The following is a 114,862-nucleotide window of genomic DNA, read 5'->3' as shown; positions in this document are numbered from 1 at the left end:
GGGCAGGAGTCCATGATGAAAGCAAGAAGCAGTGCTCCGAAGGGATACAAGGAGAACCCTCTTGTGGTTCTCTTCCAGCACAACAGCCATCAGAGAGATCTGTGAGAAGCTTGGTGGGCAGCCCAATTCACATCCCTACTAACACTGGCCTTCATTAACTTTTTGTAACTCTGCTCTTATATTTTAACCCAAAATTACATCTTTCCCTCAGGCAGTTTAAAAATAGATTGACTGCCTCACACCAGGACACATTGGAAAGGTGGTTCCAGTGGAATGTTGGCAGCAGAAGAATGATGCTCAGCCCGTTGACGTGGAGTATAAACACCTCATTCTGTCTGCCCGACCTACAAGTCTGCTTTCTGTGCGACACTGTTGTGCTGTAGCCTGATATTCCATTGCAACAGAGGCCATTCAGGTTCAGACAGGGGGGAAAAACACAACATGACAAAGTAGGCACTGAAATAAGCTGTCATAGGAAACTGCAAAGTCTGAACCCAGATCCATCTGGCATGGCAGGGCTTAAGTCAGGCTGGACCAGGCTTTGGAAAAGCTCACTCCAGCTCCATTTCCTGGAGTGAGGAGATGTTGGATGTGCCAAATGTTGTGCTAGAAAGTAGAACTTGTTGGAGGTTAGGGATCTGAGAGAGAATTACAAGAGCAAGGTGAGGCATTCTTACAGCACTTCCATCTATTTCAGCTCATAAAATAAAAAGAATCCTTGTAGTCGCCCAACTGAATTATCTCAATAATGTGGAAGGACAGAGATGCCAGACCCTTTCATTCAAACCATATCCTGACACCTGGCAAGTTTCTCCAATGAACCCTTCGTTCAATTCAGTTACTGTCACTTCTACCTTAAGCTTCCTGCATTCCACAAATTGGAAGCACAAGAGGACTTGTGACATACGCTGCAAATATGTTTGCTAAAAGCTTTGCAAAGGCGTTACAGGCACCATTGAGAGGCCACATCTCTTGAAAAACAAAGCTTGTACTGGCAGCACCAGCCCTGTAACACTAAAACGCATGTGTGTCCCAGCTGCTTTTATGGGCTGCCCCACAATCGGAAGTGATGAAAGCAGCAGATACTGGCACACAACTCTTTCCAAGCTAATAAACCATGCAAACAACCAGAAAGTTAAGTATGTGGCATTATCCCATAATCTGCATGTTTTAAAGTGGTTGTGCTTTTGCTTTATTCGGGTTATTTCCTTTGATATCCTGACTAATTACAAGTTTTTCAGTTTATTTTTGCACTCTTCTGTTTAAGTTTGCAGTAAATGACAGCAGGAAAGTTGCTACACACAATACAGGTACAAAAGCAACAAACAGTTTTTTTAAAAGAGTTAGGCCAGATTGTTCTAGTTTCTTTGCCTGTTATTGATTCCAAGGAGTACTTGAAATTAGATGGGGCAGATTCTTCCATCATCTGAAGAATATAAGATAAATAATACTGCTTTGCTAAAAAAAAAGCCCCACGAAAACATACTGTAATTCAGCAGCATCATGGAATGAATGGGATTTCCTGAGACTGTGTGACGCAGTGGGGCAGATGAGATAGGCAGGAGAACACTTGCAAACTTCAAAACCAATATACTTACATTCTAGTCCTGGAGACTGAGCCAGAGGTAAGGTAGTGTAGCAAGCTTCATTCTCATAACATATCTACAAACTCTTCCCCAAATTGTCAGATTTTTTCCTTTAGGGTTGTTCACAGCTCTCTCTGATGTGCCATGTAGAAGTCGCTACGATTATCAGTCCAGTTCCTACGTGGAGTCCTAACAGAATGCTTCCTATCTAGGAAAACCCATATTCAGGCCTGTTTCTTCAAGAAGAAAAGATCAAGAAGGAAGCTGTCTTGACAAACAAATAAAATTTAATTGTATTTCAGAGGATGGGACATTTACAATTACTTTGTAATGCTGCTGATAATATAAACAGCGATTAAAACTTGAGAACTTCAATTGACTATCTGTATTTGAAAACACATAGAAAAATAAGACTCAAATACTGTCATGGAGGCATGGTTGTCCTGTGACAAGGACACGGTGCCTATCACACCTGTCTACTCATAAAATGGTAATTCAGGCTGCTTGGGAGGGCTCCTGTATTTTAAATGTTCCGTTTGTTCCATGTAGAAAAAACCTCATGCTTCTCCAACAGGCTGCATTGCAGCTCCAAAATGGTTGGATTCAACTTTGCTCCTTTCTCCATACTCCTTGGTTTAGAAAGCAGTCTTGGTTTCTGGGAACATGAAATGTTCCTTTTCACATCCTCCTCCTTGTTCCTCATTAATACAACATCTCTTGATCCCTCCACCTCCCGAGTGTTTCACTGCAATGAGGTTCGCAGATGGTGCATATGAAGAATAGGGACGTGAGAGGACACAGGAGAGAAGATAGTCACGTGGCTTAATCCAAGAACAGAAAGCACACGGCTATCAAAGGCACAGTATAAGAACTCGAGGAGAAAAGTCCATGATCTGAATCATTTTCCAAGTATATCAATACACTCACCAAATTTTAAGTACAGGCCCCATCTATTTGACTTTTCAATAGCAGAGAATACTAGAAATTATTAGAATCAACAACAAAGAGACAACCAGATCACTTCTGTAAGTTCTTTCCATATTCATTGCCACCTTGAATGGGAAAAAGATGTCAAATGGGAGCTTCTGGTGCATTTGGGGCTGGCCTCGGGGAGGTTCTGGCCATTCCGTCATGTCAGTGAAGGTAACAACAGTTGTCAAGGGTACCGCGCTCATGCTTTGGAACTGTAACAAGAAGGAGAGCACAGTGTTTAGCAAGCTTAATACAAAAGATACACCGCTCCTCAGTTTGCTGATGGAGACCCACTGGAAAGGGCTGGCAAGCAGGATGTTTTTATGACAGCAGGAGTTGTGTTCCAGATATACTTATGAGGAGTTACTCCACTCTTTCCCAAAATTGATACTTAGCAGGTAAAGCATGGGCATAGATCTCAGGAAAGATCATCAGCTATTGTGCATCATGTGTTACAGATTTCCAGAATGGAATACATATTACCAACTAGATGATAAGAAGAAAAGCAAGGGTAGCTTTATATTTTATAAAATCACATATTTTATATAAGATGCCTATGCCCTTTGAACAGGTGATTGCTGTCAGAAACGGACAAGACTGCCACAAGATTTGATCCTTTCAATAAAGTATCAATAAAATAACTCAGGGACCTAATACAAGAACAAATTTCTTTCTCACATTTTAAAATATTGTTTCAGAAAGGAGACAGATCAGTAGGTCAGTTGATAAAGATGGAGCAGGGGACTGAACTTCTAAGGTCAGTGCCACCTCAGGGCAACAACTGTTTTAACAGGGTGAACATTTTCCTATCGTGTTCTTTTCATGCATTTTGCAAGAAAGGAGGACAAAGAGCCACCATGAGACACATCCAAACAAGCAAAGTAAAATCTCATTTAGTCTGAGTCTGAAGTTCAAAGAGAAGTAACAGGTCAGACACCTGCCATGTCACACCTCACTGCCACGAGAATGCCATGGGAAGGAGTCAGCTGCTCCCCCTAAAGCCCTTGCAGAAAAGCACAAGCCTTGAAACACATATACTGCCCCAAAAAACTATGCAATGCTGAGAATCCAGCCTTGAATCAAAATGGGATCCACTGAAACATGCTTGAAAAAGACTACTCATTCTCCTTTGCAGACCTGTTAGCTTCCACCTTCCTCCTGACATCACAGAACGGCTTGGGCTGGAAGGGACCTTTATAGGCCATCCCATCCAACTCCCTTGCAGTGAGCAGGGACACCTTCAACTCTATCAAATTGCTCAGAGATCTGTCCAACCTGGCCTTGAATGTTTCCATCATGTCATCTTCTCTCAGAAACTTGCTTTCTGGTTTACACTCCCCCCACGCCCAATTCTTCAAGTCTGCTGCCATCAGCACTAGCCTCTTCCTCAGCCACCTGCTGGTGATTTCAGAACCCCTAGAGGAACATAAATATCTTCTTGCACAGACTATCAGCACAATGCAGAGTCCGTGAAATATAAATCAACTCAAATTCCATACCAATGCTTTAAGAGACAACTAGATGAACACAGTTATCGCAAATTTGTGACTACGACTTTATACTGAGCATAATTATAAGTTTAAAGATTGAGTCCTTAGTCTGGGGTTGGAAAGAAGGTAACTTTTCCAGTGGTACAACTGGTTGAGACTGTAGTGATAAGACCATAAACCCACCATCCTCTACAAAGCTACTAAATACAAACTCTTGCCATCGCAGCCAGACTACTGCTAGAGTTCAGTAAATCTCAACTCAGTAATATTAAGACCATTCGATTCCTTGGTTCTTAAATAATCTGTGAATTCCGTTTAATTACTTCTGTGTGTGAGGGAGGAGGTTTAAATTACGTACCTTCAGGGGGTGACAGCGATAAAGGTACCGTGCACCCAGTATTTGAGCTTGTGGGATGGACAAGAGGCCCACCCTAGCCCACAATATCTGTATCTCCAGGGTCACAGGAACCATGCAATAGGGAGTGGAATTCACAGCCTGAAAATAAAATATACCCAAAGATCTTAATATAGTATTTTAAAGGTCAAAAAAGACCATTACAGTCAAAATCTAATATTTTGGATAGCACAGGTCACAGAGTCTGAATCAGTCACTTCAGCACAAATCCCATAATTTCTTGTCTGGCCATTCACCCATTTTAGAGCAGCAGCCATCTCATCATCATCTCATTCCCAAAGAGAATGTGTCTCAGACCCATCCCTGGATTTTGCATTCTATTAGGGCATCTCCTGACAGATTAATAATTATTAAATCAGAATTTTCCTCCTCCATAAAAGTAGGAGGATTGCAAAGTTTACTTTTATTAGGCAATATGTAAATATACCTAGAAACTGGAAAATCGGAAAGGATGGTAACACCACCACCACCAAATTAACAGAAAATAAGTAGTATTAGTTCAAGAAGGCTGTAATACAACACTGGATCCAGTATTAAACTCTTTTTGCCTATTTAAATAGCAGGAACAGGATTCCAAGATTCAGTAAATCTGTCAGGGTTTGCCTTTTTTTTTTTAAAGTAAGTATCCTAACAACATAAAGGTATTCTTGCAGGTATTAAGACCCCTGACAGTCAGTGAATCGCCACACAAAGAAACTAAGCCCAGATGAAGACGCTGGTTCTTTTTTCCTCCATTCTCAAACTTCCCCAAGGCAATACAAAGATAGGAAGGGAAAAACATTCACAGCTGGTCTTTCTGCATTCGTATTACCTGCACACTGCAGTTCTGAATCAAAATGCTTGTCCAGTCTTCTGCCTGGTTTGATTGAGCACTGCCAGTCATAGCAAGGTCCTCTGCTCTGTGCATTCTCTGAAGAGCATCGTATAACTTCTGCTGGACATAACTACAGTTACTGTCTTCCGGTATTGGGGATAGACTGGAAATGAGAAAATAACAGCTTTGACAAAGTGATTCCCAGGACAGAAAAACCAACTATCAACATCCACCCTTCAGAATGAGTTATTTCTTCTGCTCTTGTAATGACTCAAGAGAATCATTATGGAAGTATGGGTATTAAATGGACGTGGTTTCAATGCTTTCTGCAATGAGAAGGGACAAGAAGAACATGGTATGGTAACAAAAACTGGCAGCTGTTTAGTCATCTTATCACATCCGTGGTTGCAAAACTGCCCCGTCACCAACAAAAGAATAATCCGACTCATTAATTGCTTTTTAAAATTCTATTATAATTCACTCCTCAAATACCAACTCTACTCTTGCCCAAGACATGCTGCCAGACTACAGCCTCAAAATGTCCCAGGAAACCTTTGCAAAGTTCAGACAGTTCTAGAGGTCCACCGTCTCTCCAATATTCACATCCTCTCAGGAGTATATGAAAGATCTATAGAGACCCACTGGTGACTTTGGGGAAGGACCTAGGCTCCACAGCAGTCTGTGAGAGACTATGGAAATATGTGCTATGTGAGTGCACACCTTCCAAATGCATCAGGAAGGGTGACTGCAGATGGTGTTGTTACCTGAGCTTGCAGCCTCTCCTCATATTTCTTCCGAATTGTACTGTGTGTCTGAGGAATTGTGAGCAACTTCCATCACCTTCGCTCCGTAAAATGCTCATCTGATAAACTGCACATCAAGAAGCCAAACAAAAGCATAAACAGACATTATATGAGACCCACCTCGTCTTTAACAATCCTCACCCCACATTCCTCCTTATCCTATCAGAGGACTGTAATTCAGTCACGACCACAAGGCCTGCTGATGGCTGCAGTGTAATGGAGAGGTGTGCCCTCACAGGTAAAGTCCAGACAGTTGAGTTCCAGAAGTCAATAAATGCAGTGGTAAATAAAACTTGAGAGTAGAAAAAGGATACGTGTTGCACAACACCATTGTTTGCAATCAACAGTGGTGCTCCGGTGATATAGCCAGGGTTTCCACTTCTAGGCAACATATGAGAAAGAGTCCTGGTCTACAAAGAGGCAAAGGGAAGAAAGGAGGGAAGAGGAAAACACTGGCATCAATGAGATTCATTTATCTTGGAAGATCAAATTCACATTCTCAAAAATATAATATAACCCATTTTTTGAATGACTGAATATTATGCACTACTAAAACCACAAATCATCCTATGATTCTATGATCAATAAATTCAGTAACTGAGTTCACACTGAACACCTCAGATGCAGCGCCAGCTCCAACCCTTTCCTTCACAAGACCATGTTGGTGAACCACATCTCATCTTTTCCTTCTCCTCCCACCGAAAAAACCTTCCAAACCAAATGAAAACAACAGCAAAAGATAGTCAGATAAAAATAAACAGCCCCTTTGAATTTGTGCAGTGCAAGACTGCATGCTTGCACTGAGCCTGACTTTTCCTACTAACATGGCTTACTTGAACCAGAGCAGCATCCCTTCCTTTCTTCAACCCCGAGTTCTGGTACTACCACACCACAGCAACACCGCTCTGATCTTTTCACATCTCATCCATACGTCACTGGGTCACAACCTGCACACTACAAACTCGGTGAGAGCCCAGGGAGGATGGGGGAACTGACCCAGAAGTGCAAAGTGAAGTGCTGCTGCAGGGAGGATCCTGAATTCCCAGAGATGTTGCTCACTCTGAACCGGACAGAAACATTCCGAATCCCATGTGTACCGCTGAATTCAATCCTGTAGATCACCTGGAAGACCAATTTAAAAAAGAATCTGAGGTGGAATCAGGGAGCAGGCCAGTGACTTTAAGCTAGCGTTGAGCTGCCCAAAGGAGAGATTTCAATACCTCAGAAACAACATTGTGACATGTATTGTCTTTCATGTAGGGAGCTCCAGGCGGTGCGACTGCAGTGACGTTTACCTGGAGACAGTAACCATGTTAACAATTAGCAACTGTATAAAACACTGTTCTTCCACCCAAGTCAGATTTACCTTTCTGATGTAGCTGTGATATGTGGACACATCACCCCACTGCAAGCCCATTTTTTAATAAGAAAACAAGCCACCTCCCTGACTCCAGCTCTACCTATGCCCACTCATTTAAGACTAAATCTTCCCTTATATTCCCTTTTTTTTCTCCTATGATGTCACACTTCTGTCCAAGAAATCCTGTCTCAGAACACAGAATACTCCCATTCTCCCAAGTTCCCAACCCATGGACATTACTGTGAATGCCCAAGATACCACATAAAATTTATTTTTGAAGCAGAAATTATTTTCATTTACAATAGAAACTGACCTTCATGGACGGCACAATGGTGTCATTAACAGGGACCTGGAGAAAACAAACCAACATATAAACCTAAAACACTAAGTCAATTTCTGGGTTTGCAAGTGCCTAAAGTCATGAAACCATCACTAAATAATAAAGCCTACATACTTTATTGACAAATATTACTTTGTTTATTCCAGATGTGTAAAAACTTGTCATCAGTTTGGGATCTAGAAATCACAGACATACGCAGAGAGCATTTTTAGAACTTCAGAAGACAAATTCTGTTCTTGGCCCTGGCAATTACTTGTGTAATGTGGATAATTTAAAAATCAGCATCTTTGATCCGTTCCTGGAGCTCCCCGCTCTGGAATCAAGCAATTACTTCAGCTTCCATTTATGGAAAACTTAAATTTTGTCCACAGTGACAATGCAAAGTCTGAAAACAGCAGTTAAATTTGATCAATAGAAGACTCTCCATTACAGTTATGTAGATTTAGATTTACAATGTAAGGGTAAGTTGAGTCATTAGCCTTAATAAAGTGTGAATATTCACACTGCTGTTTTATCTTGGAACAGCAGAGAAATTCTAGAAAGTGAGAGATGTTCTCATGTTAACATTCAGTAAGATCAGCATGATGAACCCAGAACAATAGATTGGTTATTTTGAAATTATTGTCAGGAGAAATAACGGAGAAAGTGATATGGAATTCAATCTATGAATGTAAATAAAGCTAATATTGATAACTGGACTTCAGTATGATTTTAAAGGTAGCATATTGTAAGAAATAAATCCTCGTTCTCTACTAAGAACATGCACTGCTTGGTTGATCAAGTTGATGGAACAGATAGAAACACTTTGATAAACAGTCTGCTTAAAATGCGAGAGCGTTCTAATTAAACCATTAGAACTATCAATGCAATTAGAACTATCAAGTATCAATGCAGTACCTGTTAAATGCACTTAGAACTTGCTAATAACTGACATTTATTGGAAAGTACTTGGAACTGAGGGATTATGACCAATCCTGACATTTTTGACAGGACTTCCAGCAGAAAGGCTGTAATATTTGGGAGATCAGGGCTGACATAGGAGACGACCTTTAGTTTTCCAGTTAGCTGAAGTTGCAATGGAAGGCAAAGCAATATCAAGCAAATAAGAAGTTGAGCAAAAGGTAGAAATATGACATGCACCTTTAGCACAGTGAAGTCACGGTAGTAGGAGGCAGCATCCAGGGCAGGGTCAGAAAGGCAGCTCTTGCTCAAGTTGGTAAAAATCCGAGTACAACTTGTGCTTTTACTGTCCAGGAAGCCTGAGTTAAGACACAACAACAGATAAAACAGAGGCAAACTACCCTAAGAAAGTCGTCCCCCCTTACTAACCAGCAGGATTTTCATCAACACAAAGTCCACTGGCTCCCATTTTTACTGGCTGTCTAAGTGTGCTCAGCATAGATGATGAATCAAAGTAGATTAGGATTGGATCGCCAGCCTGAAAAAGACATTTTTGAGAAATCACAGACCGAGTGACTGGGGAATACTAAGGCCAAGCACTAGGTGATCACATCATCAGGGCACAGAGGCAAGTTTACACTTTTTTCTGTCCCCCCAGATTTCTCTAAACAGTTGTCCATACTTTTAAACACAAGAAAACTAATCAGAAACTTTTTCCATGATAAGGAATGAAAAGAACTGAGAGATAATATGGGTTATAGACAGGAGAAATAAGACTCTTTCATGAAAATCTGTTCTCATTACATTTCATTACAGACTACTTTAGTAAAACATATCTGAAAAATGATTGCTATTTTCTTTCAACTCACCCTGTAAAAGGCAGATACTGATGACTGGGTTTGTGACGGTGCTGAGAAAGAGTATCTGCCATACTTCTCTAAGAACTTCAAAAAATCAGATTCTTTTATATCCTGTGGCTGTTGGTAATAGTTCAGCTTTGCTAAGGATTGAAAACAGAAAAAAAAATCCACTAATATCAAATGACTAGAAGAGATAGATTTAAGAAAAAGTACACATTGTGCCAACATTTTTTAAAAGAAATAGCTTCAGTAATTATAAGACAGATGGTGCCTCGTATTAATTAATCCATAGTAACATTGCTAACAGGCTAATATGAACTGTGAACAGAATGACAGAACAAGTGTCTGTACTGTTTCAACAAAAACAAGCATTAATATATAAATATGACTTTCCAAAAAGAACAATAACTGCTTAAGACAACTATCTTAATTTGTGCTCCAATTTCTCCAAGATGCCCAAGTGAGACACACATGACATTGTAATGAGAAAACACTACAAGCAACATTAAATGGATCCAAATTAAAGTTGGTACAACTCAAAGTAAGTATGAACAGGGAATAGGCATCATAAAAAAACCCCAGACATTCTATTGCCCTCTTGACCCAGTGGTATTCAGTATGGCTATAATAACTTATTAAATTATTACTGCCAGAACACTGTCATAAACCAGCAAATTATTTAGGACATACTATGTAAATCAATCCTAATGAACTTGTTCAAACAAACTTTTTAATATATCAAAAAAACCCACCCCATCCTAGAAGGTTTGCAGACTACAGATCATACCTACAACAGCAGCGGGTGGTAATATCCTTGATTACAGCAGTACCAAAAAGAATTTAGGTAGTCTAACAGGTTTGGGGGAGAAAACAAAAAGGATGAAAAGGACGTGATTCTTGATGCAATTCTGTAGTGGGAGTGTAGAGCACATCCTCAGAGCAGCAAGCAGAAATAAAAGGGTTTTTTTTAAATCCCCGCATTAGCCAAGCAGTCAACTAAATCTTTTAAGGAGATAAAGACTGAAGGAATATTAAGATCCTACAAGGTTCACAAAACTAGGTATGAACAGAGCAGTTTTCTCATTATTCACTTGTGAGTATAGTCACTAGACTGAAAAAGAACACATTGGTAGTTGCGCTACACCAGATTAACAGTATAACATAGAATCACAGAATCATAGAATCATTAGGTTGGAAAAGACCTTTTAGATCATCGGGTCCAACCATTACTATCAACCACTAAACCATGACCCTCAGCACCCACCTTTTAAACACCTCCAGGGATGGTGACTTAACCACCTCCCTGGGCAGCCTCTGCCAGTGCCCAATGACCCTTCCTGTGAAAAATTTTTTTCCAACGTCCAGCCTGAACCTCCCTGGCGCAGCTTGAGGCCATTCACTCTTGTCCTGTCCCCTGTCACTTCGGAGAAAAGGCCAGCTCCCTCCTCTCCACAACCTCCTTTCAGGTAGTTCTAGAGAGCAGGAGTGTCTCCCCTCAGCCTCCTCTTCTCAAGGCTAAACAACCCCAGCTCCCTCAGCCACTCCTCGGAAGACTTGTTCTTCAGCCCCCTCACCAGCTTCGTCGCTCTTCCCTGGACTCGCTCCAGAGCCTCAACATCCTTCTTGTGGTGAGGGGCCCAGAACTGAACACAGGATTCCAGGTGCGGTCTCACCAGTGCCGAGTACAGGGGGAGAATAACCTCCCTGGACCTGCTGGTCACACTGTTTCTGATACAATCCAAGACGCCACTGGCCTTCTTGGCCTCCTGGGCCACTGCTGGCTCACGTTCAGTTGCTGTCAACCAGCACCCCCAGGTCCTTCTCCTCCAGGCAGCTTTCCAGCCAGACTTCTCCTAGTCTGTAGCTGCACAGGGTTGTTGTGCCCCACGTGCAGGACCCGGCATTTGGCCTTGTTAAACCCCAGCCCAATGGTCTCAGCCCAACAGTCCAGCCTGCTCAGATCCCTTTGAACAGCCTCCCTACCCTGCAGCAGATCAACACTTTCACCTAGCCTAGTGTCTTCTGCAAACCTGCTAAGGGTGCGTTCGATCCCCTCCTCCAGGTCATTGATGAAGACATGGAACAGGGCTGGACCCTGCACTCAGCCCTGGGGGACACCACTTGTCACTGGCCTCCAGCTGGAGTTAACTCCATTTCCCACCACTCTCTGGGCCCGGCCAGCCAACCAGTTTTCCACCCAGGAGAGCGTGCGCCTGTCCAGTCCACAGGCTGAGAGTTTCCTAAGCAGAATGCTACGAGAAACTGTGTCAAAATCTTTACTGAAGTCCAAGAAGACCACATCCACAGCCTTTCCCTCATCCAGTAGGCAAGTCACTTTGTCATAAAAGGCTATCAGGTTAGTTTGGCAAGACCTGCCTTCACAAGCCCATGTAGACCACCTGGTTCTCCTCCATGTGCTTTATGATAGCACTCAAGATCACCTGGGCCATGACTTCCCCTGGCACTGAGGTTAGAAAATATATACTGCAAAATATACCTGAAAACTGGAAGAGAGGGCCTTCTTAGAGCAAAACTTAAGATATTCATACCACTTAAGTCTTCAGAGCAAAAAAAACCCTTGCTCATAGTGCAGTTTGCTCAAGAAGGCATGCTAGCTACTAAAGGCTATTTAATCTTTTAGAAAAAGGCAAAACAATTTCAGACAATTTAATTTTTCTGAAACCAGACAATCTTGAAAGACAAAAAAAACAGAAGACAGGCATGATTCTTACAACTGCAAAAATTATTAGTTCTGCAACTGATTTAGGAGCAGAAATAGCAGCAATGTTCTCCTAACAGCTGTAAAGACTAAAGACAAATTATCTCTTAATGAATTAATTGCCAGTTGCATCAGCAGGACAGAGTTGCAAACAGCTGTCTGAGGGAGAACGGTGTGAAAAAGTAGAAAAATAAAGCACTAGAAGGATGGCAATAGTCAGAAAAAGATGACTAAGTAAAGCAAAGGATATTTTACACTTTAGGAAAGACAGCTGAGACACTGTAATCAAGAAAGAATAAGGACAGTCAGGGAAAGAGCTGTTAGTGCCAAACAAAGGAAGAAAACACCACCTGCATCTTTTAGAGGTATCATAAAGAAGTCTTACTAAGACTTTAACACTACTTTGCTATCAGCTAGCAATGGTTTCAATGAGGTGAAGTCAACTTGTGCATCACAGTCTGTTACCAGCCACAATAATTCAGTACATGCAGAGTCCATTCCCCCTTGCCCTTTTCCAGGAGGCCCTCTGCAACAGGCTTGATTATATTTCTGGCAGTGGTAGCTCACATCACCATTCATCCTGGAAATGCTTCTTCCAAAACCAGTTGATGAGAACATATGTGTTTCTATGTTTCTTTGAAGAACACTGTTCCTACCAGAAAAATTCCTGGTCTTTCAGGTGATCCCAAATAAAGTCTTTCTCAGATGTTCCTCCAACAACAAGCACAGGAAAGGCCACATAAGCAGGGAATTCTGTTGTTCTCAGGTGTGCTGCACCTAATATACACATGCAATCCAATGCCTAGGGCACGTTCAGTGGGCCTAATCGCATGCTAGACACGGGACCCAAACTAATATTAAACGGCCAGAACAATCTAGTGCCATCAGTCTGGATGCATATGATCATTCCTTTAGATGGGATTGCAAATTCGGAATCCTTCTAATCCCAATTTTATGGTACTATGGTGGTGTGGCAAAAGGATAAAATTTAGCTACTTCCAAGTTACAGGCTGGAATACCCAGGAGCCTGATGGCACTCTCAGCTGTGGTTATACGCTCATCAAAATTCATCCTTGCTCTGAGACCTACTGAGAAGTAGAGCAAGTAAAGTTCTAGCACTATTACCTATCATTCTATATGCTATGAGGATCTCATTGTTTCTTTGCTCTTCCCTGTACGCAAAACATTCAGGCAACACCTATGAAGAGCTGAAAGAAGAAGTAGATAATAGGAAGCTAACTCCATTTTGAGTAATTATCAGACGAGTTAACCTCCTGAGACCCTCCCAACCTCAAATGCTCTGTGATTTAGGTCAGGAGTAGATGGAATTGTGGGTTAAAATTCCCAAGCAGAAGACTCCAAAGAGAAAACAGTTAAGTGTTCAAATGTGAGACCTCAGTGAATTGCAGTGAACACTAGGGACCTGGATATCAAATCATTCAAATGAAGTACAATGTGGAAAGCAGAAAGACAAAAAAAAGCGTTAAGAGTACACCTTACAAGGTTATACGATTGCCAGAGAAAAAGAAATAATTGCCAGAAGAGCAGAAAGTATGAAAAAAAACCCCATGATAGGATAAGAAGCTAGTTTCTGAAAAGAATATTAGTGGTTTATTTCAAGTAAAACCCCTTATTTGCTGCTCTAAGGGTAGCAAACTAAGTAAGTGACCTCAGATACAGAGACAATCGATAAAGGCTGGTCTGTGCTTAGCCAGAGACCCTACCCTTAAACTGAACGCAACAATCTTCTTTTATTTTGTTTCTGGCAATGGAACTGTGGTCTCTCTGGAACTACACCAAGTTCAAATGAATAGTAACAACTGCAAGATGTAGATTAACAAAAACACGCCGTAAGTAGCTGCAATCTATGAATTAAATGTGTGGAAAGAAAGGTCACTTACGGTCATCTGGCTGCACGCAGAACAGTTCGCGTCCACCAGGCTCAGTGATGGTTTTGGTAGGGTACGGGGTGTTACTTCGGAACACGAGTGATTTTTCCACGCACACCTGGCTCACAGACCTGCAAAGACAACCCACGCGCTGTTAAAGAGGCTGTTCTTGCATTATTTCATGTTTTCTCACTGCTTGCCAGCAGGCAGACACGGTATCACTTCTCACACGAGTTGGTTATCAGTGCAGGTCGTACAACAACCCTGGAGTCGCTGCAGTAACCGTGCGGATGCTCTACTTATCAATCACAGAATTGCTAGGTTGGAAAAGACTTCTGAGATCATCAAGCCTATCTTGTCTACTACTAAATCATATCCTTAACCACTTGACCTCCCTGTTTTTTAACTACCTCCAGGAACAGAGACTCGGCCACCTCCCTGGGCGGCTGTTCTAGCACTCGACAACCCTTTGGGTGAAGAATTTTTTCCTGATGTCCAACCTGAACCTCCCTGGAGCAGCTCGAGGCCGTTCCCTCTTGCCCTGTGTCCTGTTCCTTGGGAGAAGAGAGCAACACCCGCCTTTCTACGACCTCTTTCAGGGGGCTGTAGGGAGTGACGAGGTCTCCCCTCCTCGTCTCTAGGCTAAGAAGCACCGCAACCCCCTGGAGCAGAGCGGCAAAGGGCTGCCGCTCCGGAGCGGGTCCCTGCCCACCTGCGGCCTCCAGGGCTGCAGACGAGCACCAGCAGGACCAGTAGCTGCCCCGCCGACCCCTTCATAGCGTCTCCCCATCGCCAGGAGGAGCCAAAAGGGGAGGCGGAGCCGCTCCCGTCCCCGCCCCGCCGAAGCGCCTGCTGGGAAGCCGGGGCGGTCCCTGCTCCGAGCATCATTCAGGATGGGAAGGCGGCTCCTCCTCCATCTCCTCCTCCTTAAGGGAAAACCGGGCACGGTGCTTGTAAGCCGCGTTCGGTGGGGTATCGCTCCTTGTCTCAATAATAGGGATCGCCTTCTTGCTTGTGGAAAACGCATAGTTTTGAAAGTGGTGTCCCCAGGGCTCAGTGCTGGGTCCAGCCCTGTTCCATGTCTTTATCAATGACCTGGATGAAGGCATCGAGTGCATCCTTAGCAAGTTTGTGATGAAACTAAGCTAGGTGGAAGCGTGGATCTGCTGGAGGGTAGGAAGGCTCCAAAGGGATCTGAACAGGCTGGACCGCTGGGCTGAGACCAGTGGGATGAGGTTTAACGAGGCCAAGTGCCGGGTCCTGCACTTGGGGCACAACAACCCTGTGCAGCTACCGACTAGGAGAAGTCTGGCTAGAAAGCTGCCTGGAGGAGAAGGACCTGGGGGTGCTGGATGACAGCGACTGAACATTAGCCAGCAGCGGCTCAGGTGGCCAAGAAGGCCAATGGCATCTTGGCTTGGATCAGAAATGGCATGGCCAGCAGGTCCAGGGAGGTTATTCTCCCCCTGTACTCGGCACTGGTGAGGCCGCTCCTGGAATCCTGTGTTCAGTTCTGGGCCCCTCGCCACAAGAAGGATGTTGAGGCTCTGGAGCGAGTCCAGGGAAGAGCAACAAAGCTGGTGAGGGGGCTGAAGAACAAGTCTTCCAAGGAGTGGCTGAGGGAGCTGGGGTTGTTTAGCCTGGAGAAGAGGAGGCTGAGGGGAGACCTCATTGCTCTCTACAACTACCTGAAAGGAGGTTGTGGAGAGGAGGGTGCTGGCCTCTTCTCCCAAGTGACAGGGGACAGGACAAGAGGGAATGGCCTCAAGCTCTGCCTGGTGAGGTTCAGGCTCGACATTAGGAAAAAAAAATTCATGGAAAGGGTCATTGGGCAGTGGCAGAGGCTGCCCAGGGAGGTGGTTGAGTCACCTTCCATGGAGGGGTTTAAGGGACGGGTGGACGAGGTGCTGAGGGACGTGGGTTAGTGATTGATGGGAATGGTTGGACTCAATGATCAGGTGGGCCTTTTCCAACCTGGTGATTCTATGTTTCTATGATTCTATGAAAAGGATCATATTTATAGAACAGAAGGATAAAAATGATGTTGCTGTCACTTTGCCTTGCTTGTTATCCTTTGGGAAAAAAGGGTGGTGTGGACCTTTAGATGAGAATCAAGGGTCCAAAAGGAAAAGGAAGGATTTGGTACAAGCAGTAGCTACCGTTAATGGTGCCGTGAAAAAGGCCGAACTCAATAATCAATACCAATTTCATTATTAAGCAGGTATTGCTTTAATACATAATACTGGGGGTGGCTTAGCCTGGAGAAGAGGAGGCTGAGGGGAGACCTCATTGCTCTCTCCAACTCCCTGAAAGGAGGTTGTGGAGAGGAGGGAGCTGGGCTCTTCTCCCAAGTGACAGGGGACAGGACAAGAGGGAATGGCCTCAAGCTCTGCCAGGGGAGGTTCAGGCTGGACATAAGGAGGAATTTCTTCACCATGAGAGTGGTGAGACACTGGCCCAGGTTGCCCAGGGAAGCTGTGGCTGCCCCATCCCTGGAGGTGTTCAAGGCCAGGTTGGATGTTCCTTGGGCAGCCTGGGCTGGTGGGAGGTGTCCCTGCCTGTGGCAGGAGGCTGGAGCTGGACGATCTTTAAGGTCCCGTTAGGAGCCCTCAGGGCGAAGCTCCCCGGGCCCTCTCAGCTCGGCTTTAACGGGGGGGGTGGGGGGGGGTCGCGGCTCCCGGGGCTCATTCTTCTCCGGCCCCGAGCGGGGACGGGGCTGTTGTGGCCGCGCTGCTTGGAAACGGGAGGCGGATCCCAGCGGGATCCCCGGGCGGCGGCGAATCGGGATCCGAGAGAAGCCGGGGGGAGCTCCGGTGGGAAAACAGCCCGGCCGGGGGGCTCCCGCGATGGAAGCGGCGGTGCGGGAGCGCCTGGCGGCGGCCGGGAGCCGCCGAGGTGAGGAGGGGACTGCGGGGCTTCCACCCCGAGAGAAAACCGCACCCCGAGCGGGGGGTGTGCGCGGGGATCGCAGGGTCCCGAGGCTGGAAAAGACATCAGAGGGATGTGGAGCTGTTGGAACGGGTCCACAGGAGGCTACAAGGATGATCCGAGGGTTGGAGCACCTCCCGTACGAGGACAGGCTGAGAGAGTTGGGGTTGTTCAGCCTGGAGAAGAGAAGGCTTCAGGGAGACCTTAGAGCGACCTTTCAGCACCTGAAGGGGCTACAAGAAAGCTGGGGAGGGACTTTTAAAAAGGGCATGTAGTGATAGGACAGGGGGGAATGGAGAGGGGCAGATTTAGACTAGATGTAAGGAGGAATTTCTTCACCATGAGGCTGGGGAGGCCCTGGCGCAGGTTGCCCAGGGAAGCTGTGGCTGCCCCATCCCTGGAGGGGTTCAAGGCCAAGTTGGATGTTCCTTGGGCAGCCTGATCCTCTGTTCTGCTCTTGTGAGACCTCACCTGGAGTGTTGGGTCCGGTTCTGGAATCCTCAACATAGGAAGGAGATGGAGCTGTTGGAACGGGTCCAGAGGAGGCTACGAGGATGATCCGAGGGCTGGAGCACCTCCCATACGAGGACAAGCTGAGAGAGTTGGGGTTGTTCAGCCTGGAGAAGAGAAGGCTCTGAGGAGACCTTATAGACACTTTCCAGTACCTGAAGGGGCTACAGGAAAGCTGGAGAGGGGCTGTTCACAAATGCTTGTGGTGATAAGAGGAGGAGCAATGGCTATAAAATGGAGAGGGGCAGATTTAGACTAGACATAAGGAGGAATTTCTTCACCATGAGGGTGCTGAGGCCCTGGCCCAGGTTGCCCAGGGAAGCTGTGGCTGCCCCATCCCTGGAGGTGTTCAAGGCCAGGTTGGATGTTCCTTGGGCAGCCTGATCCAGTGGGAGGTGTCCCTGCCCATGGCAGGGGGTTGGAACTAGATGTAGAGGGGGAAAGCCTTTTAATTCTTCCCCCAGCTCTATGGCAAGGAGGTGCAGTCATAGCCTGACATACAGTTTGCTTCTGAGGACTGGAAGGGAGTAGCGTGCAGGGTGCAACAAAGGACAGAATGTTTTTGGAGAGCTTGTTTCAAAGTGTTTCTAAGGTCTCTTAACATAGAATCATAGAATAGTTAGGGTTGGAAGAGACCTTAAAGATCATCTAGTTCCAATCCCCCTGCTGTATGTTTGATTCCAGTACCTAAAGGAACAAGGAAATGAGCACAAAGGTTTGGTTTTATTGATTGTATATTTACTGCTTTTAACTTATTCAACATATAAATGAATGCCAAACTTTCCAAAACAAATCCATACGATGAAGTTTGTTATGATTTCCCAATTGAGCATAACTGCTTGTTACGATTTCACTGAATGGTGTTTCTCTTGGGGCATCTGATGGTTGGTTAACTAGTGTGCTATATATATTGATAAACAAAAAAGAATAAATTCTCTCTTCTTCTGCAGCTTAATTTGATGCATGTGAATTGGAAAAAAAACCCCAAAACTGAACAACCAAAATCGATGTCAAACCACAGAATCGATTGTGGAACGTGTTCCTGCCCGTGGCGGGGCGGTTGGAACTGGATGATCTTTAAGGTCCTTTCCAACCTGAACTAGTCTGTGATTCTATGATTATGTGATCATCAAGCTCAACCGTACCGGTCCACCACTAAATCACATCCATAACCAAACATAAAACGTGCTATTTCTCTGAATGCCTCAAACGTCCTTAGCTGCGGGAAGAAGGCTGGTGAGGCTGCACCTTGAATCCTGTGTTCAATTTAGGGCTCCTCGCTACAAGAAAGATATTGAAGGGCTGGGGAGCATCCAGAGAAGGGAAACGAAGCTGGTGAAGAGGCCAGAGGACAAGTGGAATGAGGAGCGGCTGAGGGAACTGATTAGCCTGGAGGAGGTTGAGAGGACACCTCACTCTCTACATCTCCCTGAAAGGAGGTTGTAGCGAGGTGGATGCCTGTCTCTTCTCCCAGGTAACAAGGGGTAGGATGAGAGGGAATGGCCTCAAGTTGTGAGAGAAGGAGGTTTAGACTGGATGTTAGGAAAAATTTCTTTACCGGAAGAGTGGTCACGTGTGGGAACAGGCTGCCCAGGGAAGTGGTGGAGTCACCATCCCTGGAGGTATTGAAAAGACGTGTGGATGTGACACGTTGGGACGTGGTTTAATAGGCATGAGGATGGATGGTGGGCTGATGACTGGACTTGATAATTTTAGAGGTCTTTTCCAACCTCAATGACTCTGTGATTCTATGATTCTAAGTGAGTGCTGTGGTCATCCTAACTTAATCTAGTTTTCTTCCAGGTTGGATGGGGCTTTGAACAACCTGATCTAGTTGAAGATGTCCCTGCTGACTTCAGGGGGGACTTGGACTAGATGACCTTCATGGTCCCTTCCAACCCAAGCCATTCTATGACTTCATGAACATAAACAATTTGTTTCTGTAAAGGTGAACAGTTGATTTGAAATAATGTCATCATGCCTGTCAGTCCACCTTGTGGCATACATGATCTGTATGTATCCTTTATCAATTTCTTATTCCAGATATTCAGGCTTTGAAGAATGCTTATGAGTTGATCAAATCAGCTAGTCAAGGAAAATCTGCGTTTGACTCATCAGATAGCTTCAGCACCGACTTGTATGTCTTATGTGCTGAACAAGCATTTCAGGTTTGTAATTCAGGCAGTTTGTATTAAATAAAAAAAAAGTACCTGTGAAAAATATTGCACTTCTGGTTTTGGAGAGCAATTGCTTAAATGTTTACATTCAGTTAAAACTCAGCCTCTAAGTTATCACATCTTTATAATCTGTCAACAGACTGTGGTTTGTGAAATTTGTAATTAGACCAAAATATGCAAGGTATACCGTAGCAATCTAAAACAGATTGCCATGCCTAGTTTTAATTCTTATGGAAAAATGATATTAACAACTTGATTACTACTGAAGAAAATGCATTTTTGAGAGGGACAAAAGAAGAAAAGGTGATGTTCTCATTTTGGGAGACTGCTATAAAATGTGGTAGAGGTTCTTAAGTTTGAAGTATATTTTAATTTTCAGTCCATGGGTGCAAGTGATTGGATTTCAAGCAGACAGTTTTTAATAAAACAATATCTATTTTCAGAGCTGCAAGCCAGTCAAATTCTGTCTGTTGTTTGAAAACTGAGATGCAGCACTGACATACAAAATCCTGTATCGAACCTATTAAAAAAAAAAAAAGCAACCTGCTAAGAATTTTGCCTTTATGTTAACAAAGAGAAACATCATTTATATACTGTAAGGGTTTGTGTGACTGAGTGACTCCGGAGCTTTGTGAAATAAAGCAGCTATTTATGCATTTGAAAGACTAGCTTTAAATTTTAATAAATCTTAATGGGTTTGTACTAGAGCTGACATGCAACTTTATGGAGTATTGTTTGTGTACTGGAATGCTGTTAAATGTTACAGTTGGAGTAGGCATGCATTTTTAACAAACTAACAATTAAATGTTAAAATGCTTTTTTTGGTCTTAGCTGGGATATCTGGAAATGAGCAGTGACTGCCTACAGATGTATTTTAAAGGAAGATACCCTGTGAACCATTTTCTTGGCAGAGCATATTTGTGCCAAGGCCAGTTGCATACTCCCCTCTCTACAGACAATTTGGTGAGAAATCATGAAGGTTGCATTAGATTAAGCCTTTTTTTAAGAATATGTCTTCCTAGGTTTTTATGTATTGCTTTCAGCGATTTAAAATATATAAGGGTAATCAGGACTGTGGGAAAAATCAAAGGAAAATATGTTAATGGGTGGTTTGGAAGTGAACAAAACTTACCCTCTGAATTAGACCAATAGTGCCAATGCTTTGGGGAGGAGAAAAAAAAAATACTTGTGAAGGTTTTTGCATGGTCAGTTGTTTTAAGATCAGCCTTTTCACTTTTTACATCAACATGATACTTTCAGACCAAATTTAGCTTAAAGTGGTAAAACAATTAGCAGTTTTATTCAGGAGCACGCTCAGCATTTCTTTGTAACCTCCTCTGGACCCGTTCCAACAGGTCTATCTCCTTCTTACGTTGAGGATACCAGAACTGGACACAATACCCCAAATAAGGTCTCACAAGAGAGGAATAGAGGGGCAGAATCACTTCCCTTGACCTGCTGGCCATGTTTCTTCCGATGCAGCCCAGGACACGGTTAGCTTCTGGGCTGCAAGTGAACACTGCCAGCTCGTGTCGAGCTTGTCGTCAACCAGCAACCCCAAGTCCTTCTCTGCAGGGCTGCTCTCAATCACATCATCCCCTATCGCCTACTGAACCCAGGGATTGCCTCGACCCAATTGTAGGACCTTGCACTTGGCCTTGTTGAATCTCATGAGGTTCTCATGGCCTCACTTCTCCAGCCTGTCCAGGTCCCTCTGGATGACATCCTGTCCTTCTGATGTGGCAACTACACCACTCAGCTTGGTGTCATCTGCAAACTTGCTGAGGGTGCACTCAGTCTCGCTGTCAATATCATTGATGAAGATATTAAACAGCACCGGTCCCAGTACAGACCCCTGAGGGACACGCTCATCATGGATCTCTATCTGGACTTTGACACATTGACAACTACTCTCTGAATATGACCCTCCAACCAATTTCTTATGCACGGTACTGTCCACCCATCAAATCCATATCTCTCCAATTTAGAGAGAAAGATGTTCTGGGGGACTCTGTCAGAGGCTTTACAGAAGTCTGGATAGATCACATGCATTGGTTTTCCCGTGTCCACTGCTGTGGTTACCCCATCCTAGAAAGCCACTAGGTTGGTCATACAGGATTTGCCCCCTGGTGAAGCCGTGCTGGCTGCCATTAATCACCTCCACATCCTCCACATGCTTTAGCATAGCTCCTAGGAGGATCTGTTCCATGATCTTCCCAGGCACAGAGGTGAGGCTGGCAGGTCAGTGGTTTGCAGGGTCGTCTTTTCTGCTGTTTTTAAAAATGGGCACAACGTTACCCTTCTTCCAGTCACCAGGGACTTCTCCTTTTCAAATATCATGTAGAGTGGTTTGGATGACCTTACTCAACCTGCTGGCCGTGCTCCTCCTGAGGCTGCCCAGGACGCTGTTGGTTGCCTTTGTGGCAAGGGCACGCTGCTGGTTTGTGTTGAGGTTGATGTCCACCAGGACCTCTGGGTCCTCCTCTAAAAAGCTGCTTCCCTGATGCTTTAATGATAAAAAGAGAAGGCCTGACACACCATTCAGCTGACAAATTCTTGTTAGAACGTCTCTGAAGAAAATAATATTTTTATTGGGACAAACCAGTACTATTTTTTGTCCTGGCTTTGTTCTTGGATGTTCCTGAGCTTCTTTGCTGAAAGGTTAAGAAGTATGCAGCTTTGCAGTTTTGTCCGATTAATGGAGAATGATCTGAAAATAAAAATTATGAAATGTGAACATATTAAAATAAGAAAATAATGTACTGATTTATAAAAGCCATATTCAAACTGCATTAACTTTTTTTTTTTTTATTCTAGGAAGAGTTTGAAAAGTTTGTGCTGTTTTTTATGAAGGCAGTAGATTTTGCCACCCATGATCAAAGGTGAGCCCTGCTGACAGGAACAGTCAGATATTAACTCCTTAATATGAGGAAATTTTGCTGAGTTAGGTTTTAGTAGTTGTTTGTCTCAAATTTTGACTAAGTAACCTGGAGTTGTGTTTGTTTTATTTTGCTTTTGTGGATTTTCCTACTGTTTTGCTACTGCACTTCTGTCACTGCTGTGCATGCTGGAACAATGTAAGAATACTGAACAGTGTTAAAAAGATGTGATGAATCAGCCTTTTTAAGGCTGGTTGGTATCCCTGAGCTTTTCTTCACCTTTTATACTTATGGAGGAGAGCAGCGTGTCAGTTTAGTTTAAGTGGTTAATTACTGGGTAGAGTGTAGTTGCAAGAGTTATTGTATGCTTCTTGCACTGTACTTCTGTTCTTAGGATTTGTTCTTATCTGAACACACAGGAAAAGTTCCAATTTTTCCTTCTTCGAAGTGTCTTAAAATACTCTGTCTGAAATTTTAAGTTTTTCTAGATCTATGAAATACTTAATTCTCGATTCTTACTTTTTAGATACTATTTTTTGACATATAATGCCTCAGTTCTTTATTGGCAACTTGTGAGGCCGTACCTTAAGCCTGGATTCCGCTATCATCTTATTCCCAGCCTTTCTCAGATTGTTAAAGCATTAAAGCAAACTGAAGAGCAAGACAATGAATGGAGAGCAGAACTCATGATGTAAGTTTAATTGTATTTTTTGTTATGGGTGCCTTGTAGTCCTCTTGTACCCTTGGCTGCCATCTGAGACAGTCTTCAATAGATTGGTAACACTGTAGATAAATTTATTGTGGAAAGCTGAATTCAAATATTTCAACTTTTTAAAGATATACTCAGCATAAAAGATGCTTCATTTTAATATTGAATTCGAGGTTAAAATTTTAGTGGCAGAGGCAGTCAGGCCTTTGGTCTGATCTGATGTATCACAGTCATTTTGGATGTAGCGTTTCAGTCATTGCTTACGTCCAGTCCTTTCAAGCGAAGAGAAAGACAAACTCCAATTTTCTTTAAGAACTAGTTTTTTTCAGGTAAAGAAAAATAACCCTTAAACATGTAATCAAAGAGCTCTTCTGTCTCTGATCTGTGAAGAGAAAGAAACAGCCCAGTAAAGTTGTAAGAACATATATAGGGTAACTTCTAATTTCCTCCTTCTTCGTTATGAAAATATTTCATATATTGGCCTAAGTTTTCTCTCTCACTATTTTTCCTCTTGATAATCCAGAACTATATGTTGAAATGAATCTTCATGACAAATCAATGAGAAAAAAAAAGTATTTGTATTGCAAATACATCAATTAAGAATACAGAGCTGAGTTATCATTCAGTGGTGGTGTGATTGCACGTCGGTCTCATGCTTTAGTGTGCAATTTGGCACTGTGTGGTTCTTATCAATATAATTAGTTAAGGGAGTATCTTAGAATACATCTCCTAGAAATGTTTTTCTCATACAGCTTTAAATAATTGATCATTTTAATTCCAGGTGTCCCGTAAAGAAAAGTTTTCACAAAAATTTCCTTTTCCAAGGTTATTTTTGTGATCTGCAGTAAATGTATGTTAACAGCTGTATGTCTCTGGAAGAAACAAAGATGTAGAAGTTAGGGGATCTCTTTCATGTTGAGGCAATGCTTTATGGCACTGACTGCTTTCACTGCATTTAGGAGTGGTACCTTGAAAATGAAGAGTCTGTTGAAAAAATAGAAATAAGAATTATTTCTAAAAGTGTTAACAACTATTTAATGCAAATATTTATTTGATCTGCAGAAATTTACTTGAGTGCTTCCTTGATGCTTCAAAACTGGAAGAAGCAAAAGAGTTTGCATCTACTGCAGCAGTCTTTATTAAGGAAAATGTTCCAGATAAATACCCTCAAATATTTTCTCTAATGGTAATGCTGTAAAATATTTTAAACTCCCAGTAAGACAGGAACTTCCCTAAATTTCACAGGATCATGGGGTTTTTTTGTTAAATATGTTGTTTCTTTCATTTAAATTTTGTGACCTACCATACGATCCAGTAGATATGCAGAGATTTTTATAATTTGTATATTTTTGGTACTGTAAGCTACAGAGCTCCCTACTGCTCCAGGGTATTTTATTACAACATAATATCATTGGCATGACTTGCTGTTTGGGAGTAATTACTAATAGCACAGAAGATGTAGAGGGGGCAACAAAACCAACCTTATGCCATTGAGGGAGGACATATTTAGCATCTGTTGGCTTTTCTTATGCTGATAAATATTTAAATGACCCAACTTGAACCCTGTAAATAGTCCTAGGAATCAAAACATAGATTGTCTTGGTGGGCTCACTGCCTTTACAGTGCATGAAAAATCCTACAGTCAACGTACCTGCTTTATTTTAGCCCCTTTGAGTGTTTGTCCTTTGTTTGTTTAGTCTATTAATCATTAAATTTTTACTTTATAGGTGTATCACAAACTAATGAATACTTCCCAGATAGAGATGGAAATAAAAGATTCCACCCATTTTTCAGTTATTTATAAAATGCAGATGTTAAAATTGTAAGTATTAAGATGTATCCTCTACATGTACTTTGATGCTGGTCGTTAGAAAAAGTTATTGCAAAGTTTAGTTTCTGGAAAGGAAAACTATAATGATGGTTTAGATAGTGACTGTCAGGCCTGTCTAGAGCACAGCCTTAGCTGAAAAATAAGGTAGTTCTTTGGGAATGTAAGGAATTGTGTGTTGTACAAATATCCTCAGTTGAAAGAATGAAGAGACTGCAAGACAGTTTTGTATCCAGCAGATTGTGGTTTGGTGTACAAGTCGTGTATGAGAGAGTAAAGAAGAAGTGGGGGAATCACACCTAAAATACAACGCATGAATCACAAGGGTGGGAAGCATGATACTTCTTAAACTTTTGAAATTTTAAAGGCATAATACAGTTTTGAAAATTAGATTTCATAACAAAATCTCATTTAATCTTTTCTTCTTTCAATGTCTCAACTCTTCCCCTTCCTTTAAAAGTATTTCTTTTCTTGGTAACAGTAGATTGGTTGATGTTGGCATATATGAAAGGAGTTTTGCACACCGTTTTTCTTTCCTTCTGGAATAAAATTTACTTTGCCATCTGAAATATTAATACTTATGCTGAAATGTTCTTTGTGTTTTGTATCTGGCTTTCTCTGAGTAACTTGGCAGACTGAAGTAGGTTTTGTTCACCTGATGTTTTAATTTTTTTCTTTGATATGTCAAAACCCAGGTATCCCACTGATACATTGGACTAAAAGCCATGCATTCTAAAGTTCGGAGAGTTACTTCAAATTTTTAATTCAATAATATTTATTATGAAAAATTATGATCCATTCCTAATATATTGCAGGCAATGGGACACAAATGAATTTCCAGGTGATGCCACCACAGATCTGAATTCTGTATATCTACTTTTGAAACAATATGATGTACCTCCAGCATCCATTCTCAGTGTGAAGTGAGTTTTACTTGTCACAGCCCTGTGAAAGTTGACGCTGAAGCCTATCCTGCTTCCATTGAAATCTGTCATAATTCCTGTTGAGCTTGAAGAGAGTGAACTCGTGCCTAGTTACAGTAGTTTGTGTTGCATTAATGCTTAGGTCATCTTAAAAAAGACAAAGGTCCCATTAAGCTTTACTAAAGAACCAGGATTAAATACCTTCTTCCATGTAGCATTTGTATAACATGATTAAATCTTTCCATAACCTGTTCTTGTTGATAGATGAGATTTTTAAAAGGCGTTAGAGTTGGTAAGTGCTTTTCAGACTTTGAGTCATTTTTAGCCTTTCTTGGGGCCCTTCCCAGTTTAAGCATAATTTTGAAATGCAGACTAACCTGCACTCTGTGCCAGTAGTTGTATCACAGCTATTCTGTGTTGAAGCAATACCACATTTTTACTCGTTAAAATTAATCTTTGGTAATACTCAGGTATATTACTTCTCCTGTCTCTGACAGTACACTGTGTTTGTTCTTTTTTTTTTACGGAGATCCAGACATTTGGAACAGCTTCCTACTGTGTGTTCTGTGTTTTTAGTTTCTAAATAACTGACCAATGGATTTGACTCTTCTAAGCTGTGTGATGCTTGGCTGCATTTTGTTTACAGAATTACCTTCAATCTTCAGTTGCCATTTCACTGTCTTTGTGCTGCGTGTGTTTCATTACGTATTTTGTTATGTTCTTCTTTGTGCAAGATTACAGTAAAATATACTACTTATTTTCCATAAACAGATGAACCTTTGTATTTTTTATGTAGCCAACTCAGTCTTTTTCCTTTTTCCTTGTTAACTATGATATGAGTATCATCAAATGTCCTCTAATGTTTAGATTACTTCAAGCTTTTAAGATGCATTGCATAAAATTAACTTCCAAACAGTATTTTTCTTATTCTATAAAAGAGAAGAATCAGATTCCCTGAAGGTATGTTTTTCTGTTTTTGAAGGATTCCTTTGATTCTGGAATTGGCTCGTTTTTCTGTGAAAGTAAACTGCATTGATCTTGCATATCATTGTATACTTGATCTGAAGAGAGCTGGGATTACTGTAAGTATTAATATTAATTATGATTGAGTTATTTTGTTTTCACTTTTAAAATAATATTGATAGTCGTGGGGTCTTCTGTCTGTCTCTGTATTGTTCATATATTCATTACTATAAATAAATACTTGGATAAGTGATCTGTTTCTAAACTAGAGACAAGATATAAGGTCAGAAGTTAGGGTGTAGGTAGAGTAGGGTAATTAGCAGTGCAGTTAGATTTGGCAAATAAATGTTAATGTAAATTTTTGCCTATGTTTTTAAGCATTATCTGTGGAACGATTTGATTGGAATTTAAATGCTGCCTGCAGGTTTGGAGACCTAACCTGTTTACTCATTGAGTTTGTAACTGGTCACCAAGACGTAAGCTCTAAAAGCAGTTAATGTTACCTGTATTCACTTTAGTCTTCATGAGTACAATATCAGCATTGCAGAACAGCATGTGAAAGTTTGATGAGGAGAAAACAGAACGTTTTTCTGGAGCATGTTTAGGGGACTGCGGGAAGGAGAGGCTCAAAAAAACTTACCAAAAAAAAAGCCCCAAAGTTGTTACGTTTTCTGGAAAGCAGGACTTAAGCAGGATGGTTCTGTCATTGGAGTGAGAAATCCAGAGATGTTGTACCACACACCACACTCCCTAATCCTTTCCTTTGTGTGGATCTTCTATGGTAGTGTTTGTTCTTATATATTTCCCAGTTTCCTTTTGTCAGAATGATTAGTTTTCCAGCAAACTATTATTTGATTTGTTATTTACTAACATTTAATAATTTTTACTTTTCTGTAGTATTTTTTTAATGTTACTGTAGGGGTATTCTTAGATTAAAATTCTGTGTGATTTCCGTACTAACTGATTTTTTGATGTATATGCCCTTTTTGATTCTTATGTCCAGCTGGACCTGAGATTTGTCTTTTCTGCTCCTCCCCCACTGTTGTGGTTTAACCCCAGCCAGCAACTAAGCAGCATATAGCTGCTCACTCACTCCCCCATCAGTGGGATGGGGCAGAGAATCAGAAGGGTAAAAGTAAGGAAAACTCATGGGTTGAGATAAAAACAGTTTAATAATAAAAAAGGCATAATTATCATAACAACACCACCAATAATAATAAAATTGTAAGGAAAAGAGGAGAAATGAGTAACAGAGAAAAGCAACCCCTAAGAAACAATAAATGATGAAAATGAAAACAATTCCTCACCGCCAAGTGACTGATGCCCAGCCAGTCCCTGAGCAGCTCATCCCCTGCTAGCCTTCCCCCCAGCTTTATATGCTGAACATGACATCGTATGGTCTGGAATATCCCTTTGTCTTTTGGAACTAGCTGTCCTGGCTGTGTCCCCTCCCAACTTCTTATGCCCCTCAGCACTCACTGGTGGAGTGAGGATCAGAAAAAGCCTTGATGTTGTGCAAGCCCCGCTCAGCAGTGACTAAAACATCCCTGTCTCACCGCGCTGTTTCCAGCACAGATCCAAAACACAGCCCCATACAAGCTACTGTGAAGAAAACTATCGCATCCCAAATCAGCACAGCTGTTGAGAAACAGAACTGTTTGTCCCTGTATTCAGAAATTCAGTCTGTTTTTCAGGTACAAAAACGTATGAAAAAGTGCCTGATTGCGTTGGGATTCCCATGAGTAGTTTTTGGTTATCTGAAATGTGCATGTAAGGAAATAAAAGTGGCAAATACTACCAAACAAGTTTCAAAATGTGTTTCTGAAGGAGTGACACCAAGTGTATGAAAGATTAGTTGGGACTAAGATAAAGCGTGAAGCTGGTACCAAGCATATTAGAATAAACATTATTAAAAAGACCAGGTGTTCTGAACTAGACATGCAGGATAACAAATCCTGAACGTGTGAGAAGGCCAGGCTGAAAAAACCACCTGGGAATAAGTGAATTGGAGATATGACTGAAAACAGTCTTGAGAGTGTAGAATAGACAAAACCAAAAGCACCCTGTTTGTCTGAAGTTTGAAAACCGAAGAGCTGTATAAAGATCTGCCTGAATGAGAGAAGCCAGTAGTACTTTCTTAATGTGACTCCTATATGCTGTGCTGATTAAAAGAATATACTTAGAGAAGATTATGAGGTCTGTCTCTTTCATCACTGCACATTTCGAAATTTCTGTTATAATGATCGTACTTTAAGTGGCTTGTCATGTAAATTTTACTTATCTTTACTGTTGCTTCTTTTTGTTCCAGTCGTCTGCTTCAGGCCCAGTTTTTCTCAAATTTCCTACAAGTCTAAAATCATACATGATTCCATAGCATTCCATGGGAAGAAGTGTTTAAATCCCCTAGATCAAAGATTCACAAAGATTTAGTTTGAGTAGTTGTATAGACATCAGTGTTCCTCCTGTGGTTTACAGTAGAGAAGATTTGCTTCTGTTTCAGCCTTCTCTTCTCCCTGAGAGCGAGTGGGTGTTTAAGTGACCATCTTCAGATTGCTCAGCGTTAATTTTGACAGTGACCACTCTGTGGTAGAGTGAGGAAAATCTGTATCAAGTTCCAGTTCCGTGGCTTTTACGAAATACTGACAGGTTTCTCATCTGTAACATGAATTTCATCTCTCTGTGTATTTGTCATTACATAATAATGGCAGTGCTACATCTATCTACGTTTTTCAAGATCTCATCTGTTTTCCTGTCGTGGGGATGTTAAATTAACAAAGGTCATGCTGACTGATTTGATAATAATTCATAATGAATGATGAATGGAGATGCTCTCTGGCTTTCCCTACTGCACCACAAGAAACCAAATACGAAGTATCCTAGCTGATCCATACCTACAACTGGTATGATTTAATAACCAAATCTTTCTTGAGGTGTTAAAAATCTGACCTCTTTTTTTCCACGTAAAGGTTGCTCTACCCATCAAGATGAATTCTTTCTGTCTTGACTAGCTCTCGTTTATTCCAAGCGTGTACCTTTATAATAACATTAGTGAGCAAGAATCTGTGAGAATTGAAATAAAATTACAGTATAGGAAAAATCAAGTCTATGCTGATTTTCCTGTTGCGAAGTCTGGCAGTCAACAACCTGAAAAAGTTATTTTGCAGCATCAGCTTTGTAAGAAGTGACTGGTGTTCAAACAACAAATTCTACTCCCTTTTGATTGTTTCAGTTAGTTAGCCAGTATAGTGGGATTTTCAGTAAGAAAGCATAGTGTTGTATTAGTGTAATTGCATGGGTTTGATCCTAATTGTGTTCCTTTTTAATTATTAAAATCAGCATTTTGTATATTACTGCTTCACAGGAGCAAAGGAAACTTATTGAAATAGAATGCCTGGAATGTGAATATAAATCTAAAAAAATTGGCCCTAAAATGATGACTTATACCAAAGGAATCATTGAGGTATGTTCCTTAACATTTACTTTGAGAGAAAAGTGAAAGTTTTAATTTGTTGAACTTGGAAAACTGCTTTGGACTAGTGTGTCTTAATTACATTTTACTAATCAGAAATTATTTTAAACTTTATATGCTCTCTAATTTAGCTACCAAGAAAAAAAACCACAACAGCAAATCAGTTGTATGTTCCTTGCTTAAGTCTTCTGACTTACTATAAAGATTCATAATTTATTACTTTCTGAGGGTAAAGGCAGTAGCATTGAGGCATGCAAAGGCAATGCTCTCTTGGTTTTGTATTTTAAATTTATGGGAGGTGTTTTCAGAGAAAATCTCTAGTTGGAAGGAATCCATAAGGATCATGGAGTCCAATTCAACCAATATTACATGTTATGGGCCGTCTCAGATAAATTCTTATGTCAGAGAAATGCAGAGATTCCTGATAATTTGTCACACTGGGCAGGATTTTCTTATATTTCTATAGTCAGCTGACTCAGTTAGCATTCAGACCATCGAAAGCAAACCCCTAAATTGTTAATATTATCAATAGTGCCTACAATGAGCAATTTAGAGAAGCTATTAGAGACACTTAAAGTTGCTAAAATGAGACATGTGAATATGCTTCATGGTAATTGATAAGGTTAGTGCTGTGACTCTTCTCATTTTAGAGCTCAGAAATGCCTTTCAGTTTTTTTAAAAAAAAAAAAAAATTCTTGAAAATTTCTCATAATATGAAACACCACTAATACTGCTTGAATAATAAAAAAAGGATATTTAGATATTTCTAAATAGTCCTATCACAGTAAATGCAGTTGGAGAGTTTTTTGTTTGATCTCTTTTTCCATTTTTTATTGCGTAGCCTCTAAGAAGAACTTCTTAATTAATGAACGTCTGTTATTGTAGGTGAGGATTTGCTTTTAGGTTTAAAAGGAACACAGTTCAATAGGCAATGTGGCAAATCCCATTCATAGTGTTTTGTTTTTTCCTCTACTACATTGCATTGATAGCTTCGTATAAAGAAAAGAAAAGCAGATAAGCTGTCTGAATTCACAGACATTTCACAATTACCAGTTTCTGTTTATTATAGGACAGAAGAATAGCTGGCAGCCTTCTGTCTGAGATATATAGTAGCAGCATGGAGTGCCTAAAAGAAATACCTACTAAAATCAATGCCTACTAAAAAAGGTTTTTATTAAAGAAAACTTTTAAAATAAGAAGGAAAAAATGAGTTTCTGAAATCTGCTGGCTGAGGCACTGCTTTCTGTTGGAAACAATAGCCCTAAGATTAAAATTTGGAGGAATATGTAAGAAGTTGTGTTTGTTAAATGCAATAACTGCTAATTAATTTTTTCATTTGTGTAGGCTCAGCTGGAATTGATAAAAAATCTTGAATTAAGCTTAAAACGTGCGGTTCAGTTGGAAGATCCTGATGTGATTCAGGTTGTTTGTACAACCCTGTGGAATCTGTGCTTACCACTACTACAACACAGTTTGCTCCACCATGTGCGAAAGCCGTTGATCGCAGTTGCTGATGTTCTTGAAGAGATTGACAGGTAACTTTCTATGCTGTGTACTTTTTTGTTTGTTACTTTGAAAGGTCTAAAGACTGAGCACCAAACTAATTTAAAAGCTCAAGCTCTATGATGTTAAATATCTTTGAATTTTGTCCACTAGCTTGTAATACGTTAATGTCTGCATATTGTGTACATTTCCTCATTAATCACTTAAATATAGGTTCCTTTCAGGCAAAAATCTCACACTGTTTAATGGCCTTCAGCAAATACTGAAATTTGTTAAGAACTGAAAAATACCATAGTTAATCAAAATTACGTGAGAAAATTCCAAAGCTGCACTACGAGTAAATGTGTTGGAATGTGGTTTAGATCCTTGGATTAACATCACTTTTGTTGGATAAAAGCATACGGTTAAAAAATTACTGTTAATAACCGTCTCAGCTTCTGTATTATGAACCAAATAAGATTCTTCTTGCAAGATATTGGTTTTACATCATCAGTGAGACTTCTTTTTAATTGAAAATCCTAGTGTATTAATAAAACAGATAATTATTTTACGTGTATAAATAGATAATTATTTTAGATGTATTCTTCTGTTTGCAGTTATGTTTAACCGTAAGCACCTAAATAGCTTCACCTTTTTTATTAATTTGAATGGAACAAGTAAACCTTAGTATGCGGTACGTATGTTAAGTTTGGACCTATACAGGGTGACCACAAAGAAGAAAGATCATAACTTTTGCAGTAGAGCTGGTTATGATTGCCATAATCTGTCATTTGAAGAGAACAGTCAATGGTTTCTGATAAAAGTATTATGGAGGAGGGTGAGGAATATGCTTTCAGTGTTTTTAAAATGTAATTTTTTAGTTGCATAAAGAGGAAACAGAAGCCTGAAGAAGCAGATACACACACATTTGAAAATACTGTATTGTGTTACTATACTGTTATTCAGGCATTTCTTATGCTTTCCATATAAAGACCAGCTTTGTGACTTTGATATTTATACTGAATGTCAGTAATGACAATTTTAAAGCTTGGAGGTTAGGTTTTTGAGGGGTTGAAGTTTTGGCTTTTGTTATCGATATATTCCTAACAATCAAGTAGGCTCGACTTCTGCTCTGAGGTGGTACTGTCGTGAGAGATTAAATTAAGTCACTTGTCCCTGTTAATTTGCCTGTCTTCATTGTTGTTTTGATTGTAGCTACTTTGGTGAGAAGTAAAAGGGTGATGCTTGCTAAGCAAGGTTGGCTCTAATGTGGACTTAGACTAGTTCTTTGCCATGACAACGAGCGTGCATGCCTGTGGTGAGCCAGGTCTTTAAAAGTGGCCATCACAGGGCTAGATTTTTTAGAACTATTAGCTTCTACTTAAAATTACAAACAGAGAGTGAACATTGATCAAAAGTGGCCATTATCCAGTATATCATGCTCTATCTGGGAGTTAATAAACAATTCTGAAAATCTATTGACTTGATTTACATGCCTAAGCGGTTACTTTGCTGAGGTACTGAAAAAGGGTTCTCCTGATACACGAAGAACAGTTAGTCTACAAGATTTGTTGCTTCCTTATGGCTGAGTTTTTTCATGCAGGCTTAGTGGAAGTACAATGTGGTTAAATTTTCTAAGTAATTTAATTAAAAAAGCATGTCAATGAAAATGGAAGAGACAAGTGAGTATCTGTTTTCATACTGGAGTTACTTTTAATCATTGAGTTTCACTTTTGGGTAATTCTTAGGTCTAAGAATTTTAGTTTGCCTCGTTTTAAGAGTTTCTATTTGAATTTGCATTCCTTAGTTTGTTGATTTTGTTGCGTTGCCAAGTCCATATGGAAATAGCTCGTATTGAGGAAAGTGATGACAGAATAGAGGCTGCCATGGAACATCTGCAAAAAGCTATACATCTAGACAGCAGTGGGCAGTATCAAGAGCATCTAAAATTAACTTTGAACCGTCTTCGGTTGTGCACTATGCTGTACAAGTCACCTGAGCGTCCAGAAGATTGGGCAGTAATGATCATTGAGCAGGTAATCTTGAAGAGTAAGGTCAGTAGCTGAAATAGCTTCACTTATTAAATTCTGGAAGCAGAAAGCCAGCTGTTCAGTAGAACTGTGAATTAGCAGAGCCAGCATCAGCCGGCTTTCAGCAAACTTATGTTAGGTGATTGCTGAGAAAAGCTCTCTGAGTTCTCTCTGTGGTGGTCCTGTTGCTTCACAATCTGAAGATGGTGATAGAGGATTTTTTCCAATTATGTTCAAAGCTTGTTTCCTGGGGGCAGGAAAGTTATTCTTCTGCAAAAATATCAGCAAAAAAACAAGCCTATTCATAATTGTCAACAATTAATATTTCATTGCATGGCACAGTGGTTTAATTAATGAGGGGAGCAGCGGCCAAATATCTAGACATCCGAGCTGGCTTTAAGATAAATCAATATTATGTCAGAATTAAAAAAGGTTGGTGAATAATATCATCTAAAGTTGCAGTGTAGATGTTGTTAAGAGTTATTGCTGCTGATTCAGTTGTGGTGCCTCAGCACCTGAATGAAAATCATATTGGCAGCTGCTTGTTAGTTGGCTAAAAGAAATTTCAGCTGTACATCATTTGGGAATATTCACAGAAACTAAGATGTGTTCACTGAACTTAAAATCAATTCTGGAAATCTGCTGGTGAGTTGATGTGTCTATTGGTAAGACAAAGAAAAATGAAGATTCTTTCTAGGTCTAGTTTTAATGCTTTTCCATGCAGGCTTACTCTGTTTAAATGTTATTTTTAAAAAAAGCACTTACACTTCCTCTGGCTTTGGCTAGTTCTGAGTGGACTAGGAACTTTTTATATTTCGTAGCAGTTCCTAGTTATTGCATAATGGAATTGTTATTGTTGGTTTCTAAATAAATACTGTTCTTTATTTAAGAAAGTATAACATAATGGCAGGTTATGTACTAGGGAATGTACTGTAAAGATGCTTGAGGAGCATGAGCAGTACTTTATAGTCAGTTATCTTTGATGTATTCATAAAATCATAGAATAGTTAGGGTTGGAAGGGTCCTTAAAGATCATCCAGTTCCAACCCCCTGCCATGGGCAGGGACACCTCCCACTGGATCAGGCTGCCCAAGGCCCATCCAACCTGGCTTTGAAAACCTCCAGGGATGGGGCAGCCACAGCTTCCCTAGGCAACCTGTGCCAGGGCCTCACTGCTCTCATAGTGAGGAAATTCTTCCTTATATCTAGCCTAAATCTGCCCCTCTCCAGTTTATACCCGCTGCCCCTAGTCATGTCAAGATCAACCAAAGTTCTACAGTCGCTTTCAAAAACAATAATACTGCAGAATGACGCGTAAGATATATGAAGTCCCACAATTCCTGTAGGTGTTTTTTTGGTGTTACCAAGCTCTATGATCTGCATTTTGTTGTGTTTAGTAAATCAGATGTATAAACAGGTATATATAAAAATGATCCTTATCACAATCTGTTCTTTTCTTTACATAGGCTAAAAGGGCACAGCAGAAGGATGATGTGAGGAAAAAGAGATCCCTTCTGGTAAATGCAGGTCTTGCACTAGCTCCTGATTCATTTCAGATAGTCCTTGACAGTGAAAATGAAGCTAAAGGTAATGTATCTATGTGTGACTAAGTTACTACACTTGACTTTGAGTACTTTGCAGAATCTTCAAGTTTGGATGTGACATCTAATGACAATATGTAAAGAGTATCACAGTACAGGTGAAGTGACAGTTCTGCTGAATTCTATGGCACAGCTTCTGTCAGTTTTGTTAGATATCTAAGGTTTATGTTGTGATGTTGGAAGAAGAAATATTAATGTTTTCCTCTCTGAATTCATCTGAACCTTATTGTTGAGCTGTAAATTGTGCTGTATTTTTACTTTTGTTTTGTGCAACTTCTGAATGTTCTTACATTTTTTAGTGGCATTTTCAGACGTTTCACCCTATAGTATTCTGTTAATTACATACGATGTCCAGTTCTGGAATCCTCAACATAAAGAAGGATATAGAGCTGTTGAAACGAGTCCAGAAGAGGCTGCAAAGATGATCCAAGGGCTGGAGCACCTCCCATACAAGGACAGGCTGAGAGAGTTTGGGTTGTTCAGCCTGGAGAAGAGAAGGCTACAAAGAGACCTTATAGACACCTTCCAGTACCTGAAGGGGCTCCAAGAATACTGGGGAGGGACTATTTATAAAGGCTTGTAGTGATAGGATGAGGGGCAATGGGTATAAACTGGAGAGGGTCAGATTTAGGCTTGATATAAGGAAGAATTTCTTCACCATGAGAGTTGTGAGGCCCTGGCACAGGTTGCCCAGGGAAGTGGTGGATGTCACAGTCTTGGAGGTGTTCAAGGGCAGGTTGGACGGGGCCTGATCTAGTGGGAAGTGTCCCTGCCCGTGGCAGGGGGGTTGGAACTGGATCATCTTTAAGGTCCCTTCCAACCCGAACTATTCTATAATTCTGTGATACTGGTTTTATATTTTAGTTGCCTTTCTAATCTAAAATCTTGCTTTTCAGAGATTCAGTTTTGCCCAGATATTTAGGCATGAGTTCATTATTTACTTTATAAAACCTGTGTAATAAATAGGCATTCTCCTTATGCCACAAACAGCTTCAGTTTGTGACTAGGCAGCCTGTTAATGAAGAAGAGTGGACAGGAACAGATTTTTCCGTATTACTTGAACTGTTTTATCTTATCTGGGCAATAAAGCAAGCATGTGACTATTTTAACTAATGTTGCAAGTATACGCAATGTACTCCCTGGGTAGAGTATGTGCTGGAGGAAAGGAATGCTACAGACGGAGTCCAGTAGCCTTTAAAGCAGCCTGATCCTGCCATGGATGGGCATGCAGTTCATTTAAGTATTTTGAGAATTCTGTGTTGGAATATTTTTTCATACATGATATAAGGTGATAAAGTGAATTGTATTTGTGCAGTGAAGAGAATGAAAGGCATGCATGTATTTCCATTGGCTCTTCAATTTAGAGTTGACAGCTGCAAAATTGTATCCAGACTTCCTCAGAATAAATCTTACTACACATTAGCCTTCCAAGATGAGTCTTCCATTAAAATAAATGAGATTATCACAATATTACAATTATTACAATACTTTGTATCTCTTTGACACAATGTTGAGTAAAATTCTGTTTCCGAAACTTTCAGTTGTTCCTGAGGCTGTCATCCAAAGAGTGAGGTTTTTGCTTTTTTTTTTGCTTTTGTTATGTCAGACTTAAATATGATTATTGAAGGAGTCAGAAAATATACGTGCAACTGTATTATTAAAATATACATAGCATAGGACATCAAATTCACAGGGTAATATTTTCTTTTAAGTTGCATGAATAACCATGCATCAATATTTCATTCGTTTTTGATGTTTACGCTGGCCTAATTTAGTGAGAGTTGTAGCTATAGATCCAAAGAAAAATGTGCTTTTTTAAATGCACAATTCCTTAAGTTACAACCTAACATCATGTTACTGTCCTTATGTGTTACATAAGCAGTTTCTATCAGTTGATGTATGTGTATAGTTGGGTAACAGCCTTATCATGTGTTAGATAATGCATTGCAAGAACAGTAAGACATTATGCCTTACTCTTTTCATTGTAAGTGAATGCAAGTAAACCTGCTTATAGATATATTTTAAAGCCAGAAACACTTCATGTGTATTTGCTGTTATTATTTGACATTTTGTTTGAGAATAAAATTAAAAATTACTCATCGGCACTGTCTTAGGGAGTATTGCTTAGATTCAAGTGAATGTACAAACTCATCACATTTTCCAGTCCCATCAAATTACTTGTGTTCTAGTGCAAAGCATCTCCTCTATGCCATTGCTCTGCAAAAAATAATCTCTTTTTGATGTATCTGTACCAATGGAGTAATTTTCTGTCTCAGGGGGCCAGCTTGTTCCTACCTTGAATCTTTTTCCTGTGTTGGTTTTTCTTTTGTTTAGTTTTTTTTTTGTTCACTATCTTGTTGACTAAGTTAAACAAAAGCCAGTATTCTCAAATTAAAAAAAACAGCAAACTTTAATAACAATCAATGTGTTTCATTAGTTAAGTGTACTTAAAATTCAGCATGGATGTGAACTTTACATATTATTTAATCTGTTTCCTCTTGACTGAGACCAATTAGAGCAATGCATGTCCTGTCAGAAGAGAGGTGTGCCTGAGATATTTGGAGGCCAATGAACCAGTTTTTATATGGGTTAACTATATCTGAAGATATAGGAAAAGCAGGATAGGTGCTGGTGAACTGTAGTCTTTTTCATGTTGGTTGACTGATTTTGAGAAAGCGTGAAGGACCGAAAAAAGGGCTGCATTTCAAAAGTTTCAGAAAGTAGTGTTGAATCAAATTGCATACCATTCATGTGGATGTTTTTGATCTCTAATACTTAAAAATCACCTTAAAGTCTTCTTTTTATTTGCTAAGTTTCTACAGGTAAAATTGGGAGCCAAGTAAGCTACGCCTGTGCAAAAGCAGAGCATCATATGAGAAGTGTGGAGAAAGTTGATGAACATTGGAAACGCTTCAGAAATGAAAATAACAGAGAGAGGTAATTACTATAGACAAGGAGCATTTCTTTTGTCTTGTGTAGAAGCCTCTAATAGGAAAGTTTCTTTTTGCAGCTGCTAAGTCACTTGATGATACCTTGTAAAAGGCTGAATACTTCAGTCAGCCCTGGCAAAGCATTTAAGCATGTATTTAACTTTACGTATGAAAAGTTCCATGAGGTTCACATGTTGTGCATAATTGTTCTTTCTCTAATTTCTAATCCACTCTCTCTCACACACACACACGTAAACTGAGCTGTTTTATTGATCTGAATGGAACACACAGAAGAATGAGTGAATTAAGGCTGGAAGATGGAATAATTTGATATAAAATTGAAAATCTGCTGAGGTGTCTTTTTAGGTCCTTATACCATATCGCATGTACAACTTTTTTTTTATAAAGAAATGAAGTAGTCCATTCTGAGAGTTGTAAAGCTTAATCCATAAGAAAATCACAGGTTTTGTTTGACTATTTGTGTGTGGTTTTATCATTCTTTATTTAAAAGGAGGCATTTCATTTTTTTGCTGGACTAAAAATTCCTGGGATGAAATTTAAATAAAGTTGTTTTCTAAAAAATTCTAAATCCAAACTTATTTTCAAGACTTACTTTGAAATTCTCAAAATTGGTTTTGAAATATTTAGTTTAGTTAATAAGACAGATAATTAGAGGTGTCACAGACATTTTGAAATTTCAGTGTAGTTACCAAAGCAAGAATTTTCCCACTCTTGATATGCTGAGGGGATTTATTTTTAATTAATGAAGTAATAGTGTTGTCTTTACTGCGGACAAGAGATTTCCATTTATTAGTTTCTACTAGATTTGAAATTTTATTTATGATGACCATTGTTATTGGCATGATTTTTTTGTGGATCCTGAAGTGTGGAAGATAATCGTACTTATAAAGTAATTTTATGTAACTTTTTCTTTGGTAGAATTATACTTTGGGGAGATTTGGCAAAAGTTGCACGTAAACAAGAAGTATGGGATGTCTGCCGCGCCGCATGCAGATTTTGTGTCTTCTGTGATGATACTTTGTTTAGGAAGGTAACAAAACCTAAAGAAGGTAAGTGAACAGATAATTTCAAATGTTATGAGAGGATTTTTTTCTTATTTATTTGAGTTAATTGAAGGAGTCAGCTAGTATTTTCCTCCCTCCCATTCCCCAAGTTCCTTGTGACCCTTCTCTGTTACTGCCTGGTGGCATACATGGAATATTCTTTCTACTTCTGAATCTAGAAATCAGTCAGTACATTTTTTTGTTGAAACCATATTTTGCCTTTGTAAGTATTTCACCAGTGCTAAAGAAAAGTACTTCTATGAAATATGTCTACCTAAGAAAATAGGTCCGTTCCCTAAAGGTCATTTAGGTTCGTAATAATATTTAGGTGTAATAAATTGTATTGATAAAAAGAAAGTGAAATGATTTTAAATCTGTACCTGCTAACTCTCTCTTGTGGATTTAATACTGGATTCTTAAAAAACATTACTCCCCCCATATGAAGACAGGCTGAGAGAGTTGGACTTGTTTAGCCTGGAGAAGGGTCCAGGGAGACCTTATCAACCTTTCTGTACTTGAATGGGACCTATAGGAAAGATGAGTAGAGGCTTTTAATCAGGGGATGTAGTGGTAGGATGAGGGGTAACGATTTTAAGCTGAAAGAGGGGAGATTTAGATTAGATATTAGGAAGAAATTTTTTACTGTGAGGTTGGTGAGGCAGTGGGACAGGTTGCTCAGAGAGACTGTGGAAACCCCATCCCTGAAGACGTTCAAGGCCAGGTTGGATGGGGCTCTGAGCAACCTGACCCAGTGGAAGGTGTCCCTGCCCATGACAGGAGGGTTGGAAATGGGTAGTCTTTAAGGTTCCTTCCAACCCAAACCGTTCTATGATTCTATGATTCTATGATACTTATTTATTTAGTTTTCGCACAGAAGAAAGCTAATACTGCTGTGATGGATGGTGATCAAGGTGACAGCTTACAAGAAGAAGCCTTACTGCCTGCTAAATCTTTCTCTTTTGAAAGAGATTTACTCAGAATATTAGCAGAAATAAGATTCATTAATGCAGAGGTAAATTACACAGCTGCCATTTGTATTTGTTTCATTTAGTTTTGGTAACGTATAATTTTATGTATAAATCTTAAAGGACTGAAAATTTGAGTTTAATTATCATCCACCTCCACGGGAACTAAAGGAGTAAGTAGTTTCATGAAGCATCTTATAAAATACTGTGTGAAAGTAACTATAACAATAGTTTCACTGCAGGTGTTGATAAACGCTTTTTTTACAAGGTATTCTACTGTAAATGTTTGACATGACATTATCTTTCTGATTAGTAAAGTTCCAGCACATACATATATGATTTTTTTCTTTTCTTTTCTCAATGAAGCTGTTTAGCAAAATTAGCTATAGGCGATTGGGAGATTAGGAAGTATTTTACATTGTATTTCATATCGTTACATATGCCTGTACAACAGCTGAAAAAGCATTTTGTGTTTTTTAATTTTTGAAGAGGAAGCCACACTAATACTAAGTCACAATCTATTTTTACAATGATAACCTGGACAGAAAGTTGATTTCTCTGTATCTTTCCAGGCAACTGTTCATTTATTAAGATTGCAGGGAACTGAACTAAATGATCCTGCCGTACCTCCAAAAGGTACAAGCCAATATCATCCAGAACATCTGTCATATCTTCCTGAAAGTGATTCAGAATGGGAAACATACAGGTGCTTTTCTTTAATATATAACAAGACCTTGGAACTCTGACAGATTGTTATTACCATACACAGATGATAATTGCAAAAGTTATTTCTTCTTAGTAAAATTGATTTTCACCATATGCTTCATATTTTGAGGTAGTCATGGTAAAGAATAATTTGTCTTTAGATTGCTTCCATTCTGGAGTGTGTGTTTTGATTTTCACTTAACATTTACTTCTCTGAAGCTAGAACCTAATATCCCAACCTTAAACTATAAATCTGTGTTATATTGCCATTTAGACCATGAAATTCTGTATTTAAAAATATATATCACCAAAATTAAAAGCTCTTTATCTTGCTTTATAGCTCCTATAACTATAATGATCTCTGAGTACACGAATACATACAATGAATTACTTTGGTTTGCAAAACCAAAACATAGCAAGTATTGTGGTTTTTTTCTGGTTTTGCAAGATTGTTTCTGGTGAAGCAGGAGAGGGAGGAGGAATTCAAAGATGATATTTAAACTTTCTTCTATTCATGTTCATGCTAATATTAGCCTTGTTGTGACCGTGGTCATGTCCTGAAAGAGCAGGATGGCAGACCTGTGTCCCTAAGTCTGGAACTTTAAAGTTTCTCACACTGTCTGGTTGAAAATGTTGAGTAAAATGGGTTAAAGTATGAACTGATCAGAACCAAGGGATTAAGAAAGTTACGATTCAGTTCCAAAATTTGCTCCTAACCTGTTTTTTCAGTTATCCCATTTTTTTCCCTTAAAAACTCAGGAAGAAAAAGCACTTAGTTCTGCTCTGTACCATTGCTGATGTAGGTAATATCCTGTGTCACTTTGTACTTTTGGTTTGGTGACTTAACCATAGCTGTTTTGTATGGTCATCCAAGTCTGGCTTTTTAATGTGGCTTTTTCTAAGTAGTGATGCATCTTGATAATTAAGGAAGTAAAAGAAAATAAATAAAGTTATTGAAATAAAGTTATTTTATAGACTATGGAAAAGCTGTTCTATTAAAATTAATTTCACATTTCAGAACATCTGGAGATATCTTTGAGTACAAGAACACTTGCAGTTGTTAAGTGAAAAAGATGCCTCCTTAACACTTGAGTGGAATGCCTTACTTGTATCTTTATTCAAGCAGAGCCCTGTCATGGATATTAGATGATTTCTAGTGCTGATGTGTGGATTCACACGTGCATTTTAAAAAACCATGTGGATGAAGCATGAACTATAGCTGCTATTTTTTAAGCTAATAGCATTTGAATGTCAGAGACTATTCATTTTGTGTTGATACTAATTCCTCTCCTGAGTCATCTCCTCATCCAAGGATAAATAGTATAAGTTAATGGAAGAAGACTTAATAAATGCAACAGAGAAGTAATTAAAATTATGTTAGTTTTGTTGTTTCAGATGTTATTCTTAATATTGAACCTTACGATATAATTCTTCGTAGTGTTGAAGTTTTGGAATAACAGCTTCTTTATATGAATTTTGTAGTTTATGGATAAACCATTTATCTCAGTATGCTATGGAAAACTTCCAACGTGCAGCCAAAATAGGAGAAGAATTGAATGAAGCCTGGATTGTTCACAATGCTGTGGTGTATGTCTTAAACTACAATAGGCATCTTATCTCTTCAGGAAGACAGAGAGAAATTATTGAGTGTCTGCAGACTCTCCTTGGGGCCACAAAGACCGTTGGGCACAATGGGTAAATTTAGATATTTGGTTATGAACATGCTCTTTATTTCTAAAACAAAAATATTTTTACAAACATTGTAAATCACTTCATGCTGTGAAAGACTCTTATTGCTGGCTTTTCTAATTAGTAAAAGCACTTTCGTATATGCTGAGTAGTTCAGAGGATAAACATTTCGTGGTATGGAAATGTCTTTTTAATCCTTTCTATTTGTTTTTATGTTAGTATTGACCATGAGCCATATTAACTTTGGACTAAGCAATATTAATTTCTCTTCACTGTGGAATAGCAGCACTTGCATGGAAATAGGATTTTGTTAAACTAGTCAGAAAGAATCGGGAAAATTTTCTTAGCCTGTGAATTTGCAGGACAGCTCAAAAGGTGTTTGTTTGCTGTCAGTTGCTCTGAATTTGAATTATGTTGTAAATATTTCTTATCAGAGTCAGGTGGTTATTACTGGTTCTGAAACACAAAAGAGAGGGAATGTGCACATAATTAGACCATGAAGATGGGAACACAGATTCCATGATGGTTTAGAGAAATCCTGTTCTGGAGTAAATGCGATAGGAGAATGATTGACTGTGACAGAGGAGATGCTCAAGTTAAAGTCTGACTGTGGGACCAAATCATAGGTGTTAGGATGTTATTGAAGGTGATCTCGGCACCAGGCAAACTGTTTGGGCCAGCAGTAAAGAGGGCTCTTTTGACAGTGTTGGAGAACAAAGTCTAAAGTGCAGTTTGTAAAATAATACCTGATTCTTATTCATATTAGTTTGTATCAGCAATAATCTCTTAGTCATAATTCAGTGGGGGTGTTTGCAAAAAACCCAAGGCAATTCCAGCTCAGCGACTGATACGCATGAAGAGCAATGCAGTGTAATAAATAAATAGTTTGATGTGAGGAGTTTAGCTTAGGTTAATTTTTTAGGAAATAGTTCTTATTTTCTTGCATAGCAGCCCACTAATAAAAAAGTGATATTTTAAATATGTTTGTCTGACATTAATATGATTTTTTTTCTGTGAAGAAATAGAAACTTCTATTTTAGAAACTACTGAAAAATAATGTGATGTAAACTATGAAAGCTGGTTGCGGTTTTTTAGTACATTCAACCATTTTAACTCTTCTGCAATGGGAAATTTTTTTGTAATACCCATAGTTTCACTTTGTAAGAAAAATCTAGATTTTCAAGTAGTGTTTATTACTTGAACATAATAAATGTTATTACTTCTTACTTTGATCTGATGCAGTCTCATTTCTGATTTTTGTTGTCTCCTACAGAAGTGCTGCGATTTTATTGTCATTATGTAATGCTTTGGCTCGAGGCTTAATTCTTTGTTGGATTCCAAAGCCAGGAGATGCTAACAAGGAAAAAATAGATGCAGCAACAAACAAAGGCAGAAAAACTGCAGCAAAGAAGGACGAAAAAGGAAATGTCATCCAATTTCTTTCAGTAGATCCTACTGGACTTCCTGATATCAAAGCTGCCTTAGAGGTACAAAGCCTTCCTCTTTTTGGTCTTTTTGGGTCTGCTGTCATATATTACAATTCATATAAATTAAATTGCAGAGATTTGTGCAAAAAATAAGCTGCTGTCTTTTACAGTTCCTGCCACCAGAGGTCTTCCCCAAACACACACTGAAGTTCCATAGTAACTGAGGCTGAGGTCTGAAATTTGTATTTGCTGTGTGGATTGACTTAATGGAGGTGTTGCTCTGCTTAGAGGTGCATGTGCAATAGTTTTAAAATAACTAGTGGATGGAACGTTCCATAAAAAGAGCTTTCAATGTGTCTCCTATGTTCCAACCTTTGTTTTCTTCTCGCTGTTCAGATTTGTGAATTTGCCCTAAATGTGACAGCTGGAACCATCCCTAATGAAACGGTACCGATTGCTGTGCAGCAGCAGATCATCGCTACGTGGGTGAAAGCAAAGCAGTTAAATCAGCAGCAGATTGGACATAAGCTTTGGGCTGAGGGGCAGGTATGATTCCTCTGAAACTCTGCATAACGTTAAAAGTTTTCTTTGAAAAATTAAATTCTTCAGGTAATAATGACTGAAGTTATCAATGTGTATTTTCTTCTGTATATTTAAACATAACGTAAAAATAACTTTTGGCTGTGGTTCCCAGAAAGCTTTACCAAATACAGCCATTTTTTCACACTGGGCGTAGCAATGAGCCTACAGTCCTTAACTCTACCTTCTGCCTTTAGCTACCAAGAGTAATTGTGCTGGTGTTTGTCATTTGATAACTATAAAAGAAAATTTGCTTTGAATTCATACGTTTCATAGAATCATAGAATAGTTTGGATTGGAAGGGACCTTAAAGATCATCTAGTTCAACCCCCCTCCAACGTCCCACGAAATCAGGCTATTAAAACAGTAAAATGTCTGCATTAAAAATGTTTTCAAAAATCAGCTATATTTATATCAACATTTAATGTGGTCTTTTAAAATATGGAATATGGACCTAGTAGGTTGGAAATTATTATTATCTTCCTATCTTCTTATTTTATTATGTCTACAAAACCAGAATCCCTTAGTAATATAGGGAATTTACATTCATTGTGATGCTGCTGCGTCTTTTAGTGTTGAAACTGTTCACAATGTTAATTATAAATACACGCATACACAAAATCCCTCATTTGAAGGATACAATAGAGGAAGACTTATTGATGCTGATGTTTTTAAACATATTCATTATTGTTTTGACATCTCAATTAATGGTCTTAGTAAAGTTTACTTGCAAAGAAATATCTGTTAATGTGATTTTTTGATTTCTACTTAGAATGATGTTGTAGCACAAAATCCTGTGGCAAGAATTCTTGTTGGTCTGGAAATGTATTCATGTAACGGCTTGGATCTCATGGATTTCACTGTTCCTAGCTTATCTCAGGTACTTAGTTTTGACTTATTTACTCTTGAGTTTTAAGAAATTGCATAGTATAAATGTGATTTCAGTTTCAATTCTGGATGTAGGCAAAATTCATTTTCAAACTTTTATTGTATCATTATTTCCTTTAAAACTTTCCAAGGCATTGAATAGGTATGACAGATAGAAGTTTTTTTGACTGAGTATTTTCATTTATCAAAAAAACAGGTAGCATTGGAATACCATTATTAGAATTGTTCCCATATTGCTCTAACAGATTTTCCATAACCATCAATGAGCATAATGGATTCTGATGAATTCTGTACAGAACATGCATCTGGCCTTTCATTGTTTTTGAGAAAACTTTATAGAATTGTTAAATCATTTAGGTCAGAAAAGACCTTTATAATCATTTGAGTCCAACCTTTTTTTTTTTTCCCCTCCTTTTTCTCTCCCCCCAGTTAGTGAAATTGGCTTTGGAATGCCGTTGGTCAGATCCTTTAGTGGAATTGCAGACGCTGACTCGACTTACATATTTTGCATATGTATCTCATGGCTACGAAACAGTGATGACTTGTTCCAAAAGGGTCTTGCAATTAGATGAGAATGTTTTCCATGGCAGAGGTACTAAGAAATACGGAATGTAAGTACATGGAATTTTGCATGATATTGTGATGTACTTGAACTAAGCTTTGAAGAAAGAGAGTAGTACAGGATAGATGCATCTGATCTCATAATCCAAAGTGAAAGAATCTTTTTTTACAAAGAAACTGAACAGTTAGAGGTGAAAGTGAAATTTTCCTGATTCTGCTCTGTCGTTACCAGCTAGTTAAATACTGCAGGTAATGCTTGAACCCTGCAGTAAAAGGCAGTGTGAGATCCTAATAGTGGCTCTGGACCCAGTTCAGAAAGGTATATGAATTTCATTATAAAGTGGGTCAACAGGTCACATATACAGATGTCTGATGTCTTCCTGGTAAGCCTTGCTTTTCTGAAATGGTCTCTGGCAATCATGGTATTTTCACACTTTTATAATGCCCAAGCTTATTCTGGTTCTTTTGCTGGTAGAAACTGCTTCCAGTGCTGAGCTGGCTCTAATTCAGAAAGGGTCTCCCCAGTTCATGGAACAAAGACAGAGCTGTGAGGGATAGCAGAGGATAGCAGATATTCTCTTACAAGCTGTGGTGTCAGGTAGTCGTGGTCTGTATTATCACCTAGGGTGCGATAGGAATGCACCTCTTTTCTTCAAAAGTCCAGTCAGTGTCTTACATAACTGATCATTGCAACCTTTGATCTTAAAGAAAATTAGAGAAAAAAAGGTCTCATGTATAAACAGATCTGTTGGTTGAGCCCTTTACTATAAAAAGGTCATGTCCTTCTGTCCTTCTCTTTATTTTGTATAGTTTCCTCCAAAACCAGACTCTAGTTTGATCAAACTAGGAAGGAATTTGACTCCATTTAGTAACATTTTCTTGGAAGGTAGAAAGTTTGAAATAAACACGTGAAACACTTCAAATATAGTTTATTGTTCATTTTTCTCTCTGCAAAAAATAATTTCTCTTTCAAAAAATATTCTGCTTTTTGAAATCCAATTTTCTACATGGGGGAAAAAATGTGTAAAACCAAATATCTTATGGAACAGGCAGTTTTAGAACATTACAGAAATTGAGAAAACGCTACATATTTAGCAATCTGCAAACTAGTGAAAGTGAAAATGTTTGTTTCTTTGAAAAAGAGATGTAGAAATGTCGTCATGGAGTGTCAATGCTGTTTCCAGAGAAATGGAGGAGAAGGTTAGTCTTCCTGTGGTAAAGCGCAACTTCAGAATGACGGAAAGTTAAATGTTGATTTTTAACTTCTTGTTGTTGTTAGCTTGTCCTGTAGAACACTCGTGTCCTCTGCTGGACACAGATCATAACTGCACGATAGCTCTCATAGGGTAGGAGCCAGGCCAAGCAGAATGTCGGCATTTCTTTATGTGGTTGCACATTGTAAATAAGACATTAAAAAAATTTTTTTTGCAAATTATATTAATTCCTCTCTTACAAAATCACTATTAACCCAAGATATCAGATGTGTTTATATATTTTAACTGATTAGCTGCTAGGACTGAAATCTAAGTTCTTTTCTTTTAAGTGTAGTGGAATATGATCCAAATAAATTTCTCCAGAGCCCTGTGCATGCTGTGTGGCATTTAGGTGAGACCAATTCCGAAAAAGAAGTATCAAAAGCTGTCTAATTTTCCCAATTTCTGTTTTCACTTGCTTACCATGTAAGTTTGACCTTGAACTAATATTTTGTTTGATGAACATTAGTGAGCAATGGAGAGAAAACCCCACACCTATTTTCTTCTCTTGCCAATTATAAATAATAATTCTAAAAAATTTGATTTCACAGTTATTTTCATTAAAGCTGTGGAAAAGTTATTTTATTTCAGATATCTTTTCACAAAATATTCAGTTTTTCTGATTTCAAAAGGAAAGTCAGTAGAGCATTTGTAGCTTCCAAAGCTTAAGGAAATCTCTTTAGTAACAACTTGAAAGCGTCAATAATAGGAGATGTGTGCTCTTATACTGTAAGACTAGCACTTCTTGAATTATTTGCCTTTATTCAGGCCTGGCAACAGAGTGAGACAAGAAATGTTAAGCATTGCTGCCTGTATACGAGGAAAGAGTGTAATGGAAAATTTGGCTGGAAGAAGACATTTGCGTGTAGAAGCATCAAAAGCCTTTGTTCAGAGTGCCAGGTAGGTTTAATCTTGAGAGAAGACTAATATAAAACAGACTTAAAATTTGATTTACAGATTTGAGGATCAACATATTGTCTGCCAAGACTGATAAAAATCAAAGTAGTTGTAAGTTGAAACACTTTACAAAGATTTGACAGATTTCTACAGTTTAGTAGGTTTATCGAGTACCGCATCTTCCACGTAGCTGATTGTGTGATGTCATAGGATCATAGAAAAGTCTGCTTGGAAAGGATGTTGGAAGAGTTCTAGTCCAAACTCCTGCTCAAAGTAGGACCAGCCCAGGGCTTTATCCAGTCTGGTTTTGAAAGCCTCTGGGAATGGAGACTGCACAATCTCTGTGAGTCACCTGCTCCACTGCTTGACACTACTTATGGAGGAAAAGTTTCTGCTTATATCTACTCTGAAATTTCCTTATTTTAACTTTTGCAACTTATACTTGTTCTTGCTTGCCCTGCCATCCACTATGAAGAGCCTGGCTGCTGCTTCTCAATAACTTTGTTAGGTGATTAAGAAACTGCTTGTTAGGTCCTCCAAAACCAACTCTTCTCCACACTGAACTAGGCCTGTACCATCAGCCTCTCCTCTCAAGGCAAGTGCTTCAGTCCGTAGGTCATCCTGGTGATCTTCTCGTTGTACTTCATCCATGTCTGGTGTGTGTTGCGTGGCCTAGAAGTGGATGCAGTAGTCCAGATGTGGTCTGAAGAGTGCCGACTAGAGGATGATAATCACTTCGCTCAGCCTATTGTCTGTTGCTGTTAATATAGCCCAGGATGTTGTCAGCTGTTGTCAGAGCACACTGCTGGCTGGTTTTCAGCTTGATGTCCACCAAGACCTCCATGTCCTTTCCGCCGAGCAGTCCTCAGCCAGTCCCCAGTCTCTGTTGTTGCAGAGTATCATATTAAAATTTTGACCTGTATGTCATGAACCCAAAGTGGAAAGATTGCTTTAAATAATGCATAGGCAGAAGAAGGTGATACGTGGATGATGTGTGACTTTGGTATGAATTCCTCGCTGTTTGGAAGAAGTAAATTAACGAGTGAATTAGTACTCTTAGAAGACAAGTGATGGCTGATGTGAGGCTGTTAGCATTGTAATTCTTTTTTCCTTCCATGGATCATTAAAAAGAGAGTGATGAATGAAGTTAGACTAGTGGATGTAACAGAACTCTAAGGTGATGTCATGTCAGACGTGAATCTGTGTTTTGAAAATTGTCATGTTTAGACAAGCACTTTTTCAGGAAGAACTGAGCACATACATAGTGTATATAGCTCAACACCTTCCAAGAGGAACACAAAAGATGGTGAGCAAAGACTAGGCCTTAATAAGTCTAGTGTTAAGGCATAAGATATGTGATCACATGGGCTCCACAAATTTTGAAGCTGTGGGAGAAAACAGCAAAGATCACTAGATTCAAACCCCATTTTTTTGAAAATAGTAAAACTATTCAATGGGTTGTTCAATACAAATCCATAATTTTTAGCTAAATTCTGAATCTTTTTGTCAATCTTGTGAGTGGTGGTGTATTGCAATCTGGAGAACTATTCAATTTTATGAATTGAAAATAACATTTACATGGAATATGCTCAAAACAATTTGAATGCAGCTAGAGGCATTCAGGGATATTCTTGTGTTACACTGGTATGGTACTATGCAAAGTCCATGGAATTTTATTAGTTGGTTTGTTATATTTTTAATGTCTTTCGAATGAGAAATTAACATAATAGGAAGCCAAAAGATTAGGTTATTCCAATGAGAACATCTTGAGTAGGCTTCTACTATTATTTTAAATGAAGGCTCTAGAGCTAAGATGACACAGGAATACAGTAAAACCTTCAATATGGTACTTGATTATTACTACTTCTGCTGAATATGTGAAGGTATTTTGTATATGAAAATGGAAAATAACTTTGGTATAAAACTCATATGCGGCCCCTTATTGCTGAGATTATATACAATGGTGCTTAAATCAGGTAAACCCAGATGTTTGTAGAAGTAAAAGCCTTTATTTTGACTAGAATGTGTTAGTTTACCTTCATTAAGCTGTACTTCATTTTCTTCAGATACGCAGGTGAAGCCAGAAATTATTCCCTTGTAATGTTTGCAGCTCGGCACTTCTGGAATACGTGTTTGCCCTTGATAGGTTCTCCACGTGACAGGCAGCAGCTAAAAGAACCTACTGAAATAATTCTTAAGAGTATTGTTAAAGCAGAATCTAAAAATGAACAGGTAAGAATTTCTAATAGGTGTTGTTAGTTGTGCTTACGTTTGGTGATTGGTACTGATGGTAAAGAGAAAGCTTTAGTTTGCTCTGATGCTCTGGGGGCACAATTCAAGGTACCTTTCCTAAGAGAGGAAAGTGACTTGTTTGTCTTGAACCCATCTGTGGTTTCTTACCTGCATTCACATAGCACACATTCACACATATAAGGATTCACATACTCACATACTCTTTTTTTGCCTGGAAATGTTAGTAATTCTTGTGAGTTAGACTGTATAGTAAGTTGTGATATTAATTTGAAATAATGCTTCCTGTAAACAGAGCATTCTATATTTGATGGTTTCCAGAGTTACTGAATTACTTTTTTTCTATATACTGTAGTAACAATTCTAAGAGGCTGGAGCTGGTCTCCAGTGATCCTTGATCAAGCTAGCTCGAGGCAATTTTTAAATGGAGTCACATCTGGAGAAACATACACCAGAAGATATGACAGACTGAGAGAGTAGGGCTTGTTCAGCCTGGAGAAGAGAAGGCTCCGAGGAGACCTTAGGGCAACCTTGCAGTACCTGAAGGGGCTACAAGAAAGCTGGGGAGGGACTTTTTAAAAGGGCTTCTAGTGACAGGGTGAGAGGCAATGGGTATAAATTGGAGAGGGGGAGATTTAGGCTAGAATTTCTAGGACCTTAATTACTATGAGGGAGATGAGGCACTGGCCCAAGTTGCTCAGGGAAGCTGTGGCTGCCCCATCCCTGGAGGTGTTCAAGGCCAGGTTAGATGGTGCCTTGGGCAGCCTGGGCTGGTGGGAGGTGTTGGAGGTGAATGATATTTAAGGTCCCTTCCAACCCAAAATGTTCTATGATTCTACGAAGATAACTTCTTTTTTAGTTCAGCAAGTGAATGGTTCACCTGAGATACATACCAGCCTGAAAACTAAAAAAGAAAAAATAAAAAGGTAAAAGCAATACTACAAAAGCCTTACAGCTGCTATTACAAGCTTTCTTAAAACAACATTACCGATCAGTTTTTTTCTCTCAGTTTCCTCTGGTTAGAGTTGAAGCTGTCTTTAACTTTCATGTTACTTTCCACAAAATCTTAAAATCACAGAATAGTTAGGGTTGGAAGAGACCTTTAAATATCATCCAGTTCCATCCCCCGTGCCATGGGTTGGGTCACCTCGCACAAGATGAGGTTGCTCAAAGCCTCATCCAACCTGACTTTGAATGTTTCTAGGGATGGGTTGTCTGCAACTTCCCTGGTCAACCTGTGCCAGTGTCTCACCACCCTCATTGTTAAGAATCCCTGACTTATATCCAATCTAAATCTACCCTCTTTCAGCTTAAGACCATTGCCCCTTGTCCTGTCACTGCAGGCCTTTGCAAAAGTCTTTCTCTGTCTTTCTTTTAAGACCCCTTTCTATAGTGAAAGGCCACAGTAAGATCTCTTTGGACCTTCTACTCTCCAGGTTGAACAACCCTAACTCTCTCCGCCTGTCCTTATAGCACAGTTGCTCCAGCCATCTGATCATCTTCATCGCCCTCCTCTGGACCTGGCCCAACAAGTCCATGTCTACAAAAGTACAATAATACTTAAAGACATAAGTTAACCAAAAGATAAAGAGGTTTTTTTTTCTCCCCCCCTCCCCAATCTTTTTAGGAGAAGAAGGATACGTTGCCCTTGCATCAGTGGGTTACAAAGGATTTTCAGAATATTGGGTTATCAGTTGGATGCTCCCTCCCAGGTAAGTTCTTCCTCCATTTGATCTGGTATTGAAAGAAAACCCAGTATTTTGTGATATAATTATTCTAATTCTTCAGTATATTAATAAAGAATTTGTCTGTACTTCAAAGGTGCTGAAGAAGATCTGACATTAAGAACCTCCTTATATGGGTTGTTGTTCCACATCTATGCTGATAAAGCTGATTGGGAGACAGCACTAAAAGTCCTGGGTGAAGCTATTCAAGTTTTGCCTCAGACAAGACACAGGCTGTAAGTTGGTTGATATAGTTTTATTAAAATAAGCATAGTGATTCTTGAGAAGTATAAAACTCCGTATTTGTTTTTACTTTGCTTTGGGAAAACCTTACGATTACATTTCATCAGCCCATCAGTTCTTAAAACAGAAAACACTGTTGGGTCCTTTCAATGAAGAAGACATACATTGGCAGTGCTTCTTATTAAGCTGTTTGTAATATTTATAAATCTACTTTTTTAAATAGTATGTAAGTAGTATCTTAATTTTCCAGGAAAACAGGTGTATGAAATGTGGCCATATAACAGAAACTTTAATATTCCTAGCAGTAAACCATTTACATTAAACGGAAACGAAATCATATAGAGCACTGATTACATAATCTTACCTAAGCTCAAAGATTTATGCCTGTTTATGTCCGTTTATGAATTTTACATCTCTGTTCTGTACTGATGCAATCTAGTGTATCTATCCTACTCACAAAGTTACTTTACAGGTACAGATACAAGTAAGTTGCAAGGTTTTTTGTCTTTTTCTAGCCTGATTTTTAAACACATGGTTGCAGTGAAGGCAGGACTGGGATGCAATTTTATGATGGACATGCAGAAATTCAGAGGTGAAAGCGAAGATTATTTGTCTCGTATGTGGCGTCATTTGGTAACGGTCTCCAGAAGTACTGTTGGACAGTTAAGCTGTTTTCAAAATGCAATCACTGCTTTACAGGTTTGTCAGTTTTTACAAACGCTGATAGAATGATGTTCCTCGAGTGATTCCTGGGATTGCAAGTTCTATGAAGTGTATAATTGAACCTGTAGGAAGGCCATTGCTTTTTATAACTTTGAAATTGCTTTTCAGTTGGATAACTATGTATGGCTGAATCTTGGTATCAAGGAAAAGTTCAGTTGAGCCCTGTCAAAATAAATTGTCTCAAAGTAGACAATTGCAATAGGTTTTGATAAAGCTAAGAATTAACTGATAAGAATTTTCTGTTACATTTCATTTGGCATAACTCTGATTATGTGATGCCAGTAAAACTACTCACTGCCAAATTACTGGGTTTTGTTTCTGTTAAGGCTATATTGAAATTTTGGGTTTTTTATGATTTACGTCAGCAAATATAAACAAACTCTTCCTTTACTACTTTTATAGAAACAAGAAAATGAATGGCAGAAAATTGATTATCTGATGGAATTTGCTGAATGGTTACATTGTAACCAGTTTCCCCTCAATGATGTTATTAAACCTTTGGACTGGGTGGTAGATCTCTTGCTGCATATGAAATTTCCTATGCAATCCTCACAAGAAGAAGGTATGTGAAAGGTGTATAGCCTTTTAGCTTTCAGAAGAATTTCTCAGCAGCAAATGCAAGGGACGGTTTTAATTTACTAGTTAGTTACCACAAAGAATGGTACCACCTTGGCCCTGCTTTCTCCAGTGTTCACTGTCATTTGTTCAAGGCAAGCTTAAATATATCTGTGTATTCTGCGTTGTGCCATGGACACCTGCCCACAGTCTGAAAATGGCCAGTTGTGCAATTTCTGGAAATAAATGCTGGCCAAATACGCTTCTTGCTGGCTAGGCTGCTGGTAGTTAGGACATGGTCTTGGGTCACCATGGAACCTGGCTATGTCAGGATCAAAAGTGTTTTTTTATTTGACTGCAACACTACTAAAGTGGCTGAAATGAATAAGTTAGAGCATCTTTCATAGAATCACAGGATGGTCGGGGTTGGAAGGAACCTCTGGAGCTTATCCAGTTCAACCCCCCTGCTAATGCAGGGTCACCCACAGGGGGCTGCACAGGAATGTGTCCAGGTGGATTTTGAATATCTCCAGAGAAGGAGACTCCACTAGTGTCCCTGGGCAGCCTGCTCAGTGCTCCATCACCCTTGCATTAAAGAAGTCTTTCCTCCTATTCAGGTGGAACTTCCTGCGCTCCAGTTTGTGCCAGTTGCCCCTTGTCCTGTTAAGACAATCTGTCCTTTACCACAGATGAATTTTCAAGAACACATAGTTACAGTGTACTTGCTGTGGACTTAATTTCTATGTCAGACTTACATAATTTAATATAGATACCTGTTACACTATTCACTGAAAATGTAGTACAAGTGACATTGCATCACCGTAAGAACATCTTCAGTAGATGGATTTCTATTTTTCTGGCTTTCTTAAAATAAGTATTTTCATTTTTAATTCAAAAATTTCAAGTTTTGAATACATTTTTATGTCATTATGAGAATGTTGTTTGTATTTTAACAGAAAAAGATACTATATCAAAATTTTCTCTTACAGAAGATTTGGAGATAGACATTGGAACAAATGATACCATGCCCCAAATTAATTTGGAAAATTTGAGTAATATTAAACAATTGGAAGCTTTGTTTAGAGCACAGACATTAATGGCTATAGTATCTGGTTGTGGTTCTCCTCTTCATCAGCAGCACTGTTTGATGGCATATGCTTGTATCATCCGTATCTGGCAGGTGAGATTGTATGAGGTCATATTATATGTACTATAATGTGGTGAGAATATTTCAAGTTAGCTTGTGTAATTATGGTGCTAGCTATTCATTTGATGTTTGAACTACATCTTTATTGGTGCAGTTGGTGTATTTTTTTCAGGTTCGAGGATCAAATGAGAAAATTGTTTCTCTCCAGAAAAGAGAGGAGAGACAGTAAGGGTAAAAGCAGCTACATTGATTGTCTGTAGTATGCCCATATGGTTCTCACAAAAGTATCTAAAATGTTGTATTTTTAATTTGTTAAAGAATCTTAGTGGTGGCAGAATATGTGCTGAAGGCATTGCTGACAGTTTTGAGGAGCAGTAATTGCAGATGGATCTTCACTTAGGTTGAATCAAAGGGACTGTCATTGGACAGAAAGGAGTTGTGTGATGTAGTTAAATTCAGCTGTTGATTTATTTGTTAAGTTTTTGGAAAGAAGTATAGACAGACAGCGTCCACCAATTATTATTTTCTAATTGCTTTTTTAATTATTGCAACATTTCAAGTCAACCACATCTGTTTAATTTCTCATTGATACGAATACGTAATTAAAATGGCTATTGAGAATTGTAGCAAAAATCATAGGAAAACAATTATACATTAAATATGAGTAAATCTTTGAAGGGACTAAATCTATTCTTGACAGTAGTAATGCCACAAACCATTATAGAAACAATCTTGCTGCTGTTGGTGGGACATCAACTAGATCGGTAAGCATAATTTTCATTGTTGTGCATAATTTTATTCTATTTAGCTGTAAACCCATGCAATTTGTTACTCCTGTGGTAATTATAATCAAATTTTCATTGTGAAATCAGTTTAGACTCTTAACATTTGATGAGAGACAGGAATTTGGAAAACCAATATTGAATATTGGCAATTTTAGGTTTTACATAAGCTTAATTTTTAGTACTCTGGACTTGACTGAGTGTCTTACTAGAGAAAACAGTATCTGAAAGGAATATTACTGTTTGAATAAACTACTAAAAATTTCAGAAATTAAGAGTTATTGCAGCTGTCAGTGCCAGTTCTAGGACGATGATAGTGATTCTAAGAACTGCTGTTGACAGCTGAACAGTACTGTGAGAAAAAGAATAAACGTATCACTGAAGGAATGAAAGTACTACAGGAGAGTTTAACCTTGTTTTGGACTTCAAAGTAAAGCAGACTTGACTGCAGATGTCCATTTTTAAAGTAGGTGCTCAAGTGCTAGGCCTCCAAAAATAACTCGGTAGAAGATTTTAACAGTGTTCTCCGAAAACTTCAACAATCCAAGCCAAAACAGCTGCCTCTGACTCTTTCAAAGACACATGTTACCTTTAACTTGGCATCTTCACAAGCTGTCTAGCATCCAGCATTATTTTGTGTTCGTATTTTGTATTCTCAATCCCTCAAGTAAAATTTATTAATCTTCTCAAGTTATTGTGTTGTTTTTGTGTTTTTTTTTTTATTTTAGGCAAGATCAGAAGCTGGGCTGTTGTATGCACAGAGAAATTTTCAATAGATACTTTCATATGCTGAAATATTTAGGAATTTATATAAAATACATTAGTAACATTATAGAAGGCTAATCCAGAAGGAGGACAGAGTTGCTCTTTGTAGTCTTCCAGATTACTTTGATATGAAATTCATCCCTTGTAGAAGATTAAGCAATCTTGACTAGCCATTTTTTTTAAAAAAAGGATTGAATTTGTGACCAGATAGGTTAAAACAGTAGCAATAGTATTTATCACAGGGATGGTGTCATCTTTTGTCAATTCATCTGCTTAAGTGCATTGCCATAGTCATCCTAAATGCTTGTGCAAATAATGCAAGTTCCTGGTAGTCTTAATTTTAATTTTTTGAATATAGCTCTTATGCAGTTATAATGTGGTATAAGACAATTGTTTATAGCTGTAGATAGTGACTTAGAGTCAGTAATTGTTATAACTAGAAACAGAAAAGCTGTGATTTTTTGATTTTCTAGGTATCATTGTCAACATTAGAACCTACTATAAAAATATTATCAAAGTCTTCACAACTTGCAGCTCCTCAGAAGGTACAATCTCCTAAGAAAGAGACAGACAAAACGAAAGAGAAACCAGTAAGAACCCCTTTCCTGTCAATTTAAACCAATCTCCTTTTTCTCAGAGATGTTTTCCTGGGCTTATCAGGCACTTTCCTATAAAGACTCTTATAACAGACAGGGTGCAGGGTCATCTTGTCTAGACCGTGCTTTGGCCAAGAAAGATTGGGCCAGATGATCCTTGAGTTCCTTTCCAACCTAGTATTCTACGATTCTATGATAACATGTGAAGGATTTGTCTGTGGGTCTGTATGTCAGACCTGCACTTTTAGTCGCATGGTCTTGACAGGTTATAAATTGACAGATACTCTTCTTTTGTTTGTTCCATTGGTCAAAATACTCCTGTCTAGAGGTCAAAGCAAAAAGGCAAACTTCAAACGATATTAATCAGAAATATATATATTTTTTTATGTTAGCTGCCTTTTTAATAACAACAAGAATGCTAATTTGGCCTCACAAGTTTCCTTATTTTTTATTATAGGTTAAAGTTTCTGCTGTGAAAGCGAAGCCTAAAGAGAATGGATCAGTTGTTATACCAGCAAACATGGAAGAATGGGCTCATTATGACTGTCCCAATGATATCAGAGATGCTTTCAAACAGAAGACAAATAGTTATGGTATTAACTGGGATAATTTCCCCAAACCTGTAAGTGCACTCCTCAGAATTCTAGAGCAGTTATTAATTAGGAAAAAAATGAGTAACAAAGAGCTATACAGTGTTTTAGTTTTTCTGTCCGTGCGATAAAGAGTATGTTCAGACAGCTGTCAGAGATTTGTTCTCGTTGTAGTTTTCATTAATGCTTCAAAAAGTGTTTGTCTGTCCGCTGCATTCTGAAATGAACTTAACTGACAGAATAAGTGTACTGGCTTTCTGTGTACCTAGCTGCTTTTTTGGCTTGAAGTTTGTTGGTGTTCGGTTTTTTGGTTTTTCTTTTTTTTTGGTAGAGTTTATAAGTGAAGATATAACCATTAATTTAAAATTTATTCTCTACTACATGATGTCTATACTGACGGAATTGAAAAAATCTCTTTCCAGACTTGCACTTTGTATTTTATGGACCTTTTATCTAAAGAACTACGGAAAATTTCTAGCCCCCACTTGATTCTTCCCATCTTTCAGCTAGCTGAAGTTGTTGCTAATGAAGTGGTGGAATGTAGAAGCCTATCTGATCTCTATCACCTTCGGTTTGTATCCTTTACTTATTTTAAACAAAAGTGGAGGTGAATGGAGAGGGCCATTCCTTAATATTTCCGTCTGTTAATATTTCACTAAATGATAACAAGGCTTTTTGTGATTTACTCTTTTATATTTGTCATGTTCTTTCATTTCTTTTCATTCATTTTTAATATATTGTCACAGAGTTTTGATGAATTGGTTTGCTTGTGGAATGAAAGCCACTGAGATTATCTGTTACTAAACATGATCTCCCCGAGGAAAGGTGTACCAGATTATGAACTAAAGACACTTCGATGTGAATTGTTTTTGTAATGCCTTGTTGTCACCTAACTCAAAAAAAGCAAAGTCCAAAAAAATTTCAATAGAAGTATTATCTTTTAAGTAGCCCAAGATAGCTATTTAAGTATCCCAAGGGCCATCCAACCCGGCCTTGAACACCTCCAGGGATGGGGCAGCCACAGCTTCCCTGGGCAACCTGGGCCAGGGCCTCACCACTCTCATGGTGAAGAAATTCCTCCTTATGTCTAGTCTAAATCTGTCCGTCTCAGTTTATACCCATTCCCCCCGATCCTATCACCACAAGCCTTTGTGAACAGTCCCTCCCCAGCTTTCTTGTAGCCCCTTCAGGTATTTGAAGGTCGCTATAAGGTCTCTCTGTAGCCTTCTCTTCTCCAGGCTGAACGACCCCAACTCTCTCAGCCTTTATGGGAGGTGCTCCAGCCCTCAGATTTTTATTTTTTTTTTTTTAACACCTCAAGGTTTGTTTTTTTTATTTCATGGTATTTTATTTGTGTCTATGACCTGATTTTTAGATACAATCAGGAAGGTGTACATGAATATATTACTCTTTACAGAAAAGCTGGTTAGCATATACATGTGTATAGAGGGGTTTGCATGCTGTAGTGAGACCATACAGATATTTTTGTACTTTTACTACATCGTTTTTGCTGCTTAATTGGAGAGACATGGATTTGATGGATGGACTTGGAATACTGCTGGATGCCCCATCTGTGAAAGCATTCAAGGTCACTTAGACGAGGCTTTGAGCAAACTGATCTGGTGAAAGATGCCCATGGAAGCGGGGTTGGACTAGATGATCTTAAAAATGTGCCTTCCACCCCAAACTATTCTATGGCTGCTATCAATGGGTAATTTCAGCTACCTTGTTTTCCCTTTTTTTTAATTTAAAATTTTTATTATTGCCAATAGTAATCAAGACATAAGCAGGTAGTATTGGCAAATGTGGAATATGTGCTCTGTATCATGTGTTTATATGAAGCAAAGTGTGAAAAATTATGACTGTTTTTTCTTCTTTTTATTCTTAGAATTGCCTTGATATGTTCAGACCTAAAACTGAATCGGGCATCTTCATATCATGAGAAAGCTGCTGGAGAAACATACATTAGTGACTTAGAACAAGCAATGTATGTACTTCCCCTACAGCTGATAAATGGTGTTTGGGGGGAAAAAAATTACTAAAACACACGATCTCTTCACACAAATCTGATATTTTAACTGTGCTCTAAAATTCTGTACATGATTGTTTTGTATCTACCTACAGAGTGAATGCATGGCGAAGATACCTAACACACTGAAACTTCATTATGAAATACATTTGAAATATAATTTAGTTTATTTTTCTTTCTTGGGATTTAGGTGTAGGCAGGAGATTGCTCTGAAAAAAGAAAAAGAAGTACATACCAAGACAGAAGAAAGAAAAGCGTTTTTTGAAAGTGCTCAGGTGAATGGTGGTAGGGATGAGAATATCCACACTTCAAGTGAAAAGGTTTTAATTTCTACTCTAGTTTCTTGATAAATTACACTTCCCTTTTTGTTTTAATATACTTGCTAGTTTGTTTTTAAATAATTTTATACCTGAGAAGCACATGAATGCAAACAAATCATTAAAAATGTGTGCTACTTAAATTCTGCTGTCAGGCATCTGCTGAACGTGAGCTGGGTTTGCCTGGCATATTATTTGTATTGTGGAACAACAAGAAGAGAATCTCTATTTATACAAACTCAAAACTACTATTTTTTCTACAACTAGAGTTTAAAACTAATGCAACTAGGTGAAAAAGACTGAAAAGGAAAAAAAACCCAGACATTGTATTTGCTCTTGGTCTCAGTTTTCTCTTTTTCTGCTTTCCGTTACCATTTCCTTTGTGCTTTAAAGGCAGACAAGTATTTCAGCTCTGTCTTTTTAGTCTCTTTTTTAGGAAAATAATTGGATTACTGATATTCTTAAAGCTCACCCCCACCTTTCCATTATATCATTTTGCTCTCTTTGTATATTTTTCCATTCTCATGCATGTATATCTTTTTTCCTAATTGCTAATCCCTCTTGAGTGACATCTTTTAGCTGCTGCAAATAGTTTTTCTCCTTTATTTAGTTATTACCAGCAGCAGATCTGAAGTAGTCAATCTGTTTCAATAGTCTGTCCTTATTAGTTGAATGCCTTTTGAGGACTGTAAAATCCAAATCCCCCAGCAAACTTATTTTTCCTGTAATAGAATGTTGAGTTTAGAAATTTGAAAATAGAACTGGACTGCAAGATATATCAAGAATTTAATATGGTAGTTGATAAGAATTTGTATTCCATCTATTTTAGTTCTGAAATTTATGAAAGTGTAATGTTTTGGGTTTTTTTTCAGTTTTTTGAGTTAAATGCGGTAACAGGAAAAGGACTGAGTGCAGTTTCTTTCCCTTACTTGTGGACAGAAAAAGCTGAAGTATTAATTCAGCTAGGCTTGTATCAACCAGCAAGACTTCTACTTTCAGAGGCTCATGCTGCAACTCAGGTATATCAGAAATAAAATAGAACTAGAAAAAGTAATAAAACATGTAGGAAAAAATGTTCATTTTGATGCAGTTATTCCTCATAATAAAGTTGCAAAACCAAACCTTTCCCCCACCCTAATCCAAACCTATGTCATTTGAGTTTCAACATCTATAATGTACATTTAAATGTACAGGACTTAAATCCCACTTCCTGGGAATTGTTTTAAGATTATTTCAACTTGTGAAGTACTGTCAGCATCTCTGTCAGCTTTCCAGCAACCTCCGACAATGTGTGTGCCTCCAAACCTTGTTTGTTAAAATGGCTTAGGGACGTCTTAAGATTTTCTCATAAGAGAGAGCGAGCGTTTAGCTCCATTCTGTCATCATTTTGATCATTTAAAAGTCTAGGTATGTAACTTTGAATTTCCTTATGGTTTTATTGCTATTGCTAACCATGTTTTGATAAACAGCAACTGACACTGAAATTACAAATTAGAATTCCAGCAGATCTGAAATAAGTGTCTATATGTTCCACCAAACAAATCCACGTCATCTCATTATTTTGAAGTGTTTACGTTAAAAGTATTCTTCCTGTGTTTGCTGTTCTCCATTAAAGCTCTCTTCATGGTTGTACACGTTATTGAAACATAATTTTTGCAATAAATGTAATTCTGTTATTCCACATAATAATTTTTCTCATGTAAGTAAAATCTGTCTATGTATTTTCAGCATGAATCTCCAATACTTTGAATAATAACATATAAATATTGTGTCCATTAATAGTATATGTCTCTTATTAAAGCATGAATTTAGTATTGGACATGGAGAAAAGTTCAAAAGACATTAGGGAGGACAATAATTTTAATGATATAATTGCTTACTGGTGGCCTGTATATCTTTATGCTAGTATACTATCTATATTGTACGCTGTATTTGTCTCTTGTATATGACTAGTATGTAGTTTGAGTAGCATAGGGGTAGCATGGTGGATTTACTGGATGTCTGATGTGTCTAAATCCCAGTTCACTAAAAAACTTTTCATCACCACGTTTCCTCATCAGATACTGACAAATGACTGTGGGTATCGACATACTAAATAGCAGAAAATGGCTTATTGGATTTGTGACTTGGAAGACAGGGGAACATAAAGAAATACAAAGTATATTTGAAGAGTTGGAGTTGTTGATATGAAGACACTTTATTTTTGAAAAAAAAGAGATAATATAATGAGTAACTAAGAAAGCGTAGAGATAATTGGGGAAATACAATTCACTTCTTATTTCTGTATCTATTCATAAGCTTAATCTAACATATGAATAGAAGTAAATATGAATAGAGTAGTGGATCTGTTGTATATAGGTCACATATCTTTCTTCCTAGGAACTGGGGGCCCTGTATGATGTGTCAAGGTGCTTGTACTTATTTGCTGTATTGGCTAACCTGGAAAGAAACCATGGCCAAGCTAAAGCGCTCCTTGAGAAAGCACAGCTTCTAGGAGGAAATGAACAGTTTTGGTACAACAGTACTCTTAGTCTTATAGAAGCAATTCTGGAGGATGAGGGGGAAGGAAAACAGAGCATGGTAAGGAAGTTTTTTGGGTACGGTGGTTGGGTTTTTTTGTGGGAGTGCTGCCGCTGTTTCAGTGAAGAGAAATGGTTTCAGCTTTGCATTTCAATAAAAACAAAAATAGGTGTTAAGTGTGGTTAATATTGATTTCTCTGTTGTGCATTCAACCAACTTCAATTACAGATTGCAAACAGATGTAGGCCAGTAGAAATGATTTTAGCCACAGAAGTTTATGAAGTTTTTATAATAAGCTGTAGGTCCTTCTTTTCAAATTAGCAATTGTGATCTGTTATGAGTAAGTAAATCCCAGTGAGCTGATTCCCTTGGTTAGGATGCTTTTCTACTCAGACAATTTTGTTAACATTGATGTGTTCATTTTCTGTCTAAAGATTAGAATTTTTAGTATTATTACTGAAAGTATATTACGAGTGTGCACGTCCTTTTCAAATATTTCAAATAGTTTTACAAATATTTCCAGCTTCTGAAAGGTACTACTGTAAGTGTAATATATATATCTCTATAAAAATCTTTTTCCATTTGAGACGTAGCGCTAAAATATCCATTTACTGTTCAACCCTTAACGTTCATGAGTTCTAGCATAGGTATTAATCTTGTTCTGTCCGTGAATATCTGTACTTTTCTGATAATCTCTGTGTCTGTTTTGTATAGAGGAACTATTTTGATTTGGGCTAATTTCAGATTTACAGTCATTGAATGACAAAATACCTGCTTACCAATGAGAGTATTTATTAAAGTTTTACCAATATGGCTGTTAATGAAATGTGTGAGGTGGTTGGTTCTTTTTCCTTCACATGTCTGACCAATGTGACTGCAGCACAGAAGCAGCAAAAGTTCAACATGTTCTACACAAAATTTAAACTTTCTAAATTAATGCTTAATATTATGCACAAACATTTAAAATAGAATTATTTCTGATGTGACCTGCAGGCCTGTGAGATCCTGGAACACACTGTAAATGTGCTCAGATCTACTTTACTGAAGAGACCTAACAGACAGTCAGAGTTGGGTTTTATGATTGCATCCCTTGAAGCCAGGTAACTGTCTTTTCATTCAAATATGCCTGGCCTCTTTGATGCAGCTGCATTGTAAATATATGGTGATTTTTACTATTCATCTCTTTATTTCAGTATGGCGCATTCTGTGGATTCTCAAACATTTTTTCTCTGAGTCATTTATGTTGTTGGGATTTTTTTGGTTTGATGTTCCTTTCCAGTTTCTTTGTTCTTCTTTGTAGCCCTGGTACCTGTTAAGTTAGTAAGCTAGGTCAGAGAGCACATCCTATTGTGCATAGTTTGTGGTGTAGGTTACCCAAAGGAGCAAGATACATTTGCCTATGCAGAGATAACTCTTTGAGCACAGATATTCCCACAAAACTATTGTGATCTGCAGTACTGAGCTGCTTCTGTCCTCGCCGTGATCCAAGTCTTTTTGTGGTGGAACTAAAGAATGATTTTGGTTACATTGAAATCCAAGCACAGAGATCTTAAAATGTGTTGGTACAAGGAGAGAATATAGAACATTCACACTTCCTTCTCTTTCAAGAAATGTGAAGCTTTTCGATTAGAAAGGGGGGACTAATAGTCTTCTCAATTCACCTGTGTTTAGAAGATTGATTAGACCTAGGCAGTTTGAATAATTAGATACATGGAAAAAGTGGCACCTCAATTCTAATCTGAAAAGATAATATTTTGATATTTTCAGGACCAACTATAGTTTGTACACCACAGATCTAAAGAATAAAGAGTCTTTTCCTAATTTTATTGTAATTTAAAGGAGAGCAGAGAGGAATATGTCTGTTCTCAAACACCGCCTGCACTTTCTGACTGCTGTCTTGTACTTAATTTTTATTCATAGGAAAATACTTATTGAGGTACATTTTGCCCAAGTTTGTATGACAAGTAATGCTGATTCTCATCAGTTGCTATATATGCTACAGGAGTCATACAATAAACTAGTTCAAATTGAGAAGGACTTCTCTCGTTATGGGCATAGAAACAGCAGCGCTAAGCTACTGCTAGAATGTGCCAATATTCACAGGTAAGATTATACCTCTTATGAAAAGTTTTGTTTAAATAGTCCACAAAATGTACTATTTACATGTTTATAGTCTTATTAAAGTTAGAAAAGAGCAGATAATACTGTCAGGTTTTATATCTTGGTGTTATACATCTCTTTACATTCACGATGTGTTCTGTATGCAGAAAAATACTGTAGAATCTTACGTGATACTAGGGATTTTTGTACTATTTTTGAGGTCAAAACAAAGTATCAATGTCTCTGAGTCTTCCCATTTGTAAAGGCGTTTTGGCAGCCACACCAATTGTTCTCAAGTAATCATAGGCTTTTACAATTCTGACTGTTGAAATGATTCTCTGGAAATTGCAGTAATAGCAAAAGCACAGAACATGGTCTGCCTTGATTTCCAGTTGTTTCCAAGATGTCCCCTTAAAATGAGACGTGTTTTGTACCTGGCTGATCTGCCAGTTTGTTCCTGGCAGATACGTACTCTAGAATATTACCCGCTTTTCTTCTCTTTGCGTCTTGGCTGCGTCTTGGCATCGTCTTGCGTTGTAGCAGTACAGTTCCAGGAACAAGAACTTGAAAAAATAATATGTGAACATTCACTTTTCTGATTTGAACATTTAGGAAAAGCATGTACAAAGTTAATCTATTTTGCCTACTAGTATATATACTTAATCTATTAATCTATAATTTGTTTATATATGATCAATAGTATTGATACCATAAAAATAAAAACTTTCTTAGGTTAGTTTCTTTGGGTTTATGGTTGTTTGGTTTTTTTTCAGGATGGTGGCCAAGCGGAAAACAAATGAAGAAGAAAAACATAGTCACTATCTCAATGCTTATGACTTAGCTCAGAGGGCAGTATCCAAAACAGAGGAATTGTTTCATGATGTTTGTAGCTTCTTTGCAGTTGATGAGGTATAGAGATATATATTTTTTCTACTCATGGAAAAGAAATCTAATTCTTAGATGCCCTAGATGAGCTTATCTTCCTGTAGTGATAGGTATTGTCTGAATATAGAAGGAAACATTGCATGCTAAAAAAGTGTACAGTTTAAAAATGGAAGAAGAGAAGGAGAAATAAGAAGATTTATTTGGTCTTTGTCAATTTTATTTAATTCTAAATTTATCTAATAGCTACAAAAGTCTAAACTTGGAGATACTTTTGATTATCTAAATACCTCACAACTTAAAATTCTCCACAATAAAGATTTTATGTCTCAGAAGAAGAAAAAAAAAAGATTACACAGAACATTATGTGAGTAAAGAAAGCCTGTCTTCGAAATAGTGGATTTTGGGTAATGTAAGCCTGCAGGCTATTTTGCTAGCATGTACCATTATTATACTCTAGTATCCAGCTTGTTTTTATTTCTTTGCCTTTTTTAAGGAGCAGATATGTTTCTGCAGCTACCAAAACAATAAATACAATAATTCTGGTTTTATGTACGCATTTGTAACTCCATTGTAATCAGATATTCGTACCAAGTACAGAAAACGCGAAAAGCAAAAACCCAGCTGTTCTGATTGCTTTGTAATGTGTTTGACATTGAATAGCAATATCTCTGATCTGTTGAGGTGGTGATGTCTAAAAGTTTGCTTCGTTAATTAAAAGAAGTATAACATTCTAACTTCTTACCAGGTAAATATGCAAACATATTTAACATTAGAATTCTAGTTTCCTTTCTTTTGTATTTCAGACCACAAATGTTAGTATCCCATTAATGAGGCAACTGGCTAATAGGAAAATAAATCTTGTAGAAATTCTTTTGGACATTTTTCATCTTGTTATTACTGAGAAGAAGCTTAAAAAAATGAGAGAAACATTGTCTCATGAAATTGTGGAGGCATTCATCAGGGAATCTATTGAAGATGATGCAACAGAACAGGTAATACAGAATATTCAGTCCTATGATTTGCATATAAAAGGTCTATCAAAGTTTCCCAGAGATGTTTTCCATAGCAGAACTTTGTCCATTACTGAGGAAATGGGTCCTAAGACCGTTCACGTAGTTTTGCAGCAGAGAAAGTTTAAGTGTGTGGGGTTTGCTGTGGGAATGGTTTATTGGGGCTTTATCAGTTTTGTTTTCTTGAAAAGATTTTCTCAAATGCAGGAATTTAAAACCAGCAAGAGTAGCAGGGAAATTACTTGTGGCTTTGTAATTGGTGGGGGTCTTTTGCATTATTGTCTCTTCTTTTTAAAACAGTTGGTTTTAAGCAGAACTGCCTAACCAAGCTGATGAATAGAAGCGTGTCCCACTGGACCAGAGCAGTAATTCTGGTCCATTATTCTGTCTTAGACAATGAGAATAGGAAATGCTTCCCTGTTAAAGGGAGGCACAGTATCCCCACCATTCCCCACAGTACCCTCCCCTTGCCCCATATTTTCCTCAGCACTGATTGTTTACTTACGGATGCTACAAGGTGCTTCTTTTTTAATCAATTGTTAATGAATTTGTGTATCTCTTAAAGACAGCGTGTTTGTAGTTGAAAGTGTAATTGCATTTAACAAATGTGTTTGTATGTAAGTATATATGTTAGATTTTTGTGAAAACATTTCTCTATGTGTGGGTACATATGAGCGAATAAACATAAATATGTATTTTACCAGGAGTGGAAGCATATGGAATGCACTGTGGGTCACATTACATTGGCTCAGCTAGCAAACGTACAAAATCTTTGTAAAGGCTGTCCTGACATCAGCTCCAAATGCCTGTATCTCACTGGAAAAACTCTTCATTTACTTGCCATTAATGTGGATCCTGTACATTCAGAGATTTACTGGAAGCTAGGTGTTTTGGTATGCATTCTTTTCTGCATTTTAATTCATTTCTATGTGTAAAGTTTGTCTGCCCCAATAGTTTTTTGAATACGCTTGTGTGATATTTATTTAGACCTAGGATTTACATATTGCACGTAAGCCATAAGACAAGCGTATACTGAACCAAGTCTTTTCACAAAAATGTTTCTGCCTACGTGCCATCCTTGTGTGGATAATTTTTTGATTCATTCCTGAGATATGCTAATTACAATGTTTTCAAAACACTCCTTGGATGCCTTAAAGGGCTAGGAAGGTTTTTCTCTGAATCCATTCAGGCAAGAAGTAATGACTAGTAGATTAAAAGCTCAGATTCGTACGGTCCTTTCATGTTGTAGTACGAACACCAAGGAAGAAAAGGGAAGTTTATTGAGTCATTATAAATTTAGTGATGAATTAAAGTGTTCAGAAGAAATTAACTGAGGGCAAATATTAGAAAATCAAAATCTCAGAGATTGTATGGGGGTCCTTTTTCGTTTCTGTTTGTCATATTGTCATCATAGCCTATTAAGAAATTTTGATGTCTGATAGTATTGGTGAAGCTCTCGCCATCTAGGGATTCATGTAGTGAGATGTTTCCTTTAAGGTTAGTTCAATATTCAACTAGACTTTCACAAAATAAATTAAAGTGGCCATACTTAATGGAATGTTTAATTGTTCTTTTTTTATATTGTGATGAGTAGGAAGAAGCTAAATCAGACATTGAAAAAATTACTTCCACAGATTGCAGTGAGCAGGAAGTGACAGGCAGCAGTTTGCCAACTAATAAATATCAAAATGATAAGAATAGGAGGAAAATGCAGGAACTGAAGGTATGTTAACATATGTGCTCACATTAGAATTTAAGCGCTTCGTATTTATGGAAGAACAGCCACCTTACATCATAGGTTCTGTTTGAATTGATAATGGAAATGTTTGTAAGATAAATCAGATCATACAAAAGAAAAAAAAAACTCCAAAACAACCCCAAAACCCCAGCTTTCCATCACTTCTCTGCTGTGTATCTCCATCTTGCTCCTCCATTCATGTTCATGGGAGCTCCTGATTGAGCTTTCCGAGTCACTCCCTTCAAGTGGTTTCCCACTAATCAAGCAACCAGGACAAGATGAACAGAGAGCTTTCTCTCTGCTTCACAAATGTGCCTTTCTAAGGGAGCAAAACATTTTGCAGACTGGGAAAGAAAGGAAAAATAATTTCTATCACAAAACAGTTGTAAAATTCTTACCACATTTAAGTTGTTTTGTGCGGTGAACTGATCTCTGCTATAATAACTACTGCAGTTCGAAGCACACTAGGAACTGTACTAGACAGTGTACAGATTGTGTTCCTACTATAACCAATAAACACCTGAGATAAGAGATTTGGAGGTTTATTTGTATTAATATAGTTAACTGTCAATGGCAACTACTAAGAATTGACAGAAAATTCCTTTTTCTGAATGGCTAATATTGCCTGTAATTTACTTTTCTGCTAAGAACATGTGTTATGTTAAAGAACATTTAATTTTTAATCTTGTATAACAGATCTTGGTGTCTGCTAAATAATTAATATGGATTTGCATATTTTGATCAAAAATCAATTAAATGCCTTAAAAGGGAGAAAAAGCAATAAAATTAGCTGTGAAAAATTAATACTTATCTTTTCTAATGCATTAGTCATCTGTACATGTCTAACCAATATATAATATTGATACATATTTTAATATAAATCTTTTTATCATCTAGAAGGAACATAGATTGGCTCAGAAATATCTTTCTCAGTCCAGTGAAGTTTTTCTACAATGTATGAGTAAGGCATTCAGACATAATATTACAGACGTACTGGCTGCTGCTAGTTTTGAAATGGTTGAATGCTTCCAGCAATTGGACCCAGTTGCAACTAGTCAGTTTTTGGCACTTCATCAGGTAATGCAGCCAAAGTACTGTGCTTCTTTCCTGTAAAAAGGATGTGTTAAGCTACATAAACGAAAATGTCTATTCATATTGCCTGAAAAGTGGTCCTGCAGAATCACAGAGTAGGAGGAACAGAGGGTCAGAATCCCCTCCCTCGCCCTGCTGGCCACGCTTCTTTTGACGCAGCCCAGGATACGGTTGGCCTTCTGTGCTGTGAGCACACGTTGCCAGCTCGTGTTGCAACACGTTGCAAGCTTCTCATCAACCAGCACCCCAAGTCCTTCTCTGCAGGGCTGCTCTCAATCACATTATCCTCCATCATGTATTGAAACCGGGGATTGCCCCAACCCAGGACCTTGCACTTGGCCTTGTTGAACCTCATGAAGTTCACACAACCCCACTTCTCCAGCTCGTCCAGGTTCCTCTGAATGACATCCCACCCTTCTGGCATGGCAACTGTACCATTCAGCTTGGTGTCACCTGCAAACTTGCTGAGGGTGCACAGTGTGCAGATACATGTGAGAACTAGCAAATAATGCAAGTAATCAAATACATGATAGATTTTCTTAGTTCAAAATAGTTGATTGGTGTCTTTTTAACATTTCTAGTGACTGTTGTGTTTGGTGACATTTTCATAGACAATTGCATACTAGGGAGAAAACCCCCACTAATTCAGTTACTGTCCTGCTCAGAAAGGTTTGTTGTTATTGGGTTTTTTTAAAAAAAAGAAGAGCTTAAAATGTCACTCCATGTCAATATTAAACCTCCCTTTGGAATTTTTTATTAGGTCAACCCAAATTGCATTTTTTTAATGTGACAGCTGTTAGTAAGCATAATTTCAAATGACAGGATTGTTATGTTTGCTGAAAGAAAAGGATATGAAGTCTTACCCTTGTAGGAAGTCTGTTAAAATGTGTGGTACAGTGGTTATACAGTAAAAGACATAGAAACACAGAAATGGCTCAGCTTACTGGAAAGGCTAAATTCAGAATGCAAGCGTTTACCTTTCCATGTAGACCTTAGATGACTCAATGCAGAAACTTAGATGATAATTATAGATAAGGAAGTTATTTCTAGCTATTCATCTTTAAGAAAGCTTCATAAGTTATTGTCAGACTGTTTACATTAGATTGTAAACACACTAGCAGAGAGGCTTTTGTGAATCCATCTCACCTTTTAAGCACAAGAGTTTTTCTTTAACATATATAACACAAACATAGAGTATATATGTATTTATATTATCTTGAGGAGGGAAAATAAATAGATACAAAAATTTTGCAGAGCTGTTCAGCGTCTCTGATGATGAAGAGTATCCTTTCAACAGCTACGTCTAACACCAGCAGCTCTCAGCTAGCAGCATTACTGAATCTTCAGAATAATTTAAAGCTAAACAGAAACACAAGCGATCTTCTAAAAAATGTGGAACGGCAATTGACTGCTACTTCAATGGTAATTTTTTGAGATGCACAACCTATTAGTGGTTTATATATATGTTATATAAATACACACAGAGAGACATATATATTTACATATACATACGTATACACACATACTCGGATATATATAATTTCAGTTATTCCTGGACTTAAATAATATTTAAGCTGTTTCCTTTGAACTCTATAAACTTTTTTGTTTTCTTGATTTGAGTCATGGGTTGTCTTGGTCATGAGTTGAAATATATTTGTATTAGTACGGTGTGTACTGTCCTGTGGTTTTGTTTATGCCATTGTCTGCGTGGCTTGAGCTACATAATTTCAGTCAGAAGTGAGATTTTAAGGATGCAATGCCAGTTTGTCTTACAGTTACAATTTGGTATAGCTGGATGTCAGAGTTGTGCTGTCTGCACGCTTAAATCATTAATTTTATGTGAGTCTCTCCCAGTCCATAGTCACAGACCTTTGAAGAAGAGACTTCTGTTGCCCTCTGGACAGCATCCAGTCATCCTGTTTGAGACACTCAGGTCCCCATGCAAGTGGTACCTTATGCAAAGACCCTGATTGTTTTACTAATTATTTTTTAACAAACACCACTGTCTGTGGCCGTCTACTAAACTGGGGTGTTGCAAACTGGATATTTAAAGAAACCAACCAGGAAAATATGATTCATGTAATTTGTAGTTCTGGAGCAAATCATGGATAAACTTTCCTGGGAGATAAATACCCTGGTTATTGGTCTAAGCTGATTAAGACTTGTTTATTCTTCAAATATCTGAGTGTAAAAGTGGGTACCAAAACTAAGATTGGAAGACTTTAGGTTAGAAATGAGCAAAAGTGAAAACCATTAGCAAGTTAAATACAAAGGATTAGCTGTAACTGGCAAGGATAAGCATTTACAAAATGTGGCAAACAGAGATATGTACAGGATAAGAAAAATACATGTTTGTAGGCTACTGTTTTTTGTTTTTCTCTATATGTACTGTATTATCTTCTTTAGCAGAAGGAATAGGATAATATTCTGTTTAGAAGCCACTGTTTTTGAGTTGCTGTCATTATCTGACTGGTAATACATACGCTAGATGGAAACAGTCATGAACACCCATCACAGAATGGTTGAGGTTAGAAAAGACCTCTGATCTTGTCCAACCCCCCTGCTCAAGCACCTAAAGTCCAGGACCATGCCCAGATGGCCTCTGAGCCTCTCCAAGGATGGAGATTCCGTGACCTCCCTGGGCAACCTATGCTCCGTCACCCTCACAGTGAAAAAGCATTTTATGTCCTGGCATATCTGCTGAGTGTTTGCTTTGACTTTTTTTCCTCCTTAATATTAGCACTTTCTTTCCTAGAATTATTATCAGTTTTCTGATGAAAGAACTGAGATCAGAGTTTGTAAAATCTATGAAAATAATGCTGCTTTTGAATTGTTTTACAGGCATGGAGAAATCTCTGCATTCCCGTTGAGCACTTTAATATAATGGGTGAATTACCATCTAATTTCTACATAATTATTCTCCAGCATTCAGAAGACAGGTATGAAGTTCCATCATTTTGGTTTAGCATTCTGTTTGTTACAAATGTCATCTTTCTTTACCTGTAAATAATAACTATTTTGGTTGTTTATTGCCTTTTACTTGTAATTTTGCAGGACTTGAATTGAAGGATAGGAAACAAATTAATGTATAAATAAAACTACCTGCAGCTCAAAGCTGTACGCTTTTCTCTACTTTTGATTTCCCTAATTACTTTTGAAATCTCCAGAGGTCTCTTGAAAGGTTTCAGGCCATTCTTGGCAGTCTAAATTCTGTTAATAGTTTCCAGCTCTTACTGCTTATGCTCTTGAAAATGCCAGGAGGGGTCATATTTAGCTTGTTAAAGGCACAAACAATCTCATTACTGCAGCCTAATAAGTGATTACTCATAAATTTAGCTATGGCTGTGAGAAATTTCACCATTTGTGAATAGTCTTAAACAATTGTCCTGGAACAAATAAAATCTACCGTACTGAAAAACAGCAGGGAAAGAACTTTACCTCCCAGCTCGCAGCTTGTTGCACTTAGATCTTGAGGTTTTGTGCCCCAAGGTGACGGTAAATATTGCATCTTGTCAGTATTTTCGAGCACATTAATGAGAGGGTAATAATTACTCATCTAATAAATTTCCTTCATATAAACAAGTCTGAACTGTTACATAATTACTCAGCTGTTTTCTGCTTTCTGTAGATCAAATCTATACAGTTCCTTGATTGAGATGCCAAAAGGAAGTACTGCACAGGAGAAAGGAAAACCCACTCAGCCAGTGGGTAAGTGCCTTTCACATTTGAGAGATAAAAATCATTGCACTGGTGTTGATTGTTGGAACGAGTCCAGAGGAGGCTATGAGGATGATCTGAGGGCTGGAGCACCTCCCATATGAGGACAGGCTGAGAGAGTTGGGGTTGTTCAGCCTGAAGAAGAGAAGGCTACAAAGAGACTTGTAGACACCTTCCAGTACCTGAAGGGGCCCCAGGAAAGCTGGGGAGGGACTGTTCACAAAGGCTTGTGGTGATAAGACAAGGGGCAGTGGGTATAAACTGGAAAGGGGCAGATTTAGACTAGACATAAGGAGGAATTTCTTCACTATGAGAGTGGTGAGGCACTGGCCCAGGTTGCCCAGGGAAGCTGTGGCTGCCCCATCCCTGAAGGTGTTCAAGGCCAGGTTGGATGGGCCTTGGGCAGCCTGGGCTGGTGGAAGGTGTCCCTGCCCATGGCAGGGGGGTTGGAACTGGATGATCTTTAAGGTCACTCCCAACCCAAACTACTCTATGATTCTATGATTCTGAGAAGGCTCATCTCTTTCACTGTTGCAGCTAGTAAAATTTTAAGCCAATTTGAAAGTAATCATAACTTTTACTAATACCAAAGGAAAGCAAATGCTTAAATATGTGTTTGATTATCAGATATAATGTATCTAGTCATGATTTATGGAATTTTTGTAAATATTTGAAGACTAAAGTTGTTACAGACAAATAATTACAGACATCTTTTCATTGTACATTTCTGTATATATTTTGTGCTAAATATATATGAAGAGTTATTTCATTTTCAAAGAATACTATGGATTGAGAAAGTGATGATCTCTGTACAATCACTTCTTCAAGTACAAATATGATGTCTCAAAGAGAGTCTTAAGATGATGTTTCCTCCTTTCAATAGTGCAAGCTAAAGTCTCTCGATTTCCTGTGAATCCTGCTAAGTTTTGTCTTTTGCTGGAAAAAGTGCATCTTTACAAGCAGCAAAAGATGAAGAGCCATCTTAGACAGACTGTTGTTCAAAACTTCCAGGAGTATGTCTTCAAAACAGATGTGGTAATATGTTTGATTACCTTATGTTTAAAATAGGGTGAAAAATCTGCTAAAAACCTATCGTAAACATTCTATATGTGGAATTACCAGTTTATTCCCAGAGTAACATCCCTTGTCTTCACAGTTGCTAAATGCTGTGTGCTCTGCCTCAATATTTAATCTTAGTGTTACTCTGTTACTGTTTTCAGTGTCCTACTGCAGCTTTGAAATGTTCAGTAGTTTGTCAGAATTGGAAGTTGATGCAATTGAGATCAATTTACTTGAAAACGTGCTGTACCTCTGAGATTTGCATTTGCAAATTTACATTTGCTTTCCTATCTGTCCCAAGAAAAAAAAGTAGGATCATAGATCTCAACCTTTTAATCAAAACAAAACTATCTTAGCCAGAGGTTTATTACCCAATTCTGGCACAGAGAAGTTTCTTTCAAGGGCACCCACTCTCTTTTGCACTATAGCTGTTAAATTTGGATGCAGTTAATCCAAATCTATTAGTCACAAAATTTTGCTGCAAGGACACATCTCACTGGAATTCCAAATTTGTAGTGATGAACCCTCTTAAATTCTAGATGATGAAAGTTTTCTGTTACTGCAAGAAGGTTCAGTTCTAGAAGGACATTGTTTTTCATATTCAGCGTAACATAAAGGCACAGTGGAAAAGCCTCTGAGTTTCACCAAAGCTTTTAAGCTCTCCAGTGACAGAAAGTTTTCTTCATGTGAAACGTGCAAGTAAACATCATAGCATTCTAATTTACTTTAATTTTGGCTTCATTAGGTAAAATTTAAGGTTTTCAATGTCAATCAAAATTCACTGTTAAATATAGCATATTGGCAAAAACTGATATAGATCTATTTCTATCATTAATATAAAGCTAAATAATATAGATCATACTAAGATTTCTGTACGAGTTTTCATTGTTTTAATCACACAGCTTTGCCACATCTAGTTCTTGAATTAGAGTTCTGTTTTATTCATCATGTTAGCTTCTTTCACTTCGAAGAGTGATTATTGCAGATTGTTGAAATGCAGATCACTTCCTCTTGCCTGTGGCCAGCCTTTGTTGTAATGGCAACTTATGTAAAGATTGCTGTTGTTGCCTCAGTAAAGAAAAAGGTGAGAGGATAGTGTCAAGTAGAACAGACAGAAAACAAAAGTGCCTTAGGGTTTTAAAATGCATGTGCATTACAACTTTCAATAATTCCGCATGCAACCTGCACTGAGGCACACAAACAGCTTTGAGTGAGAAGTGCATTCATTAATACCAACACTTCAGAATTTAGTTGAGCTCATTTTTCCGGGCAGTGTTTTTGTTTCCATCTACATTGGCTTTTAGGAGCTGCAATTTTTAGTGTAATCTTCTCGTATGTGATTCTGTTCTCTACTTATCTATAGTATTTTCTTCGTTCTGTTTAGGTTTTTTCCCTAAATTGGCTTCAGTGATCTCTCTGTACGCTTTCATTTGCTTTTTCTATATAACCTTGCAGTTCCTCCTTACTTCTCAAAGTTGTCCTTTCACGATTTCTTCCCATTATTTGGAGCACAACATTATCTTTCCTTTCTGCCTGACTTCCCTGCCTTTCCCCATTGGAATTGCACCTTCTATGACAAAGTGACCCGGCTACTGGATGAGGGAAAGGCTGTGGATGTGGTCTTCCTGGACTTCAGCAAAGCCTTTGACACAGTTTCTCACAGCGTTCTGCTTGAGAAACTGTCAGCCTCTGGGCTGGACAGGCGCACACTCTCCTGGGTGGAAAACTGGTTGGATGGCCGGGCCCAGAGAGTGGTGGTAAATGGTGTGAAATCCAGCTGGAGGCCAGTGACAAGTGGGGTTCCCCAGGGCTCAGTGCTGGGTCCAGCCCTGTTCAATGTCTTCATCAATGACCTGGATGAAGGCATCGAATGCACCCTTAGCAAGTTTGCGGACGACACTAAGCTGGGTGGAAGTGTCGATCTGCTGGAGGGTCGGGAGGCTCTGCAAAGGGATCTGAACAGGCTGGACCACTGGGCAGAGTCCAATGGCATGAGGTTTAACAAGGCCAAATGCCGGGTCCTTCACTTGGGGCACAACAACCCTGTGCAGTGCTACAGACTGGGAGAAGTCTGTCTAGAAAGCTGCCTGGAGGAGAGGGACCTGGGGGTGTTGGTTGACAGCCGACTGAATATGAGCCAGCAGTGTGCCCAGGTGGCCAAGAAGGCCAATGGCATCTTGGCTTGTATCAGAAACGGTGTGACCAGCAGGTCCAGGGAGGTTATCCTCCCTCTGTACTCGGCACTGGTGAGACCGCTCCTCGAATACTGTGTTCAGTTCTGGGCCCCTCACCACAAGAAGGATGTTGAGGCTCTGGAGAGAGTCCAGAGAAGAGCAACAAAGCTGGTGAAAGGGCTGGAGAACAGGCCTTATGAGGAGCGGCTGAGAGAGCTGGGGTTGTTTAGCCTGGAGAAGAGGAGGCTGAGGGGTGACCTCATTGCTCTCTACAACTACCTGAAAGGACGTTGTAGAGAGGAGGGTGCTGGCTTCTTCTCCCAAGTGACAGGGGACAGGACAAGAGGGAATGGCCTCAAGCTCCGACAGGGGAGGTTTAGGCTAGACGTTAGGAAAAAATTCTTTACAGAAAGGGTCATTGGGCACTGGAACAGGCTGCCCAGGGAGGTGGTTGAGTCACCTTCCCTGGAGGTGTTTAAGGCACGGGGTTTAAGGCACGGGTGGACGAGGTGCTGAGGGATATGGTTTAGTGTTTGGTAGGAACGGTTGGACTCGGTGATCCGGTGGGTCTCTTCCAACCTGGTTATTCTGTGATTCTGTGATTCTGTGATTGCAGAAGTGTTTTCATCACTAAAGTAATAAATATTGACATCTTGTACTGATTCCTATGTTAGAATATTTTGGAAAATACTGAGAGGAGTGATTTTTTTGAAGTAGTTTTGGAACTGACTTTCTTCATTTAAATTTTCCTTTTTATGATGTTTCAAATTGTTTGATTTAGCCCCTGCTTTAACATAATACACCCTGCATCCTTGTTAAATAGCATTTTGTAAGTGTTCTGGTTTTTGTTGCAATGCGTGTGATAGACTCCAACAGAGAAAATAGATGACCGTGGGCATGATTTGACATCAGATTTCTCTGAAATACTAGAAATTATGGAAGAATATCTGAAACCGGTGCTGTCACAGCTTGATTTTTCTGATAGCAGGTAAGACATTTAGACTTGTTTTATCATAATTTGTTAAAACAGAATGGTGACTGAAGTCTGACAAATACAGGGATGGTTTTAGCAAGAATAGACTCTGTGGAATGAACTTTTTACTTCTTGAAAGGCAGTCTATGTAGGGTATGCAAGACTAAGAGAACTGAGCCATCTGACAAATGACAGTCTCTAACAAGCACTGTTCTCCAGCTTAAGTTATACAGTATTGAGTTCAGGATAAAACATTGTAATTTATTATAACTAGCTATGGATGGGACTTCCAAAGGGCAGGATTTCTGAAGGAAGTATGTCCTTTGTTTAATATTTTGCTGAGATTGAAGCAGTTTTGTCTGTGTTTGCTGTGAAAACTTGTACTTACATAAGTATTAGTGCTGGTAATACTTCCACTGTAATTCCTCTTCCCAGTAAACAGAGCACATCAGTTTCAGCACCTGAATCAGGAAGAAAAAAAGGGAAAGATAAGGACACCAAACACACTAGAATGCAGGGTATGAGCTCTCAAGTACAATATGTGTGCATGTGCTTGTGTGTGTGTGGGCAGATCGCAATATCCTGTCATTTTAATTTCATTTTTTTGGTAGCCAAGAAGAAAAAGTCTTTAGCGATGCTTTTGTCTGTTCATTTTCTATATAAAATCAAGTATTTTAGTAGACTTACAAAGAGATTATTTGTATGCTGAATGGAGCTATCATTCTGCATGTATTTACAGTATTCCAATCTATACAGACATTAGACATTTTACATCTAACATCAATCATTTATGTACACACTGAGAACTACCAAGTCTCCATGTTATTCTGTCACATTTCTTCAGGTACACCCATGGATTTAGGATTGTGCGTGGTATTACTAACAGATACATTACTTATGAAATTGCCTTTGGAAGCTCTGAGTGTCTTCAAAGAGGAAAGAATCAGTTCTGTATCCAGAGATTTTTCTCTCCAGATTCTCTACAATAGAATACATCTGGCTGAACCAGGTACTACTAGATTCTAGTACTATTCCAGGTACTACTAAACATTCTTTGCATTAGCATAATGATGCAGTGAACAAGATACTTACAATTTGATTAGTATGAATGGTATATTATATTTTATTGGAATACAGCCACATACAATAGGTTTCCAGTATTTTAGATGGAGTAAGTACAGCAGACTTATTTCAGTAATGTACTGATTGATTATAGTTGCAATACTAGCTAATTCAAAATAAATTCTGCCATTAAAGAAATATGTAAAACTCAGTGGGGTGTAAATTGACTTGCAAAGTTTCAGTTACACAAGTATGGTCATACATAAAAGCTGTTTTCAGCAACACTGAAAAAAATAAAATAAGACTTTAGACTTCTGATAATTCTCTTTGACATTAGTGTGAGACTTCACTCAGGGTATCAAATGTAAAAAACTTAATCATTGAGCTACTTCCTCTCTGTATAGCTAAGATTACTTTAAGGACTTGGGTCAATCCAGCAGTTCTTGTGCTATGCATGAGCAAAATCAGACCCCACAAGCTTTATGGATCCCTTTCATTACTTCAGACACTGGCACCCTATATAAACTCTTCAATGAAATGAGTTTGTTAAGTCAGGTAGTTGGATGGTTGGTAAACTTGGCCATATGGCATCTTGAAATGATGCTTAAAATGTGCTTGGGTAGTCACTGCTCAAGTCTGCCCTTAGTCTGCAACGTCATGAGGCATTTTTATGTCAAAGGGATAACCTCTTTTGTTTGTTTTCCACTTTAAGCATTATTTTTTGGTAAGGGGGTTGGGGAATGTACTTGACTTGCTCTGATGTGAAATTAATTTTTATTTTCCTGGTTTAATCTGTTATTATTATTATTACATCTCAACAAATATAAGTAGTCCTTCAAGAAAACTATTTTCTAAAACTGCCTATGTACTTTTTAAAGAATTGTTCTTTTCAATTCCACAGAGACTGAAGTCAAAACAGATGTCAAAATGTCTAAAGAAACAAAATCAAAAGCTCATCAGAAAACGAATGTTAAAACGGTGAAGTTTCCCCATTTTTTTAAGTAAACTCAGTAGGAGTAGCTCCTCTTTTTGTGTAAAAACTGTTAAAGAACTATAAGTGGTTTGCATACAAGCTCATTACATATTTTAGAATTCTGAAGTGGGATATATTTTGTATAAGCCAACAGTATAGTATATTTTATGTAGTTCATGCACTATTTTTATAAATATATATGTGTGTATGCATACGTATCTGCATGAGTGCTGTATGTAGAGGCATTGTAGGTAATGCAGAATAGCTCATGCTTTTAATTCATTGATAATAGAGTATCCTGCTGCTTTTAACCCTGCCTTCAAAATTTAGGACATCTTTTTCTTAGTTATGTGACACAAATAATGCAATACTGTTAATAACTGATTGAGACTTTTGCATGTAAGAGAGTATGCATTCTTTTTAATTGTAGACACCAGTTAATCATGATTTACCCTCTAATTGCTTGCCTGTTGATGCTCATAATTTCAAATGTATCCTTTCACAAACTAAGTGGATCGGTTAAACTTTCAGGTTTTGTTGTTTATGTTGCATTGTTTACCCTTAACTGTTTATCAGATATTGTGGACCCCTATAATGAAGGAAGCGAGACAGGTAATATAACTTAAACAATATTATTTCCACAAACTACCCTTGGTATTTAGATTTTTTTTGTAATAGAAAATGAAGTCATAACATCAAGATATTGACAAAGTGCTTAGCTTTTCGTGAGAACAACACTGCTTATCACCTGTCAAATGGTGCATCACTGAAACAAAAAAACCTTTCAGGTTTAGGAAGGAAATGATATTGTCTTATTATTTCTTTCATATCACTAAATGTTGACCTAATATTGCCAAGAAAGTACTTGATTAACCTTTCTTGATGTGTAATCCAATGAAAAACATGCTTACTTTCAGGGACTTGTTATAGCATCTTTAATTTTTCAAATATATGCCACTTATATACAACATAAGTAGTGTCCTTTGAAAGGATATGATGCTTTGTATGATCTTTGTTGTAAAAGAAATATGCTTGAAAGCCCATGAGTGGGCTTGGAACAAATGGGACTGACCACACCTGTACAGCAATTCCAAAGTTAGAAACCCTATGTAAAGAATGTGGAACACGCAAAGTAGCATGTTAAGGTACTAATGAGGAAATTCTATTGTTACAGAAGCTTTAAATCCTTCTCAAAAAATAAAAGAACTCCTAGGAAAATACCATGACCTACCTACACCACAGTGGGAAGGAGTTATTGGCGACGTACGGACTCCAAGGTTGTAATATTCTGTCTGCTTTCATGTTTTCTTCATGTTTCTTTTTTAAAGTTGTGCCTATTCCCAGAGTCAGAAAGTAGGGTCATGTTCTGCTAAGCTGGTAAATGCGGAACTAACCTTTATCTTTGTTTCAATCACATATTTAGGTTTGTAGACATAATATTTTAGGGATCTGAAATACAGTGTAACAAATTGATTTAGCCAGGCTGGTTGCATCAGATTTGCTGTATGTGTAGGTAAACCAGTTTTTACAAAATGTCTACTGGTGCAGTCTTTGATGAATATTCTAACTGTATGTGAGTATAAATGTAATTTTTGGCTTTGCTCGTAACTGTTTTTAAATCCAAGTATTAAAAATTATAACATCCCATGCATGTTGAGTCAGCTGTAAGGTTGGAGCACAGATTTCAGAAGCAGACTAGTGAAGGTACATCTCGCAGTTTAAAATTCCTTACATCTTTTGGTGAAATTAATACCATTTTATGGAGTTTATTCACAAACACACTTTGTTCTTTACGGAAGTACTTTACTTTTAAGTTCATAGAAATAAAGGCATAAAAGGGACCTCAAGAGGTCAAGCAGTGATCAATACTATGCTCCACAAGAGCACACTATACAAGAGGAAATAAGTGCAGCTAAATCTTGCCTCTCACCCAAAACTGAAAGCTGTCTGAGGGGTGGATCCACATGGCTGCACTCACAGACCCCATCAAATTCTTTGGAGCCTGCAGACAATGTTCCCTGCTGCTTAGCTCCCAAGCCCAATTCTCTCAGCCACAAACCAAGATTCACAGTCCACTAGGAAACCAACAACCTGGCCAGAGTCTGGGATAACAGGGTCCAGTTGACATTGCCAGCTGCACCCATGCACATGTGCCCTGTCTCCCTGCAGTCACATGAATTCTGTTTTCCCCAAGCTACGTGCTCCCGTACCCGAGACAACAGCCAGAACAGTTTGGGCTGTGCAGCCATGGCCGTGAGCACATGGAAGAACATAAAGAAAGGTGATTTAGATTGTCCATCCTCATTTCATCCCTATGTATTTACTGTCATCTTCCATCTCCCAGCTCGACTTGTTGTCCTGGTTTTGCCTGGGACAGAGTTAATTTTCTTCTTAGTAGTTTGAATAGTGCTGTATCTTAGTATAAGAACAATGTTCGTAACGCACTGATTATGAGTCCACACAGTTATCACTGGACCTTCTGTTAGAAGCTGTTTTAATTAGTCCTTTGAAATCTTCTGCATAGGTACCAAATCACTGTGTAGATACTCTAGTGTTTCTTCGTAACAGTTACAATTGTTACATGATATCAAATTTTATAGTTTTTGCTGCCTACTAGGTTGAGTGTACCACTTGAAATGTTTGCTGTGGATAATTTCTGGAAAATATTCTTGTAAAATAGTAACACAAAAGTTACTTCCTTTTTCTTCTTCCTTCCTCTCAGCCAAGCTGAATGGGAGCAGCTGCTGACAAACTGCAGTGCATTCCTGTTCTATGGGATGGAGAGATTCATGTCTCATATTTTACTCGACAGACTGGTTGCTATGAACATCCCAAGTAAGATAAGGAAAACAAAAAATATTTTTTAATTACATTACTTTTATTCCCAGTTGTGTTTATTTCCTACTGTATCATTATCACAGTATTGACATTAGTAATTAAGGTCTTTTTTCAAGATCAGGCTTTTAAGCAGAAAAACTTTGCATTATCTGGAATTTATTCAGTTGCACAACTTTCTTGTTATTTTTCTCAAATAAGATTAGTCCTTCTTCACTACCAAATGTTGGAATTTCTTAAGTTCAAAAAATTTGTCATCTGATGGTTTTCCCTTTCTGTGAAATTGAGTGCTTGGTAACAAGGTATTTTTTATTGTTGAGAGCAACTTCTGCAGTACCACTTCTCCAGAATTGCTCAGTTTCCATTCAGGCAAGGTCTATAAAGACTGAGTTCACACTGAATGTTTACTCTGGTATAATGGAACATTTGTAGACTCCATGAAGGTAATTTTTTCCCCCCTTGGCACAGCTAATTAGTATTTGTAGTGTTGTATCATAAGGTTTAGATTCAGGACTGGCTTTTCGGATTCACAATCTTCCTTTCTCCTCCTGTTCCCCTCGCATATCCGGAAGAAGCTAAACTTTGAAGTTGTGTTGAATTTGTCAGGGTGGATGAATTGTTGAGATGTAAAATTGAGGGCAGTACGCATCAGATTGTGAAGCCCTGCAAGTAACGGGAAGCTTCTTCAGGAAGTGTTGGTTTTCGAAGTGATTTAAACATGTATGTAAATATTACTGGGAATCAAGAAAATCTTCCTATATACATTGGTAATTCTTGAAAATGAGGTTTCAGAGGTCTGTAGGCCAGATACTTACAGGTCTGACAACTTTTGGAAAGTTCCTGAGCGCACTGTTAAGCCTTACTCTGTGTCCCCCTCTTAAAATATGCCAGGGTTAATTCTCCAGTGAGTCTTATTTCCTTTAACGGAGAATAAACTAATTTCAAATGTACTGATTTTAGTCCTCAAAGGATTGTTCTATTTTCTGACCACCTATATAACTTCTAGTTGTTAGCTGGTAAAGCTACTATTGTCTTGCAGACTGAATTTGAATCCATTGTAGAGCCAATCTTCATGTTAAAAGGACTTTTATTAGTAACTATGAACTGTCTAAGGATTCTGAGGGCTCTAACCTGGACCGAATATTATTAAGGATTGTTGTTGGTCATTTGTGTGATGAAAGATAATGTATCACTGCAGAATTTGTGTATGAGACGAGGCTGAGAAAGAGAACGTGGTGATTCAGGAGCTCCTAAGATGCAGGATAAGAATGCAAATTAACCTTAGCAGGAGATAATTCAGGAAAGGCTAGAGGGAGGTGCTATGATTAAGCAGAAATAATCTGCTTAACAATAAATGACTGCTTAAAGGGCAGAATTACAGAACAGAGTCAAGAGGTGAACCACAAATCAAATGGCATCTTGCTAGGGGAAAAATGTCCTAAGCTCTGTGTAGGGGTAACTATACAGCAGTGTCATTTACAAGGTATGTGAAATAATTTCCCACTGTACTTTTTCTGGAAGGGTCTCCACTGGAGAAGAAAATTTACCAAACAGAATAACTTACCAGTAGAGAACATTAGGAGTGGTCGAAAGGCTACATCATCAATTTATGGGCATAGTTCTTTTAATGAATGTATATATGTGTTCATACATATATATGCATATAAAACATACTTTAGGAGGAAAGATTGACATATTGAGAGGAAACATGATAAGAGTTCTCAAGTATGTCAAAAAGCTTTCCAAGCAGAAAGGTAATTTATTTGTCTTCTGCTTGAGTTAGGAGAATAAGTAACAGGGTTAAGCTGCAGCAAACCAAACAGTGGGGAAAGCTTTTTAATTTGAAGAGTACTCCAAGATATTTCACTGGGGGCGTTTAAGCAAAATAAGAATTGTTTGAGGTTGTAACTACAGAATTTAGTCATATCGATCATTAGCCCGTAATAATATGCGGGCTTCATTATTAGTTATACTGGGGAGGCATGGAAAAAAATTCCAAAACACTGTGGAAAATGTACCCAAGTTACATCAAATAATGTTAGGATTAATTTATTTGTGTTTATTATATTTAAATATAATAATTTTATTATTAAAATTATTATATTTATTGTATTTAACTTATTCTACTTAATACTTGAAAGTTTTGGCTGAAGTATATACACTTTGTATTCATTGCTTAGACTGTTAAAAAAATAGATTTCTTAAGTTAATGACATATTTATTATAATTTACTTATATTTATTATATTGGGCATTATTATTAGTACAGATCCCATTATAATGTACTTTTTTCCAGAATGCCATTTGATGATACTTCTAGATCTGGTGCGAACAAAGCAAAGTTATCAAAGAATTACAAAGTCTGATATCCACAAGAGGTAGGTTAAAGTTTATTTTCGTAAAGTCTGTAACAAGGCAGACTTTTTTTTATTTCAAGGCAAAGTTAAAACTTTCAGATATAAATATTTTCATTTACTTATGCAAGTAGAAGTATTTGCACATCAGGGATAAGTTAGCCTCTGTCTTGTAGCTTCATTCTTTACATGGGGCTAAATAGAATGAAAGCTCCCAGAAACGTCACTATATTACACACATCTCCCAATTCTGAGTTCCAGATTCTCAAAATGTTTTAATCAAATATAATATTTACTTTCAACATATAAAATGTGAAGAGACCATCTAAGGTTTCATGCACTGTCAGTTTAACTATCAGTCAGATTTTATTTAAATAAATTATTGTGGCACATTAAATAACCCATTCAGAATTTTTAATATTATTAATCAGAGCATTTTCTAGCCTTGCTTTTAAGTTGACAGGTGACAGGGTGTATATACTTTTATTGTGTGTCCATTATGAGTTCTTGACAAATACCATACAACAAATAATTTTTAAGGTATTAAAACCAAGAAAAGAATTTTTAGTGTCTTAATTTTATTCATGATTACTTAGACCCTACTTATTTTTCAGGTAGACCAATTGTATTCTCTAGGGAAAAGAGGGCTTATAGAGGAATCTGGACATATTGGAGCATTGGGCAGTCACCAATAGCATGAAATTTAACAAGAACAAATATCAGATTCCGAATCTTTGAGGCCTCACTTTAACAGACTGTTGAATTTATCAACAGGACTTACATGTTTCAGCCTAAAAGCTTCCAGAAAGATTGTAATAATATTCAGTTGAAAGTGACATTCTTACATAGACAATCAGACAGCATCTCCTGCCAAAATGACAGAAAATTTTAATTATCACTGTCTGATAAAAGTTACCGTGAAAAGCGGAAGCTGATAAAAACAAAATTCCGCTTTTGATTTACTGCAGCTGCAGCTTTACAGGGTAGTCATTCCTTTCCCATCACTGAAACCAAAGATAGTTACTTAAATATTCAGCAGTAAAAAAAAAATCTAATACCACTTTACAAGCGATTTGCTTTTAAGCCTTCAGTTTTCTGCCTTCCTTGCCTGTGAAAAAGAGAAAGCATTCAGTTCCTGCAATATTTTATGTTTCACTTCAGCAACTTAAGCAGAACTAAAAAAGTCTTTTCGCCTGATTCCTAGCATTTTGACTGTTTTGTAAATGGTATTCTGCAGTATTTTATAAAAGTTAGTGTGTTATTCCTCCTTTCACATATCTGAGATACCTAGGACAGTAATATGACAGAGAGCAATCCCTGTCCTGTATTGAAACCAGGGATTGCCCTGACCCAGGTGCAGGACCTTGCACTTGGCCTTGTTGAACTTCATGAGATTCACACAGGCCCACTTCTCCAGATTGTCCAGGTCCCTCTGGGTGGTATCATCTAAGATTTAAGGTGCTGTATGTATGTTAGAAAACACTATGATCTGCCTACAAGAAGATGCAATATGGCAGTCCCTTTCCCATTATTTTAAAAAGCATTGCATATTTAGTTATATTTTTACTATATTATGTACATTTTTACTTTATTGATCTCGTACTTTTGGTTCTACAGCTGTCTACATATTGCTCTAGAGGAACCAACAGAGACAGCAATGCTTCTCAGCCTTGCAGGTGTTCGTTCTATAATAGCCAACCAGTGGTACACGACCTTGCAAGGGAATGCAGAAAGGCTAGACATTTTGTCTGAGAGTAAGTATTTGTATTCTTCTCTGTTTCCATGTGTATTGTTTCAGACATTTGCATGTACGTCCTCACGGGGTATGTGTATCTACTTGTCTCCCATCTTTCCTCTTTCTTTGATCTGCACCATATTTTGTCTGGAGTTTATCATCCTATGGTAAGAGCAGGATTTCTGTGGTGAGGAGCAGTGCCCTAGGACTTGGCAATCTGAAGTTACATAACCTTTGGGGAAAACAAAGCCAGAGATAACGCACCTCTTCAGAGATACAAAACTAGATTTGTAAAGGTATCCTTTCTCATTACATTTTAAATGTTAAGTTACTAGGCTGTATCGTTAATCTTTTTTTTTGATTTTCATTAGAAACTCACAGACAGTAACATTTCTTTCCAGATTTGTTGAGCACTGGCAGAACAACTGGGCAGACGGTCCATATTCTTCAAAAGAGGAATACTCACAGGGAAAGGGACTCCATTACAAGTAAGAATTAAAAAGCTTAGTACAAAAGACTGGCAGTGCATGTGAACTAGAACCTGGTAGACCTATTGGTAGTTCAAGGGTGTACGCGAAATCTTTCATATGACCTATGACAAATTTTTGTGACACTTCTTCTTGGCAAAGGAAACCTGCTCCCCGCACCCAGACAACAAAACCGCAGATACCCCTGAAGAACAAATACGAAGCGCTGTAGGTGGAATCCAATCCTGAGGATGATGGCTCTCACAGCCTAGAATCTTTCCCTAGGCTGCGTCATCCTCAGAAAAACATAAAAACATCCTCCATTAATAAGAAGAGGAGAGTGATTGTCCTAGGGGATTTCCTTCTAAAAGGAACAGAGGGACCCATCTGCAGACCGGACCCGCTACACAGAGAGGTCTGCTGCTTACCAGGGGCATCAGTGAAGGAGGTAACAAGAAAACTTCCTTCCCTGGTCCAAGAGACAGACTATTATCCTCTGATAGTATTCCAAATTGGTAGTGGTGATACAGAGAACAGAAAGTCCAAAGCCATTAAGAGAGACTTCAGGGCTCTTGGGAAAACGTTGGAGGGCTCTGGGGCTCAAATAGTATTTAGCTCTATTCCAGTGCTAAATACAGATGAGCAAGAAGTCAAGAAGAAGAAATTGATTAATGCCTGGCTCCAAGCCTGGTGTGAGGAGAGGGGCTTTGGTTTCTTTGATCACAGGGTGGCCCACGCACCCCCAGGCTTTCTTAATAGGGATGGGACACGCATGTCTCCTAGGGGGCCTAAAGCCCTTGCTAAAAACCTAGCCAGGCTCGTTAACTGAGCTTTGAACTAGATGTGAAGGGGTAGGGGGATGAGACCAGGCTAGATGGGAGTGAGCCTGGAAGTGGGAAGTGTCTCAGAGATGGTGTGCTGGTGAGGACCACCAGTACATCACCACAGAACAAGTGGGGGCGATTACACCTGGTGACGGTAAGGAAGAAACTGGCACTCTGGCATTAGCTACTCCAACGATCAATTAATTGGGAATAAACTCTATTCCCTCTATGAGGGCTGAAGGCTCAGCAGCTCAGCTGAAGTGCATTTACACCAATGCATGCAGCACGGGGAATAAGAAGGAGGAGTTGGAAGCTGTTGTAGGGCAAGGAGGCTATGATGTTGTTGCCATCATGGAAATGTGGTGGGATGACTCATATAACTGGAGTGCAGCTGTGGTGGGTACAAACTCTTCAGGAGGGACAGGAAGGGTAGGAGTGGAGGCGGGGTAGCCCTCTATGTAAGGGAAGACTTGGATAACGTTGAGCTGGATTGTGGTGATGAGGAGATTGAGTGCCTGTGGGTTAAAATCAAAGGAGCCCAAATGAAGGCAGATTTTGTGATGGGCGTCTGTTACAGACCACCCAGCCAAGAAGAAGGAGCTGATGAGCTCTTCTATAAACAGCTGGGGATAGTCTCTAGATCGATGCCTCTTGTTCTCGAGGGAGACTTCAATCTTCCAGATATCTGCTGGAAGTACAATACAGCAGAAAGGAAGCAGTCCAGGAGGTTACTGGAGCGTGTGGAAGACAACTTCCTCACACAGCTGGTGAGCAAACCAACAAGGGAAGGTGCCCTCCTGGACCTGCTGTTTGTGAACAGAGAAGGCCTTGTGGGGGATGTGGTGGTAGGAGGACGCCTAGGACAAAGTGATCATGAGATGATAGGGTTTTCACCTCCAGGTGAGGTGAAGAGGGTGGTTAGCAGGTCAGTAGCACTAAATTTCCAGAGAGCAGACTTTGGACTGTTCAGAAGGCTGGTTGGCAAAGTCCCATGGGAGACAGTCCTTAAGGGCAAGGGAGCCCACAATGGCTGGGAGCTCTTCAAAAAGGAAATTCTAGCAGCTCAGGAGAAAGCCATCCCCTTGTTCTGGGTTCCCCAAGGCTCAGTGCTGGGTCCAGCCCTGTTCAATGTGTTTATCTATGACTTGGATGAAGGCATTGAGGATGAAGGCAAGTTTGCGGATGACACTAAGCTGGGTGGAAGTGTGGATCTGCTGGAGGGAAGGGAGAGTCTGCAAAGGGATCTGAACAGGCTGGACTGCTGGGCTGAGGTTTAAAAAGGCCAAATGCCGGGTCGTGCACTTGAGGGACAACAACCCTATGCAGCTACAGACTAGGAGAAGTCTGGCTGGAGAGCTGCCTGGAGGAGAGGGACCTGGGGGTGTTGGTTGACAGCGACTGAACATGAGCCAGCAGTGGCCCAGGTGGCCAAGAAGGCCAATGGCATCTTGGCTTGTATCAGAAACAGCATGGCCAGCAGGTCCAGGGAGGTTATTCTCCCCCTGTACTCGGCACTGGTGAGACCGCTCCTCGAATCGTGTGTTCAGTTCTGGGCCCCTCGCCACAAGAAGGATGTTGAGGCTCTGGAGCGAGTCCAGAGAAGAGCAACAAAGCTGGTGAGGGGGCTGGAGAACAGGCCTTATGAGGAGCGGCTGAGGGAGCTGGGGTTGTTTAGCCTTGAGAAGAGGAGGCTGAGGGGAGACCTTATTGCTCTCTACAATTCCCTGAAAGGAGGTTGTGGAGAGGAGGGTGATGGCCTCTTCTCCCAAGTGACAGGGGACAGGACAAGAGGGAATGGCCTCAAGCTCCGCCAGGGGAGGTTTAGGCTGAACATTAGGAAGAAAATTTTCATGGAAAGGGTCATTGGGCACTGGCAGAGGCTGCCCAGGGAGGTGGTTGATTCACCTTCCCTGGAGGTGTTTAAGGGACGGGTGGATGAGGTGCTGAGGGACATGGTTTAGTGATTGATGAGAATGGTTGGACTTGATGATCCGGTGGGTCTTTTCCAACCTGGTGATTCTATGATTCTATAATTCTGAGAAGGAACACAGATACAATATTATAACTGGTGGAGCTGCATTTTACATGTATAAAATTTTGGGGAAGACTTTGTCATAGCTGACCAAGGTCTAAAATGAAATGTTATAAAACTAAGTAATGTGACTAAGTAGTTACATCAGGAGAATGACATGAACCATATAAATGGTGTGGATTTGGATTGCAAAAAGATAAGTTGAACCACAGTGATCAGCTAGTCTGCATTGTAAAAGGTACACTACATATATAAAATTCCACCTGGCATCTGGCTGGGGAGGGATTTTTTGAGTAAGCCAACTTTTAATGTACAGTTTTGAAAAATATATAGATATTTTTCATTGTATGTGACTTACTTCTAAGAACAAGGGCAAATAAAAAAAATAGTTGTAACTTACACTGTCATAGAATTGAAGAGAGTTCAGATCAGAAATGTTGCCTAGTTTTTTGTTTTTTCAGACAATGGCTCTTGGCTATAGCGGCAATTATTGGTATTATAAAAAGAATTAAAAGGACCAGAAATATTTATAGAATGAATGATGGAATCATGGAATGTCCTGAGCTGAAAGGGACCCACAGGGTTCATCAAAGAGAACACCTGATAAATTGTTGTATTAAAAGCCTTCTTATATTCTATCATATTCAGAAATTATAATAATGTTTTTAAAATATTTTTATAGCGGAAGCAGATTCTCACAGTCCTCCTGGAGACAAAGCAGAACAGACCATCCACACTGCCTCAGATCTTCCTGCAACTCATCCATCATTTTATAATTGTGTGCTATATGGTTTACCCAACGTAATTATTATGAAATTTGTGTCAGACTTTTCATGCTAGGAATACCACCACACTTTGTGTTAAGCGTGTGGCGGGTGATTATTTCTGTTGCCCTAAGGGGAGGTGAGCTTAAGAAAACGTACGTTTCATTGATGGACTGCTTTCTGTTTCTGATGTGGACAGTTTGATGTTAGAATTAGAACATTTATTTTAGAGATTTCAGTTAGTACTCTCAGGTTTTCTAAACTCCCTTAAAAGAATTTGGTGAGTACCAATACGTCTTAGAGGAAATTAGGCTAGTTTTGGGGCATTGATGCATGAGTGAGTTGGAATGTATCATTGTCGCTACTTCTGTTTAGAAAAACTTTTCCTGGATATATTTTATTTTTGCATTAATGTTTTGTTTGGAGCATAGCTGAAAAATTTACCAAGTCACCTTATTCTGAGTGAATTGATTCTTAACTTTTTCTATAGCAGTAGTTGCAGTTTAATTAGAAAATATGGTAGTATTAAATAAATGTTTAATAAGTTTTGCTTTCTTTATTTCCATGTAGTTTTCCTTAATAAAATATGAAGATCTATTAAATTATTCCAGAATCCCAAATAAGATTATTACATGTATAGATGCTCCTTTAATCAACAATGCATTTTAAAATTCGTGCTTTAAAACTTTATTTGTAGTAATAACAGTAGAAATAATTGTAAAACACTTCAGCACCTATGGGAAAAACCAAAGCTTTGATCGTTACTCCAACTAAAACCAGTTTAAGAGTCTCTTGCTTTTTGGATAAAATGTGATGCCTTTTTCCTGTAATACATTTTTTGTGTTCCAGCTAGAGCATTAAAATGACACTGAAAAGATACTGTTCTTGTCTACCTGCTGTGCTTATAGTTAATTAGAACCTGATAAGAGGTATTAGGGCTATACAGACCATCACTACAAAATAATGACGTGTGAAATACTTTTTTAATACACACAACGGAATATAAATTTGTGCTTCCTTCCACCTTGCTCTCACAATTTAATGAAGTGACCTTATATGAATGGCAGTTGCTCTGTCAACCCGTGTTCCATAACGTGTGATTTTTCTTCCCCTTACACGTAATTTTTGTCTTTGCTTACCCATAGGGCATATATTCTTTAGGGCACGTATTTGGGCATTCGGTAACCATATGAATTAAGTAAAGAAGGGATCACAGACTGTACTGAATTTACCCAGCCTGAAAATTAAGTGTTCAGTGTAAGATATTTTCAAGTCTCTGAGCTTGCCATGTCTCCCCAGATATTGGCATGAGTCCCTTTCCCCAAGTTCTCACATTTATTTGACTTTTTTATTTGTAGGTCTCACCAATTACCTTTTCATTGCTATTCACTATTCATTGCATTCACTATTATGCAGCTGTGTTTTTTTTTTTAAATCCCACACATTGTATTTGGGAAGCTCAAGTATTTCTGAGTTTGAAGAAGCAATTTCTCTCTCTACACTTCTTCAGCATAGCAAATGCGCACTATGTTATTAATGTCTTTAGTTATTTGCTGGATTAATTTCCACATCATTCTCCAACACATTAATTACTATGAAGTTGTATTTCCCTTCTGTTAATGATGTTTTTTTACATGGAATGCCATCTTTCTAGTGCTGTCTCTTTTTCTATAACATAAAAGACTCTGGAAAAAAACGTATTCATGGGAATCATGAAGCTTTGTCTGCCTTGCTCCATGGCAGTTTTCATGAATCTTTATTAACTTCCACCTTCGTGAAATAACAGATTTCATAAATAATGAATCCAGAAAAGTTTCAGTGCTTCAGAAATGACAGAGGTGTTCTTTGAGAATAATTCAGGATAAAAACTTGCAAGATTGTGGAAGTTAGAAAAACCATTGATAGCCAGATACAATAGGCTTATTCAATAAGTTTACTACTGCAGTTCTATTTATGAAACTGATGGAAATAACTTAATCTACCACAGTGTTTTTCTCCCCAGATACTCCAATTTGTATTTGATACTTTTGCCCTAACTACATTGCAATAACCTCTGTCAGAGAGATAAATGATTATGAGCAAAAATTTCTTTACAGTCTGACAGTGCTACTTTATCAGACAGCATCGGTAAAGAGTAAGAGCCGTAGCCAGGGAACTTCAGACCTGTAAGCCTTGCTTGTTGAGAGTAAGGTACTGGAAATACTAATCAGAGAAAATGTGGTGGAACACCTTCAAATGAGCAACGTATGCTCGGTAAGTACCGTAAAGGTGGATGGACTGCGTAATTACATAATACAACTGATTGGCGTTTCTAAGGCATTAACAAATAATTGACATAGGGCCATGGAGTGTGGTTGTAACCAACTTGCCTGGGGTATGAGGAGAGTATTCTCTGTCTTACTGTGCTTAATACCAGTCAGTAGTAGGACTGCATGAGCAAATGATAGACTGTGCTTCAGGTGAAAGTGGATATGCAGATGACAACTAGTTCAGTCCTTCAGGAATTAGTACTGAAAATCGTATATTCTCCATTATGTGCTTTGTAGCAGTGTGCAGTGACATAATTGTACGGAAGTGAAGAGTCGCTTCAGGAAAAGATAAATGGCAGAATTTGGAATGATTTCAAAAGAAAAAGGGCATAGACAAATTAACATCTTTTATATTTCTTTTAAATTTACAATGGCAATTCAACAAAGGAAAAGAACCTGCTTCTTATACAGAGGAAGGATTCAGCAGCTCAGTTGGCATGGTTTGAGAATGCTTACCTGTTAAAGACAGTAAATGTGAATGGAACTGAGCATAGAAAAGTTGAGAAGGAATGCTCTAGAAAATTTCTGTTTCAGAACCTGACTGAAATAAGCAACTAAAAGCTTAAAGTTTTCTGATATTCTTCAGATTGTGATTGAAAGCTTGGGCAGAAGGACTCTGTGTGGATAAAATGAGTTTTAATTATGAAACATAAAAAGACCCCACTTACAGTTAATGATAAATGCACCGTAATATGCCTAATGAGTGTCAGCATTTAAGAAGCTGAATAAGTCCTAAGATTACATCTTTGTTGCATACATAAACATTTTCTGCAATTTAGAAGCTTTTGCAGAAATGTAATAATTGTTCACTTAGGCATTTTAGAGTCAACTCTGTTCCAAGAAATGGGGCATGACAGATAGTGGCGGGGATATTCACCAGACCACATTGAAATGTTTCCGTTCATTGTTGAGTCATTTTGCCATCAGCTGAGAATTCTAAGGCAACATCTATTCAGGTGGAGTTTGGAATTAGGGGAGAATGGGAGTTAAAAGAGTGAAAAAAAAAAAAAGAGAGGTGTCTTCTGTGATCATGGAATGACAACCATGTCAGGCTTCAGTCTGTGGGAAAACATTATCTCTGCTCAAGTCAAGGTTCAAAATGAAAAAAAAAAAAAAAAAGTGAGATGTTGTCATAGCAAATTATCTGAACTAACAATAAGAAGATGTCTCCCTACAGAATGAACCAACAGATGGTGGCAATGAAAGCAAAAGTAATCTTCCCTGTGCAGCACAGAAGGAGCAAGCAAGGGTATGTTTGTGTTGTAGTGACCCAATATGTGAGACCCCAAGAGTCTCGGTATCATATTATTTGGAGGACTAAGTAGTAAGATCAGTTCAAACAAGGTGCCATACTGAAGCTCTAAATTCTTTAACACTGAATATGAAATAAGTGGACCAAAATTTCCAGCTGTGAATACAAAACTGGAGTTAAGACTGCTGATTTCTTGTAAGTTTTTTCTATAGAAAGAGAACTTTCTAGTGACTGCAATGGAAATAGTTACGATGAAATGCTGATATAATTATTTTGAGACCATTCTTTAAGTATATAGGAACAGCAAATTAAAAAAGGCAAGTCCTTGTATTGATATTATATAAATAGAGTCGTAGAATGGCTTTGGTTGGAAGGGACCTTAAAGATCATCCAGTTCCAGCCCACCCCTGTCATGTGAGGGCCACCTTCCACTGGATCAGGTTGCTCAATGCCTCATCCAACCCGACCCTGAGTACTGTCAGGGATGGAACATCCACAATTTCTCTGGACTACCTGTGCCAGTGTCTCACCACCCTCATCGTAAAGAATCCGCTCCTTACATCCAATCTAAATCTACCCTCTTTCAGCTTAAAACCATTTCCCCTTGTCCTGTCACTACAGACCTTTGCAAAAGTTTTTCTCTGTCTTTCTTGTAAGACTCCTTTCTATATTGAAAAGCTTCAATAAGGGGTCTCCTCAGAGCCTTCTCTTCTCCAGGCTGAACAACCCCAACTCTGTCAGCCTTTCATCACTGGAGTGATTTCTTATCTCTCTTGACAATTTTCATGGACCTCCTCTGGAATTGCTGTAGCAAGTCCACGTCTGTCTTGTAGTGGGGATCCAAGAACTGGATGCAGTACTCCAGGTAGCATCTCACTAGAGTGAGAAATTATTTTTATTATATTAAACAATAAATTATTTGTATGAAATAAAAAATTAAAAATAATCTAAAATAATTTTTTAAGGAGTATTCTAGAGAATGCTCTCCATTTATTTGACTATGAGCTCTTAATTTTTATAGTATTATATATTCTTTAGCAACTTGGAGGAATAAAATCCTACTAACTAATGACCAAGGAATAAATTACAGTAGGTACAGCTTAGGACGTATGAGCTCTTTACTAGAAAGACATTGGCACAAGCCCAAACAACAAGAATAAAAGCTTCTGAAAATATTTCATCTACATGGCACCACATCGTTCCCTTGTGCTGTATCCATTCATACAAGAAATATTAAAGAGTTAGTGCTATTCCATGTATCAACGGCTTTAAAATAACTTTCTGAATTATGTCTCAGCAACATAACAAATCACATTATCAATTAGCTTTTATAACAGAAATGACATTTCATAATATATTTGAGCATGAAAAGAATGGGTCAGCTAAAATTTATGTAATCTAAAAAATGTGCGGGGAAAAAATCATACTGAATTTATTGATAATATTCTAGGACAAGAATATAATTTGAGTAATAGGTAGCTGTCCAGGAGAACTGTGTGGTTCTAAATGGACTGGAGAGAAGAAATGCAGCAGGTTTGCTACGAAATGATAAAAAAAATAAAAAAGAGGATCTCTGTCTTTAGTCCCTGGTGTTACTGCTGTAAAATTAAAGTGCTGTAAGCGTTCATTCATGGATTTCAGGTTTGGGATCTTTGTGAACATACATTTTTCATGACTATTTAATGACTTTACAACCTGCTAGGACTTCTGACCCCAGCTTTGGCACCCAGTCTGACCTGAACAGCAGGTCAGAGGGAGGCCGAGGGTCCTGTGTGAGTACAAATCCCTCCCTCTGTGTATTGCAGATGAAAGGCCAGCTCAATGGTTGTGAAGCCACAAGGAAGAGCTTTTTAAAGTACCTCTTAGATATTCATTCATGCCTCCAACTGAAGTGTCTTTATGTGACTACAGTAAACAGACAGTTAATTGCCTGACTTTTAATAATGTCGCCGAGTTAAAACTGAGGGATTGTTTCTATGTCCATTGGAGAAGGACTTGGGGGTGCTAATTGATGAGAAGCTCGACGTGAGCCAGCAATGTGCGCTCACAGCCCAGAAGGCCAACCGTGTCCTGGGCTGCATCAAAAGCAGCATGGCCAGCAGGGCGAGGGAGGGGATTCTGCCCCTCTGTTCCTCTCTTATGAGACCTCATCTGGCGTATTGTGTCCAGTTCTGCAATCCTCAACATAAGAAGTACGTGGAACTGTTGGAACGGGTCCATTGGAGACTACAACGATGATCCGAGGGCTGGAGCACCTCCCTTATGAGGACAGGCTGAGAGAGTTGGGGTTGTTCAGCCTGGAGAGAGACCTGGATCATTATTCAGGTAATAATTAGACAGAGTGAGAGCAGAATGTGGATACTTTTTCATAAGCCTAGTAGATACCATTTCCAAAAGCAGTAGTCACAGAAGTCTTCATTTAAGTATGAGAAGGGAGGAAACAGCTTTAGAAAAGTGCATCTTTCCAGAGGGTTGCTGATGGAACAGGGAATAATTTTAGATAATTAAACACCTTTTTGACAAAAATGCATTATGATGCATTATGTTGCTGGTATGTAAAATATCAATTATAATATTCCCTGAAATCTGAATCCATATCTTCTTAAATATGTGTGTATTTTTAAAGATATTGAAATAAGCATTGCTATCACAGTGGTACATCTACCCCACAATGTATTCTTCCACTGACAAGAGAGTATGCATAAACAAAGTCAGTGTTAAGTTCAGTAAAGTTTAAGCCAACAAAATAAGTGTGGCCCTTTCAGGCCCTTTCGGAAGTAAAGGCCTATGTCTCAGTCTAAGAAGACACAAGGAAAGTAAAGGGAAATAATCTTCAGTAGTCATAAACTTGAGCCTTAGTGGGTTTGTTTTATCATCAGCAAGTGAAGATGTCATTAATAGAAGTTATGTACTTGACTGGCTCTCTGAAAATTTTCAAACATAGCATCTCTCTTTTCACTTGGCTTTTCAGTTTCGTAGTAGAGTCCATTACTATGGGAAATACTGAACTATTTCTTTATCACTGACTACTATTGTGATTTATTTTTCTTTTATTTCATATAATACTTCAGCCTGACACATGATGGCAGAAGAGGGTGAAAACAGGCAAGATGAAGCAGAAAGCGAGCTCAGTGCTGAGCTCTAGGACTGTGCTTTTTTCTATGACTAAACATTCATGACTTGTCGCTTTCCTTGATGGTCTTATACTGCCATTTATTGCTTGAAATTATTATTAGAAACTAGATGTCTGCAAAGATCATAGAATAGTTTGTGTTGGAAGGGACCTTAAAGATCATATAATTCCAACCCCCCCCGCCATGGGCAGGGGCATATCAGTCTGCCTAACAAATTGACCTAACAACTTTTCCTTGCTACAGATGCGCTGAGATAAACTACAGATAAGAACATGGAAGTAAACACGATCAGGTACATTACTGTCTACATTGGGGTTTTTTTTCATTTGGGGAGTTTTTGCTTGATTTTGCACGAATATGTCAAAATGAAGTCAGTAGTAGGTACACTAGAGGGTAAGTTGCAGCAAAATAAACCCCCGAAACTGGGTTTTTCAGAAGCACAGCTGGTGATTTCCCTGGAGAATCACAAGCTGTACTGATTTCTTTATGAAAATATTCTATATTGTGTGTGGTTTGACTGGGTACTGGGTACTAGATCATCGTTGTTAATCACATCACAGTAACCGCCCACAGTGCTCTTCTCTGTCTTCTTTTTCTGTTTATTGCCAAGATTTTAAGAGACAGATCATGGCTCACAATCTGTTTTGGTTAGCGCAACAAAGGCATGATCATGATACATCGATAAGGGACAATGGTTTCATGCTGTAGGCCAGAAGTGTCCATTTGGAAAACTGCTGAGAGTGGCATGGAGAACAAGTTTGTGCGTACAATGTAAACTCGATTAGAGAACAGTGGCAACGGAATTACAAGTAGAGCTGTATTCTGCAGTATCCTGGAAGAGACGAGGAAGGCGAGGGAAAAGAAGAGTTTGCAATGAAAACATTTACACATCTTGACCCTTTTTCCAGTATTAATGAGCTTGTCTGCTAAAATCCTCAGCATTCCTGGAGCAGCCAGGACAGTCTGTTCTACTGCAGATGTGACAGCTACTTATTAATTACCTGTCAATATGCTGTCAGAGAATTAACTAAGAGTTTCCATTGGAATTAAAGAATAGTTTCCAAAAAATATTTGCAGTTCTGTCATGTCCTCAGAATTTATCTGGACTTGTAGAACTTGAAGTAGCTTACAGAATGTAAGATAAATGAGTGTGAAGTAGGCTTCACTTTATGTAGATGGCTATCTGTAACCATTTGGTTAAGCCTGATAAAGAGATAGCAGCTAAGTTGTATGTAACAATAAGCATGATATTAGCGTGGTATTTAATAGAGGAGAAACTGTTCCAGTACCTGGTCACTGAATCAGGATCCGGATGTAACTTAGAAATCAAAAGAAATATCTAAACATGCTGTCTTCAGCATTGACTAATAAATAATAAATGGCTAGAACAAAATGTCTTGGCCCTTGTTGGAGCTCTCGCCTATCACATCAGTGATAGCCACATTAAAAATTGCAATAACTCCATTCATAAAGGGTTCCGAGAGGAGGGTGTTGTCTTTCCCCTGCAGACAGTTATCCATGTAATGTTTCCCACATTCCCAGCCCTGGGCAGCCTTCATCGCTACCTGAAGTAGAGTGCTGTGAGATGATTTTTCAAGAAAGTGAGCTGGTTCAGATTTTCCTGCCTGCATTAGAGTCATAACGCCTAAGAAACGTAAACTGGCACGTTCATTGTCACATGCAGCAGCCACTACTTCTATGACTTGCAAAAGCGAATGGAAATGTTTTCTCCCATCATTTTACTTTAGATAAGTTATTTTGAGTCTTTCTATTGTATTCCATTACACGTTCTTGCCCAATGTCTGTCTCCTAGCTACTCTAATTGGTGAGCTTCTCCCTGGAACCCATAATAGTGAGTCATATCAAGGCTCAGTTACTCTTTCTCAGTCTATGTAGTATGTAATCTCCACAGCTGCCAGCGCTGGAACATCCAAGCCTTGGATGGTCATGGTCCAGTTGCAGGTATGCAGGTTTCCTATCCTACCACTGCCTACTTACTGACTTATTTTACTCACGTTCACATGAGCACACCCACACAGAATATAGTTAGGAATAATAAGACAAGATAGGTTGTCTTGAATCAGTGGAGGTCTTGGTCAGACAACATACTAGCAGCCTGTTGACACACAATTAATTGCCTTTAGACTCTTTTCTCTCTCTTCTCCTGCCCTTGACATATCTTGAGCCCTCGACCTTTGGTCTTCCCTCTGAACATCCCGTACATCTCATCAATTCCCATAAACACCTTGAAACGTCTTATGCCAGGTTTTAAAATACCCAGTTTTTACCTCTGCATTCTATATTCTGCTGTAGACAGTGACCCTCTTCAGTGTGCAAGGCATACAGGGAGGATGTTCCTCTCCTTGACCCACCTCAGTGAGTTTCATCCCAGGGCAAGAGGCTTATCATCCTCCTCTGATAGCTCCAAGAGTAGCAACTTGCTCAACCCCTTCCACTGCTCAGGCTAGAGGAGTCCCTTCCTTGTCTCTGCTCAGCTGCTCCTCTCTGTGTCTTTGTGTTTATGATGATCAGCCTGTAATCTTATGACCTGACATCATTCATAAATACACCTGTGCACAGGTGCACGCTTTCTCCTGCAATACTGCTCTAGACTGAATACTAGCTCGGATGCACATGGATAAAGATTTGCTGGGGTGGAGTGGGAACAGGCTTCTTCAGCTGAGGAAGACTGTACCATGGAGATAGTTACACCATCAGTATTCTTTGCTTATTACATGTCTGTTCTAGCAAAATGGGAACAACTTAACCAATTTTAATCATATGTGTCTTCAGCTTTTAATTTATAACAGCATAGGTTTAGCTTTTAGTTACGTGTGGACACCAGAGGTATTTCACTGTAAGGACTTGTGCCTTCCTGCACATTCCATGATAAGGCTGCACAAACTGCTGGGTGCACATGGTGTACATGCAGAAAAAGGGGAGCCCACGCTTTTACTGACTTCCAAACCAGCACAGCAGCGAACACTGAGACAGGTATCTCTATCAAGTCTTTATATACTGGTTTCTTTACACAAAAGTACATGTTGGTTTTTTTCTGGTCCAGGCAGAGGTAGAATTTGTGCGGTACTATTCACACTAGTAAGAGAAATATTAATTTTTCTCCTTTGGTGTAGTCACAGCGGTGCAACGGAGCAGTGTCTGTGTTTGTACCAGCATACTGTGCTGCTTTTAACAGGTATTTTTTTTCCCCTCCAACAGCACTCATTAGTATTTGTCCTAAATGACATTGACTATTATTCCATCTGAAATCCCACTTTAGCATTTTTTGGTTATTAGTATTGCAAGAACTGACATCAGAAACCTAAATGGTGCATATATTGAAATAAATTTGCACTGGAGTTCTGCAAGCCTTTCTGCTTCTTCATCAGTATGATTCAAGGGGCACAGCCTACATCTGTACTCAATCAAACAGGGCTACGTTGGCCAATATAATCTAATTGTTTGACATTTTTATTGCAATTCATTGAGACTAAAGAGAGATGACTACATTAATATCTTGATGCAGCTAGGTAATAGCTGAGCTAAAACTGATGTGCCAAATTACTGAAAGGCTCTTAAATTCTCTTACAGATTTTAACTCTTTGTGACAAAGAAAAGGGAAGAGGCTTCACTATAAATGTAATAAAGAGAAAGAATAGTACAATTTATAATTCAAATTATTATAATAAAGAACATTATCATAAATTTTCTAAGAATCTCCTCTTCACTAATCATTTACAAATTATATTTCTCAATAATTGAGATGAGAATTATTGTTAATGTTCATGACTCTGTTTTCTTGGATAATCATTTTCGCTGAGGTCAAAATCAAACAGAAAAGCTTTTAGCCAATGAATATCTGTTTTATTCCTCTAATTAGGCTGCTCTGCATACATCTGTGGGAACACTCAGGTTGGAATTGTGGTAGAGGAACATCACGGAAACTCAAAACATATGGGAATGTTGGAGCTGTGTAGGCTTAGACAAGTCACCTTGTCTCACTGAAGGATCCCATCAGAACCCTCCCTCCTTTGTAAGTGTATTTTCTGCGAGAAAAGGTCTTTTCTGAGTGGGTTAATGGATCCGCAGGTAAGAGCAAGATGAAGGAGAACATCAGAAGTTCTCTATTTTGGGGGTTTGGTCTGAGCCTGAAGAAGCAGTGAATGGAAGAAAAAGCAGGAAACAAAGAAAAAGCAAGAATTCTCTTTGCAGGTGAAGAGGTGAAGACAGAAACGTGAAGAAACATGTTTATCCAACTTGTTTTGATTGCTGGTTGCCCATCTGCTTTCAGATTCCTTGGCAATAGAGACCCAGCATGAGCAAGGACAAGGTCTCATTACTCAAATTTGGAAATTCTGACATGTGATTAAGTACATTTCTTACCAAAAAACAAGGTAAAAATATTTGCAAAAAAAACGACGCGATTATCCTGGGATGCAAATGAGAGGTTCATCTCCACCTCCCCTACTTCAGAGCTACACTGGAATGATCCTGCTTATGATGAACTTTTAGTAGAGCTGGTGCTTAATAGGAATCTCTGCCCCCTTCCATGCCCTTTCACTTTGAGCAGGTGTTATCTCCTCTAGCAGTGCTCTGTGGTTACCTCTGATTCTAGGAGAAACAAAATATCTGCATATTAATATACTTGTATATTTAAAAAGCAGGAGTGAATCCATAGAGAAATTGTGTTGTCTGTTGCCAGGGCAAGAATATGAGCACTTGATGAAGCGCACCACACGCTGAGCAGTGGCTAAGCCCCAACCTTCTCCCCTGCTAGCAGGTAGTGAGATGAGTTGTTTTTATGACTTTTTAAAATGATCTCTGTCTTTAGAGCTGAGGCTATGGAAAATAGCTTGGATAGTCTACTTTTAAACCTCAGCATTTTCTCTCTTACTGAATCAATTGATTTTGAAAGCTGTTATTAAATATTATTTTTTTTTCCCTTGTGACAAATTAAGCCAGGAACTTGGCTTTATTTCTCAATAATGGAAATGTCCAGCAATTGCTCCCAGATGGGAGAGGCTAGGACTGAAAGCTATTGCTGGTTCTTACCTTCCCTTGGCAGCTCTTCCACAGCTGCACCAGCACTGGGGATCGGGGCTTGCTTTGCTGCAGAGCAGTCACCTCACTTTCTGACGTTCTCAGCTGAGACATCCAGCAATTGCATACACAGGGAAGGGGCTTCACAAGCAAGATTCTCCATAATTCTGTCCTAACCACTCATTTGCTGTCACTCCTGTCACTGAGTGCAAGTGTTACCATTTTAACAAATATTTACTTGGCTTTTTCATAATTATCCATCATTGTTTTCAGTGCCCGTTTAGATTTGTACAATGCTTCTCTAAATGACAGTTGACTATGAAGTCTGTAAGCGCTTTGCCTCCTGTGTGTCTAAATACTGCTGTCACACCTTTAATTAACAATCTGAATAACAGCAGAACAGTTGAGTGCAAACAATAAGAAAGTGGTTAAAATTCCCTTTCATTTTAAAAATCAACATCTTAACAATGACTTCTCTATGAAAACAATACTGCCAGAGCTTAATTGTCATCTGGTGAATGGCAACAATTTTAAGCTTCTAATAAAGTATAGGAAAATACTTTTTCCCCATGTTTTCTTATTATCTTCCAACTTTAATAACCAAAATGTGCAGAAAATTCTGTAGTTTCTAAAAAACTTTGAAAGAAATCTTTTTCTAAAAGTCAGTCCCTGAAAGTTAATTCAAAGCTGTTTCCCCCGAAAAAAAGAAATGAATATGAGAATTGATTTTTCATGGAACCCACACACATTAGAACTTTTGTCTCTGAAGGTGCTCAGGTGGCTCCTTGTACCCAGCTCGGGGAGAAAATCTTGCCTCCTCGCTCTAGCACTGGTTTATGACTAGGTGAAAGGAAGCAGGGCTTAATGCGGTGACTTTTCAGCATAGGTTCCCTCATCCTGGGGATTCCCGTTTTGTTCCTATTGTGCTGTAGTTCTCCCTTTTTCACATAAAAAAGCCAAGGTTATTTATCTGCTCTGTGGCTGAAATGTGAGCACTGCCCTAAAGCTCCGCTGTGAATACCCTTCCCTGTAGTGTTTTGAGGGCAGTAATTCAAAGCTTGACATCAGACTATCCACCCCACCACACACGATGATAATGTGACCTACTGCTAACCTCACACTGGGTGTTAGGGTATTATGTGGGTGTGTTCCTATTTTTGTTAGTTGAAGATGGTCTTCAACTGTCTCTACAAAGTTTTGTCCTTAATTAATTTATAGCGGCAAACCAAATTTTCCTTGGTGAAATACTCTAAAAGGCTCACCAGTACCACTTCATCACGAGTGACTTGTATTGAGGATGACAGAACCAGTTATCAGATGGTGGATCTCCATTTAACTTGCTATTTTCGAAGGTTTTTTTCCATGCACTTTTACATTGTGCTTTTTCTTCACCATTACTGAAGTTTTGATGCTCTACTTAGAACTACAGAGCTCTACATATCCTTACCTTCTCAGGAGATAAAATAATTCTGTTGCTTTTAATTAAATACGAACACTTCTGCCAATTCTTCATGATTTAATACATCTAATGTCATTAACATGTGATTAACCTAGGTCAACATACCCTTGAAAGAGAAAATCTGAGGTTTAAATGCAAGAATTTTTGCTTTCAAATAATATGTCAGTTTTAACAGACTAGTAAGCATAAAAATGTGCATACAAATAATAATGTAAGACCTTACCCTTCCTGTCTCACAATATTTCCAAAACATTTAAAAGAGGCATACATATCTATTCACATTTCTGCTCTAGATCCTGCAGGATTAATGCTGAAGAACATGAATCATGACAGGATGTGGCTGTCAGAATGAGGTTCATAGTTTGGGTTTAAGATTGAGCACTGCAGAAGTTCAAGCCTACAGAGACCAAAATTATACTGTAAAAGACAATCACCTCATGAAATTTGTGAGTTGAATACAAAGACCACAGTTTTCTCGCAGTCAAGTCTCACGTGTGCAGCATGTGACTTTATTTGTAAAGTAACTCTTTGGATTTTACCATTCAAAAATGAAATCAGGGTCTTTCAATCTAAGCAACTCTTCTACTCAGAAAATATAAGAATGAAATTCAGATTAATTTTGAATCCAGGATGAATTAGGAGGAATACCACAGTGTATAGCAATTGCTTCTTAAAAATCAGATTTTAAAAATTTTACCATCACCTTGCAACTAAATTTCTCTAACAAAGGGAATGGCCAATAGCTACACAGCATCACACCTCCAGCGTCAAAGATGGAGAAGCCTGGATGGTGTGGTCGTGGCTACTATTTGTGGGAAATGTTAAAAGGTGTTTCAACAAGAGATTCCTACAGCACCCACTGGCTTGAACCATTAAGGTAGGGTGGTAAAGGTAACATTACTGCCTAAAGAACGGGAACCCCTGGGTGCTCCCCAGTACTACTCGCTAAGCAGTGCCTTCTTCCTGACCTTGCTCTTTGCTGGAGACCACGTCCATGCCTTGTGGTGTCTGGCACGGCAGCAGGTACTACTGGCAAGGAGAACTCACCAAGATGCAGACATCTCTGGAGCGATGGCATGGGTAGCCACCCTGCCCTCCCCATGTTCACTCCTTCACTCCAGTGATTAACTCCGGTAGCTCAGATTCATGTCAGTCCTGTCCTGCACAGCCTTACGGTCATCGTGCTTGGTCTCCAACTGCAGCAGCTAACCAGCACTTCATGAGCGCTTCACGCTTTGTGTGGTTAATCACCTTTGCTTCCCAATGTCTCCTCCTCATATGTTGTAGAAAAGGTCCCAAGACCTGTCTCATGCTTTCATGAGGTGCAAATCAAAGAGCATGATAAGGTCCTTTGCACTAATAGCTGTCCTACGGGAACAATGTGAATTTGGGGATAGTGGAAATAGAGCAGGGCCAAAGGAACAGACCACCTAGGAAAGCTTTACAGAAATACACTTGCTGCAGGGATCCCTTTTTCCCTATGCACTTGTCAAGGATCTTTTACAGAAAGATCTTATTGAATAATTCTTACGTATTTGATGGAAAAAAAAAAGCCATGAAGTTACCTAAAGCAGGCGTGCACAGTTACATATTACAACGTTTGTCTTGGGTGTCAGATAGCCTGAAGACCCTACCTCCCCCCGCCAAGCTCCCCTTGGCCTTCAGAAGTGAGAGCTGCAGACAGTGGGACTCCCCCAACACATCTCCACGAGAAGGCTGGTGACAGGGAGGAGGAGTGAACAGCTCATGCTTTCCCCCACGTTGCTTCAGTGTTTAGATCACCTTCAATGGGGGAAAGCAAATTGCATCAAAAAGCCAGGGCTGTGCATAAATATGGGGGATGAATTACTCTCTTCATTCATCAGTTTGAATGTTGTAAGGGGCCCCGAGCAGGAATGGGAAGCCAAGCAGCCCATGGGAGCCCATGTACCCCCACCCCTGGCCGGGAGCTGCAGCTTGTGCCGCCTCTTGAGCACGAAAGTTGTAAAAAGTCAGCCTGTGTGAGATACCAGAGTTTCAGAGGGTGTTTTTCATTGCGTTACCTCTCCCTGGCCCACCAACAACTTCATCTGCAGCAGGAATGATTCTTGACTTCCAATACAGCAAGGTACATTCTGGGACTAGGTTTGACCACAAGCATCTCGGGTACCCTGTCATCTCTTTTCAGGGCAATGTAGTCTTTCAAGCTGCAACTTAACAAAAGATAAAGAGAAGAAAAATCTACTAGAAATAAAATGTCTTTATTCTGTGTAAAGCAACTGTAATATTTTGAAGTAAAACTGAATACTGGGTGGTTCATTCCACATTAATTTCTATTGCTAAAGCCTGTTAGCATGTTGTTAATGTAGCTTCTCTGTGCCAGTACGGAGCAACATTAGTTCTGGCTGGTGCCGTACTAATGTCTTATCTAGAAATAATGGTTTCCATACTAAAACATTTAAATATAGTCAGTTATCATCTTTTCTTCTAAAATGCATTCAATTAAGTGTAGATTTTATATAGGATTCAAAATCTGATATGCCAGGTCTTAGCAATACTTGATACATCGTTCACCAAAGGCTGCTCCTAAGAGAAGTCTGGCTTTATTAAACTCATGGCCTAGTTTGGTTTTACACGTGAGCAAGTGACATTCTGCTAAACCTAAGAGAACTGCTGCATGTCTTTGTGTGAATTAAATACATGAGATGGAATACAGCCATGGAAAGATGGAAACTTCTACTCTTTTTCACTGTTTACAGAAAGTACATTTATGTTGCTCTCCTTCTTCTGATATCAAAGGAGTAATTAGAAGTTAATGATTTATGCTCAGTGAAAAGAAGTAAGGATGTGACTTAGGCAGAAACAGGAATTTGAGAGCTGAAGAGACAAAGACACAACTGCTCCTCAGAGAGCAGGGCTAGGGCGATGCCTCCATAGAGGCTCAGAAGTGAGAAAAGTGAAAATGTGTAAATGGAAAGGCAGACAACCAATATTCTCCAACATCATGGGGCCCAGCACTTCCACAATGTATTCTTTAACCGCTGATTTCCGGAAATTGTGATTGTTGAGAAACAGAAATCATAGTTGTCACCTGGAGCTACGTGCTCTCAGGAACATGATAGATCTTAGCTCTGCACTTTGCAAGTACGTACAGGGAAAACCTTCCCATAAAGCCCAGCTTCACAACTCTAAGCTGACCCTTTCTCCAGCATTCCTGCACAGTTGTACTGTCCTATACCCTACTAACTCCTCTTCTAAAGTTGAGTTAACAGAGTAGTTCAGGTGAAAGAGAACCACAATAAACATCTAGTCTAAATTAATTTACTCGAAAAGTTGTCGTAAGTACATAACATTTTCTTGAGAAAGAGGGAATGCAGAGTGAGTTATGACCAACTTTTGAAAGGACTTGATTTAATAAAACAGGGCTTGGGAGGCTGGATGGCTTGCCCGAGCTACTGGAGATCTTAGTGGCCCAGATGAGATTCTAACTAAGGACAAACCTAAGTGTAAAAGCCTCTGCCTTCCTCTGCTTTTTTTTAGTAAAAAATACCCAAACAAACCAAAAAAAGCACTCAGACCTGCTCTTTCTCAAACCTCCATTAGCTAAAATTGAGTCAGCTGGATGTGATATATTATTTATTTGTCCATTAGCATGTTGAAACCATGTGCCATTTCATGTTTTTGTCCAGGAGCCATCAGCAGCGTAAAACTCCCCATCACTACTGTGTTAGGTGCCAGCATAGCAGCACTGGGATCTCCTGTTATTTCTGGGAGCAAGTAGGCTGTATATTGGGAAGAGGAATGCAGTGGAGGAAGGGACTCACCTCGTGGCTGCGTGTTTTACTGCAACTGCAGAGCCAAGACACTCTTACATGCACTTAGGAGCCCAGAATCTCAAAAGCCAGTGTCCACAGAAGCATAATGTCCCCACAGATAACACCTGTTGTATTAAGTGATCATAACAAGGCAATGTGCTGCATTAATGATCACATCCACCGCACTACATGGGATAGATTTTGTTTTCTGAAGCTGCCAATAGAGCGAACGAATGGCAATTTCTGTGTTCGTCTCCGGTTTTCCTCTTGGAAACGGTGCTACGTACTGCCACGGTGGACATCTCACTGCCTCTTTTGTCCTGGGTTAGCATTGCTCTCTCAGAAGTTGGGTTCATGTTGGACTCTGCAGTCTCTATGCCACTGCAGCTGAACATCTGAATCAGACACTTCCTGAACTAGAAAGTTGGAAAAAAAGGAGATCAATCAAAACACATAAAGAATTATAAAAATCTCTATAAAGCAGATTGCATCTTAGCTAAAACTCTTGGAAATTCTCTTGTGAGTCAGTTGGGAATATAGAGAGATATTCCCATGAAATATATTTGTTTGTGCCACCATGAAGAACTCTAACACTTAGAAATAATTACTAAATAATTCTAAAAAGATCCAGACTGCCAGAAAATCTTATTCTCAAAAATAATTCTGCTTGTTACTAACCAGACCTAATGGATGGAACAATAACTTCTCCAGGCTTGTGAGTTGTTTTCATATGCTTATAAACAGCTGTTCAAAGACGGTTTGTTTCCATGCTGTTCATACCCATGAGCAGGGTAAGACCAGCATACGCCTCTCACGCATCGGGAGCTCAGCGTACTGTCTGTAGGATGTGAGACAAGCGATGTCTCTCTCTGCGGGACTGAATAAATCCATCACAACTTATTGACAGTCACTTTGATATTTTAGTTCTTTTCACTTACTTATACTCCGCTTGATGCCACCACTCTTGGTAGCTACGTTCATTGAATATATCTATTTAAGTTTATTATCATGCCTGTTGCCACAGTAAACATGTACCACTTTGGTTCATTCCCTTGTCAATTCTTCTCTGCATCCAGTCCTCTGCACCCTTTCCAGAGAAGAAAGTTCCCATTCCATAGTCATAAGCAATGCTTCTGTCCTCCCTTTTCACATAGCCACAAATGCATCGTTTCCCTCAGCACAATTTCAATCTATAGAAAACTTCCACCCCATCTCAAAAATCAACTCAATGGTGTTGCATTCCTAAAGAACTATAAAAATGTACTGGGGCAGCCTTGAAAACAGAATTTTCACACAGAAAACTAACTGATGTTCACTAAAGGCTGCTCTTCCTTTATAATATCTAAACCTAACATTATTAATATCTATATTTTGATAAGCATCGAGGCTTATGTTATCTTCCAGCAGGTAGATATACAGTGATTTTTTTCTTTTTTTTTCAGTTCTAAATCTGGGATATTGTAATGCTGGTTAACTAACATGTAGGCAGGGAGAAATAATTCATTACAAAGGAAGACAAGATAACAAACTATGAATGTTAAAGACCTTTGAGAGCATATAGTACCTGTTTGTTCATAAAGACGTAAATAATTGGATTATAAACAGTAGCTGTTTTGGAAAAAAAGGCTGGAATTGCTGCCAGACGAGGATCCAGCTCAATGGAGGGGTGTGCAGTGACCAAGATGGAAAAGGCAGCGTATGGGGTCCAGCAGATCAGAAAAGCAATAATCATAACCACAACCATTCTAGTCACTTGTCTTTCAGGTTTCCTGGAGGTTCCCAGCCTGCCTTGTGTATCTGACACCTGTAAAGAAAAGACAGAAGTTCCTAGGAAAAAAACAAACAACAAGGCCACTAACCACTGAAATTTAGTGAGCAGGTTAATAATCTGCCACGTGAGCAGACCTACTCTTCTTCAGAATGACAGCACATAAAGATGTTGTTACTGGACCACAGGAGCTAATGTTCCTGCTGAGGGACAAAGAGTCATAGAATAGTTTGGGTTGGAAGGGACCTTAAAGATCATCCAGCTCCACCCCCCCTGCGATGGACAGAGACACCTCCCATCAGACCAGGCTGCCCAAGGATCATCTAGCCTGGCCTTGAACACCTCCAGGGATGGGGCAGCCACAGCTTCCCTGGGCAACCTGGGCCAGTGTCTCACCTCTCTCCTAGTGAAGAAATTACTTGTGATAAATAATTTGTGATGAGGAACCCCACAGCTGCCCCGGTATTTCATGACTATGCCTCCTGCCAGGTCACGGAGCTGCAAGAGGAATGTGAAACACACAACTTACCGAGAAGTGTCATTTGTTATAAAATTACTGCTATCCTTTCTGGATAGCGGAGGGAGGAGTGAGAAAGCCTAGTGAGATGACACCACGATGTCATACTGAAAGCAACCTCTTCCAGCCACTTCACCTTCCCTCCCCTTTCCTCATCCCAGAGGAAATCAAGAAGAATCCATTTGGAAGAATCATGATGTCACCTGAAGTAGGCATGGTCCGATCTATGTTTTCTAATGAGAAAATAAAATAGTTTTTGCCTTTCCCTAATGTTTTGGTTTTGAGAGAGAAAATGATACTCAGAATAATTACAAGCATTTAACTATCCCAAACACCTGAAAAACAACAGTAAATTGAAGAAATGTACCAAATTTCTATGTGTAAGGATTATTATATGACAAGGGACGATAATCGAGTGCATTTGCTGCCTGGAAATTTGATCTGCATATGTCTGATCTTAATAGAAAATCAAACAGAAAAATTCCAAATGTTTGTATGCATACACATTGTAAAAGCCTGAGCGTAAGTGCTTCTTCCTACCTTTCTTAGCTTCCGCATCAATTTCCCATAGGATACCAAAATCACCAATAAAGGCACTACAAAACAGGTGATGAAGAACGCAATAATGTACGTATGGTCGATATAAGCTCCCGAGTACCTGCATAAAACAAAAAGTACATTGTATTCCTAGTATTTTCTTGAAGTATTAATTTTGCTTTTCAAAGTTGTCACGAGTATTTTTGTCCACATTTTTATTCATAGTGCCCCTTTATAACTTCAGTCCTATCAGCAGATGGAGCCCTGGGCCATCTCCCTGGCCATGGTCTACGAGAACGGTGGGGAAGGACTGTTCACAAAGGCTTGTAGTGCTAGGATGAGGGGCAATGGGGATAAACTGGAGAGGGGCAGATTTAGACTAGACATAAGGAGGAATTTCCTCACCATGAGGGTGGGGAGGCCCTGGCCCAGGTTGCCCAGGGAAGCTGTGTCTGCCCCATCCCTGGAGGTGTTCAAGGCCAGGCTGGATGAGCCTTGGGCAGCCTGTTCTAGTGGTAGGTGGCAGAGGGGTTGGAACTGGATGATCTTTAAGGCGTCTTCCCACCCAAACTATTCTATGATTCTATGGTCTAGGACAGGATCCCATGCCCATAGGATGGTAGGGATCGTAGGCACATTGGGATAGTGCAGGTGGGAATTGACGTGTAGTCCAACTTTCTGCTCCAAGTGGAGTTAGATATGGGGGCAGACCAGGTTGCTCAGGGCTTTGTCCAGTATTCTGAAAAATCTGTCTCTTCTCTTTGAATCCCAACGAAAAGCAAAGTATAGGACAGTTATTTTCATTAGAGATGGGAGTTCCTTCCGTCAGGAAAAAAAAATAAATCTTTTTTGGCAAATTTTGCTCAGTTTTGTTACAACTGTTTTTACATCTATATTGGCAGAGATACATATAATCTTTAAACCTTTCCTTGAAATTCCTGCCCCTGAAACATCCTGAGCTGCAAAATTTTATTTCTTTACCACTCTCCACCACAGTGACCTTACCAGTTAGGCTCACAAGTAGTTCCAATCTTACTGGTGGTATAACTGCTCCAACCCATGGTTGGTGGAATGGTCCAAATGAAGGAAAAGGTCCACACGAAGACAATACCCAGGGCTGCATGTTTTGCCCTCAAGCGAGTATTTCCCAGTGGGCGGCAGATCACAACGTACCGTTCAAAAGCCAATAGAGCAAGAGACCAGAGAGCAACGATGCCTACAGTGAGAGAACACAGTCAGCATCAAAACCTGGGTCAATCACTGAAAATCAAAGAGCATCCCACATCAGAGAATCACAGAACTGTTTAGGTTGAAAGGCATCTCTGGAGGCCATCTAGTTCAACACACCCCACACATGCTCAAGCACGGCTCATACAGTGGGTTTTCCAGGACCACGTCCAGGTGGGATTTGAATATCTCCACAGATGGAGACTCCACATCACTCGAGGAAACCTGTCCCAGTATCTGACCACCCACCACATCAGGCACCTTTTCCATCAACCCTAGTTGTGAAAGGATGTGCACTTTATCTGCACTATTCCAATATTTATTAAGAGCACAAGATTTTCGTATTTGTCTAGTTTGTGAGCCTCAGTACGACTACAAAACCAAGCAGCTATTACTTCTATTTTTTCATTTGGTTCTACTCTGAATAGCTGCAAATTACCTGTAGCTTCCAAATTAATAAATTAAGATATAAATTTAAAATGTTATCTTTGCAAGGAATGTCATACTTCAGACTGTCATAAAACCCACAGCATCAATTTATCAGTTCAGTAGGTACATATCACCTGGATGGCCACTAGAATCTTGAAATAGACTGACATTTCTCCACGGGACATGGTTTACATGCCACAAACTGATTTAGTAGATCTGCCCCTCACCAACATTTATTCATAGAATCATAGAAAAACCAGGTTGGAAGAGACCCACCGGATCATCGAGTCCAACCATTCCATGTAGTTTAACCAGGCTGAGAGAAACTGTGGGACTACTTTTCAGGTTGAGTTTGAGCAATGTGTTGCATTTAGAGCAGTGACAGAGTTAGGAGGCTGTTTTTACCCTGCAGCTTCAGAAAGAGGAGCACGGGGGCAGGAGCGCACATCTGTCTCAAGTAAGGAGATGTCCCATTTTAAGAAAATTTCCTATTTATTCTGCAGGGGTCTATTTCCACAGGGAACTTAGTAGTGAGGATTTTCCCTTTTAGAGTACTTCTAACACTTTTTGCCAAGAAAAGCCAAGAAAAAGAATCACAAAAACCTGTAGGTGAGAGGGGTGACCGTTACAGGGATATCACGGTTCCTTAGAACCACTGAAGCAGAGCTAGCATCACATGTTTCTGTGCCCTGATGTTTTCCACAGTTTAAAAGCAACCATTCACTCTTTTTTTTTCTCTCTTATTTATCCTCAAATGCACACATTTAAATACAAACTTTGAAAATAATTACACATAATGAATGTTTATCTGACATTGTTTTACCAAAAAAAAACCCCAACACTGTTATTATGAAAATTTTTCTCATTCTATTAAAAATATTTAGTGATCCATATACATACAGTAAGCACTGATATATGGCAAAGATAGTGATGGAAGTTATTCACCCACAGGTGAGATCCACTAGGGAATAAACGTAACTGGGGAAAGAGCCAGTGAGTTCAAAGACATGCAAAGGCAGTGACTGGGGGAGCTGCAGCATAGCTCGTAGAATACATTGAAGAAAGTTGAAGTTAAAGAACACACAACTACAAAGAAAATCAAGCTTACCGAAAAACGTAACAGCAAATCCTTCCAGTACGCAAGCCCAGTATCCCATATAAAAATAACCTTTTAGATTGGTGAAAAAGCTGATGGTGCCACCAGTCAGTGAGACCAAGAAATCCGCCACGGACAAATTTACTATAACATAATTGACAGGTTGTCTCAACTGCTTGAATTTAAGAGTTACCAGGATTACAGCCAGGTTCTCAGCAAGGGACAGAGAGGTCACCACCAGCATTACTGCTGCCAGAAGCCTGAAGTTCCAGGGCTGGATGGAATCCAAGGGACGACGGAAGGGATCCCACCTGGTAGGACCAGAGGAACTGGACAGCAGCGACTCATTTTCCAGTGCTCTGAATGCATCCATTTTTTTTCTCTCTCACTAGCAAAAGTAACATAATACCGGAGATTCTAATATGGCAACGACATTCAGGCTTAAAAGGAGGAATTTGCTGTCTCCAACAGAAACGTGAACAAGCTCTCCATGCTTCTGCTTTCCATTAATAGTCCAGGAAACAAAGTTCTGCTCAGAGGAAAGTTTAGTGCTGTGCAGGGAATGTGGGAACAGGGATGACTGAGAAAACCTCTTAGAGCAACCTCTGCCCCTCTCTGCCAGTAATCTCCTGCTGCTGCTCTGTCTTTATCTGTTATCAAACCCGACTACAGAAGCTGCAGGTTCCTTCCTTCTGCAGCAGCCAACGGCAGTGCCGAAACAGCCCTCAGATCATCCCTACTCTGCGTGGAGGAAAAAAAGAAGCATTTGCTCAGATGCCTCCCGACCTTAGCACTGTAAAAACGAAGCTTTCCTTTCGTTAATAGTGAGGGTGGAGTGATCTTCCCCAAGTCCTGAGCTGTGGGGAGAGCAGCGAGGGGGGGCTCCCACCTCTCTCACTGGCTTGAAGGAAGGCAGCCGTGCAAAGATTAACAGTGGACAATCCCAGTGGCTGTGAACAGGGCACTGACTGCACCGTGAACCCCTGTCCACGCTTCCAACTAGCCTACGGCCTCGGAACTGAAGCTCCACGCTCAATGTGTCCTGTGTTACTCCATGGAATTCCAGTTTCTATCAGCGGCAGCGGAGGTGTTAGCCCTGGTGAAAGTGTAATGATCGTTAACTGCAGCTTTCACGCTAAAAACTCAAAGGTGCAGAAAAATATTTTAAAGAACGCTTGGAAATACATGAAAAGAAAGAAAATCACTACAGCATGACAACAGAAAAGAGAACAGACGCTCATGTATTTCTGATAAAAATGACTAGATGTATCTGAATGCTTTAATAATCATTAGCAATTAGAGTTACTTGTGTTTGTTTCCCAAGATGAGTAGCTCAGTCATCTCTGCACCCTAATGAGACACAATATTGTGACAGATATTCCACTCCAAAGGGCTGCCAGTAATTATTCCACAGATTAAGCTGGACACCCCCAGAATACAGGAATCATTCAACTGTGTTGTGATATAACTCTTGGGGACTGTAATTGTTAATCAGAGCTTCAGAGTATTAACCAGAGTCAAATATGCAAAAGCAATCCAGTTGCCACCTCAGAGCGTTCACACTTCAGATCAACAAACACCACATACAACACAAAAATAAACAAACAGGAGTGGAGGGAAAGTGAAAATGAGTAACACTACCTGTCCATACATTCCCTGGA

The 114,862-nt window shown here is 39.0% G+C and overlaps 3 protein-coding genes across 4 annotated transcripts; 1 reads left to right on the top strand and 2 right to left on the bottom strand.

Moving 5' to 3' along the window:
• Positions 1 to 1,855: 1,855 nt before the first annotated feature.
• Positions 1,856 to 14,940, bottom strand: TCTN3 (tectonic family member 3). The gene is made up of 13 exons (XM_069863386.1): positions 14,861 to 14,940; positions 14,161 to 14,279; positions 9,550 to 9,680; positions 9,110 to 9,218; positions 8,921 to 9,039; positions 7,754 to 7,789; positions 7,301 to 7,375; positions 7,077 to 7,202; positions 6,395 to 6,490; positions 6,042 to 6,139; positions 5,275 to 5,440; positions 4,407 to 4,544; positions 1,856 to 2,770 (listed from the first exon to the last, which is right to left on the bottom strand). The coding sequence occupies exons 1-13, from the start codon at positions 14,923 to 14,925 to the stop codon at positions 2,549 to 2,551; spliced, it is 1,500 nt and encodes a 499-aa protein (XP_069719487.1). The 5' UTR covers positions 14,926 to 14,940; the 3' UTR covers positions 1,856 to 2,548.
• Positions 14,941 to 19,258: 4,318 nt separating this feature from the next.
• Positions 19,259 to 90,730, top strand: CFAP46 (cilia and flagella associated protein 46). Its single transcript, XM_069864153.1, has 59 exons — positions 19,259 to 19,271; positions 19,630 to 19,754; positions 20,595 to 20,726; positions 22,581 to 22,645; positions 23,169 to 23,333; positions 24,414 to 24,537; positions 25,079 to 25,173; positions 25,995 to 26,102; positions 27,085 to 27,184; positions 30,427 to 30,525; positions 31,879 to 32,069; positions 33,824 to 34,052; positions 35,513 to 35,633; positions 38,461 to 38,584; positions 39,517 to 39,647; positions 40,505 to 40,653; positions 41,179 to 41,312; positions 42,794 to 43,006; positions 44,274 to 44,487; positions 44,824 to 44,973; positions 45,779 to 45,886; positions 46,324 to 46,505; positions 48,477 to 48,608; positions 50,672 to 50,837; positions 52,483 to 52,567; positions 52,677 to 52,815; positions 53,338 to 53,521; positions 53,948 to 54,107; positions 55,090 to 55,280; positions 57,268 to 57,384; positions 57,848 to 58,012; positions 58,403 to 58,551; positions 59,869 to 59,967; positions 60,200 to 60,329; positions 61,199 to 61,345; positions 62,706 to 62,906; positions 63,840 to 63,946; positions 64,767 to 64,949; positions 65,720 to 65,855; positions 66,635 to 66,823; positions 67,546 to 67,734; positions 68,436 to 68,564; positions 69,477 to 69,656; positions 70,926 to 71,093; positions 72,513 to 72,610; positions 73,300 to 73,379; positions 74,272 to 74,423; positions 77,488 to 77,609; positions 78,030 to 78,112; positions 78,439 to 78,603; positions 79,558 to 79,634; positions 80,060 to 80,120; positions 80,206 to 80,241; positions 80,804 to 80,906; positions 82,352 to 82,464; positions 84,760 to 84,841; positions 86,435 to 86,571; positions 86,954 to 87,040; positions 90,558 to 90,730. The coding sequence occupies exons 1-59, from the start codon at positions 19,259 to 19,261 to the stop codon at positions 90,713 to 90,715; spliced, it is 7,872 nt and encodes a 2,623-aa protein (XP_069720254.1). The 3' UTR covers positions 90,716 to 90,730.
• Positions 84,871 to 113,574, bottom strand: LOC138723898 (opsin-VA-like). 2 transcript variants are annotated; one of them, XM_069863393.1, is made up of 6 exons: positions 113,214 to 113,574; positions 111,455 to 111,665; positions 110,453 to 110,570; positions 109,192 to 109,431; positions 107,776 to 108,043; positions 84,871 to 84,883 (listed from the first exon to the last, which is right to left on the bottom strand). In XM_069863393.1, exons 1-5 carry the CDS (start codon positions 113,572 to 113,574, stop codon positions 107,813 to 107,815), a joined length of 1,161 nt encoding a protein of 386 aa, XP_069719494.1. In that variant the 3' UTR covers positions 84,871 to 84,883; positions 107,776 to 107,812. The 2 variants fall into 2 exon arrangements, with proteins under 2 accessions (XP_069719494.1, XP_069719493.1); XM_069863392.1 differs by lacking the exon at positions 84,871 to 84,883 and having other exon boundaries at positions 107,463 to 108,043.
• Between the last annotated feature and the right edge of the window lie 1,288 nt (positions 113,575 to 114,862).

This window comes from Phaenicophaeus curvirostris, chromosome 9 (genome assembly GCF_032191515.1).
Source record: "Phaenicophaeus curvirostris isolate KB17595 chromosome 9, BPBGC_Pcur_1.0, whole genome shotgun sequence".
NCBI lineage: Eukaryota > Metazoa > Chordata > Aves > Cuculiformes > Cuculidae > Phaenicophaeus > Phaenicophaeus curvirostris.
The sequence above is the reverse complement of the archived record's forward strand: the minus strand, read 5'-3'. Positions and strand labels throughout refer to the sequence as shown.

Bases quoted from the DNA above. Each gene is read 5' to 3' on its own strand.
- TCTN3 (XM_069863386.1), bottom strand. From the start codon at position 14,925: ATGAAGGGGTCGGCGGGGCAGCTACTGGTCCTGCTGGTGCTCGTCTGC. The intron at 9,681-14,160 runs GTAAGTGACCTT...TTCAATCCTTAG, and splicing joins CTGCGTGCAGCCAGATGACC to CAAAGCTGAACTATTACCAA. The intron at 4,545-5,274 runs GTAATACGAATG...TTTTATTTTCAG, and splicing joins TTCAGAACTGCAGTGTGCAG to GCTGTGAATTCCACTCCCTA.
- CFAP46 (XM_069864153.1), top strand. The intron at 46,506-48,476 runs GTAAGTACATGG...GCCTTTATTCAG, and splicing joins GGTACTAAGAAATACGGAAT to GCCTGGCAACAGAGTGAGAC. The intron at 48,609-50,671 runs GTAGGTTTAATC...CATTTTCTTCAG, and splicing joins GCCTTTGTTCAGAGTGCCAG to ATACGCAGGTGAAGCCAGAA.
- LOC138723898 (XM_069863393.1), bottom strand. From the start codon at position 113,574: ATGGATGCATTCAGAGCACTGGAAAATGAGTCGCTGCTGTCCAGTTCC. The intron at 111,666-113,213 runs GTAAGCTTGATT...CTCTCACTGTAG, and splicing joins ATTTGCTGTTACGTTTTTCG to GCATCGTTGCTCTCTGGTCT. The intron at 109,432-110,452 runs GTAGGAAGAAGC...TTTTCTTTACAG, and splicing joins TGATGCGGAAGCTAAGAAAG to GTGTCAGATACACAAGGCAG.